The sequence below is a fragment of the Ambystoma mexicanum genome, chromosome 7q (genome assembly GCF_040938575.1).
Source record: "Ambystoma mexicanum isolate Mex_15411 chromosome 7q, UKY_AmexF1_1, whole genome shotgun sequence".
In the NCBI taxonomy this organism is placed as follows: Eukaryota; Metazoa; Chordata; class Amphibia; order Caudata; family Ambystomatidae; genus Ambystoma; species Ambystoma mexicanum.
In genome coordinates, this window is record NC_090941.1 from 163,273,208 (window position 1) to 163,417,386 (window position 144,179).

Here is a 144,179-nt window from a genome sequence, read left to right on the forward strand (position 1 = left end):
TAGACTTGCCCCCAACTCTCTGCTTGCAGAAGCATCTGACCCTCAGACAGTTGGAGGAGGATGAGTGGAGAGTGCAAGAAGGAAAATGTTTTGGAAGAGAATGTTGGAGGTAGAGAGGCCCCAGGCCCTAGAAAGCCCATTTCAGAGCTAGAGAGATATGATCCCTGGGCTTGGGCCAATGGACAAGTCTTGCAGTCCTGTTCTGGATAAGTTGTAAAGGTTGAAGAGTAGAGGCTTGAAGATTGAGAAAGAGGCTGTTTCAATAGTCCAGCCTGGAGAGGACCAGAGCTCTGGAGACAGTGAGCTTCTGAGGGAAAGTCAGAAAAGGTAGAATACCTCTGAGATGGTGTCGCTGATAGTTTGACTTCTCAGAGACATCAGAGATGTGAGGAGAGAAGGAGAGGGTGGAGTCAAAGATGACACCAAGGTTCTTAGCCTCACAGGAAGAAGCAGGAAAGTGCCCAGAGTGGGTGGCCAGAGAGAGAGTGGAAAGTAGGGAGCAGGTATCCCAATGAGGAGGGTCTCAGTCTTACTGGCATTAAGGCAGAGATCGTTGGTGGCACACCATTCCTGAATTGCGGCCAGACATTCTAGTATGAGAGAAGATGCATAGGTTGCTGAGGGTAGCCTGATAGAGAGCTGAGTGTCAGCCGCATAACTTTGAAAATTGGAGCAGAAAGTAGCGATGTGGTGAGCAAGAGGTGTCAAGTAGTGGTTGAAGAGCCAAGGAGAGAGGTTAGACCCCTGTGGAACACCACAAGTAGAGAGAGAGATAAAAGAGAGAAACGACCCTAGTTGGACCATTTTACCCTCTGTTGCAGACTAAAATTACTTGTGATTGCTCTTGCACAGGGCAGATGTGTTGTTTTCTGAAAGAATGGTCCTTTTAATTTATCTCCCTCATTTCAGGTCATGATGTTAGCCCGTAATCTGCTGGGTGTATTGTGGTTGAACCTTCTTCTTGCTACTATTTAGCATAAACATCCTTATTGATTTGGACCAAAGGCATGGAAATGTATGCAAATTATACTCAATTCATTCTGAAATCATCTGATTTAGCATGAAACCCTTTCAACCTTAATGCTACCTTCTTGCTATAAATTCTTGAATGAGAACAAATGTGTTGCCAATAAATCCTACAAACACTGACACCTTAATAGTGGGGGACATTAAACCCCTGACATCCTATTGTTTTGGCTGCAAGAACTTGAATGCTGCTCCACTCTGGCCATGAAGGTCAGAAATGGGGACTGCATCTCTATGATAACTTGTCCTTAAGAATGCAAGTAATGTAAATTGTTCAGCCCTTTATTTTTCCAATCAGTGCATTTGTTTATAAGATTGTCACACTCCAGCCACTCTGACCTTGTGGAGCTGTGACTTGGAGAGGAGCCAGTGGAATTAATTTAATGAACCTTTTCTGCCACAAAGCTGGCATCATGGAAAGTCTGCTGGTAGCCCTTTCACTGAGTGTCTTGGTTTCTATGATTGTAGGACTCTGGCTGCAAGTACACCTTGGTTGTGTGACTTGGAGAAGTCAGGACAAATTAATTTCATGAACATTTCCTGCAGTGAAGAGGGGCTGACACAAAGCGCAGTCTGCGGGCAGTCCACGGGGGACGGCAGGGATTGTGATTTGTGTGTCTGTGTTTTTTATTTTTATATTGTTGTGGAAATTACAACATATCAGCATTGACTTTGGATACTTGATGCTTAGTAAAATCGTGTTCAAGGGGGCACACTGGGCGCATGGGCCCCAATGAAGTAACCAGTACAGTTGTGAATTGTCTGTTGTATATTGGTACCACTCTGTCCTACTTTGTCTTCAAATGACTGGATTAGAGCTTGGCCATTTAGTGAAACTGTTATTTATTCATTGTGGTTTGGCACCTATTTTCCATCTTGTACACTCATGGGACCTGGGACTCATGTGTGAGCATGGAGACTTTGTGAGGGAAGGGGTGGACTGAGTAACCTACTGCTTTTGTGAATTCCGTGGGGAAATCAACATCAACATTTCTGGTCACATTTTAATGTGATTAGGCTATTAATGGACAAATGATTCTTCAAATGATGTATCTGGAAAATTGTTCATTGGTATATTGAAGTGTTTTTAAAGCAATTTGTCAAGTGGTGTTTATAACATTTAATACAGTTTACATGTTTTGAGTTGTGAGGTTTGCTTTGGTTTGGTGGCATAGGTTGTAAGACTTTTTGGCAAATGAGATTTCTTTCATATTGCACATTTCTCAATTGTTATTTTGACAATGTTGAAACACAAAACTACTAATCCGTTATGATTTGTCTGAAAGGCAAATCAAACATGTGTTAATAATTCAGATGTTTTGCAATGTCCCATATTTATCATAAAACGTATAAGGCTAAATTAAACAGTTATTTTCTCTCAGCTAAACCCAAAACTAAAACAAAAATAACATAATACTCACAATGCCCAGTTTTATTACAATAGCTGTGGGTTCATATAACTCGGTTTCGGCAAGGCTCCACATAGGCACATGTTATAATACAGTGTGTAATTGTCCACGTCAGAGGTACATTTACTATTTAAACCAGATAAAGTAACCAAAAAATCAGAGAAGTCCACAAAACTGACTGACGAATTTATGTTACCCAAACAGGCGATCCCCAAACATGTTTGAAGGGCTACTGATCTGGAGAACTCATGATTAATTACAACTGTAACACTCCAACAGTTTCAAAGACCATGTTTCTCACATCAGCACCGTCCGCTGACACAACAGATATAAGTTTGGGTGACGGTCTGGGTGCTTTACCTAATTTACTTGCCTCTGTTTCCAAGACTACTGATCCCATTATGTTTTGCAGCTGTTAAAAACCCATTATTTGTTAAGATGTTGAAAGGAGGGAACAACTCATCAAATAAGGGTCCTCTAATGAGGGATTTCCAGGATAACCAAACGTGTGGCTTGTGGGCTTTTGAACACAGATGCTCCAAAGATATATCAATGAAATATGTATATTTATGTTATAGCCTAAAAAACATTTAAGAGTCTAAGCTCTGAAAAATCACAGGACCTTGATTCTTATAAACAATTCAATTTCAGGTGTTGTCTGGAAAGATAAAGTCAAATTCAATAGATGCTCTGCAAAATAAAATGTGTTTTGTTGATAATTCTCTCCTAAATTAAATCAGGCCATCATCAAGTGTTTGTTTAATACCTCCTTAGCCTGCACACCATATACATCAATTCTGAACAAAAATTGCCATGTTTAAACTCCACCCAATATCAGGAATGAACCATTGTGCTTATGAATACATATTTTTTTCGCTAACGTCCATTGAGCTGGTCTACGGTACAGCCACCAGATTTAGTCACAGCATATGCAGTCTCATGACTTGGTCCCTAGAATGAAGACTCTAAGGGGTTTTTACATTTTCCATATATATTTCACAATTTAGTGAAATGGTTACTGCCATTGTGTTAGAATTCTTTTATTGAAATTGTAACACCTTCATTCAACCAACAGTTGGACTTAATGTCTTATTGATTGGAAGTAGGACACTGCATATTAAGGAAGGGACACATGTGTGAGCAGATTTCGAATGGTACCCATCTTCAACCAATCACATTCTTTCTTTAAACAGATTTTCACCATGGTTTCACAATCTACATTTGTGAATAGGCAAGGTTTGAGGTTGGGCCATTTGTAATCTGATCATCATCTTTGCCTTACTAATGAAAGAATTGTCATAGGCGCCCCCGTATGATAACTAAAATGGCCAATTGACCTGTTCTTTGGGAAGGTACCCACTCGAGAGTCTGCAGCCACACTTTAGCTCACTACACCTTTCACAGAAGGGAAATATCCATTTGCATATCAGTCTTTGTCCCGCCCACATGGGCAGTCCAGCACTGAAATGCTATGGCAATTCTCTTCTGAACAGAAGTACCAATAGCAAGCCCAAACAAGTGTTTCAGCCTTGTTGGGCCACATCAGTGAGGTGGAGGTGTGCCCCTATGAGCGCAGTGAGCAAGGGGTCCATGTCTGGATGACCCTAGAAAACTTAGGCTGACAAAACCTAAGTCCTTTAAACAATCAAAACATAGTCATAGGCGCCTCTCTACGAGAACAAACACGGCTAATTGACCTGTTCTTTGTGAAGGTACCGACTCGGGAGTCCGCAGCCACACTTTGGCTCACTATATCTTTCACAGAAGGGAAATAACCATTTGCATATCAGCCTTTGTCCCACCCACATGGCCAGTCCAGCACCAAAATGTTATGGCAATTCTCTTCTGCACAAGAGTAACAACAGCAACCCCAGACACATGTTTCAGCCTTGTTTGGCCTCATCAGTGAGGTGGAGATGTGCCTCTATGAGCACAGTGGGCAAGGGGTCCACGTCTGGATGACCGTAGAAAACTTGCCTTACTAATAGCCGAATTGGCACAGATGTTCCATTTAAAGACATTATTATAAGTGTTAAAGACTCCAATCAAGCAGTCCCACTAAGTCAGTGCCTTGTCTGGGATTGCTCAAGGGAAGCCTTTATATATATATTTTTATGTCCAGTTCGTGTACTCTGGATGACTACCCTTATATAACACCCCGAATCCCCCTGACCCCACTGAGCTAAGAAGTAAGTTTGTTTTGCAAATTTAAAAGGTTTATTTGAGAATTAAACAATATATATATATATATATATATATATATATATATATATATATATATATATATATATACAAACTTTTATAATAAATTAATAATTGATATCACACTTGTGAATATGATAGTGGTCAACAATGGATAATGTTACAGTGGCTTAGAAGTGATATAGAGAGGATAAAGTAGCTGAGAATGCTTTTATGGCTTCAAGGACAATGCAATGATGAATGAAAATGCAGTACAGAAAATAAACTTGATATGACTTCAATAAAAGACAATGTAATCACTTTTCTTTGACAATTCACCCCCCTTTATGCAGGGTAAAGAGATGGAAGGAAAGCACACAGTTCTCAGGAATGCAATCAAATATAATTCAGTTCCCCCCTAGCATGCTTAAAGGAAAACAGGTAGGAGTTTTAAACACAGGCAATATACTTTGATGTGGTTGCAATTAAGTGAAAAATATGCTAAAAATGCTTTTAATTCCCTATAGGGGGTTCAGGGTAGGTGATAGATACTTTGAATCAGTTCAAGGCAGCCCTATCAATGATTCAGGGATGGTTATTAGGTTGAAAACAGATTTCAGGGATGGAAGCAAAGACAAATATTTTTACCCATGGCTAAAATGAAGCAAAATGTCAAATCGCAGCAAATTTTCCAAGTGCGTCGGGCGCGATTACAGAGGCACTGTAAGGAGTAGCAAGTCAGTTTTAGGCTTGTTGGAAAGCTTAGATTCTAAGCTTTAAAATGAAAGTTAAAGCTCGCTCCTACGGTTCCGGAGATACGGACGATTTAGTAAAGGTAGTTTTTCGGATTTGAAATTTTAAAGTAAAACTCAAAATGACAGATGACAGCTTGCAGCTATGAATTGACAGAAAGACACACACGATTCCTATGAGGCAGTTCTAAATAGGTCAAAATAGTTTGAATTAGATTATTTTAAACTAAGGGATTAGTTCTGGCATAATCCTAGCTGAGTACTCACACTAGATTTTGGACAGGAATGCGACTTCGTCATGGATCGGGTCAACAGGTTGGACTGGACTTCTGGCGGTTCTGCTCACAGCATCTGGTCTCTGATTCTGGCAAAAGTTCTTGGCACTGCACGGATCTCTGGTTCTGCTGGTCTGGATCAAGTGGATTCTGGATACAGCTCTCTGGTTCTGGAGATTTCTGGTGCAGGGTTCTAGGCCAGAATCAAACAGCGCAGCCCGGCTGTTCTATTCTGATGTGCCCCTTGGAGATCTGGGGTAATCAGTTTGCAAACTTGCAAGGCCAGCGGAGAATACTTTAGCTTGCAGTAGGCCTTCTTGGTTCAGAGTTCTGTAGTCTATCTGGAGTTAAATTCTATGTTCTGGATGTGAAGTCGTCTGTCAGCGTGCTCCGCAAGGAAATGGAAATTGGATGTTCTACCTGTCCTGCACTGTCTCCTGTTATGTGTTTTGCAAGTGGGTGGGTCGGCTCATTCTGCATGCCCAACCCTCTCAAGATTTGATAGGCCAAAGGATTCTTTGGTCCCTGATTTTAGAAAGGATAGTGTGTCAGAGTGATGTCAGCCATTTACGATCTATTGAAGAAACGCCCCTTCACTTTTAACTTAGAAATCATTTTTCATAACTACACATATTTCCCAGATACACAGTTGTTTGACATTGCATGTACATATTACCGATTACTTAAGGTACATGCTTGTTCAACTCTGATCTTCCTAAGAGCTTGCATTCAAAAATGACAACTTATTTTCGTTTTTAGTTGGTTCATCAATGTTAAATCTGTATCAAAAATTACACAAATGTACAACCCCCTTCTACACACATCCCAATAATTTACTAGGTCTCTAGCATAAGCACAGTGTCTGCAGTATTAATAATTAGCGGGGTTTGGTCCTAGAACATGGTACAGAGTTGAATCAAGTCTTGAATTGTGGGTACATTTCTTAGATTAAGGATCTCCAAATTGCACATTTTTGTGAGCTTAATACAATATTTTAGAAGCATTTAACTTAAACATATATTTGCTGCAATATGATTCCAAAAAAGTGTCTGAGTCCACCCCCAGAAACTTGGGAGTACCACATGTCTCTCCTCTCCCAGGCAGGGCTCTGTTTACAGTCCACACTGAAAATCAACATACCCCATTCAAGGGAAAGAGTCTAATGTGTTGTGTCCGGCAGGCTGAGGTCAACAGACCAGGGGGGCCACTCTGCATTTGATTAACAGAAACCTGTGACTTCCTGGGTGTGGGTCTCTGAGGTGAGAAGATTTCCCAGCCTCTTGGCCTGTTAATGCAATCAGATTGTCTCTGGGAACAGCAGGAGATTAGGTTCTCCTGTCAGAGTTTAGACCGCTAGCGCCGGTTTGTGGTCAAAGCTGGTACTGCATTTTTGGGATCTGTCTTGAATTAATGCATTTCAATAGAGTGGTCTTGTGCCCATGATTTTAGCAATTTTTTGACATGAAGAAAATGAATTCCCAACAGCTCTGGGTTGCTTTTAGCAATCAGCCTTGCCATTCCCAATGGTTTCAGGCTACTGTGTGTGTAGCCCAATAGTGGTTTTAGGCAGTGCCCTCCTGTGCTCACAACATAGGCAAAAATGGGTGGCAGCCTATTCTTCATGTTTTCCCTGTGCATTTTCTGGGGAGTTCTGGCCATCATGATGTTTTCAATGCCAGTAATGCACAGTTTTTGTGGTAGGGCTTGGTTGCATGGGTAAAACATCCCACATAAGAACTTGTTGATCCCTATTGACTACCTTATCTCTGGAACATTTGAATGGCAGTGAGTAATATGGCAATAAGCCCCTAGCCGGTGGGCCATTACGTATAAGGTAATGCCCCGGGGCCCATAGTTACAAACCCGAGGTTAGCGAGAGTCTTAATAAAGGCCCTGGGGGAATTACATTATGCGGTAATGGCCTGCCGGCAAGGGACTTATTGCCATTAGTACCCCAGCCCGTTAGACTGGGGTACTAATGTTTTGTTTTTTAAAGTTTAAAAAAATGATTGCTGCGGATAGAAAACATAGCCTTTTTGTGGCAGCCATAGTAAACAAAGAAAATGACAGCCATGGAAGGGGAGAAGGGACTACGAGTAGTCCTTCTTCCCTTTCCATGGCGGCCGATGAAGTAACTTGAAAAAAAGTAAACAGAAAAATGGCTGCCATTCTGGAACGAAAATGCTGTTGGAGATGGGAGCACTGCATGCTGTTGCATGTTTGGGATTACCATGCAGTAAGGCTCAGAATTCAGCCAACCGCAGGTAAGTGTTTTTCTTTTGCGCGCCACATACTAATAGATATTGAGTTTAGAGCTGAAAGTGATAACTTCCCACTGATTTTAAGATTTTAATCTAGGCTAAAGAACTATAAAAAAAACTCCTGAGTTGGCTTCATTAGCAGTAACTGCTTCATTTCAACAATAGTAAAAGTGGGACTGTATTAGTCCTGAGTTCATTCGGGAAACAACAACTATGTGAGCTCTAACAAATCAAACTCAATGTCTTACTCTCAGCAATGATGGAAACAAATGATTGATTCATTGGATTCCATAAACACCATTGTTACGAGCATTCTGTTAACAAGTAAGAACTGTAAAGCACCAACATGAAGCATTCATGGAATATCAAAGGGTGTTGTTAGTCCAAACTGGAGCTAATAGATGTGTTGAAAGAATGCAATCTCACCCTATTAGGAAAGAGCTTAAAGTGACTAATTATAAGGAATATCACTGTAAGGGCCAGAAGCAAGCTAGGTGTGAAAGATGGGTCACCCATGACTATGATACGATTTGTATTGATGACGTGCTATTGGCTATTGGGAATTATTGCAGACACTAAATGGTGCTCCTATTTTTCTGGGCTCTACAGTAGTCAACACATGGTTTGGTCTCAGATATTAGAGCCATTTCTAAGGCTTGCCTTACTTTCCAAGAGTGTGTGTCTATCAATATAGGAAACATATTAATGGGCTGGGTTCCCTGAAGGCTCCAGTCACAACGGTGTACCAGGTGACCTGTATACAATGACCCTTGTCATATGTATCCCCTTTTGTGAAATATTGTGAAAACAGTTCTTATGTCCAGGGTATAAACAGGAACATGGCAAACATGTTACATGTTTCTAGTATAGAAGAACGGCCAATATTGTAACCTTAAATACTACAGAGCAATATCCTTGGGAGGTCTATCTCTTAAAATAATTGGGTAATGTATTCTTAATCAATTGCAAACTGAGGTGGACAAGAAAGGTATGTTATCAAATTCACATCTCAGATTCCAGTCACCAATGCGAAAAACGTAGCACTGCCTGAGCTTTTTGTTAGCCTAAGGCAAGTACCATGGGGCAAAGAGGGATGCTCCCAAACTGCCATTTTGGACTTTTTTATGCCATTTGATCATGCACACTGACAGGTTCTGTGGTTAGCTGTGCACAATTTAGGTGTAGACGATCAGTTATTGAATATGATAATACAGCTTCACCTATGGATAACTTACATTGTGATGAACAGGTGGACTGGGGAACCAACTTGGCCCGTTCAATTTCACCAAGAAGTAAGACAGAGTTGAACATCTAAGAACAAGTTGTAATGGCAACTCACAGATCAACAATTTTGTTTAAATACTGACTGATTGTTGTATGGCAATGATGCTGTTCTAATTAGGAGAACACAAGCTGTGCAACAAAACTATGTTGATGGCTATGATAGAACCTATGAGGCTTCATTCTATGAGTTTTAGTACATCCAAGACGCATGCAATATTATGCAATACAAATCACAACTGCCCCTCTACTTCTTTTTTTAAAAATTAACAATGGTTTATTGTCCAGAGCTCATACATTTGACTACCTGGGTGTGAGGTTTTCCAATAAGACTAATTGATCTGACCAGGTAGTCAAGCCAGCATTAAACATGTCTCAGGTTAAGAGAAGGATTATGCGTTTTGAAGCTGTCGACTAGGACTACCTCTAGAGGAGGCTAACCTTTGTGGGGAGTCACGTTAAGTAGCAGGTGTCTGGGTGCCTGTCCCTTTCTAACAAGAAATGCGTTAGTAGAGTATACATTTGTATGGTCTTTGTTGGGTTTCACTGCAGTAAAAGCCAAGGAGATTTGGTAATTTCAAAACATTAACCCCCAGAGTGTCAAAACTGCAAAATGATCCACTTTTGATGCACTGTTAAATTTGGTTAAATAAAAAGGCTGTTTTATTGTGATGTGTTTTAAAATATGTTTAATGCCTTTAGAATGGTACGGCATCTTCGTGGTTTAGCTATATCTATTTTAAGCTGAAAAAATGTGTTTCTCCATCTCTTCAGTAACCCCAACAGCTTGACAAATCAGATTAAGTATTACATTATCTGTATTTTTAGTCAGCTAAATCAAATCAAATTGTAGATTCTGAATTTTGCAAATACACACAGATGCTTATTTGACTTTTAAGCACTTGCACTTCAACAATTCATTTTAGATGTCATGTGTGTCAGGCAAGGTAAGTAATGCTATTTTTAAGATATCATCAACGCATGTTGGCTGTTTCTAGAGCTAATTGGAAGGCTTCTTGGCGTTATACATGTTTTTCTGATAGTCAGTCTACCAGTCTATGATGTGGAACACATGTTTTATTTTTCTGCCAATGGTATCAGTGTAAACATTCACAATATCTGTGTATGTCTCTTGGAGGAGCTCTTATATTTAACCACTGTAGGGTGGCATAGTACATATAATGTTGACTCATGATTTTAGAGTCATTTGTTATCTTGAACGTTTCGCCCCTTACACGAGAAGAATTGCAAACATGTAGAAAGCAAATGATTCAGAAAGCTTATTTGACAACAATTGAATATGGGGTAAATGTTTACATTTAAATTGTGTACTATTAGTGATGATGTTTTAATAGTTTAAGGTTTAAAATATATGAAAATATTATGATGTATTATTATAAGTTGGTTAATACGTTTTGCGTGTATTCTTAAATGCTGTACTACTTTATACAATATATTGAAATTAACAATTGTAATACAAAGGAACATTAACAATATAACCAATATCCCATGGTTTAAAAAAATCCAAGAACCATCTGTTCTTCCATCATCCCTGTACATGTGTGAATGCTGTCCTCTCACAGTCTCTGGAAAGTCTTTAGATATGACTCTCAGCAGTGGCCATTTATATCAAAGATGCAACTGGTGGAAATAGTATATGTTAGAAAAACACAACATAACAATATAACAAAAACTAAATATGAGGTAGATAGACCAGAAAGAGGAGGATAAGGGGAAGGAGGAGCAGCTGGGGGTGCAATCAACATGAAACAAATGCAGGGCAGTAGGAGGAGAATGGTAAATATTTGGATTAGAGGCAGGAGAAAGAGGGAAAGGAAAAAGAGTTGAAATGGCTGCCAGGGCATGTGGCACAGGAGGATACGGTTAACTGAGCTGATTCAAGTGGCTTGCATCCTGCAGCTGGGACAAGGTGGGACACAGGACAGGACAAGGGACAGGGCACTACCAATCACTTTTTACAATGGGTTCCTCCAGGGTCTGGCAGTAATCTTCCCTGCTTGAGAGCTATACAAAGGCAGAGGGGCGTAGTGATGTTGAAGCTCTGAGGGAAGAATGTAAGACATGGCAAGCAGAGTAAGAATCATGCAATGGTCATGACTGCAGTGCATACGCGAGTTCTGCATTTGCATAAAATATCTTTTTTTATATCCGGGTGGAATCTACTTCTCAGACAGCCACAGCCCTTTTCCATTGGCATGGAAGAAACATCTGCTAACAAGTCTGGAGATGTGGTAAGTTCACCACCATGAAGAAAAACCTGGCAGCATGTGCACATACACCTCACTGATGATGTCCAATTAGACTGCAAATAGCCTGGGGTGGCTTTTGACTGGTGCAGAAGGAATTTGACATAGTAGTTTGGGTCAGGCTTTCCCTTTTGATTTGTGACCAGTCCTAATGTGTACTTGTTGTTTGGCTATCACTAATGGCTCAGCATCCTTCTAAACAATGGTTTGTCTTCCAACTCTCACTCTTCACTTTTGCACGATTTAATATAATCTGCATACCAAATATTAAAACACATGATACTTACAGTCTTACCCTCATGTGTCTGATCATTAGTTAAGAAATGTTTGATGAAAGAATAAAAACAAGATTTGTGTTGAATAAATATTTGCATCCATGTTGGGGAGTATTCTGGAATTGACCACTTTTGAATTAAAAAAATTAAACAACACAGTACTTGTGTTTAACCACTGAGTTACAGCGAATGTGAACATCCCCCATCCGTGCAAGCCCAATGTATTGCCAAAAACGGCCATATCCTTGCATATTTCAGTTTTATTATGGGTGCTGAAGTGCAGTGGGGAAAAAGACATGGGTAAGCAATCCGAAATGAACATAGGTTTTTTTTACCATTTCAATATGCATTGGATAAGGTGTGTCTACTGCAAATTATGCAGTCATTATATACACAGATAGTATATATTATACAGATAGTGCAAGTCACCAAACAGATAATGATGACAAGTTCACATTCCTTAAAAAGGTCTGTGGGCCACCTCAAACCTTCATTTGGTAGGTTAAGGTGATTGATTGATCCCTTTAAGACTGCCTAGCCCCTCAACGTATTGTTCATTTCTTATATTGGTTATGCCATACAATAGTGTTTGAGGAACCTGAAAGTTTGGAAGATATTTTGTACAGCCAACAGCGACTTGGCCAATAAATGGCCAATACATTTTCTGTTAGTATTTGTGAAATAAATGACTTGATTTCATAATGAAGACAGAAAGGAGATGTGAAAGAGTAAAACAGTTTGAATTTGAGAGATTTGTGACTTTTTGTGATATTTCATTTGCGTATGATTTTACTGCTTTCTTTGTGTGTGTTTTCCAGTTCTGAGTACATTTTTAATTTCATCCCTTTCTTACTTTTAATTGTTCCTGTATCCTTTCTACATCCCTTACCTTATACCACAATTCCTTTAACTGTCAACCATTTATTTTCTTCGCTTCTCAGTTAATTGTGTAGATTTTATACAACACAATTTCACCACTGGAGGGGTTTCATAGCACCATCTTTGTTTTACTTTTCTTTTTGGCATCATAATAGTAAGGTGAAAATAGCATGATGTGCTAGACAGGGACTTTTGAGGAATTTTTGGCTACTGTTAATCCTTGTCATCCGAGGAAGCGGAAGAGGATGTTGAAGTAGATATTGTGATGAAGGTGTAGAAGTGTATTGTTGTTTACTCTGAAAATTATAATTTGGAAGAAGATGTGGAGTTGCTACTATGGAATAATGGTGCATGGTCTTTCATAGGGATGAATGTCCATTGTTTTTGTGGGGAAGGTTTGGTGGATAGCTGGTGGTCAACAAACACGTGAACAGCAGGTTAGGTTGTCATGGAATTTGTGGTTGTGGACACTGCACCAAATGTTTGGGAAAGGACCATGCATTGATGCATGAGGTGGATGCATCTGTATGGGAGGGGTGTTAGTGGCTGACATTCGGTTGCAGAACGATACAGTCAGAGTAGGAACAGTTGTGAGCTATAGGGGGCAAAAGTCATCTGTGAAGATGGGATAGAAGAAGAAGGGAGGTTGATGTAGCTGTGAATGTGCAGGAGGTGATAGAGTGCAAGAGAAAATAATGAGACGGAAGAGGTAGTTAATGGATGGGGGTGGAGGAGAAAGAGAATACAAAAGAGATGTTGGCCTTATTAATGATGGTAGCAAATGCAGGGGTTACGAAGGATGCGGCAGTTGTTTGTGTGTACAAGAAGCAGTTATGCGGGAAGATTCTGTTGGTTACATTTTTGAAGTAGAGGCAAAGTAGACCAAAGAGCAGATGCTATCCCTAGCAATTCCTCTGATGTGGATTTCAGTTGGGGGCTTCTTCTTCTAGCCTAATAGGAAGATAGGGAATGTGGAGGCATGTTCAATGCTATGCAAAAACCTGAAGAAGTCTCTATGGTGGGGTAGAAAATGTGAACATTTTGCATTGGGCACTCTAGAAGACTCTATACACATTTGACAGTAACACACAAACACTTACCAGACCCACGTGCCACCCACTGATTGTGCCTCCAGATTAACCTTCAGTGGCATGGAAGAAGTATCTGGCAGAACCTCTGGGGAATGTTGGATGTTTACAATTGCATAATTGAGTACAGCAGCAAGCGTGGGAAACCTACCCAACTGCTTGGGCCCTCTCAATCACAGCCAGTGGCTATGCTTTATGTTCAATGCCTAGAGCGAGGCTGTGCAGACTCCTGTCCAATTTAGTGCAAACAGTCTCTGTGTCTCCATATCTCCACATGGGGGAAACCAATACCATCCTCTCTCACAGCATTCAGACACAATATTCGTACATTGTAGAATGGGATTCATCTGTGGTAGCTGATGAATAGGGCACTCTCTGTTGCGCTGGGAACACCAACTGCATGCCTGCCATACCACTCTGTATGCATGTGTGTATGTTTGTATTTATGTATTATGTATGTATTGTCATGACCCACAGAATGCGCCCCTTTTGGACTTCATGGTCCTTATCACAACAGGGCTTGCACTCCTTGATACTTCCAACATGGCCGTCTAACGTGGAATGCCTTCCTGTTTTACGTCAGATGTAGCGCATTTTACAAATAGGCCGCGCCCCCGTGGCCCCACGCGTCTCAATGCTATTGCAAGCAGCGACTAGATGTGTGCTCCGTAGTTCGCTACTCTGTTATCCTTGTTCCTGGACCTCCTAATTCCATTCCCATACCCCTCTTCCTTCTTCCTTGTTTCCTGGACTCGTGCACCGTGTGCGCACCTTCTTCGATTCCTGGATCCCGGAGAATCTGAATCCCGGAACTCTGAACGCACGCTGGAGTCAGAAGATGCTCACACAGGCTTATACAAACCAGGTCCGTGTGTAAGAAGACACCACCCAAGAAATCCTGCAAGGATCGCTCCCAGGTGAGAAAGGGGGAATTCCGTTACAGTTTGAGACGCCAAACGACCGAACTCGAAGTCGACATGGAAGCGGCTGTTCAGGATCTCATGCGTGGCATGACAGAACTAACAACCGAGGTACAAAACGCCGCTCTCAAACAATTAGTTCTATCCCGTGATGCTGCCACAAAAGAAAGTGTATTGCTGGGCGGTATTGTTGACAAATACGATGGGTCGGCAAAAACCCTTCGTGGATTCCTCGATTCTTGTTTGGTTTACTTTACTTTTAACCCCTACTACTTTTCAACTCCCAGGGCTAAGGTGGGCTTCATAATTTCACACCTTTCCGGAAATGCTCTAACCTGGGCTACGCCCTTAGTCAATTCCGGTGATGACCTCCTGGATGACTACGACAGTTTCATACAAGTCCTTAAAACCATGTTTGACCACCCAGAGCAGGTCTATAGTGCCCAGGAGCGCCTGCTAGACTTTCAACAGGGATCCCAGGATATGCTTACGTATGTAACCCAATTCAAGCAATTGGCCAAGGAAGCTGACTGGTATCCTGAAGCAAGTTTTACTCTGTTCAGAAGGGGACTGAATGAGGAGATCAAAGATGAGTTGGCCAGAGTGGCTCGCCTAAGCTCATTCCAGGCTCTTATGGACCTTGCCATGCAAATAGATTTTCGTATCCAGGAAAGAAAAGCAGAGAAGAAGAAATCCAAAGTAACCCCCCCCAAAGGTATCCTTCGAGACTACCTCCAAAACTGACAATAATCCAAGGTCAGCTACTGAACCAGAGCCTATGCAGATAGGAGCCTTCCGTGGACCCATATCCCCGCAAGAGAGGATGAGAAGGATTCATACGGGGTTATGCATGTACTGTGCCTCGGATAAACACCTGGTTAGAGAATGTCCTCTAGCCCCTCCTCGGTGTTCGGGAAATGCCAGCTCCTGATCCTAGATGGAGCAAGTCTTCGGGAGAGAGATGTTTGCTCCACGTCTATTCCATCCTTGAACTCTCCTGGACAAAACAGCCTAGAGATTTTACAGGCCCTCATATCGCCATCCAAGAATAAGACCTACTCCATTTTGGCCTTGGTTGACTGAGGAGCTATGGGAGTATTCATTGATCAAGATTGGGTTTTTAGTCACCACATTCCATACGAGACTCGAAGTACCATGCAACCGGCGGAAGTGATCGATGGAAGACCCCTCACTTCAGTACCCATAAGCTTGCAGACTAAAGAGATCCAGCTTTCAATAAATCATCACCAAGAGCTGATCAGATTTGACATCATTATATCTGCTCATTACCCCATCGTCCTGGGTATGCCCTGGTTACAGAAACATAATCCTTGTATCAACTGGGTAGCAGGATCCTTATTTCTCGGATCTGAGTTTCGTATGTCTCACTATCTATTCCTGGAATCCTCCTTGACACCTTCCAAAGACCAATCAATAGATCAGCAAGTACCACTCATGGTTTCCAATATCGTACAGGTTCCAAAGGCCTATCAGAGTTATGCTGATGTGTTTTCAACTGCTATAGTCCAGGCTCTACCCCCTCACAGACCTGACGACTGCGCCATAGACACAGAACCTTCAGCAGTGATTCCCTTCGGGAGGATGTTCATCCTATCCGAACCTGAAAAAAGAGCCCTACGAGAATACTTGGATACCAACCTTGAAAATGGCACCATAAGACCATTGAAATCCCTAGCTGCAGCCTCGTTGTTCTTTGTTTCCAAAAAGGACACCAAGGAACTTAGACCTTGCCTCGATTATCGTGGATTAAATCAATGCACCCTCAAGGACCGCTACCCCTTACCCTTGATCTCGGATATCCTGGAAGCGGTGAGAAGAGCTGTAATCTTCACGAAACTGGATCTCAGGGGTGCCTATCATCTGATTCGTATCAGGGAAGGAGACAAATGGAAAACAGCTTTTAGAACACCCTATGGACACTTTGAATATCTGGTCATGCCCTTTGGACTTGCTAATGCCCCTGCCGTCTTTCAACGTTTCATGGATAGGGGTGATAGGCTGTTCCTCTTCATCATCGTCGACCTGGACGATATCCTGATCTACTCCAAGGACCTTCTACAGCATGAAGAGCATGTAGAAGCAGTATTACAACGACTACGTGAACATAGACTCCTAGCCAAACCAGAGAAATGCCTGTTTCACGTCACCTCTGTTCATTACCTAGGATTTGGCCTTAGGCCAGAAGGAATTGGTATGGATCATTCAAAGGTAAAGGCCATACTATCTTGGCCGGCTCCCACTTCCGTGAAACAAGTTCAATCCTTCCTGGGGCTTGCCAATTTCTACCGGAAGTTCATACCCACCTTTTCTGAGATTGTTCAGCTGATCATTGCACTCTTGAAGAAAGACACTCCCTTTCTCCGGTCTACACCTCAAGACACGGCATTCCAATGTTTAAAGACAGAGTTTATTCAAGCCCCCATCCTAGCCCAACCCGACATTCATCGGCCATTCCTAGTAGAGACGGATGCCTCTAACTACGCCATAGGAGCAGTTTTGAAGCAAGAATTCGAGGACAAGATGGAACACCCCATTGCTTACCTTTCACGAACCCTGACTCCCAGTGAGACACATTATTCCATCCTGGAAAAGGAACTGTTAGTCATCCGCCAAGCCTTCACCGAATGGCGGCACCTACTCCTGGGAGTGAGACATCCAGTCCAGGTCTGCACGGACCATCAGAATCTTCAAGTTCTACAATCTTTGGAGTGTAGGAACAGTCGCCAGGCCCGTTGGGCCTTCTTCTTTGCCCAGTATCAGTTCCACATCAGTCATGTCCCTGGATCACAAAACATAATTGCTGACGCCTTATCTCGATGTCCTGACTATGAAACTATTGAAGATAGGACCTATCCCAAGATGTTTCCCCATACGATTTTTGTAGCTCAAGCAGTCAGTCTCCTGGAAGAAATTCGGATGCAAACCCAATCCTCTGAGCTCTGCAAGGATATTTCAAGGAAGAATCAATGGAATCTGAGAACCAGGGATGTATATTTGTTCAAGGATAATGCTCTAGTCATCCCCATACAGAAATTACAACAAAGGATAATAAACCTCTGCCATGATACCCTTCACTCCGGACATCGTGGCATCACCAACACCCTCCCGTCTTATACAAAGACAATTTTGGTGGCCTAGAATGAAGAATGACGTACAAGTGTACATCCGAGCCTGTTCTATTTGTAATCAGAACAAACATGGTAAAAAGAGACCGGCAGGTCTCCTACTGCAACCTACACTACCAACAAGACCATGTGAATTCATCGATACAGACTTCATTGTGGAATTGCCACCTTCCAGGGGATACACCACTATCATGGTTACCATTGACTTGTTCACTCATATGGCTCATTTTGCAGCCCTGTATAAACTACCATCCTCATCAGAACTTGCTGGAATCTTCCTGGAACACATTTTCCGCCTTCATGGACTCCCTTCCAAGATCATATCAGACCGAGGACCTCAATACGTCTCACAATTCTGGAGACATCTCTGTCGCATTCTAGGAATCCAACGCGCTCTCTCATCAGGTTATCATTCACAAACCAACGGAGCTACGGAACATGTTAACCAGACCCTGGAACAATACCTTTGTTGTTTCGCCATCAAGGTTCAGGATGACTGGTCGCTCATAATACCTGTGGCTGAGTTTGCATACAACAATTCCGATCACTCAGCAATTAAGACCAGCCCCTTTTATTCTAGTCAAGGATTTCATCCATCAGTGTTACCCTCTGTTCTTCCACATCCCACACCAGTTCCTACCGTCGACTCCTGGATGGAAACACTCATCAATGTACACAAGGAAGCCAAAGAACATTTAGAGGAGGCCAGAATACATACTAAGCGATATGCAGATTCTAAAAGAAGACCAGGGCCTTCTTATGCAGTTGGTGATCAAGTCTGGTTGTCCTCGAAGCTTCTACCCTGACATTTACGACCAAACAAATTGGCCCCCCGGTAGTATGGTCCATTTTCCATCAAGGAAATCATAAATCCAGTCTCATACCCGCTCAATCTACCCGACTCCTGGAAGAAAATTCACCCAGTTTTTCACACTTCTTTATTAAAACCCTACATCCGATCCTCCCGGAAATCTTGCAGACCCCCTCCTGTGGTGGTGAACAACCAAGTGGAATATAAAGTGTCCTGAATATGCGATTCCAGGTATAAACGGGGTCAGCTTCAATACCTGGTTGAATGGAAAGGATATCCTCCAAGTGAAGGAACCTGGGAACCAACTTCTAATCTGAACACCCCTTGATTGCTCAGAAGATACCATCTCATACACCCAGGCAAACCCAGTGGAACGGGTCTCCGGAGGAGGCATGCTGTCATGACCCACAGAATGCGCCTCTTTTGGACTTCATGGTCCTTATCACAACGGGGCTTGCACTCCTTGATACTTCCAACATGGCCATCTAACGTGGAACGCCTTCCTCTGTCTTACGTCAGACGTAGCGTATTTTACAAATAGGCCACGCCCCCACAGCCCTGCGCGTCTCAATGCTATTGCAAGCAGCGACTAGACGTGTGCTCCATAGTTCGCTACTCTGTTATCCTTGTTCCTGGACCTCCTAATTTCATTCCCATATCCCTCTTCCTTCTTCCTTGTTTCCTGGACTTGTGCACCGTTGCGCACCTTCTTCGATTCCTGGATCCCAGAGAATCTGAATCCCGGAACTCTGAACACACGCTGGAGTCAGAAGAGGCTCGCGCGGACTTATACAAGACCAGGTCAGTGCGTAAGAAGACACTGCCAAGAAATCCTGCAAGGATCACTCCCAGGTGAGAAAGGGGGAATTCCGTGACATGTATGGGGTTTATAAAGCACAGACATAGCTGGGAAGCAACAGTCCAATGTATAAAGGGGTCTCACCAGGGGCTTTATGTAGGATTCAGGGGTTGTAGAGGTACTGGTATGGGTAGGGGAAGCAGGGGAAGGAGGAACTACAGAACGGGGATCAAGAGTTATTCATGTTTCACTAGAAAAGGAATTATATGTGTCTATTATAGAAGAACACTCAGACTGGTTTGAGTTCATAGAGCATTTTTTTATTTTGATGTTGAATCCGTTATTTTCTTATATTTTGTTTTTACTTTTTCTCAAATTGTTTCTGAAAAAGTATATTTCTATGTTCAATATGACTTTTTGACTCGATTGCCATAGTACAATAATTACACAGTACACAGTGCTACAATGAGTACAAGTACAAACAAAAAAACACAAACAATTCAAATAGTACAATCAATGACAAACGACTGTGTATGTCTTAGTTTTGCATATCCAGGTGTCGTCAATAAATTACCATGTCACCTCAGCTGTGGTGTTCCTCAGGGTTCTTCCCTGTCGCTGATTCTCTTTAATATCTATATCTGGGCCCTTGTGTGTCTCATCCGCTCCTTCGGCGCCAGGTGCAACTCTTACGCCGACAACACTCAGATACTGATCTGTTTAGACCTGGATCTGTCTGAAGTGTTGTTGTGCCTGCAGGGGTGCCTGGCTGCAGTTGGTGATTGGATGAACCACAATTGGCTCAAGCTGAACGGGGACAAGACTGAGGTGATGGTGGAGGGTTAACCCCCGATCCTACTCTTTGGGTGTACTTTTTTTGGCCTTCCTCTCTGGGTCCACTGCCATCCCTGGTAAAAAGGTAAAAAATCAGGGCATCGTGCTGTCGGCCCCACTGTCCCATGGGCTGGGAGAGGAATATCTCCAAGCCAAATTCTCGTGTTATCTTCCCGCCCCGAGTCTTCGCTCAGCCTCGTTGGAGCAACTCATTGTGCCCAAATAGTCCCGTGATCGGGTGGTGGGCCGGGCGTTTTCTACTGCTGCTGCCGTTCTGTGGAATGGCCTTCCGCTGGCTATTAAAAAAAACTGCAATTACTTGGAGTTTCGAAAGAAGGTAAAAACGTATCTGTTCTGATCTCTGCTCTCTTCTCTCCCAGCACCATGATGCCTCTGGGCGACCGTGCGCTTTATAAAAGCTGATAACATAACATAACAATTTTTAGTGCAAAATTGACAAAGATAAAAACAATCAGGAATCTGAGGAAATCAGAACTCTGCTAGTTCTAGAGAGTGCTAGATATTACACTCCTACTGAAAAGTGCTGAATGTCACACTGCTGTCTCATGACCTTGCTGGGGTCTGGTCTGCCAGGCAAAAGGGTCACCTAGTTGTATGGAATGGGGTGGAACAATACCTGTTAAATGGGCAAAAAAGAAACACATAGTCAGAAAGAATAGATTAACTCTGTGAGAGGTAAGAAATTCTTCAAAGGATTTGCTCTTTCTTTTGGGACGGGAGAGTTGCACACTTTTTTCTGAAGAAGCAACTCTAATGTTTGAGAGACCCATAGCAATATTTCAAATATGTTCCTGCCCAGTGGCAGTGCCATATGAAGCTTTCATGGGAGCCTCTACCTTCAGAGAGAGCCACACACATTTTTTAGAGGGGGTTTCTGCCCTGTGGAGCAGAATAAAATATGTGCAGAGTATGGCTCTTCACTCTGCATGAAGGGGTTTCTAATAGCCTCACTCAATAAGAACACCTCTACCCACGGCTAAGGACATGTTAACATCTTCTCTCCTTCTTCACACCAACAGTGCTCGAGCTATCACTGCTTTTACCACTAACCAACACCCCACTCTACTTGTGTATATTTGACTTCTACTGGGCAATAAGTCATCATATTCTGAACAAACGTTGTGTTTGCTCTCCTGCCGTTGGTTTTAAAAAGCATAATTGTGTTGACATAGCTTGCTTCCCTGTATAACCTCATTCACGTTAATGAAATCCTCTGTTTTATATGGGATACATAGGAGTTTCTCGGTTACATGTCTTTCCATCGAAATGTTTCCATCGATGGTCTGTTCCATTGAATTATTTCCATTGAAAGATGTTTCATCGAATTCCCATACATAAAGTGCAAAGTGTTTATGCATTGAAACCCTTTCATCGAATAGGGTTTCGTTATATAAACACTTGACATTTTTTGCATAGAAAGTCTATGAAACATGCATAACGTTATAACATTACAAATAGCTGTCCAGTCGTCAAGGTGCGTACATGGTTCTGCCTCAATCCATCTGGAAAATGGGCATACTACCACTAACACATATCTATAACTGTTGCATTTTTGTAACATATCCACAAAATCTATATATAGATTCTGAAAAGGACCATTAGGTTTGGGGATTGCTCCTCTCGCTCTATTTCAGCACTGGCCAGCTTCCTCTAACTTGTGGTGTTTATTGTTTATAGGGGGTCCTCCCTAAACCCCCCAACCCCCAGGGGTCCCTCTCCAACCCCCCCAACCCCCATTTTCAAAATGTAACCCTGGTCCAGTGCTTAAATCTATAATGTATTTCAGCACTGGACACCTCCCTCTAATTTGTGGTCTTTATTGTTTATTGGGGGGTCCCCCCAAACACCCAAACTCCTAGTGGTCCCCTCTCCCTAAACCCCCCCAACCCCCATTTTCCAAAATTAACCCTTGTCCAGTGCTGTGATCTATAATGTATTTCAGCACTGGACAGCTCCCTCTAATTTGTGGTGTTTATTGTTTATTGGGGGAGATCCCCCAAGCCCCCCCAACTGCCAGGACCACCTAATCCCCCCAAACCCATCCCTCAACCCATTGAATTACCAACAAAATTAACCCTTTGCTCAACCCATTGAATTACCAACCCAAACATCCATACATCTATTTTAAATGTATGTTTGAGTTGGAAATCCATCGAAATTCATTCAATGAATATGCTTTTTGATGGAAAAGCATTTCAATTAATGAATTTTGATGGATAATGATTCAATGGAAATTAATTCAATGGAAATACTGTATACCGAGTTTCTCATGCATTAAGACACAAACATATTTGCAGTACTAAAGACTCTTTCAGACTGTACAAAAACAGGGAGACAGATTGTGTCTAAATGTCTGTACAGACACGTGCTGCTGGTAACACTAAGTGATTAGTACGTCGGTGTATATACTTTATTTTGTGTAAAAATTATAAAGTAAAAATACATATTAAAACACAATAATACATTGCCAATTCTTTCTTAAAACTAAAAAGATAAAATCAATTTACAATAAACAGCATACGTCAATTCTAAACACATAAAATCACATAAAATAGGACAGCTCTTTAGCATCTTAATTAAAGGAAAGCAAGCAGGCAGCCTCTCAAAATCACATAAAAATAAGAGAAAGACAATCTATTCAACACACTTATGTCAAGGGATCACAATTAATTCCACCCTACTCCCTCTTTTCCAATACTTTCATTCTAGCTATCCAAGCCCTATAGATATAACCGGCTAGCGGGAATACAACTTGATGTGCATTCAAACCCTTACAAAACTTCACTGCTTCACTTTAGGAACGTACCCAGCACTCCCGGAGCAGTGGCCTTAGATAATATCCTGTGAAGACTCTCGGACTTCCACATAAAAACAGAAAGTGTGCCACAGTTTCCATAGCAGCATCACATAGGGGGCATATACCTGATCCCTCTGACCCCAATATTTAGTAAAGCTGAACAGAGGTAGTGTTCCCATACAATCGGACATATCCATATCTTTCAGATGCCGGGCACATATGGTCAAGGTAACTCTCAAAGCCATAAACTGATTTGCTCTCTAGATAATCTGAGCCCAATTTGAGCTTTATAGCAGCCTCTACCATCATTTCTTGGTTCGTTAAAGTTACTGAATTCTTAATCATCGGTAAAGCAGATTTATCAATACTTTCAGGGGATGCCCACAACGCACACTCGTTTAATCCCATTGGTTGTGCTTTGTCATGTGCAACACAGAGAATATGTTTCCCCCCTGCCAGACTTAGTAAATGATTTAATGCATTACAGTACTTTCCAATGCCTTCCGTGCTGCACAGTCTGAGCCAGTAAAAAACTGGCTTCATAGCCACCAAACCACCTACCAAACCAATATCATAGTCCAAATGCATCAGTGCTGCAGTTGAGCTCTGTGGCAACTGGAGTAAAGTTTTCAAAAACCTGTTTTCAATTCTATCAAGAGACTGATGACTCGCATATCCCCAAATGTCCACTGCAAAGACAGAAGCTGCAATTGCCTGATTTTGATATGATTCAAGTGCCACGGAAATTGCACAGCTCCAATGTTTTCTGAAGAAGAAATTCATAGCCCTACTCTACTTTCCTGTGAAGAAAATCTGCAGTTCTCATCGAATCTGATTCCAAGATAGGCATAAAATAACATCTGCTCCAATTTAACTTTGCATACAAAGATGTCAAATTGTCTATATTTTGAGAACTGAGGTCTGAACATTATAGTTTTTGTTTTTCCAGTGTTAAGTTAAAAATTCAGTTCCTCACATTTCAGCTTCAGGCCTTGAGGAGTAGTGGAAAGAATGACTGCATCATCTGCGTAAAATAAGACAGGATAATCACAGACTTGCCTTATCCCTTTTACCACATCAAAGATAGCGGTTAACTCCCCAGCCAGACCAAAATGCACAGAGTCCCTTTTCCCAGTATGCAGTGACTGGATAACAGAGATCACATCAGCAGGGGCTCCTCTCGCAATCTCGGATCTGCCACAAAGATTCCAGTGAAACACTATCAAAAGCAGCCCTGAGATCTACAGATACAACATACATGCTCATCTTGAAACGTGGAGTGTACTTTTGGATCAACAGGAATAATTGGAAACTCTGATCGACCGTGCTCTTATGTTGTTGGAACCCCACCTAAAGGTCATTGGTTATTTAATTCCTATCCTCCCAAGTGTGCATTTAGGATAACACTGTTTTCTCAAATATCTTTCCCACAACATCTAAAAGCGAAATGGGCCTATAATTAGCAGGGTTATCCCTGCCCCCGCTTTTTATAAATTGGTACAATAACTGCAGAAGACTGGGAAGACACCCAGTCAAATGATCGCATTAAACATCCTGAACAAAATTATATTGTAAACCTTTGGTTAATTTTTATGTAAGTCAGAAGTTATTCTATCAGGCCTAGCTGCTTTTCCAATATTTTGGGACTTTATAGCCTTTCGGACTTCTGTTACATTGAACTGGAAGTTTTCCTCCCTGGGGGCATGCTCTAAACACTGCTCTCGGCTGACATTCTGGTATTGCCCTATATTGTTATTTCCATATAAGTTTGAAAAGTGCTGCCACCACGTATCTGCTGGAATACAGCATTAGAGTGTTTGATCCCCGTTCAGGTTTTCGCCTGCTATCAATTTCCATGATTTTGTATGATTTCCTTCTTCATATGCTTTTAGGAATTCATCCCATTTTTGTACGCAAAATCCTTATTTTTCCATGCCTTATATTCGCTCTGTACATTTGGAGCTATATCTTATCCACAGCCCCTCCCAAGCCTACCTCCGATTATTGAGTCATTAATGCAATGGATAATCATCCTGTCCCAGCTAGTATCTGCCAAGCAAATTTGAATCCACCATCGGTGGAACCTTATGCCTGCTGCATGTTGCATTCCCAGACACACTGAGGAATATAGGTTCAGGGAGGAGTTTGTGTCCACATGTTTGGGTGCCTACCTGTACTGCATAAAACAGCAGTACTGTTTTAAACTGAGTTAGTTACAGGTGAGATGTGGGTAGTGACTAGAGACAACATTCTCGAAAGATAGACTGTAATATACACCACAGGATGATGACCATGCTAACAGTACATTTGAAGCAATTGGCCACCTAAGTCCCTCATAAGTGCATACTTATACATTTTCACCATGTCCATGTCCAATTCCTCCTTCTCAGTATGCTCACTCACATGCTATAGGAAGTGGTCACTTTCACCCGAAAGTATCTATAAAAAGTATGCCAGCAGTAATATTATTTAGTCTTATATTGGAAATACATGTACATCCACATACAAGATTGACAACAGTTCTCTCACCAGCTACAAATATATAATCTGCATCATCCAAGTCAGGTTATTTTCCCATGTTGGACTGGTTTGAGTTGAAACAAGCACACAATGTCAATAGCCCAGTAAGTGATACAGAATTAGGTCTAACACACGTGTGGCATCATAAGATCATTATAGTGCAGAAGAGTAACTAAGCAGTAGCTACTAATGACTTAGTGTACAATATGCCACATTCAATGCTCAACTGTGACTGCTACAGAGGTGCCTTCCTGGATACTCTGTTGCTCATGTAGAGGATCTAGCTTGTACAATGTTGGACTCTTGTCAGTCAACAATTCTGTCTTCAGATAATGATGTGGTAGCCAGTGACACCACCCAGAAGATGGAGCACATTTCTTGCTCAATAAAATGAAAATGAAGTGTGAGCAAAACTTGTGTGCCATGAACATGCCATGTATAGAATGTAGGGAAAACAAGGAGCATGCGTAGTTTGGCCAATCCGTATGACTGCAAGGATATATAGGGTATTGCCAGCTGGAGAAAAAAACCAAGTTTGTCTGGGGAGTAGTCAATCTACCACCACCTCCTGAACATGTTCCCTCAAGTCAACTTCTCTGTGGACTTTGGTTTGAGAATGTTGCATTTACAAACCAGTAGGGGGTTGAACATCATGCTCCTTTTTAAAAGTATGATTACCCCGGTGCGCACGTATGCCCATGTGAGGTGGGACATTCACCCGTTATGCTGTGACAGAATGTTGTGCTTTGTCTGCTCGTTCATATGTCCATGGATAAGTGGACAGCTTCATTTTCAGGTGGGTCGCTTAGCTCCCCCTGCATGCAAAATACCTCCTAGTGGGAAAATAACAATGGCTTGAGATTTTTCAGTCATGATTGACTTTTCAGATACGTCACTGAAAAGGGTTTTAAAATAAAGGCGGTCAACACACATCATTCCTGACAGATTAGCATTCAGAAGACCTAGTCTGTTGTGCCACCTGTGACAACGGGTGGTTTAAGGCTAGGAATGGTAATTAGCCCATGAGTCCCTGGAACATTATCATTAAGTACTGCTGTGCCCCCAAGGACAACTGCATAACGCTGAATCCCTTTATTTTTATGTTTTTTAAACATCTGGCGCCAGATTACAGAAACATTGCACCGGCGCAAGTGCAAAGTTTGCACAGAATTAGCACCAGGGTAAAGTTTGCCCTATATTTGTAAACAATGGGACACATTAGAAAACTAGTGTGCCAGGACAAGTGCAGTTTGGCGGGGTACAAGCACCAGGGCAAAAATGCAGCCAGTACAAAAAAGATACATTTCAATGCGTGTTCTTACCAGGGCAAAGTTTGCAAAAATGCTGTGGAAATGTATCTTGTTAGCACTAGGACAATTTTAGCCCTGGTGCTTTTAATGAGCCAAAACTGCACTTGTCAAGGTTCAATCGTTTTCTAATGTGGCCCATTGTTTTTAAAAATAGGGCAAACTTTGCCCTAGTGCTAATACCGTGCAAACTTTGCAATTGCACCGGGGCAACGTTTCTGTAATCTAGCCCCAGTACATCAATGAAGGCTTCAAGAGTGTATTTACAATGCATGTGACACTTTTTTGATACCGTAAAGCTCATCACACTAAATGCTTTGGGTCAAAATTGCTTAAATATTGCACCAAATGGAAATCCAAAATATAATTGGATTCGTTTTTAAATTCTTAGCAACATATTCCTGATTTAGCTCATTACAAACTATAAACTGAGGGATGATAAATGTAAAAGTAAAATGTGTTTAAAAATTACATCTTCAGCCATTTCCACTCACCCACAGCTCCACAATTCCACCAAGCTCTCTCCACATGTGAGCGTGCCATGTGCAACACTATCCTCACAACCTAGCAATAACCACAAAGAAACAGGAAGTATACTGTGCCGCATATAACAGTTACTGTAACAGTTACTACAGGAGTTTGAGGGCCCCTGATTGGCTAAGCAAACTCAGCAAATCACCATAGAGAGAACTGATTGGCTATACAAACCTAACTAATAAACATGTTATTTATCACAAGATCAGCAGCTCCTGAACCATCGCACAAGATCCAGAATCCCACCTTGAGTGTGTCATGTAGCAGTGCCAAACTCCCATCCTTTCTTTGCAGTAGGGATGAATTTTCACTGAAAGATTCATCAGCTACTGTGGATGAATTTTTTCATGAGCTAATTCATTATCATAATCCTAAAAGCCAGCATACATCTGTCAGAATCACTTGTGGGCAGCACCTTTGCGTGGTATTTAACCCTTTCCATTGTTGCAAGACAGGCCATTCCCTCTTTCCTATCATCTGCTTTCATTTACCCTTTCACCTTCCAATTTCTCAAATGCACTATTTGGCAACTGTAGAGCCTTTTGAAACCACAGCTCTTCAGTCAGTGCAAGGGGCTCAGCTTATTGGCCGACCAATTCAAGAGTATCTGCAGTGGTCGATGTGTACGAAAAGAAGTAGTGGAACTATGTTCCCTACTGGCTGTCACCGCTCTCCACAGACCTCATCCCCGCGCCCCCTCCCATGCACAAAAAAACCCCAAAACACATGTGCCTGCTCTTTAAGGAAACGTCCTGTGCAGTGCACTGAAAGTGCAAATTTCAACTTCTTCCTACACTTTTGTTTCAAAACGAAACCGTTCCGGAACGGTTTCTTTTTAAAATGAAAGTATAGGAACGGTAAAATTAAAAGAAGTAGAGGGGCACCGCTCCCGACCCGCCCACTTCGACCACTGAGTATCTGGCATGGTGGTTTGGATAGCTGTGTTCCCAAGAACATGATGAGACTTTCATCATCGTTTCTCCATTATGAAATAAAGAAACATGTGCTGGTGAGTGATGAAGAGCCCCAAACACATCTAGCATTCAGGAGAATTTAGCAAATTGGGAATATTACTATTTTCCAAAACATATCTGCTCTTATATTAACACATAAACTTAATGGATATTTGCATTTGGGATGGAGGCTAACATGCAGAGGCAGATTTCTTCTTGGAAGTTCATTCCCATACTTTCACCTCCACCAAGTGCATGTGTGTAATAGACAGATATCAGATGTTGTAGGTATATAAACCAGATCATATATCCAGAGAATGGTTCCTACTCCCCTTGGGCTTTTCTTTTAAAAGGGAAGCAAATAGGGGTGGACTGATTTATTAGTCTGAATTCCGAGACACCTGCATTTACATCATATTCAGCATTCATTGAAAATCCCACATTTTTAAGAGATTTGGGTAAATGAGTTTGGTCAGGTGGAGTATTTGCTTAGCAATGTATAGGAGACGCCTGCTGGAGCTCTTCATCAGTCGCTGGTTATCTTTCAGAGAGCAAGGAGTGTGTTGTGGACTGGTCTGTTGCTGTTTAGGAATTGGTGTTTTTAACTTTCTTTTCTATGTAGAATTTGAATTTGAGGAGGGCAAACTTAATCGTACAGAGGCGCAGATGATATGTAAAGATGCAAAACAAGCCAACAAACAGTGTAAGGGTCCATTTTTCAGAAAGGGACAAATTGAAGACCCCAAAAGGAGCCACCTCTATTAGCCCTTTATTAAAAAAAAATAAAGAAAATAAAAAGGTTTTAAGGGATCTTCAGAACTGATGGATGGCTTCCAAGGCTGCAACTTCTCAAGGGATGCTGTTCCACAATTTGGGGCCATAGATGGCAAACCACCCATCTCGCCTTGTGACACAGCAGGATTGAGAAATGTTCAACAACAGTTGGTCCCCAGAGCATAACGTCCTAGTCGGTGGACACCAACTGAATTTATCCCTCAATTATGAGGGGGCGTAGCCCTTCAAGCTCTTGAAGAGCAGACAGGCCACATTCAAATTAATTCTATCTTCAACTGCTAACCAGTGGCGTATCTGACGTGCAGCCGATACATAAGCAGACCTGTGAAAACAACAAACAAAGTTTACGGCATCATTCTGTGCCCTTTGTAATCTCTGGCACTGCTTCCTGTGATGAATCAGTAATGATTCGGCCCAAAACCTTGGCATGGGACCTTCCTTCTGTTGCTAGGGGAAGGCAGATGCTTCTTGATCCTGACACTGGGGGTGGTGTTCTGCTGTAGGATCACATGAGGGAGCAAACAGGCCAGGAAGAAGGGGAAACTCACCTGTTTCATTTCCCCTCCCCCCCCAAAAACCCTATCTTTCATTATTCTGTGGGGCTTATATTGATGAGATCATCATATACAGTAAAACTTAGCCTGAACATATGTCACAGCTGTACAAGGTTACCAGGGTATTAAGAAAAGCAAGCCTCACGGCCAATTCAAAACAAATTCATTTGGCTAGATCTTCTGTTAAGTATTTGGTGTTCTTTGTGGGGAAAAAACTAGTTCAACCTCAGTCTGACTAAGTGAAAGCGGTAATGGAGACACACTCCCCAAAAACTAAAAAAGAATTACAAGCTTTTCTAGGCTTTGTGGGTTACTATCACAGGTGTATACCAAACTTTTCTTCCATTTCTGCTCCCCTTACAGACAAACTCAAGAATGCAGAACCACAGAAACTGAAGTGGGGTCCGGAAGATCAAAATAGTTTTGACCAGTTGAAATGCATATTATGTCAAGATCCAGTTCTAAAGGTGGCAGACTTTAACAGACCATTTATGTTCAAACTGACGCCTCACATGCTCGTGTTGGGGCAGTATTACCCCAAAGCCATGATGGTCTAGAACACCCTATTCTCTATATCAGTAGAACATTGTTTGCCAGAGAAAATAACTATGCACCACTGCAATTAGAAGCCATTGCCATCAAGTGGGCCATAACATTCCTGAAGTATTATCTCACAGGTAGAAAGTTCAAGTTAATTACTGATCCTGCTCCCCTTAATTGGTTAAGTTCAAGGAAGGGTACTAACACTAGAGTAATGCACTGTTTTTTAGATCTACAGCCCTATTGTTTCTCTGTTAAGCATTGGAAAGGAAAAGAACAAGGTAATGTTGTTTTCCTTTCTCGATACCCAATAGAGGCTGAAAAACCATGTGACATTAGGGAAAGGGTATGTGCTGAATCGGTAGTGATTCTGCCCAAATCCTTTGCCTGGGACCTTCCTCATGTGGCAGGGAGAAGTCAGAGCATTCCTGATCCCGACCCTGGGGGGGGGGGTGTTCTGTGGGAGGATCATATGGGAGATGAAACAGGTCAGGAAGAAGTGAAACCCCCCCTGTTAAATTTCCCCCAAAACTCTAATATTTTAATTGCTTATTGCAAATGAGAAAAAGTTATGAATACTAGGTTTGCTGAAAAGGACTCCATAATTCCCACAGTACTGGGACTAGGAAGAGGGATGCAGAGGAATACTGCATTACGAGCAGTCAGCTAATTGATGTAAATGGCCTACACCTGAGGGAGACTGAGAGCCTTAAAAAGCCCCCTCAGGTGCAAAGATTAGAGAAGCAGGAGAGGAGAAACAGAGCAGGCCTTGTGTGCAGCGGAAGGTGAAGCTGGAGGCAAGAGAAGATGCCAGGACCCCGGAGAAGCCAACTGTTGTGACAGGCCCTGATAGGGTCTGTACAGTAGCACCTGGAGAATTCCAAGTGCAGGATGGAATTACCTATAAGCAATATCAGACCCAAATAATAAGACAAACTCAAAGAATATGGCAAAATACTACTTTATTATCAGCACAAATAAAGGAGGGAAACCTGGTGAACAAACAGATTGCAGCTCACTCACTCTCATCTACATTTCGATTACACAAAGGCTTTATGCCTCGAAATGAGCCAGCTATGACATCATCCTACATGTAAAACAGTACAAACTTATTGACAGGAGGGATTGGTTAAGGGAACATGTATACCTATATTTTATTTAGATGTTAGTAGCATAATTGGCTGCAACATATCTAGTAGGCACGCCTTCAACTATCTCTTACTATGTATAATACATATTAATAGCAGAATAACGGCAATCGATTGCCTTCTGCAACAATGTATGGTGCACTGCTACATAGGCCCTCATGATTGATTGGCATTCCCGCCTAACCTTGGACATTCGGCTCATTAGCAGTCCGTAAGACTAACAAAACCCAGGTGCGCAGAACAACGTCAGTCCACTGCCCACTTGGTGAATTAGTCTAGAATCTCTCATCAGTGAGGCCCTAAGCATAGGCTTCTTCTGTTTAGTTAACCTTGCTGATTGTTCTCTTTCCTGGGACTCTTAGTTGGAGCTTCATGAATGGACCATGTTTTCGAGTCTAGCACCACATGTGAGAAGACCATGATTTTGTCAATTTCGACCTTTAATTTTGCACTATTTCATTTAATTAAACTGGGTCCTATTATTTTTTTTGCCTCTTGAGACTTGTTTGCTCCATCTTGCATATGCTTTCTGTATCTTTCACTTGCAAATGTGAAATATGTCATGCGTGTGTAGCTTCTACTCTTTGACTCCTCTTGTGCCTTGCAGTTGCCACTTGATGTGGCATCCTTGTTCCCAAGTCAAACAGATATTCTTTGTTCTTCTCACAAAGCTGTTTCTCCAGCGCCTTTCACCTCTGCAGTTCTGGTCTCTCGCTTCAAGGGTTCTTGCTTATTATTTGTATGGAGTCGACATCCATCTTTTCATCATAGCCATTTTAGGTGCGTTAAATTTTCTAATGCAGCAAGCTTCTATATTTGTCATCTACCTTGAATTTCTGCATACATAAATTTGCTGATTCTCTTCTTATGTATGTTCTTAGTGTATATGATTTCTTTGCATTTGCATACATGTTTCTCTTGTTACTTCAGCTACATCGTCATTCTTTAAGTATTCGTATATCGTTTCCGTGTCTTCCCTTCATGACGTCACTTTATTCCGGTCGGATTTCACTTATAGCTCTTCTATGTCCAGTGGTGTATGCAGACATCCTTCCACCATGTCAATGTGAGGGTACATTAAATACAGTTTTCTGAGAGCCTAATGTCTCTCATATCTTCGATGCAGTATTGTGATGATACCTGGTGTCACACACGGTGCTCTTTTGCTGTTCTTCCAGTATGACAGAAGTGGGGGGGCGGGTGCTACAGATGAGGTGTACATCAGCCTCTTTACATTCCCCAGTCTGGTCGAGTTCTCGACCACCCCCACAATCTTCTTCCACTTTTCTCCACACTTTGGTTTCTTCAGAATCCATATCGTTGTCACCCCCTTTGGCCACCTACATTCCTTATGTGCTCATCCACCCTCCAGGTGATATGGCAAAACTCCCCAGTTGGTTGACAGAATACCAAATATCATACGTAGTTCTTATGATTTTTAGGGTAATACAACTTCATTCCTGGGGGTACAAGAGCACTTCCTTTCAGGTGTTCATGGGTGGTGCTTTCAGTCTGTATGTGCTCACCAGTCTCAGCATTCACATTAATAATTATCTTCATCCCAATAGCTTTCTTTGCTGTCTTCTTGCAATGTCTTTTGAATATTCTTACAAGACAGAAACTTAGCAATACTAACACTATTATTTCTCCAAGCAATTAGAAAGCATTTGCCAACCAGGATGGAACCCACGAAAGCAGGAAAGAGAGCCAGTGATCCTATTTAGCTTTGTCTACTTCTTCCTCCATCTCCGTATGCAGGGTTGACACCATAGTTATTGCCTCCATCAGGGTTCCATTTTCACAGGTGGGTATGTGCAACAGGAAGGCCCGATTTTTGGCACACATGCTGCCTTGCAGTGCAGTAATCAAATCCAACAAATCCTTGTTCTGGAGGTCATGTGTCTGATAGCCCTCAATTCTTCTTGAATCACATCAAATCCTTTTATTGTTGTGTTTATTATTTGCAACAGCTTCCACCTGGTTATTTGTAATCACTTGGCGTTCACTGCTGTATGAATATCTGGCATGAATATTGCTGTAAATATCACTGCAATTTTACTGAATAGTTAATGCTCTGCTGGAATGTCATCATAGGCTGCTTTTGATTTTGATGAGAAATAGTTATCTCTCTTCCACCAAAGGAGGTTAAGTGACCTCTACTTTCTCTGGGGTGCACTCATCTTTGGAAAGTCTTAAATATGGAGATCACTTTGGGTAATCACCAATGCAGGAACATTTATGACCACTACAGAGCATATTCATCCTCAACTTTTAGGCAGCTGCATATAAACTCTGGATCCGCAGGCCCAATAATGGTCCATTAGCACATCAGTTCCTACATTCATTCCTGGTATGTCAATTATCTGCTTGCATTCCTTGTTTTCTGCAACTTTAGTCAAACCCTTGTTCCTGAAGCACACTGTGGCATTCTTCATTGGCAGTATGGATACAGGCCCTGCTTCATTTCTGAACCATGTTAATAACTTTGCATACTTGGCCCATGATTTCAAACATACATCATTCACAATGTATACTATCTGAACTGGTGTTGTCATCAATAAGTGTGCACTACAGGCTAGCATTCCATCTTCTTATCCTGTGCTGGTTGTTACTCATTCATATACTAATAGGTGTGTTCTTTCCCAGCATCCTAGTATCCTGGGATTTCCCATGCATCTGCACAACCCAGTCTCTTTTGTTCAATAATACTTATCTGGTCTCCAGTTATACTACTGAGGGAATACATGAGTATTCTACTTATCCGGGATGGGTCTTTTTCCATTTGCTGCATTATTATGTATTTGTCTTCACATGAAACTGTCTTCTTCGACCTCCATTTTAGGAATGGCTATTTTTACTTCAAATTTCCCTCTTGTTGTGCATGCTTCTAGATGGCAGAGGCAGTTGACATCATGCACAGTTATTTACTTCTCTTGCTTCACTGTCAGCAGGTGCAGGAGGGGTCAGAGTCTCTCCTTTATACAGCTTTACGTCATTTAGATGCAGCCAAGCTTACACGTTTTACTGAATTGGGATTTTCCCCCTCTACTAGGTACAATCCCTCAAAGCGGGGCTTCTTCCAAGTGCGTACAAAACTTCTCACAAGCACTTGGATCCCTGGGTAAAAACTAGGCTGTTTTTGCAAATCATTAGGATCAACTGTGTGACTGTATTCTTCAATCTTCTTCGACTCTTCCCTCCAATTCTTGATCTGATGAGAAATAAAAGAAACACTAGTAGCCATATTTGGTAAATAATCATGCATCTGGTCACCTAATGTGTTTGCTACACTGTGGGCATTAGTTTCTATTTGAGCGGGAGGAGCAAAAGGTACTCTCTTATGACTAAACGTGGCCAAACATATGTACTATATTACAAAACGAGTCACAGGGTTAGCACACTCTGTCTGAACCCGTATACAGTTTAACATGACACAGACAGAATTTATGTATTACAATATTGCTTCTATATCTGAAGTCCCTACATATAGCTAAATGTTGCTACAGAAGAATCTCTCTATCCCTATCTAGATGTTATATCCCTAGTATCGCTGTTGTGATGCCTATCTAAGTTAGGGGATAGGTAAGCGTCTTGCCCTATCCTCTCTCACTACTTTTTCTGTTTTCTAAAAATCAGTGCACACTCATGGAAGTCAATTCTCTTCCTTTTATTTGCTTCCATCCCGTGTGACTTGTCAAGTACAACATACAGTTACTCCAAAAATGTTAAACTGCAATCCAAAATATAGATTACTGATTTAGTGTATATATGAGTTCCTCACTTTTTCAAAAAATGATACCATTTAACCAAGCTTGTTTAATTATTATGCATGTCTCAGGGATCAGGGCATCACCCTGAGCCTATATCTTGTTAACCTGTTTCAGCAGAATCGGAGACTCTCTCCACTTTCTTGAGGACTCTAACTCTGACTTGAATTGTCAAGTTACACCTATTTCAATAAAAAAGACAATCTTCTTCTTTCATGTCTCATTGTCCATATTTTCTGGTCGAGGAAGAGCATCTCATATTTCCTTGTGTGGACGTCTTTCTTTTCCAAATTCCCTAAAAGGGGAAATACATATAAGGAGGCACCATCAATATACAACTCTGTTAAGGTCATTTTAAGGCATCTGTGATTAGCTTCTATTCTGTACAGGTATTCTTACCTGTCTTCGCTTGTTATAGTGTATTCTCTTTTTGTACGTCCTATTCTTCCACTTCTAACACATATTGTGGATCATTTCCTGTAAGTGAATGATCCAGAACCCAATCTATCTGGGTTTATAGTCATAATGTCGACAGTCAAAATGTCGACAGTCAAAATGTCGAAAAAAAAAAGTCGAAAAATAAAATGTCGACTTTTTTTTTCAATGCATTTTTTTTTTATATGGGGGGGTTCCCCCCCAACCCCCTTTTTTAATTTTTTTTTAAAATTTTTCCCTTTTTTTAGCTCCCAAACCCCTAAAATAAATATATAATTAAAAAAAGAGAAAGTCGACATTTTTTTTTCGACATTTTTGTCTGTCGACATTTTTTTTTCTACATTATGACTGTCCACCATCTATCTGATACCTCGTGGCTGTTATAATACTGATTTTCTGCTTACCATTTCTCGCCTTCATTTTTGTCGATCAGAATGGGAATTGTTCACTCTCTCAATTCATCACAATGTTCTTACATGGATTATTAAGTGAACTATGATGGAAAACATGTGCAGAATTATTTGTGCCCCTCAGGTAACTGGCTTATCTGCTTTTTCAGTCCCTGTCTGTTGATACCCCAATTCCGCAATTCTCGAGTGTTTTGGGCTACGTTGTGTGATGTACTCCAAAGGATGGGGGGTGGAGCTGTGCACTCAATAGCTACTCTCTGTCCTTTGGAAATACTCAAAACATTCCCACACTAGACATTTTTACTTATTTTGATTCAAAAACTACTCTGTGGTCCATCTATGCAGTATCCGCTACAGATCCCTTCTTGCCTCGTTCAGCATCAACGAGGCATTCTTAGGTCTGTTTCTGCCACCCAAATGGCATCGGCCATCTTGGAATCGCGCGTGCAAATACTCACGATCACGTGACTACGGGCTTCTTCCCGTTTAGTCTCCTTTCTGTTCTTATTGCCTTATGATTTCGTGCTTATGCTCTACTGTGCACAGGAACACTGTATACTTTTAACTGGCCATTAATTATTCTCATGCTTGTAGTTGTTACGTTCTTCATGTGTGCAGCTTCTAAATATCTTGGCTTTGACATATAGCGTATAATATGCAATCTTAGTATTTGGATATGTTGTAGAAGATTCATTTGTCAAGCTTGCTATTTTATAGCTGTTATGGTATTGTCTAACTGTGTTTCAAAGGATTCACCATATGCATGTTGCGCATTTAGAAGCCTATTCTTTCTCTTGTTTGCCACACTCACAGTATCATGGCAATTGTAGTGTTTTAGGTTTTCTAGTTGCTCAACTGGCATGCATCTAAAATTCGTTCTATGTACTCCTGGACGAAGCACTTTTTCAATGTGTATTTTTATCCACCAGGTGGCCTGTTTGTGGTTTATGTTTGTTTACATTTATCCCGATGCCTGGGGGATAACAAATTACCTACTAATACACCCATACATGGATCATATAAATTTGTGTATACATATGTCACACAAAATTGGCTATATACCACTAGGGTAATGCCTGTCATGTTTAATCTCATGTCACCCTCTGGGGTAGAATATATTGTTTCATGTTTCTGGTATTTCAACTATTAGCCACATGAGGACTCAAGAGGGACACTATTTGGGATGGCAACATTGAAGGTAAGTCCCAGGCCCCAGAAAGCCTTGTGGACAATGCAGAGGGTCTTGAATTTTCATTCTTGCAGCCACGGGGAGCCAGGAAGGGATTTTAGTGCCGGAGAGATGCAGTCCCTGGGCTTGAGGCCAAGGATAAGTCTTGCGGTTCTGTTCTGGATAAGTTCCAGAGCGCGCAGGGTGGAAGCAGGGAGGTTGAGGAAGAGGCTGTTGCAGTAGTCCAGCCTGGAGAGAACCAGGACTCTGGAGATAGTGAGCCACTGGGGGAAAGTGAGAAAAGGCAGAGTGCTTCTAAGGAGGTGTAGTTGATAGTTAGGTTCTTGGCCTCACAGGTGGGGCGGGTGTGGGCCAAGGGAGGCTGACCAGAGTGAAAGGGGAAAAGCGGGGGCAGGTGTCCCAATGCAAACAATCTCAGTTTTACTAGCACTGAGACAAAGGTTGTTTGTAGAACACCATGACTGAATAGCGGACAGACGGTCGGGTATGAGTGAGGAGGAGGAGGATGCTGAGGGTAGCCAGAAGGATAGTTGCATGTCATCCGCATAACTCTGGAAATTAGAGGTGAAAGTGGCAATCACACATGCAAGGGTAACCATGTAGACGATGAAGAACCAGGGTGATAGATTCGGACCCGGGGGAATGCCACAGGTTGAGAGGGTGATAGTTGAGAGAAAGGCATCAAGTTTGACCTGGGATGGGCAGTCAGAGAGAAAAGATATGGCCTATATGATATGGTATTTATAACGTGCCTGTACACAAGTGTTTCTAGGTGCGACAAGACAAGGAGGGAAGGGGGGCAGGCAGGCATAGGGAGGATAAAAAATCGATCTTACTAGAACTTGTGGCATTCAGATCGCACATGATTGGGGAAGTGGATGGGGAGAAGTGCCAGGGGGTGGAGAAGTGCAGGTAAAATCAAAAGTGCAGCCAGGTTGTGGCTCAGTGCAGGTGAAAGAAAGTGCAGCCTATGGTTGGCTCTTAAGTGCATAAAGGGGGGACTGTAGGATTACAGATACAGACCACAAGTGGTGGGGGGGCCAGTGAAATGTACAACTGGACATGCAGGGGCATGGGCCCAAGTTCAGAGGGTGGCCAGGTGACCAGTGCGTGGACCAGAAGGGTCATCAGTATGATGGAGGAAGAGAGAAAGCAGTGCGAAGAGGAAGATCTTGAGTTGCTTACGGAAGCAGACGTGGTTCTGCTCAAGTTTGAGAGAGGCAGGGAGGCTGTTCCAGAGGGAGGCCCCAGCCGAAGAAGGAGATTAGCCCCCAACTCTCTGCTTGGAAAAGCGACTGAACCTCACAGGGTTTGTAGGTGGATGAACGGAGAGCTCGAGAAGGGAGAGGTTTAGGAAGAGAGCATTGCAGGTGGTGCAGTCCCAGATCCCAAAAAGCCTTGTGAATGATGCAGAGGGTCTTTAAGTTGATCCTTGCTGCCACTGGGAGCCAGTGAAGAGATTTCAATGCTGGAGAGATACGATCCCTGGGCTTGAGTCCAAGGACAAGTCTTGCAGTCCTGCAGGAAGATTTAGAAAGAGGCTGTTGTAGTAATCCAGCCTAGACAGGAGCAGAGCTCTGGAGAGGGTGTGCTTCTGGGATAAAGTAGAAATTGGAAGAAATTGATAGTTCATCAGAGAAAGGAACTAAGCTCATAGCCCCAGAGAATCCTTGTGCATTCATGGCAAAGCCAGACATTGGGTACTTTCCCTCTTGATTCCAGGAACGAGTAGCTCCAGTGGCAACAAGAAAACAAAATGTCTTGCCTCCTATTGCTACCTGGACCCACGGGCCCTGTTGGGGGTCTAGTATCACTGATAGTACTGAACACATCAGGTCGCTCTCTGGGCTTTCCTATTGTGGGTATACATTCATCCCTGTAACCGTGAAAGGATTTCCTCCTATCACAGTCACACTACCTATCCTGGGTGTGGATACCTGTTGGGCTCCAGTATTCACATTCCATTGTGGCACTATTGCTTGTTGTGTCTGTACCTGCTGTGTCTATACCTGTTGTTTCTGTACAGGTGCTTGCTGTGGTTGCCCTTGTGGTGACTGTGCTTGAAATGAAACTTGCTGCGCTTGCCGATTTGTGGCGCACATGTTTGATTCTGTGTGGGATCTTGGGCATAATATTCTTGCGGTTCTCTATTATACTGGGGAGAATAGCCCATCCTCTCTTTTGGAGCTTGCCAGTTCTGCTGCATGACCCCTCTGCTTCTACACATTCGGACCATGTGTCCTATCCTCCCACAGTTGCAGCATTGTTGCTTCTGTCCTCCATTAAATACTCATCCTCCTTGATGGTTTTGAAATCTGCCTTGTCCTCCTCTACGTCCATTCCCCCTACCTCATGACTCCTTTGATCTATATGATATACTATATTTTGCTTGGCTGCGCCGGGTGTACCTCACGTGTTGTCACACCCTTAGCACTTGTCAGTACTGCTCATTGTATGGTGAATTTTGCCAATTTTTTGTGAAACATCTTTGCCTCCTCCTGCTTTTTGCTCTCTGCCTTCTTATTGTTTTCTTGTAACAATCGACATTGATAGTCAACTGTAATTCTGTCCATGGCTTTGCTTCCATTCCTATCTGTTACTTAATTTGCTGTTGCACTGGCTCGGGCAGTCCCTGACATAAAATATGATGGAATAATGCTACTGTTTTATCCCATGTTTTTCTCGTCTCAAAATGCCAATGTTCCTGAATCTCTTGAATAGAGGCAAAAGGATCTTGGTCCTCACCCATTTTCCTTGTCATAATCACGCCCATGTCTGATGTGTCAGGATATTGTTCTCTAAGCGCCCTGCATACGTCTGCTCTGCAATTATGGAATAGTGGTCCATTGTGTGTCGTGTGCTGTTACACTTGCGTACGCTGCTCATCGCCAAATGTCATTTTGTCTTTCCCCTTGGATAGCTGCTTGCAGGCATTTTATATCGCCCACTGACAAACGTCATTCCCATTGTCATTCTTTCTAACTCATAAATACATTTTCCTACACCTGCAGCCAAACTAGGTAATTTACATTTCAAATTGCCGTCATCGATTTGTGACTATGGTACATATTGTGGCAGTCCTCCCCCTTTCTCTAATAATGGGAATTGTGTAAATCCTGATCCACAATCATACCCAACCTACACTTCTCGTCTTCCAGGTGGGGCTAGTTTTGCCCATTCATCTCTGTCCTGGTAACAACCTCAACCTGCTTACATAAGGTGGAGATATATCCCCTGCTCTGCACGACCGTGCTGGTGGCCGTTTGGTATATGTGTCGGTTCTGGTGTTTTTTCTATGGGGTCTTCTAAATCTGACCATTGTACCCCTCTTTCTACACTTGGGTCTATCAAAAAACTGCATGCGCCCTCTCTTCATACGCTTTCATTTTCCTACCTTTTTTCATCTGACAGCATTATACTCCAGCTGGTTGGCTGTCATCCCTTTCCTCGTAATCAAGATCTAGGGGGTCATTACGAGTGCGACGGTAAGGGGTTAACAGCACCAGTAAGGATGCTGGTGCCGTTAACCCCTTACCGCCGCATTCTGAGGTCCCTTAGCGGGTCCCACTAAGGGCAGCTGGTAAAACCAGCCGTCCTTAGCGGAAGCCGCTAAGGGACCAGGGAGCTAATAACAGGCCTGTAATTTACGGGCCCATTATTAGATCCCTCCCCATTCCCATTGAGCCCTATGGGGGCTCGAATGGGAATGGGGAAGGGTTTTTTAAATGGGGATTTACCGGGTCCTCCAAGGTTGGAATGACCCGGTAAGTCCCCATTCAGAGAACCCGGATCCGGGCATGACTTTGGAGTCAGCCTTGGTGCTGATAGCACAATGGCTATCTCCAAACTCGTAATGACCCCCCTAGTCTTCTTAAGGACAGCCTTCTATGCACATCCGTTATTACATCATCCATTCTTCCCCATGTTGCCTTTGGTGGATATACTGTGATGCTCCCTTTGTTTTTATAACCATCTTCTCCCTCATTTCCGATATAAATGCCCAATCCTTTTCTCTATGCCTTCTGCCTCATGCTCATCTGCCCATGTCTGTATTCTCGATATCCTTTGCAGGTCCCTGCAGGGCAGATGTAACCCTCTCTCTTCTTCCCATCATTCTCGTGCTTTGATTGGTACTATACATCGATTAACCAAGTGATGTATGTCGTCACCCTTTTGTCCCCTACTCCTTCTCATTTCTTCTTCCCTTCTTCTCATCTCCCTTTTCTCTTCTACCTCTTGCCTTCTTTGCAATGTATGATCTTTCAATCTCTGTTTCCATTTCATCCCATTTCTTCTCCTCTAGTCTCTCTCTTTCTTTTGTTCCTCATATCTTCTTTGTTCTTCCTTTTCACTTCCTCTCTTTCCTTCTTTTCTTTGTATGCTCCCTCTCGTTCCTTTTACTTTTTGTCCCATTCCTCTCCTTTTTCTCTTCCTCTAACGCCATGGATGCCTTTTCCGTCTAACTTTAATAATATCTATCCTCCCATCCATTTGATCTGCACTATTGTTATTTCCTTCTTTTTTGTCTCTTAACTTCTACCACTATCTCCATCTGCCTCTCCCTTCTTTCAACACACTCTATATATTAATTGCTTGTTGACAAATATTTGTGCTCTTTAATCTTGCTTTCTTCCATGTTGTCCTCACTGTTATAAGCCGGGGGCTTGTATGTCAGATTAACATGCCCCACCACTGCTTTTTGCACTTTTAAAGGATACAAACCCTGTTTCTCAGTAACTGTACCCTTCAGAAGGAGAAAGAGGAGCTAAGGGCATTTCGTCCTCCCCTTTATGCTGATTAAGCATACGCTCCTTTTCTGGTGGGTTTTCATTCTCGCTCTGATATATTTTGCATAGCTCTAAAAGGTCTAGCCTTTTGTGTAACTTCTTCCTGGTATATGCAGCATGTAAGTATGTTGTCATGTGTGAACCTTTTTGAGGCCACGGCGTGTACATTTTATCAGCCATGCCTTTTACCCATTCAGAATTGTACTTCCTAATCTTGGGTGTGTTTCTCGGTAGTGTCTTACACAGGTGTAGCAAGGGTGTGTGCCTCATGGTGACCAAGTCGTTTTTGACTGTCGATACTTACTGGCATACTTTACCACAATAATCAATTCGAGCAAGCACCAACAATCAACATCATTTTTTAACCAATTTAAAAGTAATGATGTTCTCTTCATCCCTTCATTTATAGTCCTATCGATTCTTGATGGCCTGCTGTTTTATTATTAACAATCTAAGAAACTTTTATTTATAATGAGATCTCAACCTGTATCCTTCTCTGGTTGATGTCAATCACTTGATGTTTAGCGTTTGATAACCAACTAAATTATTACTCTTGTTGTATTCCTCCTAGTTTCAACACAATAAAAGTATTACGCTGACATATTCTGACCCCAAACAAAATTGCACTATTTTATTTTCTGCGATCTCCTTCCTTTACTTTCTCTACTAAGCGTATCTCATCTCAAGTTTACCCCATTTTGGGTTTGACACGCATTCTTCATCTCAGCCTTGTCTTAGGAATCCCTATAAAATACCCCACTCGAAGTTTAATACATGTCCTTCAGCAGGAATCGAGGTATCTTTCTCTCATTCTTTAACCCAAATCCTGTTACTATATATTTATACTTACAATACAATCCCTCCCCTTTATTTGCTACTTTCAATGCTCTAATTACAGCAAGACAGAAATTCTCCTCATCAGCACACCTTCACCCTCCTTTCCTGTAACTCTCTGGCTGGCCTCCCTTGGTCCTCCTCCTACCCCCACCTGCGAGGCTAAGAACCTCAGGGTCAACTTCGACTCCATGCTTTCCTTTTTTGCCCATATCTCTGATGTCTCTAAAAAGTCAAACTTCCAACTGAACCTCCACAGAGGTATTCTAGCTTTCCTCTCCTTTCCCCAGAAGCTCAGTGTCTCTCAAGCCCTGGTTCTCTCTAGGTTGGACTACTGCAACAGCCTCTTTCTAAATCTAACTGCTTCTACTCTCCACCCTTTGCAACTAATCCAGAATAGGACTGCAAGACTTGTCCTTGGTCTCATGTCCTAGGATCATATCTCTCCAGCCCTGAAATCTCTTGATTTTCTCCCAGTGGTTGCAAGGATTAAATTCAAGACCCTTTGCACTATACACAAGGCTTTCTGAGGCCTGGGTCCAAGATATCTCCAACTCTCCCTCCCTAAATACGTTGCCTCTCGAGCTCTTTGCTCCTCCACCTCCAACTCCCTCAGGGTCAACCTTTCTCAAAGAAGCGAGCAGGACGTAGATCTCTGTCTTTGGCTGGGGCCTCCCTCTGGAACAGCCTCTATGCCACTCTAAAACTTGAGGAGAACCATCTCTGGTTCTGGAAGCACCTCAAGACCTCCTCTTTGCTTCTGCCTTCTCTCCTCCTCTCCCCTGCTGATCTTTTCTGCTTGGCATCATGCATCTGGTTACCCTCTGATTTCGGGCCCAGGAATTTGCCCACACTGTCTTGCACCCACATTGCCTCCTTGCAACCCGTGCCCTTGGGTCTGTATCTGTACCCCACAGTCCCCTGCCTTCTGCACTTATCAGACACCCCCTGTCTGTGACTTAAACCTAGCACTTGCCACTTTCTGGCTGCACTATCACTTGTTGTTGTTTTTTATCCTTTGCTCAGCACTTTCCATTTCTCCCTCCCCCCCCTGCACTTTCCGCTTTCCCTCTCAATGTCACTGGGCCTAGTAAGATCATTGTTTTTGTTCTCCCTTGCCAGGGGACTGGATCAGAACCATCCTCTGCTACCAAAATGTACAGAAGCACCTGGAGCGTTCCAAGTGCCAGATGGTATTACCAATAAGCGATCTCAGACACAAATAATCAGACAGACTCAAAGAATATGGCAAGCTCAAATAAAGTAGGCAAACCTGGTGAACAAACAGATTGTAGCTCACTCTCATCTTCATTTTGATTACACAAAGATTACATACCTCGATGTATGTCATCCTATGTGGCAAACAGTAAAAACCTATCCAAAGGAGGGATTGGTTAAGGGAACAAATATACCTATACTTAATTTAGGTTTTAGTAACACAATTAGCTGCTCCATATCTAGTAGGCATGCCTTGAACTACCTCTTACTATGGGCCTCATCATGACCTCGGCGGTAGGGCGAGGGCTATTAGCGCGACCGCCATAGCCCCCGGCGCTAATAGTGCGGGATCACGAGTTGGGCGGACTTGGAAGTCCCCATTCCCCATTGAGCCCATTCGGGAATGCCCCATTCCCCATTGCGCTCAATGGGGAATTTTCGCGCTCCTACCGCCGGCGGATTTCCCACCGGCGGTAATAGCGCAAATTTTCAGGGGATTTCCCCCCAGCTATGAGCTGGGGTGAAATCCGCCAAAGCCCTGATTCGGCAGACCCTTAAATCCGGCGGTAATAGCGCTACCGCCGGATTTAAGGGTTTACTGCCGAGGTTGTGATATGTAACAGATTAAAAGCAACAGATTGGCTTCTGCAACAATGTATGGTACATTGCTATATAGGCCCTCGTGATTGGTTGGCATTCTCTCCAAACCTTGGACTTTCGGCTTCTTAGCAGCACGTAAGCATAACGAAACCCAGGTGCAGGGAACCACATCAGACCACTGCCCACTTGGTCTATTAGCCTACCATCTGTCATCAGTTAGGCCCTTCTTCTCTGTAGTTGACCTTGTGACTGTTCTCTTCCTTGGGACTTTTAAGGGAGTGTAGGTACATCACTATTTTCAGTTGGCGCTTAATAAATAGGCCTCTTTTTTGAGTCTTGCACGCCGTGTGAGGACACCACGAATTTGTCATGTTTTGACCTTTTATTTAGTACTATTTAAATCAATTAAACTGGGTACTATTGATCCTTTTGGCCTCTGGAGACTTGGTTTCTCTCTCTTGCATATGCTTTCTGTATCTTTAATTAATTGTGCAATATTTGGCACTTGCAAATGTTTTCTCCTTTACTTAATCTAAGTGAAATATATCATGCGTATGTTGCTTATCCTCTTTGACTCCCCTTGTGCCTTGCCGTTGCCTCTTGTTGTGAAATCATTGATCCCAAGCCAAACAGATAGTTTTTGTTCTTCGCACAAAGCTGTTTTTCCAGCACCTGTCAGTTCTGCATTTCTGGTCTCTCGCTTCAAGGCTTCCTGTTTATTATTTATACAGAACTAACGTCCATCTTTCCATTATGGCTGCTTTACTCGTGTTATATTTACTCCTGCAGCAAGCTTCTATATGTCTTATCTAGCTTGTGTTCCTGCAGATATACAATTCCTGATTCTGTTCTTTTGTTTCTTCTAAGTGAATATGGTTTCTTCGCATTTTCATGCATGTTTCTCTTGTTACTTCAGTTACATCTTCATTCTTTAAGTATTTGTATATCATTTCAGTGTGTCCTTGTGTCTTCCCTTCATGACATCACTTTACTCTGATCTGATTTCACTTATAGCTCTTCCATGTCCAGTGGTTTATGCAAACATCCTTCTACCACGTCAGTTTGAGGGTACATTCGATATGGTTGATGAGTGCATAATGTCTCTCATATCTTCGATGCGGTATTGGGACGATACCTAGTGTCACTCAGTGATCTCTTGCTGTTCTTGCAGTATGACAGAGGCGAGGAGGAGGACACTAGTGATGACGTGTATATATGCCTCCCTACAGGTCTTTGCCTCATGTTGGCCCTGTTGCAGAGATCATGCAGCAGGAAGCATAAGAAAAGGACACTTGCCTATTTCAGAGGTTGCACAGCGAGAAGCAGAAGCAGCAAGGGAAATGTGCCCTCTCTAGAGGTTTCAAGTCGCTGGGTCACACCTGACCCTCACTGGAGCAGAAGGAGCTCCAATTCCGAATGGCGCTAGCAGAGGGAGGCCAGAGGAGGCTGCCTGCATGATCGCAGTAGCCAAAATCACAGAAGACCTGCGAGCACTAGGCAGAACCGGAGCGAGCGATGTACCCAGTGAGTTCACGGCTTGCAATTGAATCTGTAGTGCTCCAACGCTGTCTGCGTGTTCACAGCAGGCACATTCATTTTCCTGTCAGTGAAAGAAGCAGTAGTTATGTTTCTGAATACAGAACTATTCAAAACCAACTGAAGTTACATTTGTTGCATCAAAATGACTAAGCAAGCTAGCGTGTGAGTTTGTGGAAAACTCAAAAGCCCTGTGGGAAAGCGTTGTTAAACACCCAAGCCTACAAGCAATACCCATGCAAAAGTATGTAAGAACTTTGCAATATCAATACCAAAACCATTCCTTAAGGCAAAGGGGGAATATTGGGGAAACCCAAGAGTTGTAAGCATTGCTACTCATATATTTTGAAATGCAGCTCACGAGTTGATATAAACATACATTACCATAGCCAAGAAAGAATCAGAGTGATACTGTATACTGGCAACTATTTGGTTGTTGGTGCAGAGGGTAAAGGAAGGTGGCAAAAAATCTGCGCTTCTGGGGAAGATTATCCAGAGGGAGAGGAGCATGGTTGCCAAGGAATCCTAAAGAGCACTAATGTGATTCCTTATTTCCCCAAAAATGGTTTAAAGTTGAATGCCAACAATACCTTGTGAATTTGAAGTTACCACTGAAGCACACTTTGTCATTTTATGAAGCATTGAACGGGCAGGCAGGTATACCCACATAACAAGTTGTGGAAGTAGACCACCTGGTACAGCAATCAGCCGGGTAGTAGAAGATAACATGCTGAACTGTGGTTCTAACAAAGGCAACTCAATTAAATGTGACACTCAAGGAAGGATTGTGTAAACCTATGTTGGAGGAGCTACATAACTTCAACTTATGACAAATTATCCTGACACAGGCAACTGTTCTTGGTTACTTGGAGAAGACCAATGTGAAGCGTGTTCTTACGCCAGCAGGAGTTAAAAAACATATTTATTTTGGTACATTATTGAGTCAACAGAAACCCTTGTTTAAAATACTCAAAGACTCTGTTGGACCAGGATTTCTTTATTTTCTTTTGAAATGTGGAATACAACTTTGTGCAAATCTGGGGAAGGGGAGTTCACTGAGGTTGAGAAGAAATGATGTTCATATTGTGAATCTGAGTGCATGCGATATATATATATATATATATATATTTGTTGAATTACCAGGCATTTCCTTATTGCTTTATTGAATGTACAAGTGTAAGGGACAGACATCCACTTGTTAGAGTGTTTCCTTTAGTTTATTTTAGGCAGGGAATAGTCAGGCGTTCATCCAACCATTTTATTTAATAAAGTGGCTAATTTTGAAATCTGCTTGGACATGGTGTCAGTAATGGGATCAGAATCAATAGTTACAAATTGGGGAAGCTTACATTTGAGAAACTTAGCAAAAAGGCCTCCACTCCACTTCCACTATAGCAATTGAGCAATCAATATGTTTCGATATATATAGCAGATATATATACCAGTAAAGGGGAATTAATCCAACCAGGGGATAGAGCTTTGCAGGGTAATTCATAGAATTTCGCAGAAAAGTGTCGCAAGCGGCTGGCGCAGAGTGTCCGCGTGCGATTGTCTGCGCCAGGCATGTGCGCTAAAACCGATTTCCGCGCACAGCGTATTCATGGATTTTAGGCTCCCAAACCAGCCGTGGCGCAGAGTATCGCAGCGACCCTGCAGCAGCGCCAGTAACGCCCCCAAGAACGCCCTAGCGCAAGGAAAAGCCATCAAAATCGCTAATTCATCGCAAAGGGCTGCGCTAACCCTGGACCAGTTTACAGGGCTGCCAAACAAGGAACGCAAAGCGGGTAACGTGCATATCAGGGGTACGCGTGAAGTTATACACGCGATTAGCCAGGGTGCCAGGGTACGTGTATTTCAGGGGTGCGCGGGAAGTTCAACACGCGATAGTCCAGGGAACGTGTATTACAGGGGTACGCGGGAAGTTCAACACGCGATAGTCCAGGGAAAGGTGTATTACAGGGGTACGCGGGAAGTTCAACACGCGATAGTCCAGGGAACGTGTATTACAGGGGTACGCGGGAAGTTCAACACGCGATAGTCCAGGGAACGTGAATTACAGGGGTACGCGGGAAGTTCAACACGCGATTGTCCAGGGAACGTGTATTACAGGGGTACGCGGGAAGTTCAACACGCGATTGTCCAGGGAACGTGTATTACAGGGGTACGCGGGAAGTCTTACATGCGATTAGCCAGGGCACGTGTAATACAGGGGTACGCGGGAATTATCACACGCGATTTGGCAGGGTACGTGAATTACAGGGGTGCGTGGGAATTATCACACGCCAATTTGCTGGGTACGTGTATTACAGGGGTGCGTGGGAATTATCACACGCGATTAGGCTGGGTGGGTCCTCACAGGTGTTCCCTGTACACCCTCCACGGCCCCTGCAGGCAGCCCACAAAACAGGGGACTACCCTGCACACCTGCTCATGTCCCCCTGCACCCCCACCCCCCAGCCACCAGGGGCACCCACCACCAGGCCCCCACCCATGTCTCCTACCACCCCCACCCCCCAGCAGTGCAGGGGCAGCCTCCACCAGGCCCCCACTCATGCCCGGCTCATGTCTCCCACCACCCCCACCCCCCAGCACTGTGGGGCACCTGCCAGCAGGCCCCAACCCATGTCACCCACCACCCCCACCCCCCAGCAGTGCAGGGGCATCCTCCACCAGGCCCACACTCATGTCCCCTATCACCCCCACCCCCCCCCGCCACCAGGGGCACCCTCCACCAGGCCCCCACTCATGTCTCCCAGCGTGCTACGTGTATTTCAGGGGTGCGCGGGAAGTCCCACTCGCGAATAGCCTGGGCGCGTGTATTTCAGGGGTGCGCGGGAAGTTCCACTCGCGAATAGCCTGGGCGCGTGTATTTCAGGGGTGCGCGGGAAGTTCCACACGCGAATAGCCTGGGCGCATGCATTTCAGGGGTGCGCGGGAAGTTTTACACCCGACTTCAGCAGGGTACGTGTATTTCAGGGGTGCGCGGGAATTCTCACACGCGATTTGGCTTGGTACGAGTATTACAGGGGTGCGTGGGAAGTTACACACGCGATTAGGCTGGGTGGGTCCTCACAGGTGTTCCCTGTACACCCTCCACGGACCCTGCAGGCAGCCCACAAAACAGGGGACTACCCTGCACACCTGCTCATGTCACCCACCAGCCCCACCCCCCACCATCCAGGGGCACCCTCCACCAGGCCCCCACTCATGTCTCCCACCACCCCCACCCCCCAGCCACCAGGGGCAGCCTCCACCAGGCCCCCACTCATGTCTCCCTGCACCCCCATACCCCAGCCACCAGGGGCAGCCTCCACCGGGCCCCCACTCATGTCTCCCACCACCCCCACCCGCCAGCCACCAGGGGCAGCCTCCACCAGGCCCCCACTCATGTCTCCCACCACCCCCACCCCCCAGCCACCAGGGCCAGCCTCCACCAGGCCCCCACTCATGTCTCCCACCACCCCCACCCCCCAGCAGTGCAGGGGCAGCCTCCACCAGGCCCCCACCCATGTCTCCCACCACCCCCACCCCCCAGCCACCAGGGGCACCCTCCACCAGGCCCCCACTCATGTCTCCCACCACCCCCACCCCCCAGCCACCAGGGTCACCCTCCACCAGGCCCCCACTCATGTCTCCCACCACCCCCACCCCCCAGCAGTGCAGGGGCAGCCTCCACCAGGCCCCCACCCATGTCTCCCACCACCCCCACCCCCCAGCCACCAGGGGCAGCCTCCACCAGGCCCCCACTCATGTCTCCCACCACCCCCACCCCCCAGCAGTGCAGGGGCAGCCTCCACCAGGCCCCCACCCATGTCTCCCACCACCCCCACCCCCCAGCCACCAGGGGCAGCCTCCACCAGGCCCCCACCCATGTCTCCCACCACCCCCACCCCGCAGCAGTGCAGGGGCAGCCCCCACCAGGCCCCCACTCATGTCCCCTATCACCCCCACCCCCCCAGTCACCAGGGGCAGCCCCCACCAGGCCCCCACTCATGTCTCCCACCACCCCCAAACCCCAGCAGTGCAGGGTCACCCTCCACCAGGCCCCCACTCATGTCACCCACCACCCCCACCCCCCAGCCACCAGGGGCACCCTCCACCAGGCCCCCACTCATGTCTCCCACCACCCCACCCCCCAGCCACCAGGGGCAGCCTCCACCAGGCCCCCACTCATGTCTCCCTGCACCCCCATACCCCAGCCACCAGGGGCAGCCTCCACCAGGCCCCCACTCATGTCTCCCACCACCCCCACCCCCCAGCCACCAGGGCCAGCCTCCACCAGGCCCCCACTCATGTCTCCCACCACCCCCACCCCACAGCAGTGCAGGGGCAGCCTCCACCAGGCCCCCACCCATGTCTCCCACCACCCCCACCCCCCAGCCACCAGGGGCACCCTCCACCAGGCCCCCACTCATATCTCCCACCACCCCCACCCCCCAGCCACCAGGGGCAGCCTCCACCAGGCCCCCACTCATGTCTCCCACCACCCCCACCCCCTAGCAGTGCAGGGGCAGCCTCCACCAGGCCCCCACCCATGTCTCCCACCACCCCCACCCCCCAGCCACCAGGGGCACCCTCCACCAGGCCCCCACTCATGTCTCCCACCACCCCCACCCCCCAGCCACCAGGGGCAGCCTCCACCAGGCCCCCACTCATGTCTCCCACCACCCCCACCCCCCAGCAGTGCAGGGGCAGCCTCCACCAGGCCCCCACCCATGTCTCCCACCACCCCCACCCCCCAGCCACCAGGGGCAGCCTCCACCAGGCCCCCACTCATGTCTCCCACCACCCCCACCCCCCAGCCACCAGGGGCACCCTCCACCAGGCCCCCACTCATGTCTCCCACCACCCCCACCCCCCAGCCACCAGGGTCACCCTCCACCAGGCCCCCACTCATGTCTCCCACCACCCCCACCCCCCAGCAGTGCAGGGGCAGCAGGCAGTCAGGCAGCAGCAGGTGGGAGTGCTCGGGCTCTGGGGGGCAGTAGTTCGGCCTTCCGGGCAGGAGCGTGGTATTCCGTGTGCGTACGCGTGGCCAGCTTGGTAGGGAGTGATTTTGCACGTGAAAATCCTGCACGTCAGCGTGAAAACTGAGGAAAGGCCCTCAGCGCGTAAGCGCGTCTGTGACGTGACCCGCACAGGTGTTTCCCACACAGCACGTGATGACAGAGCACACGTGGAAAGACTGCACGTCAGAGTGTAATTGCGTGTGATTGGTGGAAATGGCCCTACACGCAGAAGTGACAAAGCGTGTGATTGGTGGAAATGGCCCTACACGCAGAAGTGACAAAGCGTGTAATTGGTGGAAATGGCCCTACACGCAGAAGTGACAAAGCATGGAATAGGTGGAAATGGCCCTAGCGCGTACACGCCGCGTAAGTGACGCTGGACGTGTGGGCCTGTATAAAAGGTACGTGTAGAACACGTTTTCCTTGTACGTGCTTTTCGTGGAGAGCGAGTGGGTGAATTCTGTACTTCTTGTCATTTCACACGCGATTTACTTCACGGCGTTTCAAGTTCGTATTCCCTGTTACCTCTGACAGCTTTTTCTCTTTTTCCTCTTTTACTGGTTTACCTGGGCCTGTTCCCTCAAACAGTGTTCCCTTCTACTGTTGTCCTGTCTCCTCAGACAGCGGACAAATCTTCTTTTGGCGGGGGTGTTGCCAACCAAACGTGCTCCTTTTACACGCTCGTTTACCAGGCAGACGGTGAGTCACGCACGTATCTAACATCTGTGCTTGCCCCGTGTGTAGCCTACCCCTTCAGAGGTCATTCTAGGCTGCGTGTGACACGCATACGTTCATTCTTGTGTTACTGGGTGCCACAGCGTAGTGCAGGTTTTTCTTTCTGCACACGTGGTCTAGGGGTTGCGTGCACGTCATCTCCCTTTTTTGGGCCTCCTGTGCGTTGCGTGACCCGTCATCTTTCCCCAGGGGTTACATTCAGCCTTGCTAGAGCACTAGGGTACAATTACCATCTGGTACCCAACCCCTTTGACCCCCAATTGCCCAGGACAATAGTCTACATCCACTCCCATACGCACATTAACATCAGTGCCATGGCTGGGAGGCGAGGATTCCGTAAGGGTGGCAAAGGTGGAAGAGCCACAAGTGGTGGCCGTGGTGGATCCGGTAGGGGACGTGGTCGTAACTTGCAGGGTGAGCCTGTCCCCCCATGTGTGGAGGACCAGTCACGGGCACCCACAATCCCCCCCCCTTCCCCCCCTCCCATTGAGGCTGATGTGGGTGACACCATCCATGCTCAGCCCTTGTTGGACCAGCCCATTGTGGCACCAGACCTGGCTGACTCCATGGCTGACTTCCAGGTCAGCAGGGCTACGACACGTGCGCTGGTGCACGTTGATGCCATCATGCCACGTGGATCTGGGGCAGCAAGGTCATCTGCTGCACCAAGGAGGCAGGGCGGAGAGGCTGCAGGGGCAGCTGCGGCTCCATCCACCCCAGCCCTCACACACCCAGCCAGGACAGTGTCGGTCCTAGTCCATGCTGCTGACATTCCCCCTGACACCATCACACTAGAGCCAATGCCTGCACCAACTCCCATGCTGAGTGTGCAATCCCACACTCCTGATACAGAGTCCACCAGGGCTCCTGCCCCTAGTGTCCAGAGCGGCACAGGACACTCAGGATCACCACCACCTTCCAAGCGGAAGAGGAAGAGTGCTCGTCCGGCACAGGCTGATGCCCCAGACACGGCTACACAGTCCGGCCCGTCCAGGAAGCCCAGCTTCACGGATGACGAACTGAATGCACTTGTCGAGTATGTGTCCGGACATGACAACGAGATGGTCATTGTTGCAGGATCCAAGACCACACCTGCACAACGCCAGGCACACTGGCAGACCGTTGCGGACATCGTAAGTGCCCTTGGAATCGTGAGGCGCACAGCCAATGATTGCTATAAGCGCTGGAATGACCTAAAGCGCAGGGCAAAGAGTAAGCTGGCCTCAAGTCATGCCGCAACTCTAGTGACTGGAGGTGGGTCTCCAGTAGTAGACATGGAACTCACTCCACATGAGTCAGTCGCTGGGACCTACGTCACGGAGGAACAGATCCAAGGCGTGGGAGATCTGGCTGATTACGAGGCATTGTCCGGTGAGTGCACATGCATGTGTGTGTCAACCATGTGCATGGTGTGTGCGTGAGGGCTTCTGTTCGGGTGCCAGGTGAGAGTGTGTGCGCCTGAGTCGTATGGGTCAGCCATGTGCTTCATGCAATCCTTCCTGCGCAGCTGCATTTGGCCATAGCAGTATCCCTTCTGCCAACAGTAGACATCTAGCACAACTGCATGCCAGTTGCCCTTGAAGTGTCACCTTGACACAACATATTTGCTTCTTTTTCACTGTTCATTCAGTCAGTTTGTTTGCATTCCACCACTTTCACTAGGCATGTCGCTGTCCACTAGTCACATGTCTGACATGGGTATGGTAAAGTGGAGTGACTTTGTTACCTGGATATCATTTGTACACACATGTCCCTGTGCAATTTGACCATTTCAGACTGGCAGCTCCAGGTGAAAAATCTGACCTGTTAGAATTAGAAAAGCAATTACATGCGGGAACTGGACTGAATGAATAGGTGCTGCCCTCCTCTCCATCTTCACTCAATAGCAATGGTACATGCCATCTGTGTGATGGCATGTGTGTTTCACCTGCCAATCACAGGCCAATGTGTGATGCCACTGCCAGGCAGCATGCAGAAAATGTGTTCATCTTCCATCTTGGTGTCATCAGTGTGTGCCATTTGCCTGCACTTCATACGCAGTGAGGGTGCATGCATGGGAGGGTTTTAGTCATGTGGGACATGTGTCAATCAAGTACTGGTTCTCTTGCTTCTCAGCCCTCAATGTGTGCCATGGTGCTAATGCCTGTTTCCATTTCTTTGTTTTCATGTCTTTGCAGGGGAAGACGCACCTGATACTGCTGGGGTTGTGGAGATGGTGCAGACCCAGGAGGTGTCCCAGGGCCGACCAACCACCAGTGAGGGACGTGGTGTGGTGGTGGGGGAGAACCCACAAGTGCTGCAGGTCGTGCTCTCAAGGGGTGTCTCTGGCTGCACCTCCCCCGAGCTGTACTCAGGTGTTGATTCGGATGAGACCTACGTGCCGTCGCAGGTGAGTGTTCCAGGGAGGGATTCTGTTCTGTCTCACCCACCTGCACCAGGGTCAGTACCCTCCATGGGGATGTCAGTGTTGGCAGCTACGCCTTCGGTGGTTACGGATGCAGGGTCACACTCCGCGACATCTGATCCTGTTCCTGGGCCAGCAGATCAGAGGGGGAATGCAGTCCTGCAGCCTCAGGCAGTGCCGGCACAGCAAGGCGCAGTTCGCCTTGCCCCAGACAGGTGTGGTGCCCGCCGACGTGGTGGCCGTACGCCACCCGGCAATACCGCATGGGAGCAATCCATTTACGGTATGGCTACCCAACAGGCTGCATCATCCGAGATGATGGCTCAGGCCATGGATAGGGTGGCCACTTCCATTGTCCCCCCAGAAAGGCTGATGGAGCGACTAGAGCAGGCAACCGACTCCATCTTCCAGTCACACAGGGAGGACATGTTGGGGTCCAACAGGGACAGGCGGGCGGCACTGGCGACTCTGCAGGAGGCCATCTCCATTGAGTCCCAGGGCCACAGGGAAGCCCTGAGGCAGGAGCTCCTTCACCTCAGGACGACTCTTGTTGAGCTTGAGGCTTCAACACACCAAAGGACAGAACAGCATCTGGAGCGTCTCACCTGTACGCTCTCAGCTGAGATGCAGGAAACGAGGGCGGAGGTCCGGGCATCCCGTGAGTTGTTGCATGGGGACCTCCGCACACTCATCCTCCAGAACCAGACCTACCACACCCGCATGCTTGCAGCCATGGAGGAGCAGACTAGGGCCTTGCGTGGGCTGCCTCCCATAGTGCAACCACCTCCGGATGCAGCTGCACAGGGTGGTAATAGCGACAGCAGTGATACTCCCACAATAGGGTAGCCGTGTGGGCCATGAGCCCATGGAGGTGTTTTATCTTCCCAGGATCCACGCAGGTGGGTTCTGGTGTGCATCCTGTCCTCGGACCTCCTGGGTGGCCTCCCCAACCCCCCCGGGCCCATCAATGGCCATTTTTGATTGTTTCTTATTTTTATTTTTATTTTGATTTCTTTTATTCCCAATTTTTTTGGGACGATCTGTTGGCTTCGATCTGTTGGCTTCCGTGGTTCCTGTGGGCATACGCTGCATTGTGGCTGGGCACATGCAGGCTTGTAATGTATTTGGTTCAGATGCTTGGGTTTGAGTCACACACACCCCTCCTGCTTCCCGTTTCCATGGGCTTGCAAAGGGTGTGCCCAAGTGACAGTGAATTACACAGTGACGTTGGACTCCCATGAGCTGTGTGGCCAGTCTGTAGTCAATACTGTGTATACATTCATAGTGCATATTGCTGTTGTGTTGTACACTGCATGTTGCATTGATGTGTAACTCTTCTTCTGTGTCTACCTCCCAATTTGCAGGTCCCTTCCTCATGTCCACACAAGGACCTCTAGTCTGGAGATGGGGACCATGTTGGCAGCAGTGCACCTACAACTCTACATGGCGACAACACTGCACAGTTGGTAGTGGTGGGAGTGCAGGCATTTCCAGGTGGTGAGACTACTAATATGTAACATTTGTGATGTCATGTTAATGGTACTACGTGCTCAAGTATGTTGTTGGTCCGGCATTGCTGTGAGCATTTCAGGTGTTGCAGGTTTCTAATAGTGCCACTGTACATAGTGAGACTGATGTCATGTTGTGGGGATTACTTTGTTTACCTGCAATTAGCATGACATGGCACGGTGTGTCGTGTGGCAGTGCTGGGGTTGGGTTGGCTGACATGGCACTGTCCTCTTGTTGCATTTTGCAAGTGGGTATTCATTTTAGCTGCTTCAATGTGTAACTTCACAAAACTGCATTGGTGGTGTCTGTGTGGGTAGGGATGCACACATTGTGACACTTCCAGGTGAACAATCTCAGGCTGACATGGTATTCCCGGTTCATTCTCCAGACATTCAGGATCAGTGTCAGGTTGAGTCATCATTGATTGACAGATGGAATGTTCCAGGGCAGTGTGCACTCCACAGGGGTGTGATTTCTATGTGAAGTAATTAGCCACTAGCTGTGTACGGGCTGCCTCCCCCCGTGCCCTTTCCCCTCCCATGCGCAGCGGCTGTGCATGTGCTTGGGGATGTGGGGCCACCACCATGTCCACGGCCAGGCCCCGGCGTGTTGCAACGTTGTGCAGGACACATGCTGCCACTATGATCCTGCACACTACTGGGGGAGCGTATAACAGCTGCCCGCCAGAACGGTCAAGGGAGCGAAAGCGTGACTTTAGCACTCCGAATGTGCGCTCCACTATGCCCCTGGTTGTAATGTGGGCTGTGTTATATCTTACCTGGGGTGGCGTGGTGGGGTTCCGAATTGGCGTCATCATGTGGGGGCTGAGAGGGTAGGCACTGTCCCCTGTGGAGGTGGTGATTGGTATCATTGGTGGGGTTGTGACCTTGCTCAGTATCCAACATGCATGCATGTGCAGTGGCATACATACTCACCAAGCAGCCATGTATCGCCATGCCGCCCAGCTTCTAGGTCCCGGCTTAGGGTGGACATTCGGTAAATGAAGCTGTCGTGGGTGGAGCCGGGATAGTTGGCATATACTGAGGTGATGATTCCCTTGGCATTACATGCTACCTGCACGTTGATGGAATGCCAGTGCTTGGGGTTCCTATAGATGTGCTCAGATGCCCTGGGGGGACGTAGAGCCACATGGGTGCAGTCGATGGCACCTAGCACTTTGGGGAATCGTGCCACAGCGTAAAAATCCAGGGCGGCAGCATGCCTTTCTGCAGGTGTTCTGGGCAGGTATATGTGCCTGCGGACTGATGGGCGTGCAGTCATGATGTTCAAGACCTGGTGTAGGCAGCGTGACTGGGTGGCCTGTGACACCCCACCCACTATGGCACTTGTCCGCTGAAATGATCCAGTGGCTAAGAAGTGCAGTACATTGAGGACCTTCTCCAGGGGGCTGAGTGCTTGGGAGCACAGGGTGGGTGATGTGAGGTCATCCTCCCACTCACTCACCAGGTCCAGTATGATGTGTGGTGGAAACCTGTACCTCCCATACACCTGGTCATCAGGCATCCCGAAAAGGCTGGTTCTGGGTGTGAATATTCTGGCCCTGACTATCCTCCTCCTCCTCCTTTGGTAGCCCACTGCCACTGCTGCTAGGAACGGTATGTTCATCCTGGCGTCTGAGCTTGTTATTGTTAAAGTCCGCAATTTTATGCTTTGCGCGTGTTCTAGGCGAGCGTGTGACCCGCGCACCCCTGGAATCCAGTTCCCAGTCCAATAGCGTGTGGAAATTCACACGCACCACGGGATACAGCGTGTGACCCGCGCACCCCTGGAATCCAGTTCCCAGTCCAATAGCGTGTGTAAATTCACACGCACCACGGGATACAGCGTGTGAGCCGTGCACCCCTGGAATCCAGTTCCCAGTCCAATAGCGTGTGGAAATTCACACGCACCACGGGATATAGGTTCGCTGACGTACTTGCGTGTGTAAGTGGCCGCGCACCCATTAAATACACGTACATAGGACAATTGCGTGTACGCGCACTTTTGTCCAATTACACGCGATGACACTCTGACGTGCAGTATCTCCACGTGTGCCCCGTCATCACGTGCTGAGTGGGGAACACCCGTGCGGGTCACGTCACAGACGCGCTTACGTGCTGAGGGACTCTGGTCCAATAGAATCGAGTATGCGTGCTGACGCGCTTACGCGCTAAGGGCCTTTCCTCGGATTTCACGCTGACGTGCAGGATTTTCACGTGCCAAATCACTCCGTATCAAGCTGGCCACGCGAAAACACACGGAAGACCACGCTCCTGCCCAGAAGGCCGAGTTACTGCCCCCCAGTGCCCCGAGCAGCCTCCCACGTGCCATCTGCTGCTGCCTGCCTGCCTGCCTGCCTGCCTGCCTGCCTGCTGCCACCGTGCCCTGCCATTTGGTGCCTGCACATCAGCCATCTGCAGGGGTCCAGTTGGTGTGTCCACCCCTGCTGGAACTGAAGACTCCCGACTGGGATTACATCGCTCCACAGCCCAGCCCCAGGACCCAGTTGCCCACCCACACCTGCCTCTGGGGTTGCCATGTCGGGCACTTCCACATCTGGCACCAGTGGCAACCCCAGGCCAGAGGGGCAGAGGGGCACCAGCTTCACTGTCACCGAAGTTGGTGTCCTGGTGGAGCATGTCCTGGGGCAGTATGATCCCCTCTTTGGATCGTCCCGCGCCAGCAAGGAAGGACGGCAGAGGATCTGGGCCGACTGTGTGGTTGCCATCAACGCGGAGGGGGTGGCAACCCGCGACGTCCTGAAGATCAAGAAGCGCTGGGAGGACTTGAGGTCCAGGACCCTTGTGAAGGCCCGGCGCCTCGTGGAGGGGGGCCGGGGCCGCATGAGTTCCATCCAGATGAGGGTCCTGGAACGGGTACGCCCAGCGCTCCACGCCCAGATCCTTGAGAGGGAGGCCCGTCTGGAGTTGAGCGGTAAGTGTCCATGCATTACTGTGTGAGACAGGGCATGTTGCGGTGTGCTGGTTCTATGATACTTGCCTGTATGTGTGCCATAGGCCATGTATGCATGTATGTGTGCAGGGACATCATGGTAATGCATGTGCGACCAGTGATGTGTGATGCACATGGTTGTTGCATGTGTTGAAATGCCGCATGGGGAGCCCTATTCAGATTTTGAACATGAGAGCATGCCAGTCTCTGTACCTGGACATGGGTGGGGTGAGGGATGGGTGCTGATGCCAGGTACATATATGGTAGCCATGTCTGTGTGCCTGACCTGCGTGTCTGTGACTTGTGCATGCCATGGATGCATGACATATGTGTGTGACAATGCAGAGATTCAGTAAAGCAGCCAAATTACCCTTGTATCCGCTGTGTTTGGTGTGTTTGGGGCCAGATGGATGTGACTGAGGTGAAGTGTGTGCATGTGATGGGCATGAGCCATGATGCATGTGAGTTACATATCATTGAATGTTTCAAGAGTCCATTGGACATGCATGGAAATGTCCATGGCATGCACCATGCCTGTTACTGTGTGTGTTTTGCCTGGACTGACCCATGTGTTGTGGAGGGACATGATGGAAGTGTACTTTGACAGTGGTGCTCATCTGCTATTGCTTCCTGTCTAGGGGACCATTGTACAGTGCCCTGATGCTTGTGTTCTTTGTCTCCCTCTACGCAGCGGCTAGTGAAGAAGAGGGCGGAGATGGCGCTGTGGAGCAAGGCGGCGGGGATGCCCCCACGGCTGCAGCGAAAGGGGTGGGTGAGCCCCCACAGGGGCCTGCTACGGTGGGAGACGGTGAGGAGCCATCCAGGTTGGTGGTTTGCACAGAGGAGGAGGAGGCCGCCACTGGGGCACACATGGGGCCTGGTGGGGGCATCCCTGCTGGTGCAAGTGGTGCAGTCCAGGGCCAGGGGCAGGAGGCAGCACAGGTCACCGTGGAGGGGCCTGTGCATGTCGCTGTCCCTGACCCTGTGAGTGCACCACCATGCACCAGCAGGGATGCCCCGTCCCAGGCCTGTCCGCAGGTAGAGGGGATGTCCATGTCACCTGACTCCCCTCCACCTGCGGACGTGGGAACCCCTGGCCGTGCGGAGAAGGTCCTGATTGGGGTCGCGATGCGCACGGCTGTGATTCGTGATGCCGTGCGTGCTTCCCGGGAGGAGCACGCACGTCATCACGAAGTGCACCGTGCCGACGTGGCCCAATTGGGATCGGCCATGTTCGGGGGTTTCCTGCATGTGTTGGCCAATGTGGCGGCCCTCTCCTCCTCTGTGCAGGCTATCCACCAGTCGTTCTCCTTGCCGTCTTCCAGCCCAGATGCCACCAGGGCCCCCTGTGGACCTGCCCCGACCAATGCAGCCAGCTCGGTGGGGATCCCATCCCTGCCACAGTCGGGAGTCAGAGATCCAGCAGGGGTGGACACCAGAGCAACTGGACCCCAGCAGATGGAGGATGTGACGGCATCATCGGGCAGGGCACGTGCACGACGGCGTCGGTGGTTTCCATCAGCCTGGATGCCGTCGTGCTGGCACAGGCAGTTGCGTCGGAGGCAGCAGCAGGCTCAACGTGGGAGGCATCATGGCTCGGGGCCATCAACATCAGGGGTGCAGGCATCGGCCGGAGGGCAGGAGAACCCTGGAATGGGAGTGGCTTCTGTGTGGGAGCGGTTGTGCCAGCGGATAGGTGCGGAGCGGCAGCGGGCAGAGGAGGAACGGCTCACGATGGTCAGGGCGGAGGACTCCATGCGGAGGGCGCTGAGGCGGGCTGAGTGCCTCGAGGGTCTTCGCAGGGAGTTTGAGCTTGACACTGCGTTATCCCTGCGGGACCTCGGGGCCAGGGAACATGCCCGCCTCCAAGCTATTGACCAGGAGTTCGATGATGCCCTGGCCCATGACAACAACCAGTGAGCCGTCCGAATAGCCCGCTGCCTTTGTATATAGTTGTATAGGTAGGGTTAGGTTTCCTTTGTTATTTTGATTTTTTTTTGGTTGCGATTGGACAATGCACCACTTTTTTGTATATAGTTCACTTTTTAGTTAGTAGTCATAGTTAGGTTTAATTTGGTAGGGCTCATGGACCCAGGATGATCTTCTTCATTGGCTTATTTTAATTTTTCAGATTATTTTCTTGGACATTCATCTTGTTTTGTTTGATTTGCTTTGTGTTTTTTCTTATTTCATTTCCATTCTACTTGCTGTTGAATACATATTATTCTTTTTAATCTTCAATGTGTCGTATCATCTCATTGCTTTCAGGCATGTCATGTTGGGTGTTTTGTCATTCACTTGCAGCCATTGTGTGTGACAGACATGTGTTCAATTGCATTATTTAAATTGGGGGTGTAACATGTAATTGCCTTTGATATGTGGGTGGGTGTGATAGTTGGTTGGGCCTTTTGGCAGGGGAGGATGGGCATTACGGACATGATTGGGGAATGTTGGGACCCAGGTGCAGGGGGGCATGGATTGGACATGGGTGGGGGCCTGCTGGCAGGTGCCCCACAGTGCTGGGAGGGTGGGGGTGGTGGAAGACATGAGTGGGGGCCTGGTGGAGGGTGCCCCTGGTGGCTGGGGTTTGGGGGTGGTGGGAGACATGAGTGGGGGCCTGGTGGAGGGTGCCCCTGGTGGCTGGGGGGTGGGGGTGGTGGGAGACATGAGTGGGGGCCTGGTGGAGGGTGCCCCTGGTGGCTGGGGGGTGGGGGTGGTGGGTGACATGAGTGGGGGCCTGGTGGAGGGTGGCCCTGCACTGCTGGGGTTTGGGGGTGGTGGGAGACATGAATGGGGGCCTGGTGGAGGCTGCCCCTGGTGGCTGGGGGGTGGGGGTGGTGGGTGACATGAGTGGGGGCCTGGTGGAGGGTGCCCCTGGTGGCTTGGGGGTGGTGGGAGACATGAGTGGGGGCCTGGTGGAGGGTGACCCTGCACTGCTGCGGTGTGGGGGTGATGGGAGACATGAGTGGGGGCCTGGTGGAGGGTGCCCCTGGTGGCTGGGGGGTGGGGGTGGTGGGAGACATGAGTGGGGGCCTGGTGGAGGGTGACCCTGCACTGCTGGGGTTTGGGGGTGGTGGGAGACATGAGTGGGGGCCTGGTGGAGGGTGCCCCTGGTGGCTGGGGGGTGGGGGTGGTGGGTGACATGAGTCGGGGCCTGGTGGAGGGTGACCCTGCACTGCTGGGGTGTGGGGGTGGTGGGTGACATGAGTGGGGGCCTGGTGGAGGGTGACCCTGCACTGCTGGGGTGTGGGGGTGGTGGGAGACATGAGTGGGGGCCTGGTGGAGGCTGACCCTGGTGGCTGGGGGGTGGGGGTGGTGGTAGACATGAGTGGGGGCCTGGTGGAGGGTGCCCCTGGTGGCTGGGGGGTGGGGGTGGTGGGAGACATGAGTGGGGGCCTGGTGGAGGCTGACCCTGGTGGCTGGGGGGTGGGGGTGGTGGGTGACATGAGTCGGGGCCTGGTGGAGGGTGCCCCTGGTGGCTTGGGGGTGGTGGGAGACATGAGTGGGGGCCTGGTGGAGGGTGCCCCTGGTGGCTGGGGTTTGGGGGTGGTGGGAGACATGAGTGGGGGCCTGGTGGAGGGTGCCCCTGGTGGCTGGGGGGTGGGGGTGGTGGGAGACATGAGTGGGGGCCTGGTGGAGGGTGCCCCTGGTGGCTGGGGCGTGGGGGTGGTGGGTGACATGAGTGGGGGCCTGGTGGAGGGTGGCCCTGCACTGCTGGGGTTTGGGGGTGGTGGGAGACATGAGTGGGGGCCTGGTGGAGGGTGCCCCTGGTGGCTGGGGGGTGGGGGTGGTGGGTGACATGAGTGGGGGCCTGGTGGAGGGTGCCCCTGGTGGCTTGGGGGTGGTGGGAGACATGAGTGGGGGCCTGGTGGAGGGTGACCCTGCACTGCTGGGGTGTGGGGGTGATGGGAGACATGAGTGGGGGCCTGGTGGAGGGTGCCCCTGGTGGCTGGGGGGTGGGGGTGGTGGGAGACATGAGTGGGGGCCTGGTGGAGGGTGACCCTGCACTGCTGGGGTTTGGGGGTGGTGGGAGACATGAGTGGGGGCCTGGTGGAGGGTGCCCCTGGTGGCTGGGGGGTGGGGGTGGTGGGTGACATGAGTCGGGGCCTGTGGAGGGTGACCCTGCACTGCTGGGGTGTGGGGGTGGTGGGTGACATGAGTGGGGGCCTGGTGGAGGGTGACCCTGCACTGCTGGGGTGTGGGGGTGGTGGGAGACATGAGTGGGGGCCTGGTGGAGGCTGACCCTGGTGGCTGGGGGGTGGGGGTGGTGGTAGACATGAGTGGGGGCCTGGTGGAGGGTGCCCCTGGTGGCTGGGGGGTGGGGGTGGTGGGAGACATGAGTGGGGGCCTGGTGGAGGCTGACCCTGGTGGCTGGGGGGTGGGGGTGGTGGGTGACATGAGTCGGGGCCTGGTGGAGGGTGCCCCTGGTGGCTTGGGGGTGGTGGGAGACATGAGTGGGGGCCTGGTGGAGGGTGACCCTGCACTGCTGGGGTGTGGGGGTGATGGGAGACATGAGTGGGGGCCTGGTGGAGGGTGCCCCTGGTGGCTGGGGGGTGGGGGTGGTGGGAGACATGAGTGGGGGCCTGGTGGAGGATGACCCTGGTGGCTGGGGGGTGGGGGTGGTGGGAGACATGAGTTGGACATGGGTGGGGGCCTGCTGGCAGGTGCCCCACAGTGCTGGGGGGTGGGGGTGGTGGGGGACATGAGTTGGACATGGGTGGGGGCCTGCTGGCAGGTGCCCCACAGTGCTGGGGGGTGGGGGTGCAAGGGGACATGAGTTGGTGTTCATTACTTCAAGGAGACATGTGCCTTTGCTGGGGGGCATGCCCATGGTGGGTGGGCTGCCTGCGGGACATGACCAGGGATGCAGGGTAGTCCCCTGTGGTGTGGGCTGCCTGCAGGGGCCGTGGAGGGTGTACAGGGTACACCTGGGAGGACCCACACTGTCAAATCACATGTGGAACTTCCCGCGCACCCCTGTAATACACGCGCCCCCAGGCTATTCGCGTGTGGAACTTCCCGCGCACCCCTGAAATACACGCGCCCAGGCTATTCGCGTGTGGAACTTCCCGCGCACCCCTGAAATACACGCGCCAAGGCTATTCGCGTGTGGAACTTCCCGCGCACCCCTGAAATACACGCGCCCAGGCTATTCGCGTGTGGAACTTCCCGCGCACCCCTGAAATACACGCGCCCAGGCTATTCGCGTGTGGAACTTCCCGCGCACCCCTGTAATACACGCGCCCCCAGGCTATTCGCGTGTGGAACTTCCCGCGCACCCCTGAAATACACGCGCCCCCAGGCTGTTCGCGTGTGGAACTTCCCGCGCACCCCTGAAATACACGCGCCCAGGCTGTTCGCGTGTGGAACTTCCCGCGCACCCCTGAAATACACGCGCCCAGGCTATTCGCGTGTGGAACTTCCCGCGTACCCCTGAAATACACGCGCCCAGGCTATTCGCGTGTGGAACTTCCCGCGCACCCCTGAAATACACGCGCCCAGGCTATTCGCGTGTGGAACTTCCCGCGCACCCCTGAAATACACGCGCCCAGGCTATTTGTGTGTGGAACTTCCCGCGCACCCCTGAAATACACGCGCCCAGGCTATTCGCGTGTGCAACTTCACGCGCACCCCTGGAATACACGCGCCCCCAGGCTATTCGCGTGTGGAACTTCCCGCGCACCCCTGGATCTTCCCGCGCACCCCTGGAATACACGTAGCCCGCTCCCCCAGGCCCGATCGCGTGAGGAACTTCACGCGAACCCCTGTAATACACGTAGCCCGCTCCCCCAGCCCCGATCGCGTGTGGAACTTCCCGCGCACCCCTGTAATACACACGCCCCCAGGCTATTCGCGTGTGGAACTTCCCGCGCACCCCTGAAATACACGCGCCCAGGCTATTCGCGTGTGGAACTTCCCGCGCACCCCTGGAATACACGTAGCCCGCTCCCCCAGGCCCGATCGCGTGTGAAACTTCACGCGAACCCCTGATATACACGTAGCCCGCTCCCCCAGGCCCGATCGCGTGTGAAACTTCACGCGAACCCCTGTGATGCACGTACCCTGCTGAAATCGCGTGTTAGACTTCCCGCGCACCCCGGTATACACGCACACGTATTTTTTGTCAGCGGGTGTCCGTGTTTGTGGGTACCCCTTTGCACGTCATTTTTCCTGGAGGGCCACAGTATGGGACATTCATCATGGCAGTATATAGGTGCTATTTGTTGGCGCACCTTTTAGCGCACATTTCTTACAGCCGCAGAGACGCTACCGCCTGCTTTCTTGTGGCGGTCGTGTTTGTGCCTGTGCGCTGGTTTGAGCGTGCGCTTTTTTCCCCTATTCTATTCCATGAATACGTGTTGTAGGCGAGCGTGTGGGCGTTCCGCGCACTTGTGCCCTGTACTTCCCCCGTGACGCCCACGTTTTGGCAAGTTGTTCCCCATTCCGAGTGTTACGCCCGTGTTCCGCCTACTTTTGTTGCGTGCGCCGCTCTATGTGCGAATTTCACTGTGGCCTGTGCGATTTTCGCTGTGACCTGGCGCACGCTGTTAGATGGCCTGTGCGCCAACGTGCGCCGCGCACTTTTTTATCGCACATCCGCTGGTTTTCTCGCGCACGGCCTTCCATGAATCGACGTGCGCTGCTTTTCCTGCGATTTTCGCAATTGCACTGCGATTTTCGCTATTCCACTGCGAATCGCACGTTTTTGCCCACTTGCGCCGCGCTAATTATTCCATGAATCGGCCTCTTGATCTCTACAGACTTAATTCCTATGCCTCCCCAGGGTACTTATGTCTAGCCTGCCTCTATATCACGTCTGGCCTGGCACCATGGCTTAGACGTGCTGGCAGGAGTTATTGATCCAGACTTTAGAGGAGATGTTAAAGTATTAATACAAAATAATGGAAAGAAAGTGTATCAAATTGAAGCAGGTGAAAGGATTACCCAAGGCATTCTGGAGAAAGCAGTGTTTCCAAATCTAAATCCAAGTCTAAATCTGCTGTAAATCATTTGGGGTTCTTTGTGGGGAAGGACTAGTTCAACCGCAGTCTGACAAAATTAAAGTGGTAATGGAGACTGCCTACTAAAAAACTATGATTACAAGCTTTTTTAGGCCTTGTGGGTTACTATCACAGGTTTATACCAAACTTTTCTTCCATTTCTGCTCCCCTTACAGACAAACTTAAACCTTCACAACCACAGAAATTGAAATGGGCCCGGAAGATCAAAATTGTTTTGACCAGTTGAAATGCATATTATGTCAAGGTCCGGTTCTAAATTTGGCACACTTTAATAAACCATGTATTTTACAAACTGACTCGTGACATACTGGTATTTGGGCAGTATTATCGCAAAGTCACTATGGTCAAGAACATCCTATTCTCTATATCAGTAGAACATTTTTTGCCAAAGAAACTATGCAACACTGGAAGTAGAAGCCCTTGCCATCAAGTGGGCTATAATATACCTGAAGTATTATCCAACGGGTAGAAAGTTCAAGTTAATTACTGATCATGCTCCCCTTAAGTGGATACATTAGAGGAAGGGTACCAACGCTAGAGTCATGCGCTGATTTTCAGATCTACAGCCCTATTGTTTCTCTCTCTAGCATGAGAAAGGAAAAGAACAAGATGATGTTGATTTAATTTCTCAATACCCAATAGAGGCTGAAAAACCCAGCAATGTAAGGGGAAGGGTATGTGGTGAGTAATGATTCCCCCAAAACCTTGGCTTGGGACCTTCTTCATGTGGCATGGGGAAGGCAGACGCTTCCTGATCCCGACCTAGGGCATGGTGTACTTCGGGAGGACCACATGGGCGAGGAAACCAGTCAGGAAGAAGGGGAAACCCCCCCTGTTAAATTTTCCCCAAAACACTAATCTTTTAATTGCTTATTTGAAAGTGGAAAAGGTTAGGAATACTAACTTAGTTGAAAGGGACTCCACGTCCCATAATTCCCCCATTACTGAAATGAGGAAGAGGTATGCCGAGGAATACTACAGTAGGAGTGGTCAGCTAATTGGTGCAAATGATTTACATCTGAGGGAGACTGATAGGCTTAAACAGCCCCCTCAAGTGCAGTCATTAGAGCAGCAGCAGAGGAGAAATCAGTGTGGGGCATGGGTGCAGCAAAAGGTGAAGCTGGAGGCGAGAGAAGACACTGGGACCCCTTAGAAGCCAAATGCAGTGACGGGTCATGAGAGGATCTTTGCCTCCAGTTGTCCCAGTTGGAGAGGTTGCACAGCGGGAAGTGTAAGAAAAGGACACTTGCCCATTGAAGGCTCTTTGTGGAGAGGTTGCACAGTGGGAAGAAAAAGCAGGGAGGGAAATGTGCCCTCTTTAGGGGTTTCAAGTGGCTGAGTTGCACCTGAACCTCATCGGAGCAGAAGGAGCTCCAATTCTGACTGGCATAAGCAGAGGGAGGCCAGAGGAGGCTGTCTGCATGATCGCAGGAATCCACAATCACAGAAGACCTACAAGATCCAGGCAGAGCAGGAGAGCACAACTTACCCGGAGAGTTCACGGCTTGTGAGTGACGCATGAGCACCCAAATGCTGTCCACGTGTTCACAGCAGGCAGATTAACTCGGGTGTGTGTGGAAAAAGCAGTAGTTATGCTTCTGAATGCCAAACTATCCAAAGCCAACAGAAGTTACATTTGTTGCATCAAAATAACTATGCAAGTCAGCATGTGAGTTTGTGGGAAACTCAAAAGCCCCATGGGGAAGGTTTGTTAAACACCAAAGCCTACAAACAATACCCAAACCAAAAGTATTTAAGAACTCAGCAATACCAATACCATAAACATTGTTTCAGGCAAGAGGGGAATATTCGGAAAGTTGGAAGACTTGCTATTTATGTGTTGTGAAATGCAGATCATCAGTTGATATAAACATACATTGCCAAAGCCAAGATAGAAACAGAGTGATACGGTATCCTTGTAACTATTTGGTTGTTGGTGCAGATAGGAAAGGAAGATGTCAAACAAGCTTCCCTTTTAGGGAAAATTATCCAGAGGGAGAGGAGCATAGTTGCCAAGGTGTCCTAAAGAGCACTAATGTGATAACATGTTTCCCCAAAAATGGAACTTGAATGCCAAAGAAAACTTGGGAAGGGTTGTTCTCAGATTGAAGTTACCAATGAAGCACACTTTGTCATTTAGTGAAGCATTCAATGGGAAGGTAAGTACACCCATATGTCAAGTTGTGGAAGTAGAAGACCTAGTACAGGAATCAACTGGGTAGTAGTAGATGAAATGCTGAACTCTGGTTCAAAGATGACTCATGTTAATGTGACACTGAAAGAAGGATTGTGTAAACCTATGGTTACACAACTTCAACTTGTGGCAAATCATCCTGACAAAGACAATGGCTGTTGTTTACTTGGAGAAAACCAATGTGAAGCTTGATTTTACTCCAGGGGGAGTTGCAACATATCATTTATTTGGTTACATTGTTAAGTCAACAGAACCTTTTGTTATCAAGCTTAAAACCATCAAAGACTGTGTTGGAACTTTTGTGGCAAACCAGGATTTCTTTATTTTCTTTTGAACTGTGGGACACAACTTGGCTCATATTTAGGGAAGGGGAATTCATCCAAGTTATGAGAAGAAATGATATTTATATTGTGAATCTGAGTATATGCTATATATTTATATATATGTTCAAGAAAAAACTTTATGGCATCAGTGATGTGATTTGTAATGTCATCAGTGTTCTCATACAACATGTAAATAGTGATGTCATCAATTATGTGATCTGTGATGTCATCATTGTGATCATAGGCTATGCAACAGGGGGCGTGAAGTTAAGGTGGCTTTAGCTGAATTTCAGGGGATTTGTTGCATAACGTTCTCACCTTAACGTCCCTGCAACCTGAGTTTTTTCCTTGAATTTCAAGGGTTGTGTTACAATGTATTTCTCACCTTAAGATCCCTGCAACTAAAATGTTGTCCTTGAATTTCAAGGGTTTTGTTATTCCATACATAATTAACATTAATAATACAGACCTACTCATTATACAAGAGTGTGCAAGACAAAATAGCATTGGACCTTTTAAAAAAGTAATGAACACCAGAAAAATAACGTGAGAGAGGAAATATTCAAACAAATATGCTGGCAAAGTTTAAAAGGTGCTCACCTTTAAAACCCAGCAATCTGTCGTGAAATATTCCCTGGAAAACTAAATCCCAATACGAAACAAGTGCTTGTGGTCTTGTGAGTAAGCATCTGCGCTGGGAACATGACAACCTGAGTGAGATCATGGTAGCCAAATACTTAAGAAAGACTGCCAACCTAAAAAACAAGGGGTTGCGTCCGCCCTCTGAAAAAAAGTCACGCTCTTCACCCATGTGTCCTTTACTTGTGCTCTGAAAAGCAACCACAATCAGGGGAAAATAACTGCTCTTCTGTGCAGGATTGCAAACTCTCTTGCCACATCTTGGGCAAATACTCATGACTTACTTGCCCTCTTATCATTTCCTCTCCTCACCCAATGTCTGTCTTTCAACAAAACTCTGCTTTTTAATGCTAACTTGAAAAGTACACATACCATAGTGTCACTCAAATATATAAATCCATATAGAACTATGTTAGGCAAAAGTGTACAGTTGTGGTATTATTCCCCCCATCTTGACTGTGAGACTACAAATACCAGAATCCAATTCAGCAAAAGGCAAATAAATTGTCTCTGGGTGCAAAACTTGCAAGGAGTGACAGTAGCACTGTTTAAAAAAAATAATGCGGATGCCGGGTTTTATGAAATATTTAAAACTTTGAGAGCTCACAATGTTTTTAGGCAATGCGCAGTGAAATGAAATTATTTGCCATGGAGCTCACACTTTGGTTAAGCAGCGTTCTCCAAGCGGTACACCCCTTTTCGGCACCATCATTTTGGCATTTGGCACGGGCATTCCGCTGCAGTGCCCTTTTTGGCACACCCTTTTCATCGCGCCTCGATGTTTCCCCTCCTCACTTAAAACTCACTTCCTCACTCACACAATCGTTAGGTTTCATTCATCAGCACAACTGTACAGACCCACACATACATTTTGAACTATCCAGTTAAGATAGCCTTAAAAGCTATTGCAATAACAGGCACTTTTAGTCTTTAAATGTAATTGATAGGAATACAAATCTCAGAATAACAAGTTCCTTCAAATTAACGCCCTACCTCTAAGGGAGGGCAGAGACCATGGGCCTCATTATATAAGTGAGCGTGTCCGAAAATAAAGGTGCCGGTAACAAGTTACCCGCACCTTTTCCAGGTCGACTCACTTCGAGTCTGCAGGTAGGGGCACTGAAGAACGAGGATGTCAGGTGGCAGTAACGATAATACAAGGTTGCCGGCAAACTCGTCTTCCTTTTCTCTACTGATACAAACAATACTTTTTGTAACTTACCCTGGCCTTCTGCTTCCATAATAAAAAAAATGTCAGCAAAATTTAATATTTCGTTTGTACCACATAACTGTGCAGTGCTGTCCCTTTTCTATGTCACTTTTTGGTCCTTTCTTGAATTATGTGAGGCCTCCATCTTTCCAAGTACATAATCCTTTGTGATTTTCCCCGTTTCTTTGCTTGACAATCCTCATGAACACACATAAAGGCAAACATGACTTGTATCATTTGAGATATGCACTCCCCACCCCACCCCAGTCCTTTTCTTTTTGTACAAAGTTTGTGTGAGTTACGGGTTAAGAAATCAAGGCTCGGGAGGATATCTCGCGCTCACACCAATGGCTAATTGAAAGACCTATTATCACTAGTGCTATAATTCTTCTGAATAAGTGCAAAAGTTCCTCAAGTTACATAACACTTGTCAGTTCAGTATAATTTATTAATTTGACTTCCAAAGTAAAGAACAGCCGACACGTGTTTCGACCTTGGTCGTTATCAAGGCCACTCTATGTCAATGGATTAAATCTTCTGTCCCTATATTGTAGACCCTGAAAGTCTATGTTCCTAACATACCATATGTTACAGTGGTCTTAAGATTCCAAATTTTTTTCCAGATTGGCTTTCTCCTATACATGGGCTGTATCCCAGAACCTCTTTTTTAGCACATTGAGGTTCTGGGATACAGCCCATGTATAGGAGAAAGCCAATCTGGAAAAAAATTTGGAATCTTAAGACCACTGTAACATATGGTATGTTAGGAACATAGACTTTCAGGGTCTACAATATAGGGACAGAAGATTTAATCCATTGACATAGAGTGGCCTTGATAACGACCAAGGTCGAAACACGTGTCGGCTGTTCTTTACTTTGGAAGTCAAATTAATAAATTATACTGAACTGACAAGTGTTATGTAACTTGAGGAACTTTTGCACTTATTCAGAAGAATTATAGCACTAGTGATAATAGGTCTTTCAATTAGCCATTGGTGTGAGCGCGAGATATCCTCCCGAGCCTTGATTTCTTTGTCTACTTTGTACAAACTTTGTGGGAAGTTTGAGGGAGTGATATCACTTGCTGCCGACCCCCCCGCATTTTCATTATATATATATTTTTTTGAAATTTGAGAGTGGAAAAGAGCGCACGCAATCTGTTAGCGATCCCACAACATTTCTTGTATTTTGAGTTACGGGTTAGCTTCACCATTTATAAATCTTGAACAAGAAGTCCCAGAATGCAAAGTAAAAACCATGATTGAATGAGCATCTTCTCAATGAACTGGTGTATGTTTGAATGTATGAATACCCACTTTCCCATTCCCGATCCCTCACTGAATCCCACCCTCTGTTTCCGTTCCCAGCAGCTTGCTCGCTTTTATTTTGTTCACCCAATGTATCCCGCTGCTGGCAATGTTCACATTCTGTGAGTCTGTTTTAGTGCTAATCTATGTGTGTTTTCAAGTGTTTTAATGGATCCCCTCCTGTGTTTGAAATGATTTATGAGGGAATAACAACTCTATCTACTGCCCAAATCCACATCTCTCCAGCTGTTGGCATACATTTGAGTCTGCGAGTCTGTTTTGGAGCAAATAAATGTTTGTGCTAAGCCCTTTTCTCTAATTTGTGACTAAAGATTGTCCTGCTTCTCTACTTTTTTCACCTTAAGACCTTGCTATTTAACTAAGTCTCCTCATCTACCTCTAACATACTGTCTTGCTGTACGTCCTACCGTCATGTACTGCTTTGTCAATACTGTTTACTCATGTAACCAGTGGCAAGATGCGTGCAGGCTTAAGTGTGCTTACAAATGAAAAATAAATAAATAAATACATATTGAGAAATCCAGCACACAAAACTGTTTCCCGGGGCTGTCTATGAACCCCTGCAGGCCCCTTGTATCCTGTCTAGTCCAGTGCAGCAGAGGGATGTGGTTGGATAGTGGTGGTATACATGCAGATTATGCCCTGAGGAATATCCACCCACCACCTAAGAGGGGCCCCGCGTCTACAATGACATAGGAAACGGATAGATTTGCTGGCAGGGCTCTGTGACTGCTCGGGAAGCAGCATCAGGGCTGCAGCATCAGCAGGAAACCTGTATCCTGAAGGCCACCTTTGCATGGGAGTGTCTTGAGGGTCACTTAGTTATCTCTGCTATAGAACTGAATATTCATGATATGATATGTTGTTTATAACACGCTAAATAAGCTCGGACCCAGGGATCGAACCTGTGTTGCTCCTGCCATCTTGCTTCCAAGGCGAGCACGCTGCCCCTGAGCTATCCTCCTGAGACGACTGGGTTGCCCTTCAGTGAATAACTGGATTGGTTCTTTTATTTTTGGAAGCATCCCCAACGACTTCCCATGACATACTCTCAGTGCCGTGATACGGTGGCCTGACTTTGGAGTATAGTACTATACAAGAAACACGTATATCATAACCACGTGTGTTGGCAGGCATGTGGCAGAGTTCCCTGTGCAGGAACTCTGACCAGTGAAGTAACTGTACTCCGAGATAACTGTATAGTGAGTGCTGTGAAGTCATATCAATGACAGCTGCATCTTATTGTACCCTTATTTGCTTTGGAAGAATGTCACCTCTCAACTCTTTCTGCTCACTCCACCTTCCAGCACAGCATCTCAATGACAGGGGACAGAGTACCATGGCTCAAATGTAGTTCTCATGCCAGCAATCACTAATTCACTGACACTGTCAGACACACAATGACCCCTGCTTAGCACATAGCAATAGTTAAAGAACATGCTGCAATATGAGTCAACACTGCCAAAATAATGTGTATTTTACTGCAATGTAGTATGCAGGGCGTAACACAAAATGTGGGGCCCCCCCTGCGAGCCATATTCAGGGGGCTCCCCCCAACTCGGCAACAAATCACGGGTCGTGCCGCACCCTGGGTGGGCTTAGATTATCAGGCTTGCACAATACGCACGAAAGTTCGGCTGAAGGGTTATGCCACACACTTTACTAGGAGAAAGATAAAAATGGGCTTCATTATGGGTCTTGCGGTAACCCTGCCACTGATACCGGTGGGTTGCCGCCAGACCTGAAAAAAAATATTACTGCCACCTGCGGGGGCCCTCGTTACGCCAGTGAAGTCTATCGTGCAATTATCAGACTTTGATGTACCAAATTCCCAGACAAGCCTAAGAGCGTATAGGTCATAGCAATGACATTGAGATCGTAGGCAATGTCTACATAATATAGTAATGCACATGTTATATGTTTATACTCATGTATTTCCACTACATCTTTATTTCATTTGACATAAATCTATGCTTCTATGTTTAATTGTCCTCGAAACGGCCACCTGATGACACATCTATGTCAGTAGGAGAGCAAATGGAGGGCACTCTTCCGAGATCTGTTAGCAGTCACAAGTTTGAATTCTGATTGGCTGACTCAGCATTCCATCCTTCCAAGGTCTGTAAACAAAGAAGCATTAAGCAGAGTAGTAATAATATGCACCTTTAATCAAAGTGCTTAGAAGCGTGGAGCTCTATTTAAAACAAAACAACTCATTATATTATTCACATTAAATTCTTCTTCTTCTTCTTCTTCTTCTTCTTCTTCTTCTTCTTCTTCTTCTTCTTCTTCTTTTTCTTCTTCTTCTTCTTATTATTATTATTCTTCAGCCTAGAAGGTTACAGAATTCACACAAAAAGATCACATTAACCCCTTAAGTGCCAAGGAGGAGTATGCTCGTCCTTTTTGCATAGACTTGCATAATAGTCGGGCACTTTAAGCTTGCACAGTATGAAAATGGTAATAGAATGCATAATCTAAGTAACAATTTATGTTTAGGAACACAAAGTTACATAAGTAGAACCGCAAGGTTTGAGCCTATGGGGGTAATGTGTGGCAACTTAAACCATTCTGCCATGCAGAGCCAGCCACAAGATGCTAGAGATATTCCAATGTATGCTCTTCGGCATGTTATAATTCAACAGATGTCTCACCGTGGGTAATCAGAAGCAGTTGGCCTGTCAACAGAGAAGAACCTGCTGTTCAGGCTGAATACACAGCCATGGGTGCTCGGGAAAGCATCGGGATTTCTTGCACAGCAACACGCTGCTGTCTGTTGTCTTTATTATTCCAGCCAGCATTTTAGGTCCCATTGGACCACCTCTTAAGAGAGGCCAAGGGGCAAAATCTGTTGAATGGAATTTAAAACAGACGGAAAGCTTCTGAAATCCACTGTGCTCGTCTCCTGTTGCTTTTCATATGCGTTTAAGTCAGTCCTGTTAGCAGTATGCTCTCACTCTGATGGTAATGAGGGCCTGAAACAGACATCTTTCAACGAAGGCACCGCCAATGACTCGCTTAAGTTCTAAGTAAAATATACTGATATGTTTATACTGTGTTTTGAATCCCTAAACAGTGTCAATATTTGAAAGGCAGGCCACGCCCAAAGGGTAGCACAGTGATCCACCCCCAAAGTGCAAAGATATTAGGATATGTACATTATGCTTCTTTGTGGACCCGATACTTAACCACAGGACATGACTGTATTAGGACCTTTTGTGTGCAATTATGATTATATCCAGAGTGTTGATTTCTGGGTATACTGTTTGAATACAGAGAACCAAAAGGTACACGTCACACTTTACCAGGCGTGGGAAATTGCCAAAAAGAGACGACCTGAGACTGTTACCAGATGCAATGACACACATATCTCAATCTAGTAGAACTAAATATAAGTCAGAATTACACTGATGAGGTATTTTATTGGTAATTTTTTTTATCTAAGAGTTTTTGGGCCTCATTACGACCCCGGCGCTAAACCATGGTGCTATTAGCACCATGGTCCATGCCGGGGTCCGCCATGGTGAATGGCGGAATTACCGCCCCATTCCAAGGTTGGCGGGGCGGTAATTCCCCATTCACCATGGCCCCTTCCCCATTCCCATTTTTGGCCCATAGGGCTCAATGGGAATAGGGAAGGCGCTAATTACGGCACCGTAAATTACGGTGCCGTAATTAGCTCCTAGGTCCCTTTGCGGGTTGGTTTTTTAACGCCTGCTAAAAGCAGGCATTAAAGTGCAACCAACAAAGGGACCTCCTAATCAGGCGTTAAGGGTTTAACGGTGCCGACACCTTTTACGGCGCCGTTAACCCCTTAACGCCTAGGTTGTAATGAGGCCCTTTGACTTTTAAACTTTTTAGATATCACATTTTATATTTTTAGGAAATTTATATTGTGTTTTTAAGCAATATGTGGACAGAAGCATAGGTATACTGAATACAGTTATCATAAAGGAATTAAGAAAGAAATTACTTTGTTGAAATTGCACACTCTGTAAAATAGTAATGAATTCATGGTAAACGTATTAGACTTATTGTATTGATATGTATTATGGTAGTAGATGTTTTAGACTTGTGCCCTCATTACAAGTCATGCTAATAACACCATGGTCAACCGCCTGACTTGTAGGTGTTTAAAAATGTAATCTAATTTATCATGTTTTCCAAATATTTTGAAAAGTTTCTTACGAAACTAAACAAATAAAGAATAACAAAAAACAAGATATATCTTTGATTTTGAAAATCAAACACTGAGTGCACGCTTTGATTGTGGAATTGCTAGGTGTCACACCGATCAAACACTTTGCAGCATAAGCATGCCTTGCTCATGTGTCAGATGTAAGGATTTTCAGGAGCTAATTTCTTGTGCTCTTCCAATGTGCAGATTCTCGTTCTGTGCTACTTTTCCAGAATGGCATTGTCTGGACTGTAGCAACACATTTTACCAGTAGGGATACATTATTCAATCACGTTAGTGATTAGAAAGATTGCAAAATAAATTCCATCCTGCAAGATGGTGACAGAGATGGTGTTAGGACTGATTTTCTATACTCTGGCCTGGTGGACAGATGTATAGAACACCAACCTATATAGTGACAAAGACAACTCTAGGAGCTGTAGCCAAACCAGTTCAAGGTAGGTGGACGAGTGGTCTAGGCTACGTTTCAAGAGGTGGTGAGCTTGAACGGGGTCAACAATGAGCACACACAGTGAAAAGTCAGAAAACATACTTAGACAATCAGTTCTAAAAATACGTATTTATTTATGGCCATACAACACAGTGCAACATGTTTATTAGCTGGTAATATTATCACATAACCCTAAATAAAAGCTACATATATGCAATCACTGGAGTAGGCAAACGTACATATAAAACCCCTGGAAAGTGGGTGAGAATTAGTATAAGCACTACAGGTCCACAGAGGTACAACACTAACATTAGAAGTCCATCCCTAAAATGTACGGGGCCTTGTACCCAAAAGTTCACCAGAGTTCCATACAGTTTTGTGAGGCTGGAAAAAATGTGTATAGGTCCTCTGGGATCCAATGAATGGTTCCAAGTGGTAAAGGACAGTTTGACTAACAAAGGTGTCCCCAACATTCGGAGTGCTTGCGCAAACTAGCAATGGCAAACCCAAACTATTATAAAACTTTCTAAAGTTGCCAAACCTTTAAAAAGGGAGGTAGGGGTTCAGATAAGTATCATTACAACTCACCTCTCATACTCTGATTCTTCTTAGGACTTGGTAGGTCTTCTGAAGAGGGTCTGAGGTCGCTTTTCCTACTGTCAGCTTCAGCTGCAGGTTCGAGCACTTCTCTGGTCAGTGACAAATGCGATGCAAGCTCTTCTCGGAGAATGCAGCAAAACTCAATGTTCAGTCCCTCTCAGCACTGGACTTGAAGCAGGAAAGCAGTTTCAGACGATGGCCACCAATGCACGGTGATGCAAGAGGATTCACTTGCCGCGGTCAGACTCTGCCTCCTATTTCGTGTCCCATTGATGGTGGAACCACAACATTTTGCATTGGTGAATCTTAGAGCACAATCCGACGTGCCCCCAAGTTCCAGGCCTCAATTCCGAACGGCGATGTCTGCAGCACAGTAGCCCAAACTCTGAGCTGGTCAGCCACTGGGCGGTTCAGGGGCACTAACAAAGGCTTTTCTTTGCAGGACTCCAGCTGACTTTGAGATTGGATGTTCCATCCACTCCAAGGATCGCAGCTCTGTCGCAGGACTGCTGAAGGTCACCTAAAACATAGGGCTTATCCAGGACAACAGAAGAAGTTGATTGCTAGGCCTTCTTCCCACGGGTCCACGGTCTCCTCGCAAGTCTTGTAGTTGGATTCTATTTTTGGTTCCTTCAGTTTCTTCCGGGATCTCTCCTGATGTATACTCTAAGTTGGGAGTAGAAGTCAATGGTCCTTCTAAATCCATGTCTGAACTAGAGGAAGTGCCAGAGAAAGTGACAGGTTACGGTCTAGGTTGGAACGATTTTGACTGGCAGTTCACCTAGGTTTAGGTTGGGAGTCATCTAACAAGTATGATGGAAGTAATTTAGTTACTGACAACATCCCTAATTATTGATAGGAATTTTTTAGTTATACTAATATGTGAATGTGCTGTGTCATGGGGGCACAGGCTTTCTAGTATAGTTATTTGTATTTTGTCTAATATACGAGTCCAGTGAGGCCCTCGGGAAGGTGATATACAATATTTTGTCATAAAAACTAGTGTGGGTACCACTGGAGCCATGTTCACGTTTTCCTACTCAAGCCCCTTGGTTGCGGGGATTGCTTACGGGGATATCATGTTTTCAGAACATGGACCATCACTGTGAATATTATGTGGTTGGTATTGAAAATTCTTTGTGTGAAGAACTCATGAAACATCAATGGTTAAGTCCTACATTTCTTGAGCACGTTAGTTGATCCTGCATTATATTTGTGACTGACAGCACACTTATCGGCCTATCTAGTCCTTATGACTGGGCAGATGAGCGCCATCTGCTGATTGTGCCTCCGCTCAGGTCATATTCAATTGTTCTCTTTAGTATGTTTGGCGATTCATAACAATTAATGCACTTTAGCACTTTATACTAATGCACGTAAATGTTTAATAATACATTTTTTGTCTTTAATAAGATGTTGATTTTGAATATAAATACCTGTTTTTTATTTTTGTTATTATTATTATTATTATTATTATTATTATTATTATTATTATTATTATTATTTAATATGAATAACACGAATAATGATATTAGTAGGCAATTAATCATGAAATGCTATGTGAGACTTTTATGTTGAAAAAAAGTCTATTTACTTCATTTAGAACAATATTAAAACACTCTTCAATACAGATGCACACGATGCTGCAGGTGTTCCAATCTAAGCTATTCTACCTTTTATAATTCAACTGCTGTCTCACTGTGGATGCGCAGAAGCTGTTGGTCTGTCAACACCCCAGAACCTGCTGTTCCGGCTGAATAAACAGCTATGGGTGCTCATGAACTCATCGGGATATCACACGCTGCTTTCTGTTGTCTTTATTTTTCCTGCCAGCATATTAAGTACCATCGGAACATCTCTTAAGAGTGTCCAAGGGGCGATGTCGGCTGTAGGGAATACAAAAAAGAAAGACACAATGCATCAAAAGTCCATCATACTCGACGTCCTGTTGCTTTTCATATATGTTTAAGTCGGTTCTGCCTGCTGCAGGCTCTAGCCCTGCTGAGAATTACGATGTGACCCACACACTCTTCTTTCAACCAAGTCACGTCACATCTTAATACAAATCTACTGAGATATTTATATGGTGTCGTGTATAGTATCCCAAATCCTAAAGCACTTAGCTGGCAGCTTACACTTTATTATTCTGCCATTACATCGATTGAAAATTCTTTGAAAGGAAAAACGACTGAAGCACAAGGTTAGGGATGGATTGATTGTGTCAACCATCTACCACTCTCAGCATCAATTTATGGAAAACAGATGACGTACTTAATATAATTACCCCGGCAACCTCAACGGAAGACGCAAACGTCAGAACTTGAGGTAGTTCACAGGTACAAATGATAACATGTATGCTATGGCGAAGTGACTCTGCTAGACCATAGAGTTCAGACCCTGGAATCTACAAATAATATCAGATGTAGCCTGCGTGTCATATGCCAATCTAGAACGCTCCATCACACCATCGCTCACTCTCGTTCTGCTCCCACGTTCTCTCTTTGGGCCAAATTCATAGAATAAATGCTAAGTCTGCACAAATTACTTTGCGCCATAAAGAACATTGTGCATACATGCGGGTGTGAAAAATGTAGCGCTGTTCGCTGATGCATGGATTCTAAAGCGCAAAGTAACACGCAATGCAAACAACACCGAGTTGCACCTGAAACGCCCACAACACGCCCATACGCAAACAAAAACTAGCGCCAACCCACAACCTTTCCACCACCATCTGGCACCCTGGAAAAACTGCAGACCGTCCCACGTAACTCAAGGCAGCACCCCGGTGAAACTGCCGGACATTCCCGGCAACAAAAGGCAGCACCCCAGCGAAACTGCAAACGTCCCCAGTAACTCAAGGCAGCACCCCAGCGAAACTGCAGACCGTCCCCCGCAACACAAGGCAGCACACTGTGAAGTGTCTCCTGGGATGCAAGGCAGCACCCCAGCGAAACTTCAAAACATCCCCTGTAACTCAAAGCAACACCCCGGAAAAACTGTGAAGCATCCCTCGCAACTCAAGGCAGCACCCCATTGAAAATGTGGACCATCATCCTCAATGCAAGGCAGAATCCCAGCGAAAATGCAAAGCATCCCCATTAACTCAAGTCCGCACCCTGCTGAAACGGCAGACCATCACCCCAAAAATTCAAGCAACGCCCAAACTGCGTGCCTTCATCCTCAAGTCATAGCAGCCCCATCAAGCCCTTGCACCGCACACCCACTGCCCACTCACCTCCGCCCGCTACCCAAGGCAGCACCCTCAAGACCTTGCATATCCCAACCACCCCCACTCACCTACTCCCACTATCCCAGGCGGCCCCTTCAAGTCCTCACACCACCCACACTCACCTTGGCCCACTACCCCAGGTAGCTCCCTCAAGTCCTCACACCTCCCACGACCCCCACTCACCTTCGACCACTACCCCAAGCAACACCCCCAAGTCTGTGCACTTCCCACCACCCACACTCACCTAGGCCCACAACCCAGGCAAGCCCCTCAAGTCCTTGCACCTCCCACCACCCCACTCACCTCTGCCAACTACACCAGGCAGCGCTCTCAAGATCTCACACCTCCCAACACCTCCACTGCCCACTGCCCAGTACCGCAGGAGCCCTCTCAAGTCCTCGCACCTCCTGACTCCCCCAATGATTTCCGCCCAGTACCCCAGGCAGCCCCCTCAAGTCCTCGCACATCCCACCACACCCACTCACCTCTGCCCACTATGCCAGGCAGCCCCCTCCAGTCCTCACGCCTTCCGACACCCCCACTGGCCTCTACCAAGTACCCTAGGCCGCCCACTCAGGTCCTTGCACCTCCCACCACACCCACTCAACTCTGCCCACTACCCCAGACAGCATACTCAAGTCCTCGCTGAGTCGCACCTCCTACCACCTCTACTCACCTCCACCCACTACTCTAGGCAGCCCCCTCAAGCCCTCACACCTCCCATCTCCCGAATAACCCACGCCCACTACTACAGGCAGCCCCCTCAAGTCTTAACACCTCTCACCACCCCCACTGACCTCTACCCATTACTCCAGCTAGCCCCCTAAAGTCTTCGTGCTCCCACCACACCCACTCACCTCTGCCCTCTACCCCAGGAAGCCCTCTCAAGTCCTTGCACCACCTTCGACCCCCACTCACCTCTGCCCACTACCCCAGGCAGGCCCCTCAAGTGCTCGATCCTCCCACCACCCCCACTGCCCTGTGCCCACTACCCCAGGCAGCCCCCTCAAGTCTTCGCACTTTTGGCCATCCCCACTTACATCCACCCACTTCCCAGGCACCCCCCTCAAATCCTCCACCTCCCACCACCCCCACTGACCTCTGCCCACTACCCCAGGCAGCCCCTAAAGTCATTGCACCTCCTGCCCAATCCCATTCATCTCCACCCATTACCCGCGGCACCGTCCTCAAGTCCTCGTACCTTTCACCCACCACCACTCACGTCCACCCACTACCCCAGGCAGCACCTCAAATCCTCTCACCTCACACCACCCCCACTCACCTTGGCCCACGATCCCAGGCAGTCCCCTCAAGTCCTCAAACCCCATACCACCCCCACTCACCTCTGCACACTACTGCAGGCAACCCCCCTCAAGTCATCGTACCTCCCACCACCCCCACTCACCTCCACCCACTATCCCAGGAAGCTCCTTCTAGTTCTTGCACCTCCCACCATCCCCAATTACCTCTGCCCACTACCCTAGGCAGCCCCCTCAAGTCTTTGCACTTCCCATCACCCCCACTCACCACCAGCCACTGCCGCAGGCAGCCCCTCTCAAGTTCTCACACCCCCACCACCCTCACTGACCTCCTCCCACTACCCCAAGCAGTCCCCTCAAGTCTTCACACCTCCCAAACATCCCTACCCCCACCCACCTCCACCCTCTACCCTAGGCAGCACCTCAAGCCCTCATATCTTTCACCAACCCCCATCACCTCCGTCCACTACCCCTCAAGCCCTCGCAACCTCTTACCCCCCACTTACCTCCACTCACTACCCAAGGAAGCCCCCTCAAGACATTGCACCTCCAACAACCCCCAGTCACCTCCACCAACTACCCCAGGCAGGCCCCTCAAGTCCTCCCACCACCCCCATTCACCTCCGCCCACTGCATCAGGAAGCCCCCTCAAGTCTGTGCACCTCCCACCACCCCACTGACCTCAGCCTACTAACCCAGGCAGCCCCCTCAAGTCCTTGCACCTTGTGCTACCCCCACTCAAATCAGCCCACTACCCCAGTCAGCCCCTTCAAGTTCTCCCACCTCCCACCACCACCACTGACCTCAGCCCACTAACCCAGGCAGCCTCTGCTTTTTGCCCTCCTACCACCATTGCCACTGACCACACCCACTACCTCCTCAAGCACCCTGACTGTTTGCCATCCTCCCACCCACTGCCCTCAGCGCCAACCACCTCAAGGCCCCTGCTAGTTTGCACCCCTATCAGTCCAAAGTTGACCAACAACCTACCTCAACTCCTCTGGCCTGCCTCCAACATGAAGTATACCTGCCACATATCTTCCTCCAACACGAGCAACTGGGAGCACTGCTGTTGAATCCAGGTTTGTAGCTCCTTCTATGATTCCCTGGTACATCACACTAATTTGAACATCAACAGGACAGCATAATTTTGAACCAGCTACACTTGGACCACTCCATGTACTTGTGGCATAGTAATGCAATGGAATGCAATGTTGCGTATCATTGTGCCTTTGTGCCATTGCCAAGGCCTCAAAGTGATGTTGGTGAATGCCCTTGGAGGATACAACTCTGTGGCATCAGAGACTGGTCTGAGTCATTTGTAATGTGTGTGTCGATTGTAGCCTGTACAAAGGAAGGAAGGACAGTAAGTAGGTAGGCAGAGGTGGCAAAGTCCCTGCGAGTGACACAAGTAGAATAGGTTTGTGGTTGGGTGATGTGAAGGCTGTCAGAGAGTGTGCGAGTAAAGGAGACAGATAATGTGTCCATCCATATAGATTAATCAATCATGTGAATCCGCAGCATTCCAGTGGCAGATGTGAAGCACGATATGAGAGCAGGCAGTGGAAGATTGCAGTTCTGTGCTTGTGGGTGGCCTTGTTTTGGGAGGGATACAGCTACCGAATATCGAGTGCACAAGTGATGAGTGTAGCCCTCACATTCACAGTGAGGCCACATCCTTCCTCAACACCTACAATGCTAAATACCCATACCAGTGATTGAAGTGTGGCCACATCCACTTTGACAAGCAAGTTCTAAAGAACACCTAAACATCAGTGGACCAGAAAGGAAGGCAACGTACAGTGAACTCAACTTCCAGTAGCAAATGTACAGAGGCTCATGAGCTGCACATGATACAAAACACAATTAAACCATGTTTATCAGCAGCAATACAAATGAACAAATCAGTATCCATCCCCAATCAGAGGCCCCAAACACCATCATGATACATCTCACGCATCACTACACCCATCCTCATATGCACACCATTACACACACAACCAACAATGTCACTCCATCAACACAAACACACCAACACCAAACACACAGTACCCCTGCACAAGGAATGGAGTCAAATAAACAGCCATTGTCACCTCCAGCTGTCTGATGGCCCCACTCCTACATGTGAAACAATTGTGCAAATGTCCAAATCAATCCAAAGAATGCCAGCATGTCAAGCACATATGACAAACATCCCCAAACACACATGAGCACATGCAGCAATAGAGTGCATACTCAACCACAGCAGACAATTGTCATACACACATCCAAACCATGTACACAATTCAACAACATGCCTGTAATGCAAAGCACTCAAGTAGGCAAGCAACACATGTGCATGTCAAAGCTGTCAAAAACGTCTATCATTAAGACCCTCGCCTCCCCACATCTACAGGAGACCACCCATGGTAACTGAGTATGGATGCAACATCCGTCACACACAGGGAGTATGTGAACATGTCCCACAGCAAACATCACAGTTGCACAGTGGAGCCCCAAACCACATGACATCCATAGAACAAATGCACTTGGAGAACATGGAAAAAGTGAATTTGCACATGGACAAAGAGACTGCAAGAAGTGTGCTATTGACTAATCCAAACTTGTATTAAAATATTTACTCTAAAATACTAAAATAAGGGGAAGAGCAAAAATGTCCAGGGATTTTTAAAAAAAGACTCTGACATGAAACATAAAACTATACAACTATATACACTGGCAGGCTACTCCTGTCCAATGTCTGTCAATGCTTACACCAGGTCCGAGTCACTCTCTGTATCCTGTGCCTGTAGGCGGGCCTCTATTCATTTCTGGTGGGCGTGCAGGCCTTCAAACATATGCCTATCCACCTCCTTGGCATACCTGCAAGCGTCCTCCAGGATGGTACCTGCCTCTTTGTATGCCTCTCTGCCACCTCGGCCCTGGTCCTCGCAATGGCTGACTCCCCAGCCTGCTGCCTCTCCACCATCAGCTGCCTCTGATATTGTGCATGGATGCACACGATCTCCTGTAGGCGCCTCCATTCCTCCTGAAATATGTTGCCCAATTGTGTGCCTCATTGCCTCCTCAGGGTGGAATAGCCCTTCATCAGCTACCTCCTTATTGTTCTCATTTTCTGCTGCCTGGCAGGGTGCAAGCTGTGTAGGTACCACCTCCGACTGGGTGAAACATGTCAGGTGGTTACAGCACCTGCACCGTCCTTAAGTGCTAGCTGTTCTTCAGCTGCCTTTTCCTGTGTAGCTGCCTGGGCAGGCACAATGACCACCTCATGTGGCATTCTTGGGACTTCAACCTCGGGGCAGGACTGTGGGCATAACCAGACTAAGGCGGTGGTGGTGGGACTGTTGCAGTGGTGGTATGTGGCACAGAAGGCTCATTGGAGGTTGACTGGAGGAAGTGGAGGATGGGGAAATTGCTTGGGCAATGGCACAGAGACTTACCGAGAGTAGTGCAGTTGCCAGCTAGGCCAGGAAGTGGCTCATCTGCTTGTAATGCTGAACAAGCTCCTCACGAGAAGCTTTAACAGCATCCCTTGTAGATGAAGTCCACCTCACAATACTATCCAGCAGGGGCTGCACCACATCCCAGATGAACACATCAGTCTCAATGAGGGCCTAGTTCTTGGTGGAGGCATCTGGGAAGGCAATCACTGCTGCAGCAGATGGTTCAGTGACAGGAGGTTGTGCAGAACCCTCCATGGTGGACTGCACATCCTCATGTCTCTGGATCAGAGGGGCAGCCTGAACACCCTCCTCGATGCTCTCACCTGACCACGTGGACTGGGCTGTAATGGCCTGCTTCTTCAACTCCACCTCCATCAACACAGATGACTCCAGAGAGTCCTCCATCCGGAGTGGTCCCTGTGTGGCAGCAGCCTGTCCCACAGCTGCTGAGGTGCCCCCACCATCATACCCTCATGGGACTTATCCTCAGCAGCCTCGCCTGATGGTACTGGTGCTCCCCCAGCTACTTTGCTCTCAGAAGAGGAGTTGTCAACAGTGAATGGCTTCGGTCTGCGTCTGGGTCTGGAGGCCCTATCCCTGCTTCTCTGCTCCACAGCACTGCTTCCTCCCTCTTCACCTGCTGCAGGAACTGTGGAAAAGTGGCCAAAAACATTGACATCAATCAACAGTGACAATGCATGCGTGGCATACACAACATAAACGGTACCATTAAGTCAGCATGGGACAACCAGCATCTGCCACACACACACACATTGCCATGCATGAATACTGACACACGAGTGTAGGGACAACGATGAGTTACAGTCATGACACATGCACATGTAAACCCAGCACATTGACAAGTGGCCACAAACACATTGCAAGAAATTATGACATGACACAATACCAATGCCAAAGTGACCTAAGTGTAACCTGCAGCCAGGGCCATGGGAAGTGCACCTAGGCATGTGTTACACCAACACACCAACACCATTGCATGTCTCGCATAATCACCAGTCTGATCGCATAGACATGCAGCGTGGGAAAGGCTACAAACAGGACAGCCACAAGGAGTGTGATGAATCTTGCAGATTCCTTGCTAAACCCTGCCTAAAGTCACCTCCCAGAAGGCCAGGAAAAGGCATACACTTCCTGATTCTGACCTTGGGGGTGGTGTTCTGTGGGAGGATCACCTGAGAGGAGAAAAGGATTGGGGTGGTGAGGGGATTCTGTGGGATGAGACGCAGTATTTGTCCCAAAAAGGAAAGTACACTTCACAAGTACCAGAGTGTTTGATGGCTTAGTGTAGCTATGATGTGTCTGTTCCACCAATTGAGCATCTTAATGTGGATAAACCCCATTTAAAATCCTCAAACATCATGAGAAATTAAACCCCTTCTGAGAGTTATAAAGTTAGAAATCAACCCAACTTCCAGACGTATGGTGAAAGGAAATCTGTGAATGATGACTGAAACAAACTGTTTTCCCTTTTCAAGTACATTTTTGTGATAATTACACCTAGAAAGAATGAACTTCAGTTTAAAATTAGAAATCAAACTTCAAAACATAACTTTGCTGTTGGGGACTTTAAATCCCATAGTTCCCTCAATATTGGAATGAACAAGAAGGCTCAAGAGCCAGGTTGCGGTTACCAGTCAAATGGTCGAAAACATTTGGTCGACAGACAATTTGGTCGACACCATTTGGTCGAAAGCCAAATGGTCGAATTTTTTTTTTTTTTTTTTTAACCATTTTTTGGTTTTTTTTGGGGGGGTCCCCCCCCCCAACCCTCTTTTTTTTCTTTTTTATTTTTTTTCCCCACACGAAAACCCACAAAACACATATATATATAAAAAAAAAAAAAATTCGACCATTTGGCATTCGACCAAATGGTGTCGACCAAATTGCAGTCGACCAGTTTGTCGTCGACCAGTTGACTGGACACCCCAGGTTGCAAGAGTAGTCAGCTTGTTAAGGCAAATGACCCACACCTGAGAGAAGCTTAAAAGGCCCCCTCGGCTGCATGTCATGGGAAGGAGAAAGCAGCAGCAGGAGAAAAGGTTGTGGCACAAGCAGGCATGTTGTTTACTTGGGCAGCCCAGGCAGTTGGATGAAAGAGAGGGCACCGGGACCACTACACGGCAGATTCCAGCTGCCGGTCCTGAGAGGGTCCTTTGCCCCAAAACTCTGAAGTGCAGAAGTTGCGCAGCGGGATTCGTGAAGAAGAACATCTTTTCCTGCTGTGAACCGATATGCAGAGGCTACGCAGCAGGAAGCATGCAGGAGGCTGTGTCGGGTGGCTGGCGTGCACCTGTGAGCCTTGAGACCATTGTTGGTGGCTAGCAGTGCCAGATTATTCATTAGCCCAAGTAGGCACTGACCTATCGGCCCCACTCCTTTTAAGGGATCATGAGCCCCCAGTGCTTAATTTGAATTTTGTATTTGTGCCCAGACTTTTCCACAAACAAATTGAGGAACGTTTTCTTGGTTTATTAAAAATGCTGAACATGATTTTTTGTTTAATAACATTAATAACAATAATTGTGAATGTTTAATTTTTCGTTTTGTGTAATACAATTGATTTATTAAAATTGTTGGGTGGTAAAATTTAAACACATATTAGGAGATCTTTTTCAAGGGGTCCCTGGAATTTTGGCTGCCTATGGGCCTGCACAGGGTTCAATCCAGCACTGGTGGCCGGCGTCCACCAGCAGATTTCTGGAGCAAGAGTCAGCCCATTTGGAAGTGGTGTGAACCAGGACAAACTCATCGAGGAGGTTGCCTGTTCGCGAAGAGCCAGAATCATTGAAGTCTTGTGGAACGCAAAGGGATCAAAGGCAGAGTTTAAAGCCGGTGAGTGATCTGCAATGCTCTAATCTCGTTCCCAAGCTGGAGGCAGGCAACAGTAGCGAGAAAGAATCACGTACCTAAAAGGTATCACTCGCTTATGAGTGAAATTGCGTTACAATCTACTTTTGAATGTAGAACTAATGATACCAGCAACAGTAACATTCGTGTATGAATGTAAATGGTTCAAAGGAAAATTTAAAAGCCAAACCATTTATAACACAGCCGACAACGTTCTCATAAGCAAACAAATTGACTGTAATTTAGTGAGTTTGAAGAATACTCAGCTAACTTAATGCGGCGATATTGTTGCAAAGTAAGATATACAAGTATTGCACGAAGCCAAGAGATATCCAAGCATTGTCTAAGCCAAAAGAGATTAACATCAAGGCCCATACAATTTAATAGAGATTGCCACCATAAATAAAGGGTTAATGAAAAGTTGAAGGGGGAAGCTTGTAAACTCATGATTGTTCTATTAAACAAAAGCTGGTAAAAACTCACATTGCCAAAGTTAAAAGAGGGAAAATGTATATCCCATCCTTATCTATATTTTGTTTTTGGTGCAGCAGAGAGACAAGAGTGACAGAGGCTGCCCTTCTGGAGGGGAATGTTTAGAAGGAGATGAGCATTGCTTGCATGAAAGTGTTAAAGAGCATTAATGAGGATCTCGTCATTTCTGAAAAAAAACTGTTGAAAGTGGTAAAGCTGCAGACTACTGAAGCTGTTGTGAACTTTTGGTTGTCACTGGATCACAACTTTAGAAGCACTATTAATTGTGGAAAGTTGTCCGAGCAGGCGAGTAAACCCGTATAGCAAATCTTTGTAGAAATAGGATTGGCATGGAATTAAACCAGGTGAAAGTTGAAATGCTGTGAAGTTGTCCTGACAAAGATACATTTGCTGTTCATGATGTTGACAGAAGAGCTGAGAAAAGTTTATAATATGAGGCTGTAATTCTATGAAGGTTGTGGCAAATCATCCTGACCAAAACCATCACTGATGCTATCGAGGAAATGAGAATATCGGTTCAAGGAATACGAAAAATCTTTTCAGTATTGAACACTGGAGTATTGGAAATTTCTGTTGATAAGTTGAAGTTGCAAACAACTGTGTTGGAACTTTGTTACAAACCAGGATTTCCTTGTTTCCTTTTGTTGAACATTGAAACTGAATTGCACTCAGAAAACCTTCGTAATGGGAATTCAATCCAGTTATAAGATCAGACCGTGGTTACAATACAATTACAATCAATTTTGTTATGAATTGCCATATATTTTTGTGTATTCTATGTATAGGTGTGAGGGCCAGATATTGTTTGTTAGAGTAGTTTTTCCTTTAGTTTATTTTAGGCAGGGAAATCCTTGTCAGGGTAGGTACAGAGAGGCGTTTATTGAAACTTATCATTTAATGAAATGGCATTTGTTGAAAAATCATATAAAAGTTGTCTGCCTCACATTTCTGACCCCTCACAGGAGTCATGCATGAGACAGGGAAACTTGACAGCTATGGCCTACACAGTGGCACACAAGTGTGTGGCCACAATGTGCACAATTGGGTCCATACCATTGACACACTAGAACAGTGCCCTCCTGAGAGGCCCGGGGAACCCGACTGCCTCATGGAGCCCCACTAACACTTCCCTGGGACACATACTGGGGCCCATATCCAGCCTGTACCTTCAACTGCTGGCCTTGATCAGCCACACCCACAGCATCCAGGCCTGTAGTCACAGACCTGCTCTGGTGCTCTGGTACCAGTACGGAGGAGCCCCTCAAGCTCCCATGCCACATGTCCGTCACACATGGAGACACCAAGCACAGACTACAATCCATGCACACAGTGGGTTCCATGGAGCATGGCGGCAGACAAATGTGGGACATAGCTGGGCCAGCTGCAACTCAGGCTATTGGAGGGCTTGGCCCAGCTACATGGGTAATTGGGCTTGGCTGAAGGTACTGGCTGAAGGGAACCAATGAACGTGTGGCCATGAGGCAGTGCTAGCCATAAGGTCACATCCAGGGTGTCGCCTTCACCCGCCAACACTGTGCTAGGGTCTCCTAGATGCTTTACACCATCTGTGGGTTGATACCCATCAAAATTACTTGTGACCCCTGAGCAGTGCTGGTAAGATAGCAACATAATGTCACATGCCCTGTGTCTGCTGTCTGATGATAAAATGGCACTGTACACTATGGAATTTCCACATCACTCGATGTGACTCAGGGACTTCTGGACATGTAACTACTCAAGAATCATGCCCTAATGTAGCACTCCGCCACCTCTGATATGAGTACGTAGCCAGGTGACAGGAGCCTTGCTAGCTGGCCTGGGATGAACATCACACCTGCGGGCCTCTCAAGGTGACCTCTGTGTAAGTGGATGGCCAAAACTGCAGGGCGTGGGCCCTGTTGGTCATGCATGTACCAACAGCCAAGCTGGATGGATGGCTGAATAGACTGGGCCCAGGCAACAATCTTGCAAGAAGGGTGCGGCTGCTGCCCATGCACATACCGATGGTGTGGGGAAGGGTGTGCTGGCACCCGTGAAACTGTCATCACCCTGGACTGCAGTTGGAAACCAAGCTCGGTAGAGAAGTGCATGGGCATGACTCGTGTGGGCCCGCATCCACTGTGTGTTGGCCAGGCCGTGTGGTCAGTCCACCATTCTTGTACTCTCACATGAGCACTGGGAAACTGCTGGCCTACTGTGCTTCTGCACTGCTGGGAGGGGATGGACACCCAATTGAGGGGGCATTCCCAGAGAAGGCATGCCCTTGAATCTACACTGTCCCTACTGTGAGGAGTCAGTAATGCAAGGCAAACAACTGCTTGTGTTTTTCTCAAGATTAGATCTTTTAATAAAGAAGAAATGTGGCAAATACATCCCCGCTATTCCTACTCTATCATTGAATCCTAAGCCTATTTGCCTTGTCCGTCTGCCTTACTGCCACATGTATAACCTGCCTCTGGTCCAAGACAGACTTTTGCTCAACTTCTGCAGTCTTCAGCATTATCTGTGTCTCCATGACTCTTTTACAAGTACCCAGCTCCCTTCCCCAGCTTTGTTCACACCTTCTTGGTTCCATTAAAAACACTGAAGCTGTATTGCGACTCTTCTAGCTTCAGGTAACAATGGCACGCTTGTATCAGGGATACTGGACCTTTAACAACCTCGTAGATCAGGTGTATAGTTCTTAATAGGACTGGTTTTACTTCAGAAAGGGTTTGCCTCTTGGCTTGTGTAATGCTTGTTCTTCTAGTCAGTACAGCAACTTCTCTATTTAAAGAATAAGTGCTCTGAATACTAAAAGGTTCAATCTTCGAAGGAAAAACACATTTAAGCACACACAACCACTTTTTAAGATAAATCTTTTACCTTAAAGAGATACCAGTGATTGTATTTCTTACTCAATATCGCAGATACGGTTTCAGGCTCCTTTAGGAAAATACAATTGACCACACGCAACCTTCCATTGATGCTGGATTGACTTGTTAAACTTGTAAAAGCTAACGTTCGTTTTTTCAGAATGGTTTTTAACAGTTGTTGCCTTTTGTATGAGAGACACGTGAACACTACAGCAACAGTTAATTGTTCAGCAATGGAAATAATATACTTTTCTTCTTACGCAAACACTATTGCTCTCACTAATAGTGTGTGTGTTACATTTCCATTATTAAAAGGAATTTCCACAATGACAAATAGTTTATACCCGGTTTTGAACTTACGCGTGTTACTTCTGAGCTGGTAACAGTTACTGCTAAGGCTTCCTGAGTGAACCTGAACGGTGGGCTTCACTCACCGGCTCAAGAAACACTGGAGTTATGGCTGCTTCACTTTTCTGACTTCTTCAACTGCTACTACTGCTTCAGGCACTCTTTGGACCCATTCCCTTCTACTGCACTGGGGACTTAGGTCCAGCAACGCCAATTGGGAGTCTCCTTTACTCATCAGTCCCTTATAGCCTTCTGCTATGGCCACATGCTTCAGTATGGTTATGGCTCTGCAATCACAGTCACCCGGCGCACCTGAGGAAAGCTTCCCTCTCAGTACATCTTCGTCAGTGCGGCCATGGCAATGCAAGATTTGAGATCACAGGACCCTCTCAGAACTTGCAGGTCAAATCTGCTTTCTCCATGCTCCAGCGTCCTTTCTGTGATCACACACCCTCGTGAATTGCCAGCCTCATACTCCTCTACTACTGATACTACTGCCAGTCTTCCGATTTCTGCTCCAACTCCTTCCGACTCCCCTCTCCTGCTGCAGCCTTTTATGCCTCACACGTTTGGCAATCGACTTCAGGTGTGAGCCATTATTTTTGATTGCCTGACCCTTGCAAAGGCTGTTAGGCCTAATTGCCTGACTACTACATCTACATGCTTCGTTAACCCTCTTCTTCGTCTCAGTTCCTATAGGATTCTGGGACATGTAGTTTAATTCATCAAAGATTAGTTTTTCGACTTCTTGAGTATTTTTAAGGATAGATTTATTTCCCTTAGTTACTATAACAGAGGGGCTGTAGCTTTTAGCTTTTCTAGAGGAAAATGATTTAGAGAAGCCACCATTTACGCCATTCCTTTTAGTGTACCTTTGGTATTGAAAAGGACATTTAGGAACCAAAAATATTCGTACTTTTGTCATTATATGCTTTGCTGCTGTTGGGAAGCAGGGGAAAACATCCCATGCCCCCAGGCGACTTAGGATGAGGCGGTGTAGAAGGTGATGCTGTAGGTGAGCTGGGAGAATGGAAGGGGTAGGGAGTCCACTCATAGAAGCTGTATTGTAGTGGAAACAAAGTTAATTGTAACATTAGAATCATGTGTGTAATGAAACTCCATTTTAGAAGTTAGACTCCATCTTGAAATTGAGACCTAGTGCCACGGTTATGCTAGTACACTTACATTCAGTCCCGAGGGTTAGAAGGGTGTGCATACGTTTGTTGATCTCAGCCCTGATAACTTCGCAGAAGGTTAATTTCATGAATGCATGTATGCAACCCAGAAAGAATGTGCTCTGCAAGGACAAAAGAGGGCCGGAATGGGTCTTTGAAGAGTTATCCCATGAGAAAGGGTGTTGAGGGTTTTATGCCTGTACTGTCCAGATCTAGTTATAGCGTGTACATTGATCAGTCCAAGACTCCTGGAAAAACAACTGTAAAATTACCAATTGATCAAGAATATTAGAGAGCAGGGGTGATCTGCCCCAACCATTAGTTCATGCGATTTGTGCTGCGAGGTGCCAGGGGAGAAGGTAACAAATGTATGCCACGGGTGGGAAAGATGTGGAGGCGCCAATGTGTCTGGGAAAGGAGTGGGGGTTCACGTAGTTCTGCGTAGTTATCACAACCTCAAAAGTAGTCTCCTCGCTCATGTATCTAGTACCAGGAGCACTGTAGAGCTGTGAAATAATTGCCTAACTAAATAGTCAATTACTGTCTCTGTACTTGATTACGACAGAAGAAGACAGAAGAAGATCCCCACATGGAAGAAGATGGACAGAATATGCTGGGACTAATCGGCTGGCATCCTGTATGGAGCAGAATATACGTGTATAGGGTCAAACCAACCAGTTACCTGGATATCCAACCTATGTGATGTATGTCAGTTGTGACACCTTTAAAGCTATTGCTCATCCTGTTTTTTTCAGAGCGCTCCCTGTGAATAGAGTTATTTGCTGGCGGGTATTTGTATTTTTTGTAAGTTTAAACCTTGTTCTCCCTGCAAGGGGTGTGCTGGGCCTTTTTCCCTAATGGGGTATGTTTTTTCTGGTCTGAGCATTTATGGGTTACTCTACAATTTTTGTGACCCCAATGTGATCCCAGGATTTCCGTAGAGACAAAGGATTCCAGGGCGCACATCTGGAGGGGCCACGCCGACCTGCAGTGACCAGTGCCAAGCGTCCAACCCATAGTGGTGTACAGAAGACGTTTTGCCAGAATTCCTGTCTGCTCTTTGGAGTGGGCGCATTTCCTAGGACAGTGCAGGTCGTTAATTGTACCCTGTGATGGAGGAGCTCGGGTGAACATGTTGATGTGAAAAAAAACAGGGACAGACACTGAGAGAATTTTGGGAAACAGAGAAAAAGTGTGTGTGGGGTTGTGGGTGCTGAAGAGGACGAGACGAGGGAGTATGGTAGAATGGTGTGTGACTGAATTGAGTAGTGTGTAAAGACCATGTGGAAGTAATATTTATTATTAAATTATTATTATAAGTGTACAAGAAGAAAAACAGATAAGTGGAATCTTTTCTGAGGCTGGGAAGAAGATGGCGCCATATTTTGAAATAGGATAAGAGAATACAGAAGTAGGGGGTCTGTATAATTAGAGGGCTCAATTCTTGTGCCCAATATATTTTGGGTGGGGGAATAAGGTGAAGTAGTGGTTGTTATTTTAGTTTATTGTTTTAGCTTGTTGTTTTGTGTTTTAAGTTGCATTGTGCAGGGAGTGGGGGCCTAGGGAGTGCTTGTGAGAGTAGTAGTGTGGGAGTTGTGCATAGAGCGCTTTGAAACACAATTTAGTTGATGTATAAGCGCCTTACAAATGCAAAATATGATACAAATAAATAAATAGGAAGAGCGTGCATGTGAGTGCGTGGAGTGTCTGTGAGAGAAGGGGGTGACGGGAGCAGGAGCGCACAACTGCTAGGAACACATAAAACAAACTGTATCTTGTATATGGTGTTACCGTTTTGTTTATAAGGATTTCAACATGGGGATAGCTACACCATTAGAGTATATCTGTAGTGCATGGCCAGTGTATAAGGATAAAATTGAGAAATATTACAAGCAGGGAAGAATGTTCCGCCCATGGCTAGAGCAGGGTACAAATAATAAAGGGATACTGGAACACATGTACACATTTTAGGCTGCTAAATATAAAGGTAAGAAGCTTCAGTGGAGAGTTATGGAAAATGGTGGAGGACATAGAAGACAATGATTAGTGTAAACCCCAGGGTGACAGCGGCCCAGCCCTGAGTGAAGTTAAAATGCTGCGCCCGAGGAAACACAGTCACCTCCACTATCAGTAGGATGTTACCCAACCTGTCCCGCCACAGGATATACTAATGCAAGTATGTGTCCCCGGCAGTCACAGCACCACCCCATCTGTGTTACCACCCTATATCAAACGCGTACTAACTCTGCTGTACCGATGGATAGGAAACCACAGAAGGAGTTAGAAGAGGTTTTAATGGTTGCACAAACGGATCAGGTGTGGTTGAGGGCCCTGTGAGAAGAAGGGAGCAAATCAGGGTGCGGACTAGATGAATGGAGGGCCTGAGAAATTTTATTTAGATTAGACAGTACTGTGATCAAGGATGTGCATATTGAGAAGGGGAAGAGTGATGAACGAGGAGCGGGAGTGTAAACTATGGGACAGTGAGGTTGGATGGAGACACCAATAGGGAGTTGCGGGAGGATGTTTGGGACACAGTGGATGAATTAGAAGATGAAGAGGAGGTACCGGCAATTACCCCATGGGTACAGAGCTTGTGGGGGCCACAGTTGAGGAACAGATTTGGGCGAGCAGCAGTGGCAAGGAAAAAGGCAAGTGATGGCAGGATGGCAAGGAGGGGTGTGGGAACAGAATTGACATTATTGCATAAAGTCCCCAAAAGTGCGCAGTATGTACCTTTGGCCCAGATGGATAAAAAAAATAATTAAAGCTCTTCTGCCCCTCACTGCAGGTGTTGGGAAATGGCTATATGGTTTTGATAAAACAAACAGCTGGAATCCCTTTAGCGTTGGGAGATATAAAATGTTTGCTTGTAGCAATTGTGGGAGATCAAGCAGGGGATGCTTGGTTTAAGACTGGATATCCCAGAGTTAAAATAGATGATGATGTACATGATGGGGCGCACTTTAATGACATCAGAGCGCAGGTGTGGGCTGAACCTCGGCAGGCATATCCCAATACACCGGATTTGCATTCCATAATGCAGTATACAATGGGGGATGATGAAGACCCCACTCAATACATTTTGAATGTGCAGGAGACGTGGACGGTCGGAGACGGGGGTTCAGTGGGACTGTTCAGTTCTGCTTTTCTATTATGTTATCAAAAGGGGATTGCCCAAGGAGGTACAGAAAGCTCTCGAAAAGATTGTTGGTATAGAAGTGAAAGGATGGGACGAAATACAGACTACTATTAGACATCACTGTGGGCAGATAAAATAAAGAGACAAGGAAACGGAACAAAAGGTGCTGACTGAGGAAACAAAACTGGTACAAGCCAATCATACAGTGCTCCAATGCCCAGAAGCAATGTTGTCCCAAAAGGGGCAGTGGCACATAATTGGGGAGTGAGTATCCTGGGGGGGCAACCTTTTCACATTCCCAGGTATTAATACATATCCTGACTAGGATAGCCCACAGAAAGCTTTTGCGTGCCCAGTCCTGTCTGTGACTAAACACCCAGACGAGGAACCCTTGGTGGGCACTGAGATAGGAAATAAACAATTAATCTTTATGGTTGAAACTGGTGCAACTAAAACTGGCATTAGTGAAGGAAACTTCCTGTTATCAGGTTAAACTTTCAACACTCAAGGCTTTTCTGGGGCTGTGGCAATGGTTCCATTTACTGAAGATGCAGTCATCAAGTTGGAGGCCAAGTGGTGCATGCACCTCTATTCTATTTGGAAACGGCACCAGTAAATTTGTTAGGGCATGCCCCTATGAGCAAGTAAAACATGACCATCTCCTTTACAGATCAAAGAATAATATGTGCTACCGCAGGAATGTGTACTATGAGGGCAATAGTGATAACACATGCTGGAGAAGGTGAGGTGGTGGTTTGCAGCATTCCTGTTGATCCTGATATGTTTGTGTATGGGATTACAGTTTTACTTGATGCAGTGCCCCACATAGGTAAAGCATGTTGGCGAATAGATTTTATCTTCAGACCCGTTGTGACCCCAGAGCTTGTGGCAGGAATGATACTTTCACTAGACCTGCAGAGGTTGGTGGTATCAGAGAAAAGTATTGTTGTAGTTGGTACTGATTCAGACAGATGTGAGTGGTGCACTGTATTGTGTATTGAACCGAAGGTACCCCTAAAAGAAGTAACAGATGCTGAAGAGTTTGAGGACTGGGTTGATGATGGAGGGATAGTGTTGGCTATTTGCATACGCTGCAAGATAATGGTGCAATATCATACAGTATAATGTTCTGGGATGGCCCTGTAACAGCGCCCTCTTTTACTGATAACAATCTAGAACAGGCTCCTGAGAGGTTCTGGACAACCAGTGCCCACAATGTTGGCCTTTTACAGGGGGGGAATCTGTTCTAATAACACTCAAGCAAGGTGTAGTGTTTCCCTCGGGTGAAACAATATCCACTGTACCAAGAAGCGGAGGAAAGGATAAGAGATACCATCGCTGCACTCCTAAATCAAGGGATTATTGGCCCTCTAACTCCGCATGTAATACGGCAAAATATACCAGATAAAGAAAGCAATGGGGTCAAGTTGGAGAATGATCTAAAATCTCTGTCACACCTTAAATGACATTGTGCAGGCAGGATTTCCAGTAGTTCATAATCCTGTGACCATTTTGTGCAGCATCCCAAAACAAGCAACACATTTTAATGTTGTAGATTTGAAGAACACATTATTTTCCACACCCCTTCACCCAGACTCACAATATCTCACTGCGTTTGCGCATGGCAGAAAGCAGTTCAAGCAGACAAGATTACCACAGGGGTATTGTTAATCCCCTAGCATCTTTAACTGACAACAGCTCAATTGCTTCACAAAATACCTAACCAATATAGACTGTACAATAAAAAAGAGAAATGTGTCTGTTAGTGCCAGGGATAAAAGCAGCAGCCAATGACAAATGTCTGCAAATAGTTAGGTGGGTGCTGATACAACAAGCGAATGATACTGAACAAGGCTTCAATGCCATCAAGGTTGAACTGAGAGCCATCCGGTTAATGATGGGGCAGAACCGGTATCTGCTTGATGTGCTTACTGCCATGGAAGGAGGCATTTGTAAAAAAAATAGGAGAATCCTCCTGCACTTACGTACCCTCCAAATGATGCTATAAACAGGTCTCTCACACAAATAATAGAGGCTGTGCACACTCTTGAAGAACATTTGCAGACAGAAACAGGGATTCATAAAAGTGACTGGTTCGATGATCTCTTCTCTTAGGCACCATCGTGGATGGGAGCAGTCGTGAAGATACTAGTGCAAATGGTGGTGTTCTTGCTGGTCGTCTTCCGCACTTGCCAGCTGGGACTTCGATGCTGTGCTAAAGTGTTCTCTAATAGTGCAATGAGGATTGTTTCAATTGGGGTAAGCAGTGCACCTTGCCCTGCATGGTGAGAATAGAGTATTGATCCCCCTGGAACAATTACGATGGCCCCACCAGATCCTGAAAACTATGTGGAACACTGAGTTGACTTAGAAGGAGATAGGGGCTGTGTATATCTCACGCACACTCCAGACCACTACGCCCAAGCAAGTGAAAGGTTGTGGTCAGTATGTAGAGTGTGGATGCCCAAGAAAGTAACATGGAGGTATGAGAAGGTAGGAGAAGGCTGAGAGAATGGTGAAGGTGTTTGTAATATAGAATTAATGAAAGGGGGTCATTTTGGGAAGCAGGGGTGAACGTCCCGGGGCCCCCAAGCGATTTAGGACGAGCTGGTTGTAGAAGCAGATGCTGCAGGGGACCTGGGAGAATGGAGCGGGCCAACTCATAGAAGCTGGATTGTAGTGGAAACGTAGTGAATTGAAACATTAGAATCAAGTGTGTAATGAAACTCCATTTTAGAAATTAAACACCATCTTGAAATTGAGGCCTAGTGCCACGGCTACACTAGTACACTTATATTCAGTCCCAAGGATTAGAAGGGTGTGCATGAGTTTGTTGCTCGCAGCCCGGGTTGCAGAAGGTTAATTTCTTGAATACACACACACAGTTCTTTACTGCCACTTATCAGTAGTGCATGCAACCCAGAAAAATGTGCCCTGAAAATACAAGAGAGGGCCGGAATGGGTCTTTGAAGAGTTATCCCAGAGCAAAGGGGGTGAAGGTGTTTCGCTTTCACTGTCCAGATCTATAATTTATAGCAGCCTGAGACCCCCAAAGCCTCGGACACACATTTTTGAGTACATTAATCAATCCAAGACCCCTTGCCATAAAACTGTAAAATGACCAATTGATCAGGAAGATTAGAGAGCAGAGGTGGCCCACACCATTAGTTCATGTAATTTGTGCTGCGAGGTGGCAGGAGAGAAGGTGAAGGTAACAAATGTATGCCTCGGGTGGGAAAAATGTGGAGGCGCCTTGCTCATGTCCTTGGTTCCAGGTGCATTGTAGAGCTGTGAAACAAAAAATTGTGTAACTAAATTGCAAATTACTGTCTCTGTACTTGATGACAATAGAAGAACATCCTCATGTGGACGAAGATGGACAGAAGATGCTGTGACCAATTGCCTGGCATCCCACAAGGAGCAGGCTATATGTATATAGGGTCACACCAACCCCTAGCTACCTGGATTTGTAACCTATGTGATTTATGTCAGTTGTGACACTGTGTACCTTTAAAAGCTGTTGCTCATGATGTTTTTGTTCTTTGCTGGCGCATATTTGTATTTGTTTGAATAAACTTTTTTCTCCTTGCAAGAGGTGTGCGAGGCCTTTTTCCCTAGCGGGGTGTATTTTTTCTGATGGGCGCGTTTAGGGGTTACTCTACAGTGTTACAACTTTAAGGTTTACCACCTTACATTTAATAAGAGGTTTATAGACATTAAAATGACAGTAAGCCATTACCTCTTCTGGTACAGTGGTAAGAGTCACCCTGTTAGAGGAAAAATACCATGTCTCATCCCACGGAATTTACCCGCTACCCTGGGCATTGTCTCCAGCCAGGTGATCCTCCCACTGTACACCACCCTAGGTTTGGGATCAAGAAGTGTCTGCCTTCCCTGCCCACTTGGGAGAAGACTTTAGGCAGGGTTTCAGTGAGGGATCCACAGGATTCTTCACACTATGCAGGTGGCTTGTAAACGCCTGTCTGCACAGCGATGGCCAGACAAGCAGTCCAACCCGAGATGAAACAAGTGCGCAAGATTAACCTGTGGAAGGCAGAGAGCCAGTTGGACAGGCTACCCTGCTGTTGCGGTGTAAGTCATCAATGGTTATTTGAAAGCCAGGTGCCCTTTTGGACTGCAAAAGTACTCACCCATTCAGAAGAGCACCCCCAGGAGAAAATGCCCTGTGGCACATTACGTGGTGCATGGCACTTGTCCGTCCTGGGGATGTGCAGAGATTGGGTGTTTCAATGAGTTCCAAGTGAAGGGCAGATAGGAGCCTTACATGCTGGTAAACATTATTACCGGCACTTTTACCATGTACCGGCCAACTCGCAATGGGACCAATGTCTTTGGCTTTGGAAGTACACAAATGTTCTAGTTCAAAAGAAAGACGTAACTTCAACAAAAATGTTCCCAATGGATAGTATTCACAGTTCCAAGCAATGGTTCCCTTCCCCAGGTTTCTCTTCACCAATACGATTAATCAACAAGACAATCAAAGTTCCTTACAGCCTACGTGGATATCTCTGTCCTCTTGGTGTTGCAATCCACTTCTAGAAAAAATGTCTCCCTTCCCAAGGTCTTTTCAAACATTCACAATCCTAATGGTATGAGTCTTCTTGGGATTCTTTATTCAACAAACAAACTTGAATGCAAAACAGCTTGGATGCAGGCGCCAATTCTGCAGGACACATGGTATACTACTCTGCCACAGTCTTTCCATGCTTAATTCAATTTGGCTCACAAACATATCTTTTCCTGCCATGCCTTTTCCATGAGGTTCACATTTTACATTTGCAAACTTGACGTTGCCTGGTACACTCTCATGCCAGGGCTTTGTCATGTGATTCACTTACATACTTGCAAACTTGTCTTTGCATGGTATACTCTCCTGCGAGGGCTTTCTCGCACAGTTCACTTTATCCATTTGCAATCTTAACTTTGCCTGTTATACTCTCTTGCCAGGACGTTCTAATGTGATTCACTTATACACACTGGCAAACTTGATTTTGCCTGGTATACTCCCCTGCCAGGGCTTTCTAGAACAGTTCACATTATACAGTTGCAAACTTGACTTTTCCTGCTATACTCTCCTGCCAGGGCTTTCTCATGTGATTCAGTTTTACACATTTGCATACTTGACAGTTCTTATTTCTTGCATTCAATTCTGGTATCCTTTTTTTCAAATATTGGATCTCAAATCCCTTTCATTCACTTTGCTTGCTCTTTTCTTTCCTTCAAAGCATTGCTGAAGTTCCCCTGTGCCCCAGCTTCCCTTCCTAGGACTCACCAGCTTTTCGTGGCTCTCTTCAGTCCATTTCTGGTAAACGTAAAGCAGCTCTCTGGCATCCTCTCTCCACTTCACAGGCTCACCGGTTTCACCTAGCGGCATCCATTTCCTTTGTGGCTCTTGTTTTGCTGTGGAGCCCCTCTCTGTGCTCGGATGACATTGGCACTGCAATCCGGTTCCCATGGCCATCAAGAACACTTCTCTTGGCTTCCCGCTATGGTCCCAGCACCATGAACCTGCTCCTGCAGTCCTTCTTCCTATGCCGACTTCCGAGGCTTCAGGCCCCATGGTCTCCTCGGCGGCTCAGCTGTCCCTCGGTTGGCACAGAGAAGATGAGGCTCCTTCCTAAGGTGTCTCTCTGCTTCATGCTGGTTTGGATTTTTAAATGTCCCGGCATCTATTATGTGCTCACAACCACAACAGCGCCTCCTGGGCTTCTTGGATTCCCTTATCTCCATTGCTTCATTCAGCCTCATCATCCCAGTGTTTCCATACAGATGGGAATAATCAGTAGTTTTTGGTATTTCATTCATGGTATTGTGGAATTACTGGGGAGTTATACATTTCATAAAGAAGTCCTGTCCTGATATTATCACAGAATCTAGAGGGGAGGGATGCTGGATCTAGGTTGTTCTTTTCAACATGGTAAGGGGAATACCATGTTTCAGCTTGCAAATCATCCTTGCTTGAATGAGGTACACCTCCCCCTTCATGATCCTCCCTCAAATAGCCACCCCAGGGTTAGGATCAGAAAGCATATGCCTCAGCTTGGCCACATGAGGCGCGGTTCTCCCCATGGAAGCAGTGATGATATTGCCAGATTCATCACAGTAAACATCACTGTCTGCTGGGTTTCACTGCTGTGCTAGTGTTTGTATGTGTGGCAATGGCATGCGACTCTCATCTCATCGGACACATTCACTGTGTCATACATGCGTATATTCTATTGTGAATGCTAATCATGATTCACAGAGTATCACAGCTATGTGTGCATGATGTCACAGTCATCCATTCCCTGACCCTGGCTGCCAGTCAACATGGATGAGCCACAATGTTTCTGCATAGATGGTTGAGGCTGTCTCCAAGACGGGACGAGATGTGCATGGCCAATGTACGTTTCAGTGTAGAACATTCCACATTTGGAGAGCCAATGGAGCAGTGGTCCTGCAAGTGTGCCTTGGTCATTTCCATGTCGCACTCTCCTCAAACATGGTTGAGATGCATGTGATGGGGACCAACCACGATTCTGGCGGGTGACAATGTTGTGATGGTGGTTTGGGAGATCATGGCAATACATTTGCATGCATGCAATTTTGGGTCAGCAGATGCACAGGTTCCACATGTTGCAATAAGACAGGGCTGGAGTAGAGTAGGAGCTCAATGATGATGTACAGACCTCCATCCTTGGACTGATGGGAATAACTCGAAATCATGTCTGTGTGTATGTATGTACTCTTGATCCCACAAAACATGCCATGTTGCACAGCCTGCTATCCCATGCCAATATTGCACAGGTCACCAAATTCCAATCAACTGTGCCGTACAGGTCACAGCGTGCTAAGTTACAATGGGCCTCATTACAACCCAGGCGGTAATCTTCCGTCATTACCGCCATGGCGTAATGAGCGTTTACGCCGTGGGCCGATGGCGTAAAGAGCGCCACATTACGACCCATCGCGCACGAGCATTATGCCATGGCGGTAATGCAATTAACGCCATGGCGGAAAAGGCCCCTACCAGCATCGTAAAGCGAGCAAGGTGCACTTCCGCCACCGTAAGTAGCGGCCACTGTAATTAGCGGCCACCGTAATTTGCGGTGGCCGTAAAAAGCAAAACCGGAAATAGCGTCATCGCGCCGGAATGGGAAACAGCACGTCGGCCATCTTTAAAAACACAATCCATTGCCATCCTACCGAACAACACCAGATCCAACCCTGACACCTGTCCCAACCAATCACCCACCCATCCAACTACCCAAAAATGCCTAAAGCTGTTAAGAAGGCATGTGACCGCCAGCGCCAGGAAAGATTCAGCCGGGAGGAACTCTGCATGCTTGCGGAGACCCTGCAAGACAACGCAGCTGTCGTTTTCTCCCCGGAAATTACCAGGACAGCGATAGGGAAAAAGAAGGCCATCTGGGCCCTGGTGGCCGAGCGCGTCAGCGCGGTGGGGACCGTACCCCGCACCCCACAGCAGTGCAGGAAGCGCTGGGACGACCTTCGCATACGGGTCAGAGCCGTCATCTCTGCGAACCGCAACCTTGCCCTGGGTACCGGTGGAGGGTCGGAATGCCCACTAAAACTCCAACCATGGGAGGAGATTTGTGCAACCACGATTGGCATGGAAGCCATTGAAGGCGTCGGAGGGATGGAAAGGGGAGCTCCGACATCAGGCGATGAAGGTAGGTGCCTCAAACAAGACATGCCATAGTCACTGCAGTCCATTCATGTGTAGCACAAGGTTGCCCTAGAGTGTAAATGCAACACATTTCAACACTGCCCATAGCCACATGCGAGCACCACCCTGTATACACTGCTGGCACCCGCATACCTGCATCCACATTCCACACTAAAAGGAGACAACCTGCATGGCCCTGCCTGAAATCTGCCTCATCTACTGACCAGAATAATGTCTATCATTGTCATTCCAAAGTCCGCAGACCCATCAATAACACCCTCCCTCCTTTGCTCCACCACAGTCACAGATTCACTCCCCGAGGACCAGGACACCCCTGTGAGGAAGAGAGCCAAGAAGGCCAATAATACCGTCCCCGCACCCTCAACCTCAGCTGCAGTGAGGCAAACCCCACAACAAGCAGGACCCACTGCAAGCATACAGGACGTCCCAACGGCAAGCACCCCTGTAGTTAGCAGGCCAGCAGCAGCTGCTCCACCTCTACCAACATTGCCTGCCACAGAAGGCACCGGGTCAGCGGCCAGCAGCAACATGGGTGAGACAGCTGCAATAGCTGCATGTTCAGACTCAGACATTGAGGAGCACGAAGTCAGAAGCCCCACTGACCTACTACTTTCCCCCTGTTTGTCAGACGCCAGCCCCCATGAGGATCACACACAGGGGCACACAGAGGTAGAGGAGTGGCCTTCTACCCCATGCCCAGTCCTCAGTCCACAGGAGGGGAGCAGCCCCTCCATCACACCACCAGCACTGGCCATGGGCCAGCAGGGGCAGCAGTCCCTCGAGGGCATCACAGAACGGCAGCAACAACTGTCCACGATGCTGGCTGAGCATGCCGCGGAATGTGTGGGGGCTAGGGCAACCATTGAACAGGCCACGGAGACCCTAAGGGCCGAAGTAGCACAGAGCACTGCCACCCTGAGGGATGCCATGCAGGCCATGTCCAGGGACATCTGTGCTGAACATGCCGGCTTGCGTCGTGCGCTCACTGAGCTCACCCACACCCTACAGGACGTGCATGCACGGGGGCAGGCAAGGACATCCTCCACTGCCAGTTCTGCACAGAGCAGCCCCGTCCGACGTTCCGGACGTAACCTGCGCTCCACAGCCAGGGGTGCCCCGGGGCCGGGAGAGGGGGCTTGTAACAGCCTGTGGCCACTGTCACAGGCATCTGTTGACACCTACATGGGGTGTGTTGGGGTGTGCAGGGGGGAGGGGGTGTGTTGGGGTGTGCAGGGGGGAGGGGGGAGGGGGTGTGTTGGGGTGTGCAGGGGGGAGGGGGAGGAGGTGTGTTGGGGTGTGCAGGGGGTAGGGTGGAGGGGGTATGTCACAACGTTTCATAGTTAAAATACACTTTTTTCTTTCCCAAAATGAAATGTGTGGACATTTTCATTGCGTATGTGTGCTTTATTGGTGTACAGTCCACAGTGTGCATGTCTCAGAGACACACAGTGCCCCAAGTGCAGTCTCCATGTGATTCACACCAGCCGTGTGTGCTAGAAGCAGTGGTCGATGATACTTTGGCGCATTGCACGCCCCTCCTGTGCGTCGCCTCCTCCATGGGGTGCCGCCCCATCTGCACCCTCCTCATCCTCATCGTCAGGTGGTTGCAGTTCTGCGTCAGGGGGCAGGGGCACATTCCGTCTGACGCACATATTGTGTAGCATGACACATGCCATGACGATCTTTGCACCCTTCTCATGGTGGTAGAGGAGTGCCCCACCAGACCTGCTGAGGCTTCGGAACCGTGCCTTCAATAGACCGAATGTCTGCTCTATGACCACACGAGTACGTGTATGTGCACGGTTGAAGTCCTCCTCGTGCTGGTTCTGCGGGTTCCGGACTGGTGTAAGGATCCACCTCTTCAGGGGATAGCCTGCATCACCTGTATGTAGGCGAGAATGTATGTGTCAGTCATGTCGTCTGATCAAGAACATGATGTGCCACCATGGCTTGCATCCACTGTTACTTCGGCTCATTTCTACATGCACTAATTGATTCACACAATGCAACCAGTATATGCTCATGGCTCTTATGGCCTGTTTTGCATGCCATCACCCAATGTATGCAGAGGGGTTTAGTGCATTTTGAGTGCCCATCCTCTGTCTCCGTTCTCTGTGTTACTCACAGCCAGGTGGAGTATGCATCATTCCCCCCCCTATCAGCCAGGTGGAGTATGCATCATTCCCCCCCCCCTTTCAGCCAGGTGGAGTATGCATCATTCCCCCCCCCTATCAGCCAGGTGGAGTATGCATCATCCCCCCCCTTTTCAGCCAGGTGGAGTATGCATCATCCCCCCCCCCTTTCAGCCATTCAGCCAGGTGGAGTATGCATCACCCCCCCCCTTTCAGCCAGGTGGAGTATGCATCGGTACGTCATTCACCTGCCCACTTCCATGACATTGGACTCACCAAGTAGCCAGGATCTTGGGCCTGCATGTCGCTCCATGTAGCGTGGTATTGTGGAGTTCCTCAGGACCATAGAATCATGGGTTGATCCGGGGAATCGGGCACAACAATGTGTGATGATCTTGTTGGAGTCACAGACCATTTGCACGTTGATTGAGTGGAACTGTTTCCGGTTGCAGTACGGTACCTCCATGGCACGTGGAACCACCAATTCCACATGGGTGCAGTCGATGGCACCAATGCAACCGGGTATGCCGGCTAGTGCATGGAAACCCACTTTGGTGTTTGCAATGTCCTGGGCAGTCCGTGGTAATGAGATGTGGTCGTCTGTGTGCTTGAGGAGGGCATCGAGCACTTGGATGAGTGTTTGTGAGAATAATGGTTGTGAAATGCCATGCAAGTGCCCCACTGTGTGCTGGTAGGTGCCTGTGGCCAGGAAGTGGAGTACAGACACTACCTTCAGTAGGGGGGGGTGGCGGTTGGAGTTTCTATCATGCTGACGATGTCGTTGTGTATCATGTCTACGATGGCGGTGATGGTGTCCCGGTCCAAACGGTACAGGGTGTGGATCTGCTCAGCAGTGAGGTTGAATCGATTGGCTCTGATGCGTGGGATTGGGGGCTGCCTGCGTGGTGGCACTGGCTGTGCTGGTGGGGCTTGCTGGGCCTGCCTTGCCCTCCTTCTCCTCCTACGTCTTCTCTGTGCTGCCTGTTGTTGTTGTTGCTGTTGTAGCACATGCATTGCTATCAGGTCCTCCAGCCCCAACATTGCTAGTCCTATTGGTATCATTGTGGAGTGTGACTGGGTGTGGGAAGGGGTGGGGTGTGCTCTTTTTGTACTTCCTGAGTCTGTATTGCCTTCACCTGTGCTGTGTCTGTGCACCTGTGGCAGCTGCATTCATTTTACATGGCCCTTTACGGTTGGTTTGCGATGGCGTAATTAGCACCATGGCGGTAAGGTACTTAACAGGCTGGGTGATGGCGTTAGGTGCATGTCCGCTTGGGTCGGCATTTGCGTACCTTTCCGCCATGGCGCTAAGTACGGTGTGGCCGGTCACGTGCGCGCACCCTTAGCGCAGTTAGCGGCAGCGTTAACTACGATGCCGCTAATGGCATCGTAGTTAACGGTCACGGGTCATGATCAGACCTGGCGGAAAACGATGGCGGTAACCATTTACCGCCATCGTTTTTCACTTAGCGCCAGGGTCGTAATGAGGCCCAATATGTGAAATATGTGTGGCTGGCCATTTCGTATCTGTATGCATTGTAATGCAAATATGCACGTTCTGCCAGGTACTCATACCGTGGAATGTTTTGTCTGTCTTTGTGCAGGTGATGATGCAGCCGATGCAGTGGAGGAGGAGGAAGATGTTAGGGACACGGCAGACCACCAGTGGAGGTGGGGTATCATGCCCAGTGAGGATCCCATGTGTTGCAGTCACACCTTGGTAGGGTTGCAGACTCTTCTCATGACTCTTCGAACTCTTCACATGAAGCTGCTGAATCAGATGTGGAGGACTCACTGATGGACATGGAGGGTTCCCCAATTGGCATTCTGAATGGGTCCAGTTGAGTCAGAGGAAGTGAGCCAGGAGTCACGGTCTGGTCATTGGGAAGCCCTGCATCTATGGGGGTTATGGCTACAAGGTCACCTTCACCTGTGTTGGAATGGCAGCACGGGATGTTGTCCAACAAAGGTTTACAGGCCTGCAACCATTGACAGAATTCTCAGTGCAATGGGCGTGGAACCTTGCATCCCACTGCCGTCGACCCTGCACATGTGGTGCACATGTGTATGATGGACAGTCAGAGTGGGAGCAGCAGATACTGTGGGCAACTCTCCAACATGGCGAGATCAGGTTAAACTCTCAACACTCAAGGCTTTTCTGGGGCTGTGGCAATGGTTCCATTTACTGAAGATGCAGTCATCAAGTTGGAGGCCAAGTGGTGCATGCACCTCTATTCTATTTGGAAACGGCACCAGTAAATTTGTTAGGGCATGCCCTTATGAGCAAGTAAAACATGACCATCTCCTTTACAGATCAAAGAATAATATGTGCTACCGCAGGAATGTGTACTATGAGGGCAATAGTGATAACACATGCTGGAGAAGGTGAGGTGGTGGTTTGCAGCATTCCTGTTGATCCTGATATGTTTGTGTATGGGATTACAGTTTTACTTGATGCAGTGCCCCACATAGGTAAAGCATTTTGGCGAATAGATTTTATCTTCAGACCCGTTGTGACCCCAGAGCTTGTGGCAGGAATGATACTTTCACTAGACCTGCAGAGGTTGGTGGTATCAGAGAAAAGTATTGTTGTAGTTGGTACTGATTCAGACAGATGTGAGTGGTGCACTGTATTGTGTATTGAACCGAAGGTACCCCTAAAAGAAGTAACAGATGCTGAAGAGTTTGAGGACTGGGTTGATGATGGAGGGATAGTGTTGGCTATTTGCATACGCTGCAAGATAATGGTGCAATATCATACAGTATAATGTTCTGGGATGGCCCTGTAACAGCGCCCTCTTTTACTGATAACAATCTAGAACAGGCTCCTGAGAGGTTCTGGACAACCAGTGCCCACAATGTTGGCCTTTTACAGGGGGGGGAATCTGTTCTAATAACACTCAAGCAAGGTGTAGTGTTTCCCTCGGGTGAAACAATATCCACTGTACCAAGAAGCGGAGGAAAGGATAAGAGATACCATCGCTGCACTCCTAAATCAAGGGATTATTGGCCCTCTAACTCCGCATGTAATACGGCAAAATATACCAGATAAAGAAAGCAATGGGGTCAAGTTGGAGAATGATCTAAAATCTCTGTCACACCTTAAATGACATTGTGCAGGCAGGATTTCCAGTAGTTCATAATCCTGTGACCATTTTGTGCAGCATCCCAAAACAAGCAACACATTTTAATGTTGTAGATTTGAAGAACACATTATTTTCCACACCCCTTCACCCAGACTCACAATATCTCACTGCGTTTGCGCATGGCAGAAAGCAGTTCAAGCAGACAAGATTACCACAGGGGTATTGTTAATCCCCTAGCATCTTTAACTGACAATAGCTCAATTGCTTCACAAAATACCTAACCAATATAGACTGTACAATAAAAAAGAGAAATGTGTCTGTTAGTGCCAGGGATAAAAGCAGCAGCCAATGACAAATGTCTGCAAATAGTTAGGTGGGTGCTGATACAACAAGCGAATGATACTGAACAAGGCTTCAATGCCATCAAGGTTGAACTGAGAGCCATCCGGTTAATGATGGGGCAGAACCGGTATCTGCTTGATGTGCTTACTGCCATGGAAGGAGGCATTTGTAAAAAAAATAGGAGAATCCTCCTGCACTTACGTACCCTCCAAATGATGCTATAAACAGGTCTCTCACACAAATAATAGAGGCTGTGCACACTCTTGAAGAACATTTGCAGACAGAAACAGGGATTCATAAAAGTGACTGGTTCGATGATCTCTTCTCTTAGGCACCATCGTGGATGGGAGCAGTCGTGAAGATACTAGTGCAAATGGTGGTGTTCTTGCTGGTCGTCTTCCGCACTTGCCAGCTGGGACTTCAATGCTGTGCTAAAGTGTTCTCTAATAGTGCAATGAGGATTGTTTCAATTGGGGTAAGCAGTGCACCTTGCCCTGCATGGTGAGAATAGAGTATTGATCCCCCTGGAACAATTACGATGGCCCCACCAGATCCTGAAAACTATGTGGAACACTGAGTTGACTTAGAAGGAGATAGGGGCTGTGTATATCTCACGCACACTCCAGACCACTACGCCCAAGCAAGTGAAAGGTTGTGGTCAGTATGTAGAGTGTGGATGCCCAAGAAAGTAACATGGAGGTATGAGAAGGTAGGAGAAGGCTGAGAGAATGGTGAAGGTGTTTGTAATATAGAATTAATGAAAGGGGGTCATTTTGGGAAGCAGGGGTGAACGTCCCGGGGCCCCCAAGCGATTTAGGACGAGCTGGTTGTAGAAGCAGATGCTGCAGGGGACCTGGGAGAATGGAGCGGGCCAACTCATAGAAGCTGGATTGTAGTGGAAACGTAGTGAATTGAAACATTAGAATCAAGTGTGTAATGAAACTCCATTTTAGAAATTAAACACCATCTTGAAATTGAGGCCTAGTGCCACGGCTACACTAGTACACTTATATTCAGTCCCAAGGATTAGAAGGGTGTGCATGAGTTTGTTGCTCGCAGCCCGGGTTGCAGAAGGTTAATTTCTTGAATACACACACACAGTTCTTTACTGCCACTTATCAGTAGTGCATGCAACCCAGAAAAATGTGCCCTGAAAATACAAGAGAGGGCCGGAATGGGTCTTTGAAGAGTTATCCCAGAGCAAAGGGGGTGAAGGTGTTTCGCTTTCACTGTCCAGATCTATAATTTATAGCAGCCTGAGACCCCCAAAGCCTCGGACACACATTTTTGAGTACATTAATCAATCCAAGACCCCTTGCCATAAAACTGTAAAATGACCAATTGATCAGGAAGATTAGAGAGCAGAGGTGGCCCACACCATTAGTTCATGTAATTTGTGCTGCGAGGTGGCAGGAGAGAAGGTGAAGGTAACAAATGTATGCCTCGGGTGGGAAAAATGTGGAGGCGCCTTGCTCATGTCCTTGGTTCCAGGTGCATTGTAGAGCTGTGAAACAAAAAATTGTGTAACTAAATTGCAAATTACTGTCTCTGTACTTGATGACAATAGAAGAACATCCTCATGTGGACGAAGATGGACAGAAGATGCTGTGACCAATTGCCTGGCATCCCACAAGGAGCAGGCTATATGTATATAGGGTCACACCAACCCCTAGCTACCTGGATTTGTAACCTATGTGATTTATGTCAGTTGTGACACTGTGTACCTTTAAAAGCTGTTGCTCATGATGTTTTTGTTCTTTGCTGGCGCATATTTGTATTTGTTTGAATAAACTTTTTTCTCCTTGCAAGAGGTGTGCGAGGCCTTTTTCCCTAGCGGGGTGTATTTTTTCTGATGGGCGCGTTTAGGGGTTACTCTACAGTGTTACAACTTTAAGGTTTACCACCTTACATTTAATAAGAGGTTTATAGACATTAAAATGACAGTAAGCCATTACCTCTTCTGGTACAGTGGTAAGAGTCACCCTGTTAGAGGAAAAATACCATGTCTCATCCCACGGAATTTACCCGCTACCCTGGGCATTGTCTCCAGCCAGGTGATCCTCCCACTGTACACCACCCTAGGTTTGGGATCAAGAAGTGTCTGCCTTCCCTGCCCACTTGGGAGAAGACTTTAGGCAGGGTTTCAGTGAGGGATCCACAGGATTCTTCACACTATGCAGGTGGCTTGTAAACGCCTGTCTGCACAGCGATGGCCAGACAAGCAGTCCAACCCGAGATGAAACAAGTGCGCAAGATTAACCTGTGGAAGGCAGAGAGCCAGTTGGACAGGCTACCCTGCTGTTGCGGTGTAAGTCATCAATGGTTATTTGACAGCCAGGTGCCCTTTTGGACTGCAAAAGTACTCACCCATTCAGAAGAGCACCCCCAGGAGAAAATGCCCTGTGGCACATTACGTGGTGCATGGCACTTGTCCGTCCTGGGGATGTGCAGAGATTGGGTGTTTCAATGAGTTCCAAGTGAAGGGCAGATAGGAGCCTTACATTCTGGTAAACATTATTACCGGCACTTTTACCATGTACCGGCCAACTCGCAATGGGACCAATGTCTTTGGCTTTGGAAGTACACAAATGTTCTAGTTCAAAAGAAAGACGTAACTTCAACAAAAATGTTCCCAATGGATAGTATTCACAGTTCCAAGCAATGGTTCCCTTCCCCAGGTTTCTCTTCACCAATACGATTAATCAACAAGACAATCAAAGTTCCTTACAGCCTAAGTGGATATCTCTGTCCTCTTGGTGTTGCAATCCACTTCTAGAAAAAATGTCTCCCTTCCCAAGGTCTTTTCAAACATTCACAATCCTAATGGTATGAGTCTTCTTGGGATTCTTTATTCAACAAACAAACTTGAATGCAAAACAGCTTGGATGCAGGCGCCAATTCTGCAGGACACATGGTATACTACTCTGCCACAGTCTTTCCATGCTTAATTCAATTTGGCTCACAAACATATCTTTTCCTGCCATGCCTTTTCCATGAGGTTCACATTTTACATTTGCAAACTTGACGTTGCCTGGTACACTCTCATGCCAGGGCTTTGTCATGTGATTCACTTACATACTTGCAAACTTGTCTTTGCCTGGTATACTCTCCTGCGAGGGCTTTCTCGCACAGTTCACTTTATCCATTTGCAATCTTAACTTTGCCTGTTATACTCTCTTGCCAGGACGTTCTAATGTGATTCACTTATACACACTGGCAAACTTGATTTTGCCTGGTATACTCCCCTGCCAGGGCTTTCTAGAACAGTTCACATTATACAGTTGCAAACTTGACTTTTCCTGCTATACTCTCCTGCCAGGGCTTTCTCATGTGATTCAGTTTTACACATTTGCATACTTGACAGTTCTTATTTCTTGCATTCAATTCTGGTATCCTTTTTTTCAAATATTGGATCTCAAATCCCTTTCATTCACTTTGCTTGCTCTTTTCTTTCCTTCAAAGCATTGCTGAAGTTCCCCTGTGCCCCAGCTTCCCTTCCTAGGACTCACCAGCTTTTCGTGGCTCTCTTCGGTCCATTTCTGGTAAACGTAAAGCAGCTCTCTGGCATCCTCTCTCCACTTCACAGGCTCACCGGTTTCACCTAGCGGCATCCATTTCCTTTGTGGCTCTTGTTTTGCTGTGGAGCCCCTCTCTGTGCTCGGATGACATTGGCACTGCAATCCGGTTCCCATGGCCACCAAGAACACTTCTCTTGGCTTCCCGCTATGGTCCCAGCACCATGAACCTGCTCCTGCAGTCCTTCTTCCTATGCCGACTTCCGAGGCTTCAGGCCCCATGGTCTCCTCGGCGGCTCAGCTGTCCCTCGGTTGGCACAGAGAAGATGAGGCTCCTTCCTAAGGTGTCTCTCTGCTTCATGCTGGTTTGGATTTTTAAATGTCCCGGCATCTATTATGTGCTCACAACCACAACAGCGCCTCCTGGGCTTCTTGGATTCCCTTATCTCCATTGCTTCATTCAGCCTCATCATCCCAGTGTTTCCATACAGATGGGAATAATCAGTAGTTTTTGGTATTTCATTCATGGTATTGTGGAATTACTGGGGAGTTATACATTTCATAAAGAAGTCCTGTCCTGATATTATCACAGAATCTAGAGGGGAGGGATGCTGGATCTAGGTTGTTCTTTTCAACATGGTAAGGGGAATACCATGTTTCAGCTTGCAAATCATCCTTGCTTGAATGAGGTACACCTCCCCCTTCATGATCCTCCCTCAAATAGCCACCCCAGGGTTAGGATCAGAAAGCATATGCCTCAGCTTGGCCACATGAGGCGCGGTTCTCCCCATGGAAGCAGTGATGATATTGCCAGATTCATCACAGTAAACATCACTGTCTGCTGGGTTTCACTGCTGTGCTAGTGTTTGTATGTGTGGCAATGGCATGCGACTCTCATCTCATCGGACACATTCACTGTGTCATACATGCGTATATTCTATTGTGAATGCTAATCATGATTCACAGAGTATCACAGCTATGTGTGCATGATGTCACAGTCATCCATTCCCTGACCCTGGCTGCCAGTCAACATGGATGAGCCACAATGTTTCTGCATAGATGGTTGAGGCTGTCTCCAAGACGGGACGAGATGTGCATGGCCAATGTACGTTTCAGTGTAGAACATTCCACATTTGGAGAGCCAATGGAGCAGTGGTCCTGCAAGTGTGCCTTGGTCATTTCCATGTCGCACTCTCCTCAAACATGGTTGAGATGCATGTGATGGGGACCAACCACGATTCTGGCGGGTGACAATGTTGTGATGGTGGTTTGGGAGATCATGGCAATACATTTGCATGCATGCAATTTTGGGTCAGCAGATGTACAGGTTCCACATGTTGCAATAAGACAGGGCTGGAGTAGAGTAGGAGCTCAATGATGATGTACAGACCTCCATCCTTGGACTGATGGGAATAACTCGAAATCATGTCTGTGTGTATGTATGTACTCTTGATCCCACAAAACATGCCATGTTGCACAGCCTGCTATCCCATGCCAATATTGCACAGGTCACCAAATTCCAATCAACTGTGCCGTACAGGTCACAGCGTTCTAAGTTACAATGGGCCTCATTACAACCCAGGCGGTAATCTTCCGTCATTACCGCCATGGCGTAATGAGCGTTTACGCCGTGGGCCGATGGCGTAAAGAGCGCCACATTACGACCCATCGCGCACGAGCATTATGCCATGGCGGTAATGCAATTAACGCCATGGCGGAAAAGGCCCCTACCGGCATCGTAAAGCGAGCAAGGTGCACTTCCGCCACCGTAAGTAGCGGCCACTGTAATTAGCGGCCACCGTAATTTGCGGTGGCCGTAAAAAGCAAAACCGGAAATAGCGTCATCGCGCCGGAATGGGAAACAGCACGTCGGCCATCTTTAAAAACACAATCCATTGCCATCCTACCGAACAACACCAGATCCAACCCTGACACCTGTCCCAACCAATCACCCACCCATCCAACTACCCAAAAATGCCTAAAGCTGTTAAGAAGGCATGTGACCGCCAGCGCCAGGAAAGATTCAGCCGGGAGGAACTCTGCATGCTTGCGGAGACCCTGCAAGACAACGCAGCTGTCGTTTTCTCCCCGGAAATTACCAGGACAGCGATAGGGAAAAAGAAGGCCATCTGGGCCCTGGTGGCCGAGCGCGTCAGCGCGGTGGGGACCGTACCCCGCACCCCACAGCAGTGCAGGAAGCGCTGGGACGACCTTCGCATACGGGTCAGAGCCGTCATCTCTGCGAACCGCAACCTTGCCCTGGGTACCGGTGGAGGGTCGGAATGCCCACTAAAACTCCAACCATGGGAGGAGATTTGTGCAACCACGATTGGCATGGAAGCCATTGAAGGCGTCGGAGGGATGGAAAGGGGAGCTCCGACATCAGGCGATGAAGGTAGGTGCCTCAAACAAGACATGCCATAGTCACTGCAGTCCATTCATGTGTAGCACAAGGTTGCCCTAGAGTGTAAATGCAACACATTTCAACACTGCCCATAGCCACATGCGAGCACCACCCTGTATACACTGCTGGCACCCGCATACCTGCATCCACATTCCACACTAAAAGGAGACAACCTGCATGGCCCTGCCTGAAATCTGCCTCATCTACTGACCAGAATAATGTCTATCATTGTCATTCCAAAGTCCGCAGACCCATCAATAACACCCTCCCTCCTTTGCTCCACCACAGTCACAGATTCACTCCCCGAGGACCAGGACACCCCTGTGAGGAAGAGAGCCAAGAAGGCCAATAATACCGTCCCCGCACCCTCAACCTCAGCTGCAGTGAGGCAAACCCCACAACAAGCAGGACCCACTGCAAGCATACAGGACGTCCCAACGGCAAGCACCCCTGTAGTTAGCAGGCCAGCAGCAGCTGCTCCACCTCTACCAACATTGCCTGCCACAGAAGGCACCGGGTCAGCGGCCAGCAGCAACATGGGTGAGACAGCTGCAATAGCTGCATGTTCAGACTCAGACATTGAGGAGCACGAAGTCAGAAGCCCCACTGACCTACTACTTTCCCCCTGTTTGTCAGACGCCAGCCCCCATGAGGATCACACACAGGGGCACACAGAGGTAGAGGAGTGGCCTTCTACCCCATGCCCAGTCCTCAGTCCACAGGAGGGGAGCAGCCCCTCCATCACACCACCAGCACTGGCCATGGGCCAGCAGGGGCAGCAGTCCCTCGAGGGCATCACAGAACGGCAGCAACAACTGTCCACGATGCTGGCTGAGCATGCCGCGGAATGTGTGGGGGCTAGGGCAACCATTGAACAGGCCACGGAGACCCTAAGGGCCGAAGTAGCACAGAGCACTGCCACCCTGAGGGATGCCATGCAGGCCATGTCCAGGGACATCTGTGCTGAACATGCCGGCTTGCGTCGTGCGCTCACTGAGCTCACCCACACCCTACAGGACGTGCATGCACGGGGGCAGGCAAGGACATCCTCCACTGCCAGTTCTGCACAGAGCAGCCCCGTCCGACGTTCCGGACGTAACCTGCGCTCCACAGCCAGGGGTGCCCCGGGGCCGGGAGAGGGGGCTTGTAACAGCCTGTGGCCACTGTCACAGGCATCTGTTGACACCTACATGGGGTGTGTTGGGGTGTGCAGGGGGGAGGGGGTGTGTTGGGGTGTGCAGGGGGGAGGGGGGAGGGGGTGTGTTGGGGTGTGCAGGGGGGAGGGGGAGGAGGTGTGTTGGGGTGTGCAGGGGGTAGGGTGGAGGGGGTATGTCACAACGTTTCATAGTTAAAATACACTTTTTTCTTTCCCAAAATGAAATGTGTGGACATTTTCATTGCGTATGTGTGCTTTATTGGTGTACAGTCCACAGTGTGCATGTCTCAGAGACACACAGTGCCCCAAGTGCAGTCTCCATGTGATTCACACCAGCCGTGTGTGCTAGAAGCAGTGGTCGATGATACTTTGGCGCATTGCACGCCCCTCCTGTGCGTCGCCTCCTCCATGGGGTGCCGCCCCATCTGCACCCTCCTCATCCTCATCGTCAGGTGGTTGCAGTTCTGCGTCAGGGGGCAGGGGCACATTCCGTCTGACGCACATATTGTGTAGCATGACACATGCCATGACGATCTTTGCACCCTTCTCATGGTGGTAGAGGAGTGCCCCACCAGACCTGCTGAGGCTTCGGAACCGTGCCTTCAATAGACCGAATGTCTGCTCTATGACCACACGAGTACGTGTATGTGCACGGTTGAAGTCCTCCTCGTGCTGGTTCTGCGGGTTCCGGACTGGTGTAAGGATCCACCTCTTCAGGGGATAGCCTGCATCACCTGTATGTAGGCGAGAATGTATGTGTCAGTCATGTCGTCTGATCAAGAACATGATGTGCCACCATGGCTTGCATCCACTGTTACTTCGGCTCATTTCTACATGCACTAATTGATTCACACAATGCAACCAGTATATGCTCATGGCTCTTATGGCCTGTTTTGCATGCCATCACCCAATGTATGCAGAGGGGTTTAGTGCATTTTGAGTGCCCATCCTCTGTCTCCGTTCTCTGTGTTACTCACAGCCAGGTGGAGTATGCATCATTCCCCCCCCTATCAGCCAGGTGGAGTATGCATCATTCCCCCCCCCCTTTCAGCCAGGTGGAGTATGCATCATTCCCCCCCCCTATCAGCCAGGTGGAGTATGCATCATCCCCCCCCTTTTCAGCCAGGTGGAGTATGCATCATCCCCCCCCCCTTTCAGCCATTCAGCCAGGTGGAGTATGCATCACCCCCCCCCTTTCAGCCAGGTGGAGTATGCATCGGTACGTCATTCACCTGCCCACTTCCATGACATTGGACTCACCAAGTAGCCAGGATCTTGGGCCTGCATGTCGCTCCATGTAGCGTGGTATTGTGGAGTTCCTCAGGACCATAGAATCATGGGTTGATCCGGGGAATCGGGCACAACAATGTGTGATGATCTTGTTGGAGTCACAGACCATTTGCACGTTGATTGAGTGGAACTGTTTCCGGTTGCAGTACGGTACCTCCATGGCACGTGGAACCACCAATTCCACATGGGTGCAGTCGATGGCACCAATGCAACCGGGTATGCCGGCTAGTGCATGGAAACCCACTTTGGTGTTTGCAATGTCCTGGGCAGTCCGTGGTAATGAGATGTGGTCGTCTGTGTGCTTGAGGAGGGCATCGAGCACTTGGATGAGTGTTTGTGAGAATAATGGTTGTGAAATGCCATGCAAGTGCCCCACTGTGTGCTGGTAGGTGCCTGTGGCCAGGAAGTGGAGTACAGACACTACCTTCAGTAGGGGGGGGGTGGCGGTTGGAGTTTCTATCATGCTGACGATGTCGTTGTGTATCATGTCTACGATGGCGGTGATGGTGTCCCGGTCCAAACGGTACAGGGTGTGGATCTGCTCAGCAGTGAGGTTGAATCGATTGGCTCTGATGCGTGGGATTGGGGGCTGCCTGCGTGGTGGCACTGGCTGTGCTGGTGGGGCTTGCTGGGCCTGCCTTGCCCTCCTTCTCCTCCTACGTCTTCTCTGTGCTGCCTGTTGTTGTTGTTGCTGTTGTAGCACATGCATTGCTATCAGGTCCTCCAGCCCCAACATTGCTAGTCCTATTGGTATCATTGTGGAGTGTGACTGGGTGTGGGAAGGGGTGGGGTGTGCTCTTTTTGTACTTCCTGAGTCTGTATTGCCTTCACCTGTGCTGTGTCTGTGCACCTGTGGCAGCTGCATTCATTTTACATGGCCCTTTACGGTTGGTTTGCGATGGCGTAATTAGCACCATGGCGGTAAGGTACTTAACAGGCTGGGTGATGGCGTTAGGTGCATGTCCGCTTGGGTCGGCATTTGCGTACCTTTCCGCCATGGCGCTAAGTACGGTGTGGCCGGTCACGTGCGCGCACCCTTAGCGCAGTTAGCGGCAGCGTTAACTACGATGCCGCTAATGGCATCGTAGTTAACGGTCACGGGTCATGATCAGACCTGGCGGAAAACGATGGCGGTAACCATTTACCGCCATCGTTTTTCACTTAGCGCCAGGGTCGTAATGAGGCCCAATATGTGAAATATGTGTGGCTGGCCATTTCGTATCTGTATGCATTGTAATGCAAATATGCACGTTCTGCCAGGTACTCATACCGTGGAATGTTTTGTCTGTCTTTGTGCAGGTGATGATGCAGCCGATGCAGTGGAGGAGGAGGAAGATGTTAGGGACACGGCAGACCACCAGTGGAGGTGGGGTATCATGCCCAGTGAGGATCCCATGTGTTGCAGTCACACCTTGGTAGGGTTGCAGACTCTTCTCATGACTCTTCGAACTCTTCACATGAAGCTGCTGAATCAGATGTGGAGGACTCACTGATGGACATGGAGGGTTCCCCAATTGGCATTCTGAATGGGTCCAGTTGAGTCAGAGGAAGTGAGCCAGGAGTCACGGTCTGGTCATTGGGAAGCCCTGCATCTATGGGGGTTATGGCTACAAGGTCACCTTCACCTGTGTTGGAATGGCAGCACGGGATGTTGTCCAACAAAGGTTTACAGGCCTGCAACCATTGACAGAATTCTCAGTGCAATGGGCGTGGAACCTTGCATCCCACTGCCGTCGACCCTGCACATGTGGTGCACATGTGTATGATGGACAGTCAGAGTGGGAGCAGCAGATACTGTGGGCAACTCTCCAACATGGCGAGATCAGGTTAAACTCTCAACACTCAAGGCTTTTCTGGGGCTGTGGCAATGGTTCCATTTACTGAAGATGCAGTCATCAAGTTGGAGGCCAAGTGGTGCATGCACCTCTATTCTATTTGGAAACGGCACCAGTAAATTTGTTAGGGCATGCCCTTATGAGCAAGTAAAACATGACCATCTCCTTTACAGATCAAAGAATAATATGTGCTACCGCAGGAATGTGTACTATGAGGGCAATAGTGATAACACATGCTGGAGAAGGTGAGGTGGTGGTTTGCAGCATTCCTGTTGATCCTGATATGTTTGTGTATGGGATTACAGTTTTACTTGATGCAGTGCCCCACATAGGTAAAGCATTTTGGCGAATAGATTTTATCTTCAGACCCGTTGTGACCCCAGAGCTTGTGGCAGGAATGATACTTTCACTAGACCTGCAGAGGTTGGTGGTATCAGAGAAAAGTATTGTTGTAGTTGGTACTGATTCAGACAGATGTGAGTGGTGCACTGTATTGTGTATTGAACCGAAGGTACCCCTAAAAGAAGTAACAGATGCTGAAGAGTTTGAGGACTGGGTTGATGATGGAGGGATAGTGTTGGCTATTTGCATACGCTGCAAGATAATGGTGCAATATCATACAGTATAATGTTCTGGGATGGCCCTGTAACAGCGCCCTCTTTTACTGATAACAATCTAGAACAGGCTCCTGAGAGGTTCTGGACAACCAGTGCCCACAATGTTGGCCTTTTACAGGGGGGGGAATCTGTTCTAATAACACTCAAGCAAGGTGTAGTGTTTCCCTCGGGTGAAACAATATCCACTGTACCAAGAAGCGGAGGAAAGGATAAGAGATACCATCGCTGCACTCCTAAATCAAGGGATTATTGGCCCTCTAACTCCGCATGTAATACAGCAAAATATACCAGATAAAGAAAGCAATGGGGTCAAGTTGGAGAATGATCTAAAATCTCTGTCACACCTTAAATGACATTGTGCAGGCAGGATTTCCAGTAGTTCATAATCCTGTGACCATTTTGTGCAGCATCCCAAAACAAGCAACACATTTTAATGTTGTAGATTTGAAGAACACATTATTTTCCACACCCCTTCACCCAGACTCACAATATCTCACTGCGTTTGCGCATGGCAGAAAGCAGTTCAAGCAGACAAGATTACCACAGGGGTATTGTTAATCCCCTAGCATCTTTAACTGACAATAGCTCAATTGCTTCACAAAATACCTAACCAATATAGACTGTACAATAAAAAAGAGAAATGTGTCTGTTAGTGCCAGGGATAAAAGCAGCAGCCAATGACAAATGTCTGCAAATAGTTAGGTGGGTGCTGATACAACAAGCGAATGATACTGAACAAGGCTTCAATGCCATCAAGGTTGAACTGAGAGCCATCCGGTTAATGATGGGGCAGAACCGGTATCTGCTTGATGTGCTTACTGCCATGGAAGGAGGCATTTGTAAAAAAAATAGGAGAATCCTCCTGCACTTACGTACCCTCCAAATGATGCTATAAACAGGTCTCTCACACAAATAATAGAGGCTGTGCACACTCTTGAAGAACATTTGCAGACAGAAACAGGGATTCATAAAAGTGACTGGTTCGATGATCTCTTCTCTTAGGCACCATCGTGGATGGGAGCAGTCGTGAAGATACTAGTGCAAATGGTGGTGTTCTTGCTGGTCGTCTTCCGCACTTGCCAGCTGGGACTTCAATGCTGTGCTAAAGTGTTCTCTAATAGTGCAATGAGGATTGTTTCAATTGGGGTAAGCAGTGCACCTTGCCCTGCATGGTGAGAATAGAGTATTGATCCCCCTGGAACAATTACGATGGCCCCACCAGATCCTGAAAACTATGTGGAACACTGAGTTGACTTAGAAGGAGATAGGGGCTGTGTATATCTCACGCACACTCCAGACCACTACGCCCAAGCAAGTGAAAGGTTGTGGTCAGTATGTAGAGTGTGGATGCCCAAGAAAGTAACATGGAGGTATGAGAAGGTAGGAGAAGGCTGAGAGAATGGTGAAGGTGTTTGTAATATAGAATTAATGAAAGGGGGTCATTTTGGGAAGCAGGGGTGAACGTCCCGGGGCCCCCAAGCGATTTAGGACGAGCTGGTTGTAGAAGCAGATGCTGCAGGGGACCTGGGAGAATGGAGCGGGCCAACTCATAGAAGCTGGATTGTAGTGGAAACGTAGTGAATTGAAACATTAGAATCAAGTGTGTAATGAAACTCCATTTTAGAAATTAAACACCATCTTGAAATTGAGGCCTAGTGCCACGGCTACACTAGTACACTTATATTCAGTCCCAAGGATTAGAAGGGTGTGCATGAGTTTGTTGCTCGCAGCCCGGGTTGCAGAAGGTTAATTTCTTGAATACACACACACAGTTCTTTACTGCCACTTATCAGTAGTGCATGCAACCCAGAAAAATGTGCCCTGAAAATACAAGAGAGGGCCGGAATGGGTCTTTGAAGAGTTATCCCAGAGCAAAGGGGGTGAAGGTGTTTCGCTTTCACTGTCCAGATCTATAATTTATAGCAGCCTGAGACCCCCAAAGCCTCGGACACACATTTTTGAGTACATTAATCAATCCAAGACCCCTTGCCATAAAACTGTAAAATGACCAATTGATCAGGAAGATTAGAGAGCAGAGGTGGCCCACACCATTAGTTCATGTAATTTGTGCTGCGAGGTGGCAGGAGAGAAGGTGAAGGTAACAAATGTATGCCTCGGGTGGGAAAAATGTGGAGGCGCCTTGCTCATGTCCTTGGTTCCAGGTGCATTGTAGAGCTGTGAAACAAAAAATTGTGTAACTAAATTGCAAATTACTGTCTCTGTACTTGATGACAATAGAAGAACATCCTCATGTGGACGAAGATGGACAGAAGATGCTGTGACCAATTGCCTGGCATCCCACAAGGAGCAGGCTATATGTATATAGGGTCACACCAACCCCTAGCTACCTGGATTTGTAACCTATGTGATTTATGTCAGTTGTGACACTGTGTACCTTTAAAAGCTGTTGCTCATGATGTTTTTGTTCTTTGCTGGCGCATATTTGTATTTGTTTGAATAAACTTTTTTCTCCTTGCAAGAGGTGTGCGAGGCCTTTTTCCCTAGCGGGGTGTATTTTTTCTGATGGGCGCGTTTAGGGGTTACTCTACAGTGTTACAACTTTAAGGTTTACCACCTTACATTTAATAAGAGGTTTATAGACATTAAAATGACAGTAAGCCATTACCTCTTCTGGTACAGTGGTAAGAGTCACCCTGTTAGAGGAAAAATACCATGTCTCATCCCACGGAATTTACCCGCTACCCTGGGCATTGTCTCCAGCCAGGTGATCCTCCCACTGTACACCACCCTAGGTTTGGGATCAAGAAGTGTCTGCCTTCCCTGCCCACTTGGGAGAAGACTTTAGGCAGGGTTTCAGTGAGGGATCCACAGGATTCTTCACACTATGCAGGTGGCTTGTAAACGCCTGTCTGCACAGCGATGGCCAGACAAGCAGTCCAACCCGAGATGAAACAAGTGCGCAAGATTAACCTGTGGAAGGCAGAGAGCCAGTTGGACAGGCTACCCTGCTGTTGCGGTGTAAGTCATCAATGGTTATTTGACAGCCAGGTGCCCTTTTGGACTGCAAAAGTACTCACCCATTCAGAAGAGCACCCCCAGGAGAAAATGCCCTGTGGCACATTACGTGGTGCATGGCACTTGTCCGTCCTGGGGATGTGCAGAGATTGGGTGTTTCAATGAGTTCCAAGTGAAGGGCAGATAGGAGCCTTACATTCTGGTAAACATTATTACCGGCACTTTTACCATGTACCGGCCAACTCGCAATGGGACCAATGTCTTTGGCTTTGGAAGTACACAAATGTTCTAGTTCAAAAGAAAGACGTAACTTCAACAAAAATGTTCCCAATGGATAGTATTCACAGTTCCAAGCAATGGTTCCCTTCCCCAGGTTTCTCTTCACCAATACGATTAATCAACAAGACAATCAAAGTTCCTTACAGCCTAAGTGGATATCTCTGTCCTCTTGGTGTTGCAATCCACTTCTAGAAAAAATGTCTCCCTTCCCAAGGTCTTTTCAAACATTCACAATCCTAATGGTATGAGTCTTCTTGGGATTCTTTATTCAACAAACAAACTTGAATGCAAAACAGCTTGGATGCAGGCGCCAATTCTGCAGGACACATGGTATACTACTCTGCCACAGTCTTTCCATGCTTAATTCAATTTGGCTCACAAACATATCTTTTCCTGCCATGCCTTTTCCATGAGGTTCACATTTTACATTTGCAAACTTGACGTTGCCTGGTACACTCTCATGCCAGGGCTTTGTCATGTGATTCACTTACATACTTGCAAACTTGTCTTTGCCTGGTATACTCTCCTGCGAGGGCTTTCTCGCACAGTTCACTTTATCCATTTGCAATCTTAACTTTGCCTGTTATACTCTCTTGCCAGGACGTTCTAATGTGATTCACTTATACACACTGGCAAACTTGATTTTGCCTGGTATACTCCCCTGCCAGGGCTTTCTAGAACAGTTCACATTATACAGTTGCAAACTTGACTTTTCCTGCTATACTCTCCTGCCAGGGCTTTCTCATGTGATTCAGTTTTACACATTTGCATACTTGACAGTTCTTATTTCTTGCATTCAATTCTGGTATCCTTTTTTTCAAATATTGGATCTCAAATCCCTTTCATTCACTTTGCTTGCTCTTTTCTTTCCTTCAAAGCATTGCTGAAGTTCCCCTGTGCCCCAGCTTCCCTTCCTAGGACTCACCAGCTTTTCGTGGCTCTCTTCGGTCCATTTCTGGTAAACGTAAAGCAGCTCTCTGGCATCCTCTCTCCACTTCACAGGCTCACCGGTTTCACCTAGCGGCATCCATTTCCTTTGTGGCTCTTGTTTTGCTGTGGAGCCCCTCTCTGTGCTCGGATGACATTGGCACTGCAATCCGGTTCCCATGGCCACCAAGAACACTTCTCTTGGCTTCCCGCTATGGTCCCAGCACCATGAACCTGCTCCTGCAGTCCTTCTTCCTATGCCGACTTCCGAGGCTTCAGGCCCCATGGTCTCCTCGGCGGCTCAGCTGTCCCTCGGTTGGCACAGAGAAGATGAGGCTCCTTCCTAAGGTGTCTCTCTGCTTCATGCTGGTTTGGATTTTTAAATGTCCCGGCATCTATTATGTGCTCACAACCACAACAGCGCCTCCTGGGCTTCTTGGATTCCCTTATCTCCATTGCTTCATTCAGCCTCATCATCCCAGTGTTTCCATACAGATGGGAATAATCAGTAGTTTTTGGTATTTCATTCATGGTATTGTGGAATTACTGGGGAGTTATACATTTCATAAAGAAGTCCTGTCCTGATATTATCACAGAATCTAGAGGGGAGGGATGCTGGATCTAGGTTGTTCTTTTCAACATGGTAAGGGGAATACCATGTTTCAGCTTGCAAATCATCCTTGCTTGAATGAGGTACACCTCCCCCTTCATGATCCTCCCTCAAATAGCCACCCCAGGGTTAGGATCAGAAAGCATATGCCTCAGCTTGGCCACATGAGGCGCGGTTCTCCCCATGGAAGCAGTGATGATATTGCCAGATTCATCACAGTAAACATCACTGTCTGCTGGGTTTCACTGCTGTGCTAGTGTTTGTATGTGTGGCAATGGCATGCGACTCTCATCTCATCGGACACATTCACTGTGTCATACATGCGTATATTCTATTGTGAATGCTAATCATGATTCACAGAGTATCACAGCTATGTGTGCATGATGTCACAGTCATCCATTCCCTGACCCTGGCTGCCAGTCAACATGGATGAGCCACAATGTTTCTGCATAGATGGTTGAGGCTGTCTCCAAGACGGGACGAGATGTGCATGGCCAATGTACGTTTCAGTGTAGAACATTCCACATTTGGAGAGCCAATGGAGCAGTGGTCCTGCAAGTGTGCCTTGGTCATTTCCATGTCGCACTCTCCTCAAACATGGTTGAGATGCATGTGATGGGGACCAACCACGATTCTGGCGGGTGACAATGTTGTGATGGTGGTTTGGGAGATCATGGCAATACATTTGCATGCATGCAATTTTGGGTCAGCAGATGTACAGGTTCCACATGTTGCAATAAGACAGGGCTGGAGTAGAGTAGGAGCTCAATGATGATGTACAGACCTCCATCCTTGGACTGATGGGAATAACTCGAAATCATGTCTGTGTGTATGTATGTACTCTTGATCCCACAAAACATGCCATGTTGCACAGCCTGCTATCCCATGCCAATATTGCACAGGTCACCAAATTCCAATCAACTGTGCCGTACAGGTCACAGCGTGCTAAGTTACAATGGGCCTCATTACAACCCAGGCGGTAATCTTCCGTCATTACCGCCATGGCGTAATGAGCGTTTACGCCGTGGGCCGATGGCGTAAAGAGCGCCACATTACGACCCATCGCGCACGAGCATTATGCCATGGCGGTAATGCAATTAACGCCATGGCGGAAAAGGCCCCTACCGGCATCGTAAAGCGAGCAAGGTGCACTTCCGCCACCGTAAGTAGCGGCCACTGTAATTAGCGGCCACCGTAATTTGCGGTGGCCGTAAAAAGCAAAACCGGAAATAGCGTCATCGCGCCGGAATGGGAAACAGCACGTCGGCCATCTTTAAAAACACAATCCATTGCCATCCTACCGAACAACACCAGATCCAACCCTGACACCTGTCCCAACCAATCACCCACCCATCCAACTACCCAAAAATGCCTAAAGCTGTTAAGAAGGCATGTGACCGCCAGCGCCAGGAAAGATTCAGCCGGGAGGAACTCTGCATGCTTGCGGAGACCCTGCAAGACAACGCAGCTGTCGTTTTCTCCCCGGAAATTACCAGGACAGCGATAGGGAAAAAGAAGGCCATCTGGGCCCTGGTGGCCGAGCGCGTCAGCACGGTGGGGACCGTACCCCGCACCCCACAGCAGTGCAGGAAGCGCTGGGACGACCTTCGCATACGGGTCAGAGCCGTCATCTCTGCGAACCGCAACCTTGCCCTGGGTACCGGTGGAGGGTCGGAATGCCCACTAAAACTCCAACCATGGGAGGAGATTTGTGCAACCACGATTGGCATGGAAGCCATTGAAGGCGTCGGAGGGATGGAAAGGGGAGCTCCGACATCAGGCGATGAAGGTAGGTGCCTCAAACAAGACATGCCATAGTCACTGCAGTCCATTCATGTGTAGCACAAGGTTGCCCTAGAGTGTAAATGCAACACATTTCAACACTGCCCATAGCCACATGCGAGCACCACCCTGTATACACTGCTGGCACCCGCATACCTGCATCCACATTCCACACTAAAAGGAGACAACCTGCATGGCCCTGCCTGAAATCTGCCTCATCTACTGACCAGAATAATGTCTATCATTGTCATTCCAAAGTCCGCAGACCCATCAATAACACCCTCCCTCCTTTGCTCCACCACAGTCACAGATTCACTCCCCGAGGACCAGGACACCCCTGTGAGGAAGAGAGCCAAGAAGGCCAATAATACCGTCCCCGCACCCTCAACCTCAGCTGCAGTGAGGCAAACCCCACAACAAGCAGGACCCACTGCAAGCATACAGGACGTCCCAACGGCAAGCACCCCTGTAGTTAGCAGGCCAGCAGCAGCTGCTCCACCTCTACCAACATTGCCTGCCACAGAAGGCACCGGGTCAGCGGCCAGCAGCAACATGGGTGAGACAGCTGCAATAGCTGCATGTTCAGACTCAGACATTGAGGAGCACGAAGTCAGAAGCCCCACTGACCTACTACTTTCCCCCTGTTTGTCAGACGCCAGCCCCCATGAGGATCACACACAGGGGCACACAGAGGTAGAGGAGTGGCCTTCTACCCCATGCCCAGTCCTCAGTCCACAGGAGGGGAGCAGCCCCTCCATCACACCACCAGCACTGGCCATGGGCCAGCAGGGGCAGCAGTCCCTCGAGGGCATCACAGAACGGCAGCAACAACTGTCCACGATGCTGGCTGAGCATGCCGCGGAATGTGTGGGGGCTAGGGCAACCATTGAACAGGCCACGGAGACCCTAAGGGCCGAAGTAGCACAGAGCACTGCCACCCTGAGGGATGCCATGCAGGCCATGTCCAGGGACATCTGTGCTGAACATGCCGGCTTGCGTCGTGCGCTCACTGAGCTCACCCACACCCTACAGGACGTGCATGCACGGGGGCAGGCAAGGACATCCTCCACTGCCAGTTCTGCACAGAGCAGCCCCGTCCGACGTTCCGGACGTAACCTGCGCTCCACAGCCAGGGGTGCCCCGGGGCCGGGAGAGGGGGCTTGTAACAGCCTGTGGCCACTGTCACAGGCATCTGTTGACACCTACATGGGGTGTGTTGGGGTGTGCAGGGGGGAGGGGGGGTGTTGGGGTGTGCAGGGGGGAGGGGGGAGGGGGTGTGTTGGGGTGTGCAGGGGGGAGGGGGAGGAGGTGTGTTGGGGTGTGCAGGGGGTAGGGTGGAGGGGGTATGTCACAACGTTTCATAGTTAAAATACACTTTTTTCTTTCCCAAAATGAAATGTGTGGACATTTTCATTGCGTATGTGTGCTTTATTGGTGTACAGTCCACAGTGTGCATGTCTCAGAGACACACAGTGCCCCAAGTGCAGTCTCCATGTGATTCACACCAGCCGTGTGTGCTAGAAGCAGTGGTCGATGATACTTTGGCGCATTGCACGCCCCTCCTGTGCGTCGCCTCCTCCATGGGGTGCCGCCCCATCTGCACCCTCCTCATCCTCATCGTCAGGTGGTTGCAGTTCTGCGTCAGGGGGCAGGGGCACATTCCGTCTGACGCACATATTGTGTAGCATGACACATGCCATGACGATCTTTGCACCCTTCTCATGGTGGTAGAGGAGTGCCCCACCAGACCTGCTGAGGCTTCGGAACCGTGCCTTCAATAGACCGAATGTCTGCTCTATGACCACACGAGTACGTGTATGTGCACGGTTGAAGTCCTCCTCGTGCTGGTTCTGCGGGTTCCGGACTGGTGTAAGGATCCACCTCTTCAGGGGATAGCCTGCATCACCTGTATGTAGGCGAGAATGTATGTGTCAGTCATGTCGTCTGATCAAGAACATGATGTGCCACCATGGCTTGCATCCACTGTTACTTCGGCTCATTTCTACATGCACTAATTGATTCACACAATGCAACCAGTATATGCTCATGGCTCCCATGGCCTGTTTTGCATGCCATCACCCAATGTATGCAGAGGGGTTTAGTGCATTGTGAGTGCCCATCCTCTGTCTCCGTTCTCTGTGTTACTCACAGCCAGGTGGAGTATGCATCATTCCCCCCCCTATCAGCCAGGTGGAGTATGCATCATTCCCCCCCCCTTTCAGCCAGGTGGAGTATGCATCATTCCCCCCCCCCCTATCAGCCAGGTGGAGTATGCATCATCCCCCCCCTTTTCAGCCAGGTGGAGTATGCATCATCCCCCCCCCCCTTTCAGCCATTCAGCCAGGTGGAGTATGCATCATCCCCCCCCTTTCAGCCAGGTGGAGTAGGCATCGGTACGTCATTCACCTGCCCACTTCCATGACATTGGACTCACCAAGTAGCCAGAATCTTGGGCCTGCATGTCGCTCCATGTAGCGTGGTATTGTGGAGTTCCTCAGGACCATAGAATCATGGGTTGATCCGGGGAATCGGGCACAACAATGTGTGATGATCTTGTTGGAGTCACAGACCATTTGCACGTTGATTGAGTGGAACTGTTTCCGGTTGCAGTACGGTACCTCCATGGCACGTGGAACCACCAATTCCACATGGGTGCAGTCGATGGCACCAATGCAACCGGGTATGCCGGCTAGTGCATGGAAACCCACTTTGGTGTTTGCAATGTCCTGGGCAGTCCGTGGTAATGAGATGTGGTCGTCTGTGTGCTTGAGGAGGGCATCGAGCACTTGGATGAGTGTTTGTGAGAATAATGGTTGTGAAATGCCATGCAAGTGCCCCACTGTGTGCTGGTAGGTGCCTGTGGCCAGGAAGTGGAGTACAGACACTACCTTCAGTAGGGGGGGGTGGCGGTTGGAGTTTCTATCATGCTGACGATGTCGTTGTGTATCATGTCTACGATGGCGGTGATGGTGTCCCGGTCCAAACGGTACAGGGTGTGGATCTGCTCAGCAGTGAGGTTGAATCGATTGGCTCTGATGCGTGGGATTGGGGGCTGCCTGCGTGGTGGCACTGGCTGTGCTGGTGGGGCTTGCTGGGCCTGCCTTGCCCTCCTCCTCCTCCTACGTCTTCTCTGTGCTGCCTGTTGTTGTTGTTGCTGTTGTAGCACATGCATTGCTATCAGGTCCTCCAGCCCCAACATTGCTAGTCCTATTGGTATCATTGTGGAGTGTGACTGGGTGTGGGAAGGGGTGGGGTGTGCTCTTTTTGTACTTCCTGAGTCTGTATTGCCTTCACCTGTGCTGTGTCTGTGCACCTGTGGCAGCTGCATTCATTTTACATGGCCCTTTACGGTTGGTTTGCGATGGCGTAATTAGCACCATGGCGGTAAGGTACTTAACAGGCTGGGTGATGGCGTTAGGTGCATGTCCGCTTGGGTCGGCATTTGCGTACCTTTCCGCCATGGCGCTAAGTACGGTGTGGCCGGTCACGTGCGCGCACCCTTAGCGCAGTTAGCGGCAGCGTTAACTACGATGCCGCTAATGGCATCGTAGTTAACGGTCACGGGTCATGATCAGACCTGGCGGAAAACGATGGCGGTAACCATTTACCGCCATCATTTTTCACTTAGCGCCAGGGTCGTAATGAGGCCCAATATGTGAAATATGTGTGGCTGGCCATTTCGTATCTGTATGCATTGTAATGCAAATATGCACGTTCTGCCAGGTACTCATACCATGGAATGTTTTGTCTGTCTTTGTGCAGGTGATGATGCAGCCGATGCAGTGGAGGAGGAGGAAGATGTTAGGGACACGGCAGACCACCAGTGGAGGTGGGGTATCATGCCCAGTGAGGATCCCCATGTGTTGCAGTCACACCTTGGTAGGGTTGCAGACTCTTCTCATGACTCTTCGAACTCTTCACATGAAGCTGCTGAATCAGATGTGGAGGACTCACTGATGGACATGGAGGGTTCCCCAATTGGCATTTTGAATGGGTCCAGTTGAGTCAGAGGAAGTGAGCCAGGAGTCACGGTCTGGTCATTGGGAAGCCCTGCATCTATGGGGGTTATGGCTACAAGGTCACCTTCACCTGTGTTGGAATGGCAGCACGGGATGTTGTCCAACAAAGGTTTACAGGCCTGCAACCATTGACAGAATTCTCAGTGCAATGGGCGTGGAACCTTGCATCCCACTGCCGTCGACCCTGCACATGTGGTGCACATGTGTATGATGGACAGTCAGAGTGGGAGCAGCAGATACTGTGGGCAACTCTCCAACATGGCGAGATCCTTCATGAGATGAAAAGGGACGTCCATCGCCTGGCTGAGAACAACATCTCCTCATCAGCTGCAGGGGATGCACAGCATCTGGCCTCTCAGGACCATCAGAAGAGGGTGATGGATACATTGACAAGGACAGTGCATGCTGAGATGCAGTCCTCAAGGCTCTCCCACAGACTGGGCGTGGAGCCCAACTTCAAACGCCAGCAGGCTGCTCTGGCATCTCTGCAGGATTCACCTTATAGAGACAAAAAGGCACACAAAAAAGTCTGCATCTTGAGATTTTGGCATCTCAAACCTCCCATCGTCGTAACCCAGAGAGCTTGAGAGTTTCACTGAATGATGAGCTGTTGGTGTTAGGACTGATATTCTATATTCTGGCCTGGTGAGGAGATGTATAGAAGGCTAACCTATATTGTGACAGGAACAAATCTGGGAAGCTGTAGCCAAACCAGTTTAGCTAGCAGTGACAGGAGGTCTAGGCTAAGTTCTTCAGAGGTGGTGGGCTTTTAAGGGGTCCACAATGACATCACAAAATGAGAATCACAGATTACACTTAGACAGGATGTATATAAAATATACAGTTATTTATTTATGGCCAAACACACTATAGAACAATGATTACCAGCAGGTAGACTTATCACACAACACTATCAAACTAAATACTTGTAAACATTCACTTGGTTATAGGGCATAATACACATCAGAAACTCCTGCAAAGGAAAGGTTAGAATTGTATTATGTGCAAAAAGGTCCATAGAGATGATCCCTAACAAAAATTGTCCAGCCCAATATTCAGGTTAAAGTTCCACAGAAGTTAGGAGGAAGGAAAAAATGCAGGTAGGGTCTCTGGGGTCCAGTCAAGGGTTCTTAGGGTTAGGGTTCAAGTTAGACTAATGCCCAAAAGTAGCCCCAACAGTCAGATGTCTTGCACAAGCAAGCGCTGGCAAAGCCAATATTGTTATAAACAAGGTGTATTACAAACCCATTGACTTATAATGGGAGTATAGGGGTAGGTTAGAAGCTCTGTAACTTATCCTCTGTACTCTGATTCTTCCCCAGACTTGGCAGAACAAAGGAAGGGTGTCCACATTTCTTTTCCCACGTTGCTTTTCCCACCAAAAATCGCAGTCCTCAATGCACAGGGGTTGCAGGATGAGCTGATTGCTGGTTGGTGTCTTTCACTGTTGCAAAGACTCTCGATTGACGACTGCAGCAAAACTTGATGCAGCACCCCTCTCAGGTCTGGATTCGGTTCAGGTAAGCTATTTCAGATGTTGGTCACTGCAGCACTGCAACACAAAAGGACTCAGCAGCCGCGTTCAGACTTTCCCTCCTATCTCGGTTCCCCTCAATGCTAAGACGCTGACATTTTGCAGGAGTGACACCGGCAGCAAGGCAGCCCAAAAATGAAGCTGGTCAGCCACAAGATGGTCCAGGGCACTTCCAAAGGCTTATTTAGGCAGGGCACCGAGCAGACGTCGGGAATGGATGGTCCTTCCACTCCAATGTTTGCAGCTCCTTCGCATGACTACTAAAGATCACAAGTAAGACAGGGCTACTCCAGGACAGCAGCAGAAGTTGGTTGCCAGGCCTCCTTCAGTCAGGTCTCAGGTTTCTTTGTGTGTCTCCCAGCTGGACAGAATACTTGGCTCCTTCAGGTTTCTCCAGGATCTCTGATGAATGGGTGCAGGGGTCCTCTTCTTATCCTAAAAGCCTGGTAAGAGCAGCTGCCCTCACTAGCCAATAGCAGGACTAGCCACACAAACACTCCAGCATTGGTCCAAACAGGACCACTGGCAGGAACATTCATGCATACCACTCAGACACATCAAAACCAGTTTGTGGATTGGGGTAGGACAGACCCAGCCCACATCCTGCCAGCAAACACACACAACCCACCACAAGCTTCTGCTTTCCCTGGCACTAGAAGTCCTTTTAAGGATTTTCCTGGCCTCTAAGGCCAGGAAGACGTCTAAAGAACAAGATGGCAAAAGGACAGGTGAAAAATGTCATGGCACGGCCATGTTTGATCAGTAGCCACAGTTAGTAGCCAAACACGGTACACGTGGTAAAGCTAAAAAGAAAATCCCCAAAAAGTGAGGAAAAGTCACTGCTGCCACCGGCCTATCCTTTTAGCACACCTAGAGTAACGAAAAGTCCTCTGAGTGATAGTCTAGGACAAAACAAAAATGCATCCCATTGTATTGCAGTGTAAGCTGCATTGTACAATGATAACAAGTTACCACAAGTGATACAAAAGTAACCAAAAGTAGTAACATAGTAACACGACTAAGGACACAAAGTTTCCCAGTACGGGCAGCCTGATGGACATCTCATTTTCCCCATGACATATGAGCAAAGTCCAGTGTAGTGAAGCTTAAGGCTTCACTGCACTGTGAAAAAAACAGGTCAGATACAAAAATAAAAGCAAACAGTTTGGGGGTTCCATAAAGATGGAAGGAAAGGTGCATTAAAGAGACATCTTTCCCAACAGTTGACTACAAGGTCTCTCTACTGCCTTGAAATGGACATCTTGAGGCAGATGCTCTCCCAGGACTCTGATGCATCATGAGTGAGCGCAAATGCCTAGTTCATTGTGACCTCTCCGTAATTAGGTTACTCATGCATGCATCTGTATCACAAGTGGCCCTAGCCAATGAAGACCAGGCGTTTCCACTGCATGGGCAGGATGCACCATTACCACCACCACCTGAGTATCCACCAGAGGGTGGGAGTCCCACACAACCCACACCACCTTTCCCACCTGTGCCTTGATGTCCATGAGCCCATGTAGGGGATATGATTTTAATTTTTTTAAATGACTTTTTTCACTTATGGGACACCCTCCCCTCCTCCCCACCCCAAAGGGTGGACATATATTTTTTTACCCATGTCTAAGATAGACACTTTTTCTTTTATCTATTCATCACCTTGAATGATGTGCCATTGCCCTCTCGTGGCCTTCCTGAGTCGAGGAATTGACATGCAGCCATGCGCAGTGGAGTCAACTGCCATGGTTAAGTGGACTGCAACAGCCTCACACATACAGGTGCAGATTAGAATCTACATTGATTTACTCATGTGCAGTCTTCATGAACTCTTTTAGCTGGTCCAATTCAATGTTCTATGTCGCTACAGGTAGCTTGCCTTATCCAGTGCCTGCACTGCCTGAGAGGTACACCCAGCACACTTTTTCCAACCTAGTCTCCATACCCTTACCTTTTGCTGGACCCTGGTTCTCCATGCCCCACTGCCAGGCATGTTTGTGGCTGGTGACATTTGCACCCCAATAGTGGCATGAAGTGGGACACTTAGGATTGGCATGGATCACGTGATGATGGTGACTGTCACTAAAGATGTGAGTTGGACCACATGTCTGTCTGAGTGATCATCCATCCATGCATGTGCTTTTGGTTTCTGGTTGCACTTCCACAAAGGACAGCAGACTCAGAATTATGTGCTGCAATTATCCTCCTTGACCCCTTGGCAGCCTCTGACACTATCAATGACAGCATCCTCATCAACAGACTACACTCTCCAGGCATCATGGACTCTGCATTAAGATGGTTCATCTCCTACCTTGTTGACCATTCATAAATCCTCTTCCTGCCACCCTCCTCCTCCCCACCTGCCCTGTCTCCAACAGGGTCCTGCAGGGGGACTTCCTATCCACCCTACTCTTCAAGCTGTGACTGAACCCCCCTCAACACCCATCTTTGCTTGCATGGCCTGTCCTGCTACATCTACGCCAATGACTCCCAGATCCTTCTGAGATCCCCAAGACCCCGGCTACTCCCTGTTCTGATCTCACCTCAGGTAGCACATATTTTCAACCACTACCTGACAGCTAGCCACCTCCTCCTAAATCCTGGTGGAAGCAGAATACTAATTTGCGGTAATAAATCACTCTTACACCAACCCCACCCCCCTTCGTGGCGGTGCTCTCTAGACCCCACTCCCATAGCATCCAGCTCAGTAAAGAACCTGGGATGCACCATGGATTCTGGCAGAACACTCTCTCACCACATTAATGTTGCTTGTAGATCCTATCATTTATCCCTCGACATCCTTAGAATACCTTCCCTTGCCTATCCTACTCTCTCTGAGACATCAGCAATGTTGGCTATCATCCTCTCCCACCTAGGCTGATCTTATTCCATTTATGTGGATGACCCTGCCTATCAGCTCAGAAAGCTACAACAGATCCAGAACAAAACAGCCTGCTTCATCCTTACCCTTACCCCCAGGGAGCACATGACTCCTGTACTCTGGGTGCTCTACTGGCTTTCTATTGCCCAACGCATGACCTTCAGGGCTATTTGCATCACCAAGTGTGCACTACACAAGATGTGCCTTGATTCTCTTCAACACTGACTCACAAGCTACCAACACAACATAAACCTCACATCAGAAACTGCACTTCTCCTTGTGATACCTTCCTTCAATTCCACTCAAATTGGAAGTACCCCTTTCTCTGTCCAGGCTCCCACACTCTGTAACTCCCTGCCACTCAGCATCTGCCAAATGGAGGATCGCCTTACCTTCTGGAAGGCAGCCAAAAGCTGTATCTTTCCTTCCCCAAGCTGGACAAAGGCCACACCCCATGCAATGTCCCAGCACAGATAGCCGGCTCATGGCAGTGTTGTACTGCATGCCATGCCTGTGTTGATTTTCAGGAGTCCAGCTTTTTTTGGGTCTGGATGGTGCATGGCAAAAGGGTATGCATCAGCTGACTTGCACAGTGATGGCAGGGTAGCCTTCCTATATGTCTCCCAGCACACCAGAGGAATGATTTAGAGCATTTGGACCATCTATATTTCAACTGTTTGGCACATGTACACCACTGACATCCTGTGCCTGTGTTCCATATACACGTCACTTGTTGTTTACTGTTGCTTTTCTCATCTTCAATGTATTGCATGACTTTTCATTTCAAAATTGTTGTTCAAATCTTGCACTCTAAGTGACTGCGCTGTATCTGACTGTATATTGTGGGTGCATGCATTTGAAACTATATCCCCTCCCAACAGCATCTGATCATCGGTCGATGCAAGTGTATGCACTACACCCTATGATCCAGCCCCCTGCCTGTGAACAGCTCATCTTGGGGGTGGGCTCTGATTGGGGGGTAAATAAAAGCTGGGGAGTGATGACCTGTTCATGAACTATTGTGTGGAACAGGGGGATGGGTTGGTTGATCCCTGGTCCTTAACTGTGGCTCTGCCTGGGGCCACCAACACAGTCTTCCCCATTCGGGTGTGCCTCCCATATTCATGGGCACAGTTTTAGAAAATGTATTCCAACCGCATTGGGACTGTTTCAAGGGTATGTCCCCTCAGGTGGGTCCCCTTACATGGATGCCCCCCCACAGGCAGAACAGAGACTGAGCATCCTGGAAGCTCACTGGTGGCCAATTCAGAGGAGAGGGGGTTGGGTGTTGCTGACCCCAATGCAGGCCCTCTCTGCCATGCTGTTCAGCCTTCGCCACTGTGCACACATGGTCAGCAGTTCATAATGACCGTTCTGTGTGGTGCCAACACCCCCTGTCACGACACTGGTGGTGGCACATAGCATGACACTCTCCCACTTTCATTTGTGCCTGAGGCCAGTCTCTCCCCTTCCACCACCACCTCTGGTGTAGGCTGGCCTGCTGGTACTTGTGTGGTTGACCTGTCCATCCCCAAGTGTTGGGGGTTTACATGCTTTGTTGCCTCTGTCCTGCAGATATCCCAGAGGGCGTGCAGATCAGCCCGAGGTGGTTGCAAGGAACCCCCATTGCTACGCTCAAGCAGGTGCATATCCTGTGAGGATCCAGCCAGTGGCATATGCTTGTCTCAATGAGTGAGCCATATATGTGTTTTTACACATGGCTGGTACAGTTACATCGCAAATGGCTAATTGAGTTCGTGAAGAACCATTTGATGGCTGGGTCTGTTTTATGGATTTCTGTACTGGATGTACAGCTAATACATGCCAGCGAGTGCAGACCTCAGGAATGTGTGCATTAATCAGGCCTAAACAAATATATCATAGCATATCCGCTTTGGTGACTGTAGCTACACTTGGTCATTTCACACCTCCCTGTGAAGGAAAACATATATAGTGATGTCTGGCCTATCATCTTCCTCCCATGGTGCTCACAGGTAAGGGTTAATCTTGTCTTCATTCCAGTGAGTGAGCATGACAAACAGCCTCTACATCCAAGGAAGGCAGCAGGCATGCTAATTGGCCACTCCCAATGGGGAGGTAGTAACATGAATCAATGTCCCAGGATTCTTTCTAATCCCTGTGTTCAGTTCACATCCTTTAACAGGGAATCATTGGAGGGCAAGTCTGGTGGTAGCAGTCATGGTGAGTCCAGGACCACATGCATATGTTATAGTAGCTGCACTTGTAAGAGCCCCTAGTTGGATCTTGTGATCCGGCTGGTGATCTTGCAAAGGGCACACATATGCCTGTCCGAGCCCTGGCCTCAGTCACCATGTAAAGGGCCAGCATGCTGCCACAGAGGTCAACAGGCAGACTTAAAGGGCAGTGCACTGTGAACACGTTTGTTGTGTTCCACAATGGTCTTGAAAGGGCATGTGTCCGTCTTGCCATGTGCTTCCCTCATCCTCTCTTGCACAAGCAGGTTCTGGTCGACATCTGGATGGATGAATGTTGTCTGTGGCTTTGGTTGGTGGATTACTCAGCTGACTCATCAATGAAGAATGCAGATAGCTGCAGTTTGAATGTGTGGTTTGTAGGACACATTGATCATCATCACTTCAAAATCACCTTGCATATCCAGGTTACTCCTAAGGCTATGATGGTCTGAGGGTCCCTTTAATGTCAATTTCCCAGGGCCTTCCCTGGTGTGTCAACGGGCCCTGTTACCTCTGCCTCCTTAAGCTCAGACCCCAATCAGAACCATCACTGGATCTATAGACCCGGTGCAGTTGCCTGTTTCCGGGACCTCCTGGCCTCCAAGTTTCACACCATGTGGGGTCAGGTGAGGCACGCCCACAGCATGCACCTGATGGTGGTTGGCTGAATGCCCCAATTGAAGCTGGCTGTGCCACATTTGTCTTTCTGTGGTGTTTCACAGCTTCCAGCATGGGACGGGTGTGGGGCGCAGGCCTTGCAACCATGTCCATCAGGCAGGCAGTGTTTGTTGCAGATCAGGACAGCACACACCTGATAATGCACAAGGTGCCATGCAGGAGCAACACCTCAACAGGGTCCGGCTAAAGCCAAGCCATCCGAGTTTCTGCTCACCCGATAGGCCCTCAGAACAGATGTGGGGGAAACGCTGAATGTGGACATCTCAATAATCGGGGATAAAGTAACTGACCAGAATTCCCTCAGTAACAACACATCCAGCGGCAAGTGCAGAAAATGTGGTGTACAGAAGATCGACTCCCCAGCATCACTCAGGGGTGCCAAGTCCCTCTGTTCAGGGCACACCAAATGGATGGTGTTAGGCTGGTACCATCCACCAGTACGGTGGGATTAGGTCAACTTTTGGGTACTTGGGAATGCAATACAAAGTGGGTGGTTGACTCCATACAAGGATGAGTACGGTTGTGTGACCAAGATTGATTTATATGGTTTAAAGTGGCATTTCCAATCGTTCACCAACTGTGTGACCAAATGAGCAATATATTGGATAACAAGCCCATGTGGTCTAATCTACGTTGACAAAACAAAACGGAGATTAGAGAGCGGATATGTGAGCACTACTCCTGCCTGAATAATAAAGTAAATGATAAACCAATGGTTGCTCATTACAAAGAAAAACAACACAAATACACTGACATGTTCTGGTTCATTATTCAGATCTTAAAAGAACCTCCGCGAGGAGGCAATTGTGACCTAGTCTTAAGAAAATCTGAACAATGATGGATCCACAGACTAGATTTGGTTAATAAGGGCTTGAATACGACGATTGAATGGAGTCTGTTCATGCATTAATTGACTGGAGCCACTGAATGTGTAAAAACCCAGTGTCCTACAACTGTCTCCCATTTGTTTAACATCATTGTGGAGATCACCATTGTTATGGCATATTTCACTTTGCATCTTGCGGCACCACACTCCGCAGTGAAGAAAAACATGGGTTTTGGAAGACTATTGGGTTTCTCGAGGCACATAATATTGGGGAAAACCTGTGTCCTAACGTCTTTTTACATAGATAATGGAGTTTGTCAGTCAAGTACCATGTTGAGAGTCCCTGTGTTTCCAATAATATAGGGCAATGTCATATTGGGGCGAAAGGGACAAAAACCTTGCCCCTATGGGGGCCAGACGTGAAATTGTATTGAATGGAGTAACTGCTACATATGCTGCTCAACACATATTTGCACTAAGGTTGTGTTGTTATTGTTAAGCCAACAATGTATTTCGCTGAATGTGGACACAACATAGTGGAATATATCAAATTATTTGTTCTTCACCTTGCTCTCTTGCATTTGTGGCCCGAGTTCCTTTTTATGTTAATGAAAGCATACCAAAAGGTTAATAAGGCATCTTCTGTGGCATCAGCGAGAGGCTTTTTTGAGTACAGCTAATAGTTTGTAAGCAAGGGCTTAAGCATTGAGCATTACTTCAGTTGAATGCTTAAATATTTAAAAAAACTTTTTAAAAAAGTTTGTGAGCTTTATTGATGAAATAACTTTACAAAAAATAGGTTTTGTAAAGGATTTTGACACATCTCTATTCCATCGAGATGGGTCAAATAACTTAACATATCCTGTAATTTGAGAGCAGTAAAGGGCATACACATTTTTTTTTAACTGTTGGAAAAAAGAATGACAGATCCGGCTAGGAAATATTATAAAAACAGACAGTACGGACTCCCGCCATTGGTATTCATTCCCTTGCCTTCAAAATGAATTATGTTAATGAGCAAACACACGAAAGACAGCGTCTTGTTCTGATGCTGTGTCTCTGTTCCCCGGCGGTTTTTGAAGTTATTGCTTGGAGCTCCTCAGATATGCGTTTTTAGCAAATGAGAAACTTATAACCATGTCTTGATGCTAAATAGGACGCCCTGTTTTTATGGTAATATTGAGTCAAAACAGGACAAAATGGGGCCTTGCCGCCAGCGCTTGGTATGAGAGACTGTGTAATGTCATAACGTTTTGGAATTGATAAATGTGGAGCTGCTTAAATATTTGGGCTATTTATTGCCATCCAATTACCATAAGACTGAGAGGCTCCTATAGACAACCAGATAGGTACCTGAAGTGCCCATTAATAAAAACGGTGGGTGAAAACATGATAGCAGTTTTTGGGTGTCCAACAGGCTAATAGGAAAGAGCTCTGATATTCATATAATAAATGTTGAGGGATTTTTCTTTAACAATATTTTGTGTGCCTGAATGCCTTTTATAATTGATAGAGAGGCTCAATCTCTGCTGGGTAGATGCACTTGAATGTAGATAGTCCTTGGGTGTTGTGGATGCGGAAATACAATTTAAAAAAGTAACATTGGGCACACACATTTCTGCTTCTTGGAAAGGAGACAAGAAGATAAAGATAAATAGGAAGACTACTCCACTCCCTCCACGTATATGCAGATTAACTTGGAGAAGAAAAAAGAAGGGAAAGATTACCCATAGCTCACTTGTGATTGACAGGAGATCAGAATAATTTAGTAATGTAAGTCTCTGTTTTTTAAGGAGAATGTTTTGATGTTGGTGCGGATTTAATCATCCACCGGAAGAAAACATATAAAGGGAAATTGACCTAAACACTCGCAAATTATAAAGAGGTCAGCGTTGAGCTACGTTAGATTTTTGTCCTTGGAACTAAAACCAGTACTCCATAAATCAGTTTTGAATGGGTTGTTTTGGTATTTTTTTTTATGTCATTTACAGTTCTCTACATGAAAAAAAGTGTTTTGCAAATCGACAACAAACTACACTTACCACAAGATTTCTTATGTCCCGATGAATGCCCCATTGGGATCAGATGAGAATGTCTAGGACAGACATATCTCATATTAGTGGCAGGGACGTCATTTCATCAAAATGCCGGGGGTAGCGGAAGTGACATCACATGACCCTTGACCCCACCCCAAAGTGATATCGCGGGAAGCGATGGAACACGACCTTTCACCCGTTGACAAAACAGGAAGTGGCATCACATAGCATTGTACACTACGAAAAATATGGTTACGATATCACTATAATGTGATGTACCTTTCATACCTGAATGGATCGCCATATGTATCGTTAAGATCAGTGTGTATAGGCCCATATTACCAAATGACTGTTATTGAAAGCAGATGTCCATGACCAAATGATAATGATGTGTTATTATATAGCACTTAAGCTTAAGCGCTTTACATAGAAGAAATATACACCCAATATCACCCAACCTGTGTTGGTACCCATTTATCGATCTCAGAAGGATGAAAGGCTGAGTTGAGGCGTTTGAGAACAGGCTAAATCAGTGACTCATCCCCTGAAGTGTGCCTGAAATAAACCTTTAATGAGTCTAGCAATTATTGTATAGAATTCCAGAAAGACACATTTTTTGGCATTCCTATTCTTTCTTATTTAGGTTCAGTGCTGAAAGTGTTAGACTTGCGGCCCTCATGTTCTTATGTTTCTTCTTTTTTTAAGGGGCCTGAGCAAGAAAGCTAGCCACTCCAGAATTAAAGAGCCACATGGTGTTGGCTACAGCCCAGGAGCTTGCATTGCAAAAAAAACCAAAATATATATATATATATATATATATATATATATATATATATATATATATATATATATATATATATATATATATATATTTTAGTTTTTTTTAGAGGTTGCAGGGGAGACCTCTGAGGTCGCACCTGCGACCTCTGGCGACCCCCAAATGACGTCCCTGTTTAGTGGCCGAAACACAATGTGTCGACCTATAGTCTGACCAAATAGACATGAGTCAGCTGTCCTTTTTGGTTTGATTTGGTCATTCTCACAACGAGCCCTCTTTTGTAGAAGGTACATCATTGAACAACATGAACAGTTTTGTTATACAGATATTGATCTGAACAATCCTCTCAAGTACACGATAGCTGGAATGCTTGTTTGGTTGATCTAGGCTGTAAGTGTACCAGAACTATTCTGTGGGCCTCATTACAAGTTTGGCACTAGCCGTGCTGGTAAAACCGGCAGGCTGCCGCCAAACTTGCAATATTTTCCAGCGCCTGTGAATGGGCAATTACCCGGGCATTCCGGCCCAGCCGGACCTGGTAATTGCCCATTAGCGGGCGCCGGAAAAAATGATGCTCCCCATTCCCATTCGACCCCATAGGGTCGAATGGGAATGGGGAGGATGGATGGACAGGCACCGTTTGCAACAGTGCCTGTGCATCTGACATGCTGTGCTCGCGGGTGCCTTTCTGCCGCCCAGGTCCGACCTGGCAGGCACAACGGCACTCGTGAGCACAACTTGTAGTTTGTCGGTCCAGGAACTACGTATGAGGCCCACATATTTGTGGTATATAAGAATACTGTCACTTTTGTATACTAACCTCACAGTGTGACAAAGTCTTTTTAAATATGTTTTTGGGCATCCATGAAATTTGTCAAGGGGACGGCATCCATGGTATCCTTTGTTTAATATGAATTGTGTTTTATAAAAATGTATGACATATCAAACTGGCAGAGGGCAGTGGATTTTTCAGCCATAGCACATAGCATAGTTTAAGGTTATTTAGGGAGGTAGCCTGTATCCATTTTTGTGTTTGATTATATTGGGCCCCATTCTGAGATTGGAGGTAGCCATGGCACATGGCCTCCAATAACGATACAGAGTCCGCCCTTATTCAATGGGGACTCACCGCTCTAGTCGGACCTTTGCAGGACTGGTAAGTCCCCATTGAAAATACCATGCCCCATTCCCATTTGAGCCCCCATAGGGCTCCCTGGACCCTTTGCGGCACCCGCTAAGGGACCTCAGAATAGGGCGCAAAGGGATTACCGGCACCGGTGTCCTTACCGGTGCCGGTAATCCCTTTGCGCCAGCCTTGGAATGAGGCCCATTGTCTCTTTCCCTCGCAATACACGCCACAGATATCAAAAAAGTTGAGAAGTACCAATAGTATCATCTAGCTGCAGTGCTGGTGTCACAAGGGTCTCTATCTTTACTCCTCCTGCTGCATAACAGTGTGCAGAGGAAACTCCCATGCCCCCTGGGTGCACCTGCAGGGATGTGGGATGAGGGTTGAGCACTGTTCTCCCTCTCCGGTAAGCCTAGCACGCCAGATGGGATTGGTCCATCGAGCAGCAGATTAGCAGGATCCAACTCATGGCAGTCAGGGAAGAGAGGGTGGGCCTTGGTTGCAGATTGCAGCTTCTGCCCAATTCCTGGATGGTGGCCTTAAGGCAGGCACAAACTCATGGCCGCACAGTCATGTGGTAGTGGGTAACTGTCCCAGGCCATCTGGTCCTTTGACTGGGCCTAACTTGCCATATGGCCACAACAGTCAGACCAGATAGCCTGAGTCACACCTGGTACAGCTGTCTCCTATATTTGTCTGCAGCCAGGCTCCATGATAGTATGTGTGGGGTTTCTCCCCATGGGACATCTCTGTCATGGGAGCTGGGCAGGGTCATACGTACTCAGACAGTGTCCTCAGAGCAGGTGGGGACCAACAGGCCTGGCCACAGAGGGAAAGGCTAAGCAAGACAGCAGCTGAAGAGCAATGGTCCAGTAGGGTTCCCAGGGAAGTGCTACTGGGGCTGGACAAGTTGGTCAGGGGCACCAGCAGGGATCACACAATCTCCTCATCCGCTCACATAGACATGCACTGTGGGGAATCTGCAAAAAAAGGACTGCCGTCCGGCGCTCTACCCTCCACACCCTGGAGCTTGACCCCCCCCCCCCGAGAGGACTGACTTACTCATTTTCAACTGCTGTTCACATGGAACCCTTCACCACTTCAGTCTTCAAAGTTATATTATTGTATGTTGCTACCCTGACCAAAATCTGCACTTGTGGCGACACAACCGAGGCCTCTGCCGAGGTGCCAGTGCATACCACAGCGGCCCTCCTACTCATAAAGGCTTTGCTCCCATGGCTCTCCGCACTGATGATGGCCTAGTATGGGCCTGACACGTCAGCTCTAACCATTTCATGGCCAGTTGATTGAGCAGGTGAGTTGTTACTCACTTCTTTGCAGATTCCTGCTTCCCTGGCCACCATCCCTTTGTCAGTATCATCCAACACCTTTTTCTGGAGTCTAATGGGCGTTGGCATGGGTCGCCTTAACCCAGCGATAGGTTCATCCTGCAGTGCAAGTTCTTCTTCCCAAAAGTGGCCCACTGCGTACTTGCATTTCACGCCTGGCTTCACACTAGTGAGCCAGGCTTCTTGGCCATTTTAAAGTGAGAATAGGTTAAGATACTATCGCTCCAAGGCCTCTGATCATTTGCTTTACCAGGTGAATGTGGGCCCAGCTCTCATGGGAGTAACTTCAGAGGGAACCAGCTACTAGATTATTTGATTAGCCTTTTTCCATATATCCATATATCCAGGTAATCCGACCAATGTGCACGTCAGGAACACTACAGACCTCCACCAGTGTTTCCTCTGGCTTTGCCCTGCCCAGGTATTGTTCACCATTTTTTGGGTCCTATCACACATGTTCATGCTCCACTTTGCCAACATAGCGGGGTAGATGGGCTGTTGTTGCCGCTGCCACAATGCCACATAGGGATCCCGCCTCAGGAAGTGTGCACAAGCCCTCAC